Source organism: Chelonia mydas, chromosome 3 (genome assembly GCF_015237465.2).
Source record: "Chelonia mydas isolate rCheMyd1 chromosome 3, rCheMyd1.pri.v2, whole genome shotgun sequence".
Classification (NCBI taxonomy): Eukaryota; Metazoa; Chordata; order Testudines; family Cheloniidae; genus Chelonia; species Chelonia mydas.
In genome coordinates this window covers 12,339,200-12,483,378 of record NC_057851.1, presented here as the reverse complement: position 1 = coordinate 12,483,378, position 144,179 = coordinate 12,339,200, and the positions used below count along the sequence as shown (strand labels likewise).

At 42.8% G+C, this 144,179-nt stretch overlaps 1 pseudogene; it reads right to left on the bottom strand.

The window, feature by feature from the left end:
• LOC102931762 overlaps positions 1 to 7,739 on the bottom strand; it is a 17,796-nt pseudogene extending 10,057 nt beyond the window's left edge.
• Between the last annotated feature and the right edge of the window lie 136,440 nt (positions 7,740 to 144,179).

Here is a 144,179-nt window from a genome sequence, read left to right as displayed (position 1 = left end):
TTTTTGTCCCAATTCAGGCTAAAATTCAAAATCTCTGAATTTTCCACACAACAGAAATTCTCTTTTTTGGCCAGCTCCAGTTCTGACATCTTTACCGGGTACATTTTATCCCAGAGTCAGATCCTTATGAATTATTATTCCATGTACAACAACCACTTTACAGACATAAAATGAGACAGGTATATTCCCCTAAAAAATTTGCAATTGCAACCCTTGTGTTGGATTCAGTTGAAGGATCAGGGCCTTACCTGAGAACACAGACAGTGGAAGAGGGGGGAGGATACAATATAGAGTAGAAACAAAGTGAATAAAGTGAATTTTTGTATGAGACCCGTTTCATTATTTTATTCCTTTCCATTGTCTCTAGCCAGGTGTCCTTGATTTGCCCATTCCCTTTCAAACATTCCCATCTTCCTCAATTCGTGTCTCTCTCGCCAATTTGTTCTCTCTCTACATCATAGATAAGGCCCTACCAAATTCATGGCCATGAAAAACGCATCACGGAGCTGTGAAATCTGGTCTTTTTTGTGCTTTTACCCTATATTATACAGATTTCACAGTGGAGACCAGCATTTCTCAAATTGGGGGTCCTGACCCAAAAGCGACTTGCAGGGGGGTCACAAGGCTATTTTGTGGGGGTCGTGGTATTGTCACCCTCACTTCTGCGCTGCCTTCAGAGTTGGGCAGCTGGAGAGCGGCGGCTGGTGGCCGGGCACCCCCTGTGAAGGCAGCACCCCACCAGAAGCACACCATCCCACCCTTACTTCTGCGCTACTGCCTTCTGAGCTGGGCGGTCAGAGAGGGGTGGGTGCTGCCTGACGGCCCAGTTCTACAGGCAGCAGCGAGAAGTAAGAAGGATTGTATGGTATTGCCACCCTTACTTCTGTGCTGATGCTGGCGGTGGCTCTGCCTTCAGAGCTGGGCTCCTGGCTAGCAGCCTCTTCTCTCCAGCTGCCCAGCTCTAAAGGCAGAGCCACCGCCAGCATCAGCACAGAAGTAAGGGTAGCAGTACCACGACCCCCCTACAATCACCTTGCAATCCACCGCACGGCTGCCTTTTGGGTCAGGACCCCTAAAATTACAACACTGTGAAATTTCAGATTTTAACAGCTGAAATCATGAATTTTACAATTTTTAAAATCCTATGACCATGCAATTGACCAAAATGGACTGTGAGTTTGGTAGGGCCATAATACTATACATTGGGCTCAGTCTGAGAGGGTTACACACCATGGGGGTCTTAATTTAGTGATGCGGAAAAGTTATGGAACTCAAAGATAATCTTCATGGTATTGTGATGGGGGTTTTCATAGTGAAGGATTTAATTTTGGTATAAGTATCCCTGTTTACAGGTGTTGAACCTGAGGCAGAGAGAGGTGAAACACTTTGCCTTCAATCACATGGTGAATCCATGGCAGAGTTCGTCATCTAGCAATTCCTTGCTTTTACTACTAGACAGCACCACTGTGATGTAGCTGAGTGTAATTCTCAGACAGCAGGAAATAGGGCAGAATTTTTTAAAATATGTAGATTTCATAGGTCAATTCCTTAGCTGCTATAAATCGAAGTAGCACCCTGGGCTTCACCGGTGCTCTCCTGATATACATCAGCTGAGAATCTGCCCCATGATGTCCCTGTTTTGTCAATATACTATCATCCTGATGCAGTGAGGGCTTCTAAATGTAAGTATGTTGGACTAGTGTGTCAGTGATTTCCCTAGAAAGAGGGTCATTAATGCAAACAGAAGCACATTTCAAATTAGCTTCATTCAGTATTTAAAGAAGCTGTGTTCTCTGCTGTTTAGAGCAGAGGACTGGGGGCTAGACATATACTGGATGTTCATATCTGGGTTAAGTCTTTTGTTACAAAGACATCACAAATCTCCTTGTGTCTGTAACGTAAGCAGGACCGCACTGCAACCCAGATGCTGACTCTAAGGCCTGGTCTACACTAGGGGGGTGGGGATCGATCTAAGATACGTAACTTCAACTCCGAGAATAGCGTAGCTGAAGTTGATGTATCTTAGATCGACTTAAAATCACTTACTTCATGTCCTCGCGGCGTGGAATCAACGGCCGCTGCTCCCCCGTCGACTCTGCTTCCGCCGATCGCACTGGTGGAGTTCCAGAGTCGATGGCAGAGCGATCAGGGATCGATTTATCGTGTCTACACAAGACGCCATAAATCGATCCCCGATAGATCGATCACTACCCACCAATCCGGTGGGTACTGCAGACGTGGCCTAAGTGAAGATCCTCAGACAACACTAGAGGTGAGATTCTAGGAAAGATAGTGTTGCTACTGGCTCCCGCTCCTTCACAGCTCACATCTACAGCAGCATTCTACCCCCCCATATAAATTCTGATATCTCCAGAAGTCCAAGAGGATGGTTCATTTTGAAAGGGGAAGCACTGGACAAAATCTTCAGTTGATATGACTGATGAGACACTTCCCTGAATCTTTGTCTGTCAAATAAGGACCAGTTGGGACTCATTGTCCTTGCATGGGCCTTATCTGCTAGAAAAGGACTATGAAGGGGTACCTTCTTGCTTAAATATAATAGGCTGATTACCATTCAAGGAGTGATGTTAGATAATCCCTGGTGGAAAAATTAATGTACCTCATGTCAAGGCTGCATCTGTTTCCTTCTTAAATTATGAATTTAGCGATGATCCCAATTAAACACATTTTCCAGATCACCTCAGTATGGCATCTAAAGTTGTGTCATCCATTTTGTGCAAGCAAACTTTCAAGCATCTAATTTTGATCAAGAAAATTAGTTTTATGCCCCCCAAACCTGGATTTGCATTAGAAAATCAGGTAGTTAGATATGCAACTATGCCATGTTCTCATGTGAATGCTTGCATGCATAAGACTTCTGGCATAAGTTTAGAGAACTTTTTTGCAAATATGGCATGTTGTGTTATAGACACTATCCATACCTGAGTATAGTGTCCAATCACTGCATTTGATGGTGTTGGTCCAACACCGAATGTGAAGTAATCTGTCTCATCAGACTAGCCTTGGAGTGCAGATGACCATGATTTGGGAACACTTGGATAATAGAGATTTTCACCACAGGTGATATCTAAATAATGGAAAGACAGTTCACCAATTATATAATGAAGAGTTGCTGGGAATATTGTAAAACCTTCATAATTGAGGAGAAAAACCAACCTAGAAGAAAGAATGACTGCTTTGAAATTGCATCAGCCCCCCAAAATGCCCTCATGAACAAACTTGCACATCTAATGTAAGTGCACACTAAACTCCTTGGGTCTCATCCTCATTTGCCCCTTTACACTGTGAGAGTGGCATAAAACAGGCCTTAGTGTAAATGCGAATCACACCCTTTAAGTTTAGATGTGAACCTGGTTAAAATATTGTTAAAGTTTTCAGCATGAACCAGTTTAAACAATGATATTTTCCCAACTCCTCACAGCTGATTGAGGCTTCCCAAGTCTGCAAGGCCCAGCTCCACTCTGGCCAACCTCCTGCTCTTTGCAAGAGGGATCTATCCGTATACCTATATGGCATCATCACCATAATATCTGATTCCCACCTTTCCCAGTTGTGGAGAGCTCTTGCTGGTAGCCATAATCGACTTCTCTCCTGTATATGAACTGGCTATTTCAGTGGGACACAGATTCACTTTCCTAGTGTAGATTATAATAGAATTGTTATCATTCTATACCACTATAGTGTCCCCAGTTCTGGGAACTAGCTTATGCCTTTGTCCCTTGTGTGCTATTGGGCAAGTGTTCCCTTTACTCTCTCTTTCCTCACTCACATTTGAGGCAACGTCATGTAGTCCAGACTGCTTAATGATATATTGCTTGCCAAAAGTCATATTTTACTTACTTACAACTTTTCTTCTGGATTCAGGACTATGGGAATAAACACTGCCCAACTTTTAGCATTCTTTGCAGCTTCAGCATTCCATACCTTAATGAAATGGGAGATACTGGGCATTCTTAAGCAATTCAAAGAGAAAAACACTCAGCAAATGTGAATTTGATTTGCCTGCTTTGGTTCGCTTTCCTGAAGTTAGAAACCCAGACTGAGATGTTCAAAGCCGACAAATGGGAATCGTGTGTGTCTAAATCGCCTGATCAACCCTAAATCTACAGATAGGCATATACATAAAGATGGTTTGATTTTTCAGCGGTGATGAGAGCATGCAGTTCCTTTTGATTCCAGTGGGATTTGTGCAGTTCTTAGAATTTCTGAAAATGGGGCCACTCATCTAGGCTTGTCAATATAATTGGTGGCCAGGATGGCTTGGAGGGATACTGATGTGACTCTTTGTTGATCGATGCTAAATAGGTAGTTGGTCTCAACTCAGTTCCTATTGGATAAGTGTCCACTCCACAAAGAGCACCACTAATGTTGGCACAAATTTTCACCATTATCACTATGATTGGGAACACAACTAAATAAACTAAATGAATTTGCATGAAGACAGAGCTTCTCACCCCTCAGGGTGTTTCTCCAGGATGGAGCCATAATGACTAACAGAATAGGTACATTGCTTAAGCGATGCACTTTTTTCGTGGCCAGAGTACTTCAGTTTCCATTGCAATGCTCTCATTGTTTTAGTCTTCACAAGTTAAGGGTGCAATTGAACCGATCCAGCGTCCCGGACATTATACTTGCATAGAATACAGAGAATCATGGAATGTGCAACAAGCTGAATAAGTAAGATGCTTCTGTATAGAACCAAATGGAAGTCCATTTTCATACCACTGCGTCTTGTTCAATGGCCATCAATAATTCTAGCATTCACTTTTCACAGCTCCTCCCGCATCTACTCTTTTCTTATTGTCCTCTCCTTCCAATCCCTTGGAAACCTATGTGGTCTCCTCACCTTGATACATTGGAGAATGTTTTCAACTACTTGGTTAAAAGTCCAAAATTCCATTCCATGGGAAATTCCAAAATTTTGAAAAAAATTGTTTTGAAGTGAGAAGTAGTAATTTCAAAATTTCCCATGGGAGGGAATTAAAGGAGACTTATTTAGAAATAATTGGAAAATTTCAAAATTAACTTCCACCTCAGAGACCAATCTCCAAAATGGGCTGAGCCAAGGCTCCCAGCACTTCTAGGCACCTGCTCCCCATCAGTAGGGTGACAAGATGTCCCATTTTTAAAGGGACAGTCCCGTTTTTGGTGACTTTTCCTATATAGGCACCTATTACTCTTCCACCCCCGTCCCGTTTTTTTCACAGTTGCAATCTGGTCACCCTACCCGTCAGCATCAGGACTGACAGGAAGCTGGAAGCTTAGAAGGTCTATGAGTTACACCTAAGCTGGGAACCTGGGAACTGGGGCTCACAGGTCTTCCAGGCTACCAGATCCATGGCAGGGAGCCCTGAGGGCTCCCAGGATTTCCAGGCTTCTTGCTGCAGTGTTGGAACTTAGATCCTGAGAGTACCTACTGGAGTCAGGGCTCCCAGCTCTGTATAAGGGAGCCTAGAATTCCTGGGTCCCCAATCCTGAGGCAATCTGTGTAGTGAACTACCCCAGAGCTGTAGACCCTAAAAGCCCTGGAGTACCTGGTGATACTCCATCAAAAAATTAATCAAACTCGACACATTTCCACGAAATGTTTTGCTTTGGATGAGTCAGCATTCTATAAGAGAAAAACGTTCTGTCACAAAATTTCCAGCCAGCTCAACTATTTGTACTATGGCAGCAAAGAGCTGCTTTTCAATCGCTGATACACGGGTTCTCATTATGAGTGTGGTAGCTCCCAACTGGGTCACAAGCAGGAGTACGGAAATCACAACCAAATATATTGAATGGTTAATGGAGGTCCCAGCTAGAGTCTAGCAAACCAGGAGTGAGTTCTTGGTGGGTCCCATTATGGAGATTGTCAGGGTTCCTTTCCCACTCTGAACTCTGGGGTACAGATGTGGGGACCCGCATGCAAGACCGCCTAAGCTTATTTTTACCAGCTTAGGTTAAAAACTTTCCCAAAGCACAAATTCCACCTTGTCCTTGAACAGTATGCTGCCACAACCAAGTGATTTAGACAAAGAATCAGGGAAAGGACCACTTGGAGTTCCTGTTCCCCCAGAATATCCCCCCAAGCCCTTACACCCCCTTTCCTGGGGAGGCTTGAGAATAATATCCTAACCAATTGGTTACAAAGTGAACACAGAGCCAAATCCCTGGATCTTTGGACACGGAAAAAAAAATCTATCAGTTCTTAAAAGAAGAATTTTATTTTTTAAAAAAAAGAAAAGGTAAAAATCCCCTCTGTAAAATCAGGTTGGAAGATAACTTTACAGGGTAACAAAAGATGCACAAAACATAGAGGAATCCCCTCTAGCCTTAGTTTCAAAGGTACAATAAAACAGGGATAAACCTTCCTCCAGCAAAGGGAAAATTCACAAGTTGAGAAAACAAAGATAAACTAATACGCCTTGCCTGGCTGTACTTACAATTTCTGTAATATGAGAGACTGATTCAGAATAGTTTGGAGAACAAGGATTGATGTCCAGTCCCTCTTAGTCCCAAGAGTGAACGAACACAGAAACAAAGAACCCAAAACAAGGCCCCCCCCTCCAGATTTGAAAGTATCTTTTGTCCCCATTGGTTCCTTTGGTCAGGTGCCAACCAGGTTATTTGAGCTTCTTAACCCCTTACAGGTAAGGAGGAATTTTAGGCTACCCTTATGGTTATGACAGAGATGCTTGAAAACCATCGCCCGCTGGGCCCCGGGGACAGCAATGCGGCCAGCATCTCCATGCGCTGAGTCCGAGCCGCACCCCTACTGCTCAATCGTAACACTAAGAAGTTCTTTATAAAATCTTACCATCTTCAGCATGTTGCTAGCTGTTGGACTTACCAGTCTCCTGAGCTCATTGTGCTTGTCAGTGATCTCTATTTGAACTTCTGGCAAGTCAGTAGTCAAAGTAGCATATACTGGAGCTGGATCCTAAAATGAAATAACGTGCCATGTACTTGTTCATAACATATTCTGTGTGTCAGTGTCTGAAATGGTCCCAATTCATGCAGATTTTACAAGTGTGATTTGTAAGGTTCCCTTTCAGAAAAAAAACTGGCCCACAATTTAAGGTTTTGTAAATATAAGCTTTTGTAAAAACAAAAATATAAGATCAACTGAAAGATTTCTAGGAAGAAATGCGAAGAAAATAGTTTGCATGGGAATATTTATTTGTATTAGAAAAAGGGTGAACAGAAATACTGCAGCATTAATTACAGCATTAGCCTCTGAAAATGAATTAAAAAATGACTACAAATAAAACTGACGAGTTTAGTGTAATTTTACTGAGGCCCCAGTGCTCGGCCTGCAGGCAGCCTCTGACTTCAATCTGGCACCTATGTGGATCCGGTTTCAGGATCGGGCGCTGAATTAAATACTAAGGGAGGGAGGGATAGCTCAGTGGTTTGATCACTGGCCTGCTAAACCCAGGGTTGTGAGTTCAATTCTTGAGGGGGCTATTTAGGGATCTGGGGCAAAAATTGGGGTTTGGTCCTGCTTTGAGCAGGGGGTTGGACTAGATGACCTCCTGAGGTCCCTTTCAACCCTGATATTCTATGATTCTAAGACGATGGCTACACTACAGAGCTGGGCTGCTGTAGACCTGCCAGTGCAGAAGCTGTAAGCTGACGGGAGAGAACTCTCCCTGTGACTTAATTACTCCAAACCCCATGAGTGGTGGTAGCTGTGTCAGCGGGAGAATCTGTCCCACCGAAATACTGCTGTCCATTGTCCGCTGTCCACTGTCAATACCATGTCCATACCGCTGTCCACACTGGTGCTTGGCTTATTCACACCCCTGAGCAATATAACTTATACTGACCTAAACTGTAGTCTGTCAATAGCCTAAGTAAAACAAATAGCACTCAGGGATAGGAGTTAAATTTTACACAAAAATCTTTCAGGTTTAACAATTGAAGAATTCTATATTAATGCCACATGCAAAGAAACTTGTTATCTAAGACATCTAGGGTTTTTGACCTGACGATTTGTAATGCAATATTGTTACTGAAATTCAGTAGGAGTTGGGGACATAACTCCTTTAAAACTCCCAGCCATAAGATTTAGGGCTTGTCTACAATGGCCTGCTAAATTGGCGTCACTGTGATCAATGCAGCAACATTGATTTTGCGGGTCTGGTGAAGACGCAATAAGTCGATGGCAGAGCACTCTCCTGTCGACTTGGGTACTCCACCACCCTGAGAGGCAGAAGCTAAGTTGGCAGGAGAGTGTCTCCCATCAACATAGCGTGGTGTAGACACCTCAGTAGGTCGATGTAAGCTATGTCGCTCAGGGGGGTGGTTTTTTCACCCCCCTGAGTGAAAAACTTACATTGACTTAAGCAGCAGTGTAGACCAGACCTTGGTGCATAGAAATGTAGAGCTGGAAGGGACCTTCAAGTCACGTAGTCTAGCCCTTGTACTGAGGTGGGAACAAGTGACAGGTATTTGTCCAACTTGCTCTTAAAAATCTCCAATGATGGGGATTACACAATCTCCCTTGGACGGCTATTCTACTACTTAACTATTCTTAGTCAGAAGTTTTTCCAAATAGCTAACCTATATCTCCCTTAATTGCTGCAGATTAAGCCAATTACTTCTTGTCCTGCATTCAGTGGACATGGTGAACTATTGCTCACAATTTTCTTTATAATAACCCTTAACATGTCTGAAGACTGATATCAGGTCCCCCGCCCTCAGTCTTCTCTCAAGCCTAAATATGCCTCATAGGTTAGGTATTCAATGTCTTTTATCATTTTTGTTGCTCTCCTCTGGACTCAGTTAAAACACTCATTCTATATGATTGATTTTTTGCAAAATCATGAGCACAATTTAGTAATCCTAAACCTATTTTTGCTATCGTGCCTCAAGAAGTATGGGCTGATCTGTTTGGTTAAATACAATGTAGGTTTCCCAGAAGATACAAAGGAATATGTAGCTGTCATTCTGGCTTTGAAATACCTTTGACATTCAGGCAAACATTTAGATTTAAGAAAGTCCTGAAAACAAAACAAAAAAAAGTAATAATAGAAACATTTTCATGATTACAAATACATAAATTAGAACACAACTATTAAATGGCAACAATTTATGGTTTGGTTTTTAAACATTCCCTTTACAATGGACCCATGATTTGCAGAAAATACAGTTACTTACAGTTTTGTTTTGGATGCTTTTTTTAAATCTATTTTTTTTTTGCTTAAACTTCACCCCCCACCCCATGATAAAAGCTAAAAATAGGAGGGCAGGATCTATGCTTGAGTTATATCCATAATAGAGAGAATAATTGTGCCTCAGGAGCAGTGAATGCCATGAAATGGTTATTTCGTTGGGCCTGTTGCAAAGTCCAATGAAGTCAGTGGAGACCCCCTTTGACTCAACTGAGCTTTAGATGACGCCCTATATATTTATGTATCCAAAATATTTCTCCTTCACTCTTATCACCACTAAACGCATTATTTAGGGGACAATGAACTGTGGATTCAATTCCTTAGTATACCACAGACTTTCTGTGTGATCTTGGGTAAGTCACATAGCCTCTCTGTTCTCCATCAACCAAATGGTGATAATAACACTTTCCTAACTCAGCGGTGTGCTGGGAATTACTATGTTAAGGATTGTGAAGTGCTCAGACAGTATGGTGATAGTAGAATATAAGTTCCTTGTCCAGTCGGTCAAATGGATGCTTAGGAAGAAGTATTTTAGGACAAAGGTAGAAATTCCTGAAACCAGCTGCTGTAAGAATGAGAACAGCAAGAAATTTGTGCTTAGTACAAACTTAGAACAGAGATTCTTCCAATATCAGCAGGAAAGAACGGAGGGGTTATAATTAATGGTGCTGGTGGGCAAGTATCAGTTTTATCCATGGGCTTCTAAGCAAGAACCAAAGCATTTGGAGAGACATAAAGTTTAAGGCTCATACCTGTCCAACAGACTGCTGTAGCCCAGTGGCCAGACACACAAGTGCAGTTAGCAGAATCATCTCTGAAAAAGTAAAGAACAATTGATAATCTCCTTGGCTATTATTAAGTTTTATTGTCATGGGGATCCTATCCCAAAGACCTCTCACAAGATACAAATAGTTTATGGGGCACAGGTCACATCTTTATGAAACAAGGATGAAGGAGGGGAATGAACATAATAACCATTTTGATGTCGGGGTCTGAGTAACAGACCTCTACCCATCCAAAGATACTGTCTGGCCTTCTCAAGCCTCTCCACACATGGCTCAAAACACTCAACCATCCTGTTCTGAGACTTAAATCACCATTTTAGATGGAATTGTTATTTGATAAATACTTTCATAGTTTATTGTTTCTAAAGTTTGATTAGACTCTGGGGACCAAATTCTGTTCTAATGTAAATGGTGGCTGCTCTATGGACTGCCCATTTGCTGTAGCACAGAATTTGACCCTGTGTCTTGTGACAAAGTTCCTCCTCTACCTTGGTGGGTCTTGCTCTTATTGGTGGATTTGCTTGCCTTGGAGCTTCACGGCAGCCCCCAGTTTGGCCATTTTCGTGAACCCACAGTCTAGGTCAACTCCTCCTGTGTCTGACCAGGAGTTGGAAGGTTTGGGGGGAACCCGGGCCCGCCCTCTACTCCGGGTTCCAGCCCAGGGACCTGTGGAATGCAGCTGTCTAGAGTGCTTCCTGGAACAGCTGTGCGACAGCTACAACTCCCTGGGCTACTTCCCCCTGGCCTCCTCCCAACACCTTCTTTATCCTCACCATAGGACCTTCCTCCTGGTGTCTGATAATGCTTGTACTCCTCAGTCCTCCGACAGTATGTGTTCTCACTCTCAGCTCCTAGCGTCTCTTGCTCCCAGCTCCTTACACGCGCACCACAAACTGAAGTGAGCTCCTTTTTAAACCCAGGTGCCCTGATTAGCCTGCATTAATTGATTCTAGCAGCTTCTTGATTGGCTGCAGGTGTTCTAATCAACCTGTCTGTCTTAATTGTCTCCAGAAGGTTCCTGATTGTTCTGAAACCTTCCCTGTTACCTTACCCAGAGAAAAGGGACCTACTTAGCCTGGGGCTAATATATCTGCCTTCTATTACTCTCCTATAGCCATCCGGCCCGACCCTGTCACAGTCTGTACATCAATAAATGTGTACTGTTAGCATCTATATAATTAAGGGAATCACTGGGAGAGTCCATTACGTGAAGAGTTGTAAGTTTGTTGATGATAATTCAACGATAGCCATCTTGTATCCTTTTAGATCCATTATTTAAAAACACAAAAATTCCTTAATGTTCATGAACATGAATTCTGCAATCACATGATATATGCCTATTTCAAATCTGTCAGTCCACATATTTTCTGGCCTGGTATTTACAAAGAGTGCATTCTTGGGTTTCTCACTCAACCAAAGCTGTGTACCAGACACTCCCCGACTTACGCAATCATTCTGTTCTGGAACACCTTGCATAACTCGAATTTTGCGTAAGTCGGAAATGTATACCCGACCATTATGCCAAAAAAAAACCCAACCCCCCCACAAAACCTCCTATTTCTAGCTTACAGAACTTTTTCCGTAAGTGCGGATTTGCATAAGTCGGGTCTTGCGTAAGCTGAGGAGCGTCTGTATATACAAAACTGCATTCAGATTCATGAGATTTATAAAAAGAAAAGGAGGACTTGTGGCACCTTAGAGACTAACCAATTTATTTGAGCATGAGCTTTCGTGAGCTACAGATTTCCATTATTGAAAAATTATTGAAAAATGGGGCATTTTTCATGATTTTTGTTAAAAATTCCGATCAACCCTATTTCTAATATTCATTCACTGAATGGAGTGACTAAAATCAGTACTATTTTGGTGAAAAACAATTCAAGCAATGACATTTCAGTGACAGCTTAGGTATATAATGAAAGAGTCAGTGTAACTTTCTGTAATACACAGCCAAAACATTTTGCCATCATGTTTGTTTTTACATTAAAATCATTGCTTTGTACCTTATTGACTTGCAGGCAGATAGGATGGGCTGTCTCTTCTGATTCCTTAGGAAGAAATTAGCAATATACTTGCATGAAGTGATATTGTATATATAGCCCACCTGTTTTCGGATTTGGTGTTGTCAGTTTGTGCAAAGTGCTATATAAACCAAGCCAGTGACTCTAGCACTGCATTTGTCATACATTCTCCTAAAAGGTTTTAACAACTTTCAGTGATAGGGGTTGCTTTTTTTTTTTTTGCATAACACTTATTGCATATTTCACAAAATCTCTGCCATATCCAGAGAACACTGCCAATTATGTTTTTAAATTACAATCAAGTTTCATATCAAGCCTGCCTGGATCAACTCAGAAAGGCTCCCATACACTCCCAAGGGAGGGACACATCTAAATATCCATCATCCGTAAAATCTTTTTAATAGACAAATATAAAGGATTAAGAACGGATTTGCCTGTATTTCTTTCAGAAGGAGGGAAAAAATAGACGCTTATGCTCTTATTTGCAATCAAATTCCATTATGTGTAGCTGACAAGGGGTCTACAAAGAAGACCGACAGAATCCCCGGTCCTGGGGCCAGTTCGGTGCTGGCCCTATGCTGGCCTTGGGGTGCTTTGAAGTACACAAACTTGCTATGGGCCCCAGGAGCTGGGGTTCATAAGGGTTAAGCAGCATGCAGTTCCCGTTGATTTCATTGGGAGTTGAGATAGTTCAGCATCTTTCAGAAAACACTCAGCTCACTCTAGGATGAGAGTCTAAAGGACTGCGTGTCAAAGTCTGTTCTCAGAATACACACCGGGACAGTTTCTGTACTCTCCCTCCAAGAGGTCCAGCCAAGTAAAAGTCATTTTCTCCTGCACCTTATGAGCTGTTACAGCCACCTATATGCTGTGTGAATGGTGAATGGGGCTGGAGTCTGAGGACAAATTTAGTCCCCCAACATGACAGCAAAAGGGTTTTAAAACCTTTTTCTATAAGACTTCAATATATTTTTTACAAGTACTGGGCAGGAGTCTTTGGTGCAATTTGCACCAGTCAGGTAGTGCAAAGTGTTTTGCTCTTTTCTTATCCCCTTTTAACTCCCGTGCCTATGGGACCCTTCAGTTAGGGTGAGAGATGAGATCATACAAATCTTGGAGGCTATGTCTTCACTGCAAAAAGATGTGTTTTTTACATCAAGATAGCCAGCTAGTGGAGATGAGACACAGGGCAGTTTTCATCTCAATGTAACTCGTTGAGGTAAAGTCTAAGTAGTGGGTATAGGGTTGACCTCAACTCACTATGGTGAGGTAAAAATGACCTGGGCCTTGTCCCATTAGGATTTTACATAGAGAGCTATTCTTTTTCTTTTTTTTTCTTTCTTTTTTTTTTTTTGTAGTGAAGAAAAAACCTAAGTCTCCCAATAGCTTTTCCAGCAAAACACCGAAGATCAGACTTTCACATTCCTGATATTTCCAAAAGTAGAAAAACAAACAAACACACAAAAAACCAGAAATCCCTTTCCCTTTCTTTTTAGGTTGGTTGGAAAAAACAAACCCCAAATAAACCCACACCTTCCATGCCATCTTCAGATTCTTTGCAAGTCACCTTTAAAAATGGATGTCAGAGTCTATCAGTGGTGGGGACCTCACTAACCAGAATAGAAATCAGGGGACAGAAATCTTTGGACAGGAGAAAGCAGGGTTTATACCAGCCAGGAGAGAAGTACAGGAGCATAGCTCAGGCTACAGATAAATTAGACCCCCACAATATTTCACATACAATGTTTTGTAAAGTAACCAGGATCGGTGAAGATGTATAAATGTCAATTAAAGGCAACCACAATGTGAAATTAGAGAGGCATTCTCAGGGATACAGGCAAGTGTCATCTTACTTGCAATCCAAGGATAAGTTTCCTTTCCACATACAAATATTTTTGGACAGAATGGTACAAAATTTAGCTGATATTCTAGTGACTATCACTGCCTTCAGCTCCAAATTTGAACAGATAATCTCAACCTGGAATTGCAAAAAGATGCCATGAATCAACAATCCCACCTCTCTTACAACAAATTGGTTTCTAGAAACTGCCAAATGACAAACTGTAACGGAACTCCTTCAGAAAAAACATACCCTTCAGATATTCTTTAGAAACCAGGGTGAGCTCAGCATGTACAGGGAAGGCTTTTCAATTCTGACAGATGTGAAAAAGAGCTCTGTGTGGCTCAGAAGCTTGTCTCTTTCACCAAAAGAAGTTGGTCCAATAAAAGTTATTACCTTATCCACCTTGTCTTTCAAGAAGAAATAAAATAAACAGCACATTTTTGATTGGATTATCTGATCACTGCAATAGTGTCTTGTCAGTTCTTACAAGTGATGGAGACTGCTAGTGGTTAGAGCAGGACACTGATAGGAATCCTTTGCCCTATTCCAAGGGCTTTACCTCTGATTCACTCTAGCTCAAGACAATTTGGTCAAAGATCGGTGGTTAAAGATAGGCATATTTAGGTACCTAAATTCATAGGCAGATTGTCATTGGTGCAATTTAGTTAAGTCCTCAGTGTGAATGTAGGTGCCTAGCTTTACACATCCAAATTTGAAAATTTTGCCTTAATCTCACTGTTTTTTATCTTACAAATGTGTCACATGGGCAAATAATACTTATCCTGAGAAACTTCAACAATCAACAATCAGTCTGTAGACTGATTAAAGATACTCAGATGAAAACCTCTAGAAAAGCAGTGAAAGCCACAAAGCAGTCCCTAGACATTACATAGAGGGGGAATTTCAATATGACTCCAGTAATGCAAGTCAGACGGGGATATTTTAAGCTAATACAAATGCAGGGCAAAAAGAAAAGGAGTACTTGTGGCACCTTAGAGACTAACCAATTTATTTGAGCATAAGCTTTCGTGAGCTACAGCTCAATGCATCCGATGAAGTGAGCTGTAGCTCACGAAAGCTTATGCTCAAATAAATTGGTTAGTCTCTAAGGTGCCACAAGTACTCCTTTTCTTTTTGCGAATACAGACTAACACGGCTGCTACTCTGAAATGCAGGGCAGAAACTTTAGCTCCCTAGCCAGCCAAAACATGCATAACCAGTATTGGGAAGACATACTGTACCTTATGGGGAGACAATGTCAACAGAAAAGACTTCTGGGGACAGATTGAAAAGGCAAGGCAAACATGATCCCAGCTGTCATAAATATAAAGGGACGGGTAACCACCTTTCTGTATACAGTGCTATAAAATCCCTCCTGGCCAGAGGTAAAACCCTTTCACCTGTAAAGGGTTAAGAAGCTAAGATAACCTTGCTGGCACCTGACCAAAATGACCAATGAGGAGACAAAATACTTTCAAATCTGGAGGGTGGGGAAACAAAGGGTTCATCTGTCTGTGTGATGCTTTTGCCGGGAACAGATCAGGAATGCAGCCTTACAACTGTTAGTTAGTAAGTAATCTAGCTAGAAATGCATTAGATTTCCTTTTGTTTAATGGCTGGTAAAATAAACTGTGCTGGATGGAATGTACATTCCTGTTTTTGTGTCTTTTTGTAACTTAAGGTTTTGCCTAAAGGGATTCTCTATGTTTTAATCTGATTTCCCTGTAAAGTATTTACCATCCTGATTTTACAGAGGTGATTCTTTTACCTTTTCTTTAATTAAAATTCTTCTTTTAAGAACCTGATTGATTTTTCATTGTTCTTAAGATCCAAGTTTTTGGGTCTGTGTTCACCTGTACCAATTGGTGAGGATTTTTATCAAGGCCACCCTAGGAAAGGGGGTGTAGGGCTTGGGGGAATATTTTTGGGGAAGACGTCTCCAGATGGGCTCTTTCCCTGTTCTTTGTTAACACGCTTGGTGGTGGCAGCATACGGTTCAAAGACAAGGCAAAGTTTGTACCTTGGGGAAGTTTTTAACCTAAGCTGGTAAGAAAAAGCTTAGGGGGTCTTTCATGCAGTCCCCACATCTGTACCCTAGAGTTCAGAGTGGGGAAGGAACCTTGACACCAGCAATGAAAAGTCCAGTGATGTGAAGGGTCAAACGACTGAACTGAAAAGCATTTTATACTTGAGTGTACGCTATTTAATACAACGAGGTCATTGTTCATTTTCTTGTATGGCTGGCGTTGGCTTAGGTTTGTGTATTTTGTGCTTACCTGTACTATGACTGCTGATTAAGATAAACAAAAAGAGGAGCAATGCGTAGAATATCCTGACAAACCTGACAGCTGGCAAGTCAGAGCTATGGATCGATAGTGTTTGGAAATACCCAAAGACACCATCAAGAGCCAGTCCCAGAGAGAGCTCAATATTTCACTCTGTATTTGCCTCTCATAAAATTTACTTCCCTCTTTGGTCTATCAGAGCCCCAATTTGTTGACCTTGATGCCAGGGCAAATTACAAGGCTGTCATTTTTGCAGAGTGGGATGAGGTATTGTTTGAGGCCAGTTGTTGATATGAGTTTTTACTTATATCACTTGTCCTATATCTGTATCAGGCAAGTGAATATACTGTTGTGAGGGTTTGGGCAGCAACAACAATTAGTAACAGCAAGTTTTTAGGGCTGTTACTTTAATTTTTTTGCAGCTGCTCAGGATAAAAATGGACTATCTTATAAATTAAAATGACAGGTAAAAACAGAGATTCTTATAAGCATCTTTCAATGTTCAGAAAATAATGAAGTGAAAATATTACACGTACAGCATTTTGCCGTGCTCTGTACTACCATGTGAACACTCCACAGAGTGATTTACATGAGATGTACTGTAAACATTACATCACGTCTACAGATTCCAAGGCCAGAAGGGACCATTGTCCTCCTCTAGTCTGACTTCCTGTACACAGGTCATAGAACTTCCCCAAAATAATTCCTAGACCATATCTGTTAGAAGAACATCCAAGCCTGATTTAAAAATGGTCAGTGATAGAGAAACCACCATGCCCCATGTTTCAATGGTTTATTATTCTCTCCCTTAAACATTTATGCCTTATTTCTACAACACTAAAAGTACGCCAGCAGGAACTCAGTATGTCCCTACCCTGCACCCCATGTCCTTATTTACAGCTGGGCAAATTGAGTGCAATATGTTACCATTTTGATGTGGTACTGCAGTGATCCTTCCCTGTCTTCTCCACCCAGTTTCTGTCAGTTGGACGTTTAGGGTTGCCCTGATCATAGGGTTGTGTCCTTGGCCATCTTGGCAGATAGCCATTGATGGACCTATCCTCCATGAACTTATCTAGTTCTTTTTTGAACCCTGTTATATTTTTGGCCATCACAACATCCCATGGCAATGAGTTCCACAGATTGACTGTGATGTGTGAAAAAGTACTTCCTCTTGTTTGTATTAAACCTGCTGCTTATTAACTTCTTTAGGTGATTCCTGTTTTCTGTATTGTGGGAAAGGATAAATAACACTTCTCTATTCACTTTTTCCACACCATTCATGATAGTATAGACTTCTATTATATCTCCCCTTAGTCATCTCTTTTCTCAGATGAACAGCCTTAACCTTTTTAGTTTCTTCTTGTATGGAGCCATTCCATGTCCTTGATCATCTTTGTTGCTCTTCTTTGCTCCTTTTCCAGTTCCACTATATCTTTTTTTGAGATCCGTCTATCAGAACAGGACAATTCAAGGTGTGGGCACACCGTGGATTTATATAGTGGCAATATGATATTTTCTGTTTTATTTTCTACCCCTTTCCTAATAGTTCCTAATATTCTGTTAGCTTTTTTGACTGTTGCTGCACATTGAGCTGAAGTTTTCAGAAAACTAGCCATGTTAACTGCAAAAGCTCTATCTTCAGTAGTAACAGCTAATTTAGAACCTATATATGTGTAACTGGTATTCTTTTTTTGCCAGTATGCATTACGTTGCACTTATCAATACTGAAGTTCATCTGCCACTTTATTGTCTAGTCACCCAGTCTTCTGAGATCCTTTTGTAACTTTTCGCAGGGAGCTTTGGACTTGATTATCCTGAATGATTTTGTATCATCTGCAAACTTTGCCACTTCATTGGTCACTCCCTTTTTCTTGATCGTTAATATGTTGACCAGCACAGACCCCAGGACAGTTCCTCGGGGGAACCTGCTGTTTACCTCTCTTCATTGTGGAAACCTACTCTTTATTTCTATCTTTTAATCAGTTGCTGATAGATGAGAGAATCTTCCCTGTGATCCCATGAATACTTAATTTCCTTAAGAGACTTTGGTGAGGGACCTTGTCAAAGGCTTTCTGAAAATCCAAATACATTATATCAACTTTTTGACACCCTCAAAGAATTCTAATAGCTAGGTGAGTCATGATTTCCATTTACAAAATCCGCATTAACTCTTCTCCCAACAAATTGTGTTTATCTATGTGCCTGAAAATTTACTATAATTACTTTACTATAGTTTTTACCAATTTGCCCAGTACTGAAATTAGGGTCACCATCCTGTAATTGCCTGAATCACTTCTGGAGCCCTTTTTAAAAATTGGCATTACATTAGCTACCTTCCAGTCATTTGATACAGAAGCTTGTTTCAGAGATAGATTACATAGTACAGGTAACAGTTCTGCAATTTCATATTTGAGTTCCTTCAGAACTCTTGGGTGAACACCATCTGGTCCCGATGACTTATTACTGTTTAATTTATGAATTTGTTCTAAAACCTCTTCTATTGACACCACCAGTTTGGGACGGTCCTTTAGATTTGTCACCGAAAGAGGATAGCTCTGATATAGGTATCTCCCGCACATGCTCTGCAGTAAAGACCAAAGCAAAGAATTCATTTAGCTTCTCTGAAATGGCCTTGTCTTCTCTGAGTGCTCCTTTAACACCTTGGTCATCTAATGGCCCCACTGTCTGTTTTGGCCGGCTTCCTGCTTCCAATATACTTTAAAAAAATTACTGTTAGTTTTTGTTAGGATTATATATTTTGAGAAATAACATAATGGATTATAAATAGCTACAAAGAGAGATTTCTGATTCTTGAAGGCTCTTTTAATCTGGATGACAAAGGCCTAATAAGTTCAAGTGGCTGTGTGCTGAAGCTCAACAAATTTGAACCGGAAACAAGGTGAAATTTTTTAACAGAGGGGGTAATAAACCTCTGAAACAGATGACCAAGGGATGGGGTGGTTGTCTCTCACTTGAAGTTTTTGAGCCTTATTCTCATTTACATTAAGACTTCTTTACACTGCTCTGGCAGTTTAAAAGGGCCTCACAGTGTGTTAATGTAAATTACAATGTAAAGGGATCTTAATGCAAATGATAAATCAAGCCCTTTCAATCAAGGTTGGATGTCTTCCTCAGACATTTCGTTTAACTTTAGGCTATTCCACTTGAAACAGAAAACATTAGGCAACATTCTCTGGCCTTTGTTATGCAGGAGATCAGACTAGATGATCATAATGGTCCCTTCTGGCCATAAAAATCTATGAATCACATAAGTAAAGATTATAGCAAAATACACAGGCAAAAAGGCGACTGAGCTGAGGTTGCACATGCCACCATGTGATTTCCTATTTTTTGAACATTTGACTTTGCAATTTTCCCACTAACAAAGAGGATTTGGGGATGGAATTAAATAAAAATACCATAATCTGTCTCTTTTCTCCATAAGTCTTTACAGAAATAAAAATTTTAGAAACTGAATACAGCCTTTCAAAATTAATCCGGCGTAAGATCCTCCCATTCAAGTGTTGTCCTTGAAGTCATGTCACAGCTTCTTGGCTTCACTTCTTGGTGTAGTCAGTTAGGAAAGCCTCCACTCAGTGGGATTCCCACATAGTTCACCCCTTTCCATTCTTATTCATGCGCTCCAGCAGAGCTTCCATTTTGAATGCCTCTCCACCTGCCACTGGGCTCTGGATCTTGTGGATCAGGCTGGGGGAAGCAATTGCAGATTTTCACACCCCAAATTACCTGGGGCCACATTTTGACAGATTGCAGATCATCTTACTCCCTGAGTCATCTCAAAGGGGTGACTTCCCAAAAGAGGTGAATTCAATGGGAATGAGGGTGGCAGAACTGGCTCACGGTCAGAATCCATCCAGTGCTGAGTTCCATGCCTGTAGCTACCGTGAAATGTGTGTGTGGATTAAAGTAAATTGTTCCCAATCTGTCTAACTCAGAATGGAGTGCTTATATCGCCGCTCACCTGAATATACATAGGGTATCCTCTTGGAACAAATATACTCTCAACCACTGGTATGTGTGCGGTGATACGGTACCCAGGTCATCCGTGAAAAGTTGGAATCCTGAAATATGTTAGCTTTTTTCACCCAGGGAGCCCTGGGAAGTCTGTATCTGCCTGTGACGTTCATGATGTGATGTGTCACCGTTCTTTTGGAAGTTCGCAGGGGACATAAGTAATGCCATTTTTTAGTTCCTGCACACACAAAAAAATTACATCTTAAATATTTGCAGTTAGAGCTCAAAACTAGAGATTGAGCACACTGTTAAACAGCTCTTTTACAGAGAACATGCAGAAATCAAACAATAAGGAATCTGAAACAGGGAGGACTCAGATTCTGCCATGTTTTGGAGAAAGAATAGATTAAATCACACATGGCAGGGTTGTGGTCCATTCTTTAGCTGGCCTTCACCTATTGACTCAGTCACCTTCAGGACAGTGTATGTCTCAGCCTCAACAATTAGATGGGCTAGACCTATTAGGACATCTAGTCAATCCAGCTTCCATCTACAAAATAATACAGTAGCTGTAACGTATTTGGATTTGAATAAAGCATTTGATAAGGCAGCTCATGAAATAAAAATGGAAAGCACAATTCAAATAGCTCTAGATAGGAGCACTAGACCTCTTCTGTGACTTACACCACTCTGCCACCAGTACAACTTCACTGGTGTCGTACCTGATTTACACCAGCCAGGTGATAGGAGAATCAGGCCCACTGATGTGTATACTGAAAACTGGTTAAAAGTCCATAAGCAAAGAGAATGATAAATGGTTGTATATCGGGGCGGGGGGTGGGTGGGGGAAGTACCTATAGGGAGAGCGAGGAGACTAGCGTCAGGACCATGCCCTGGAAGCGGCAGGAAATAGCAGTCTCAAAAAGTACTGATGATATTAAATTGAGAAGAGCTGGGAAGACCCGTGAGGACAGAGAAGTAACACAAAGGACCCTAGAGAGTTTAGAAACATGGATAAAAAATATGGGCCTGGTTCTGTGACATGCTGACCAAGATTTTCAGTCCTGGGTGCCTCCAATTAGGCTCCCTTACATTCAAGAATCTTGGCAGCTGGGTGTATCCTGGAAGGTGCTGACAATGCAGTCAATGGGAGCTCAGGCCTTTCAACACATCTGAGGAGATGTTCAGCACTTCAAAATATCAGGCCCTAACTGGGACTCATTGTGGAAAATGCAAGCTGATATCTTTGGATGTGGGAGGGAAATAATGCAAACCAAATATACTAAAAGGGAGGGAGAATCCTACAAACCAGTAATGCTGAGAGTGGCCAAGAGGTGACAGTGTATGGCAAAGTAGACATGACTTTGTGATGTGCTAGCCCTGCAGTGTAGAAATACAGAGTCAGCGATCATTCATCTTTACCCCCTTCTAGAAATGCTACTCCATACCAGCCATAACAACACTGTCACATGAGGGGCGTGTGGTAGTGACTCAGTGGCCAGATGAGATCCCAGCACCGATTGTACCTCCACTTTCCGATCATTCACCACTAAGAAACTTGATTTTGTTACACTATGTGGGATTTTTAGGTTTTTCCCCTTCTCTTTGCCTCACGGTGTCCTTCCTGTATAGTTTCTATAGATAGATGTTACAGTATCCCCATTTTTTTTCGTTCCGCTACGGTTCAGAAATGCTGGTTATGTCAAGTGGATCTTTGTTACACTGGTTAGCAAATTATGATCTGGAAACAGACTCCAATCTCTAAAATGATAATATTCACCCTTCCTTTGATTGTCAGACATTGGGTCAGCTGTTTACTTGAGATGCAGACATGGAGAGGCACCGGGGAACAATTCTAGATTTAATCGCTTTTGCTGGGAGACCAGCACTCTGACCCAGGATGTTAGAGAGTCAAGGTGGGGAGAGGCAAAATCTTTGATTGGACCCACTTCTGCTTGTCTCTCTCACCAACTGTTGGTTCAATAAAAGATACTACCTCACCCACCTTGTCTCTCAGAACACGACGTGGCAGTCTTGTTTTGCTGGTGATATTATTTTTTTCCCAGCCTGCGTTTTTGCCAAGATCATTCCAGAGATCAAACATGATGATGAGGCCAGTTTTTGCTCTGCTGAACTTTGAATTGCAGTGTCTGAGACAAACAGGTTTTGCACACACAGTAAATCAATCATGAAGGACCTGATAAAATGTCCTTTAAGCTCAATGAGTCTTTCTATTAACTGCCGTGACTTTGGATTGGGCCCTACATTCTTAAACTTAAAAAAAAAAAGTTAGGGCTACAGAAAAATTGTAAAAGTAAGTTTAAAGATATTTTTTACTTTTGGTGCGTGCTGTTCATTTCCTATTTGCTAGGAGTCCACTTCCCAAACTTTGGCATCTCAGTTAGCAGCTGATTTAAGATAGAAAATGCAAAAGTGTAATGCGGTAGAACCTTGTGAACTGTCACTAGTGACTAGGAGGCCAGTTACAAATTATTGGTTGTGATGTATACCAGTTGTGATGTATACAAGCAGTCTGCCTGTGCAATCAGGAGCCCTAGTCCATGGCAGCAACCTGAGAGACATTCTGAGGTTTCTGGGTACTAAAGATGCAAGTGTGCCCCCAACCAAAGATTCCCAGAATTGTTTTGGATAATGAGCTGGTCAAAAAAAAAATGTAATCAAATTATTTTTTGAACAAAAGATGGCTTTTGTCAAAGAATTTTGAATGAAAATGGAAGGTTTTCATCAACATTTTTGGAGCTTAAATTGAAATATCAAAAGCTGATTTATTTTCGGTGGGGGTGGATGGGTAACAGAGGAAGTGTATTGGCAACCAAACAGAAAATTTTCAGTTTTAATCTGAAGTATTTCAGTTTTCTGTTTGGCAAAAATGGTGGTGGTTGGGGAACGGGGGGAGGAACGATAGAAAATTTTAATAGAAAAATTTCAATGAAAACAAAAACATTGTTTTTTTTTCCCCCCTGCAAAAGAAAAAAAAATCCTGACCAGCTCTATAAATAAGCAGTATCCAACCATACAGAAATGTATCCAAAAATTATCCAAATCTCTTTGATCTCAATTTTGCATTGGACATCTCATAAAAGGTTTTCTTAAAGTTTTCTGGTCCAGATCTTTGTTCACATTTTGAGATTTGAGCTGTGGCCAGGGGAGAGACAGAGAGAGTGTATGTAGGTATTAAGACCTAGAAATGTGGCTGGGGCTACTCTCTGCTAAACACAGATCTAACTGACATGTTTTCATCTCAGTGGAGACAACTCCTTAATGATGAAGCATTGTAAGCACCAGTGAAGGCAAAGAACTAACACAGAGGGGCGTAGGGACGTTATAAATATGGTTAGAAAGTTGAAAAAATATGATAGCCTTAGCCTGAAAAAATAACAGTGCAAATAATCTGACACGTGGGTATTCAGTTAGACAACTAGAAAAGTCTGACACTGAAAGAGCCCTAAATGTAGCACTTTACACATTGATATGAGCTTGTAAGAGGAAGCGAATTAAGCACACACCTGAATCCATATTTAAGTACTTAAGGCAATGGGGCCTCACCTTCTGAGAAGCTGAGCACCTTCAGCTCCCCTTGAAGCACTTTGAATGTCAGACCATACTTACATGGGTGATTGAGTAGAGTTTAGGTGCCTACTTCAGCCAACAAAATGTGAATTGGGCCTTAGAGCGTATGTTATCTTTTAGATGGGGCCAATAGGGTACTAAAAATGTCATGGATTTAGAGTCCAGTGATGATCATCTAGTTTGATCTCCTGCCTTATATAGGCCGTAGAATTCCATCTAATAATTCCTGTACTGAGCCCAAAAACTTGTTATGGATAAAAGAAGCGGTAGTTATCAGAGGATGCTTTTGATCTATAACCCATTGGGTTAAGGGACCGGTACATTCCCCTTGTGCCACACTGCTTTCACAACAGAGGCACTTTTCTGGTCCATCAGTGCTGCTTCCCAAGACCTCACACCCAACCTCCTAGTGATAAAAGTGGTTTCATATCTGCATCCCTACAGCAACCTCCACAAAATCTGACCCTGGCACTGTCATGACAGCTTTATCTTGTTGATAACAGTCATTTCCTTTACGATTTGTCCCATTGTTTCAGAGGGCAATACTTTGGTCTTTTTTTAATTTTTACTGAGTCCATTCTCAGGCAGAACTCCTACTGGTTTCAATGGGAGTTTTGTCTGTGTATGGACTGAGTGAAAAAATGGGCAAAACTGTGCCCCAAAATACACAAATCTGCCAGCGTTTGTTTCACTTGTTTCCAGATCTGCTGTCACATTGATATCACATTATCCCATAATCCACTTGCACAATTTTTCCCTACTGTTCACATTCCTCTTCTTTCAGAGGTACTTGAGAAGGTGTTACGAGCTAATCATAAGGATATAAGAACATAAGAAGGCCATACTGGGTCAGACCAAAGGTCCATTTAGCCCAGTATCCTGTCTTCTGACAGTGGCCAATGCCAGGTGCTTCAGAGGGAATGAACAGAACAGGTAATCCTCAAGTGATCCATCCCTTGTAATCCCCTGAATCAGCTGTAATTTTTCAGACTGCTCCTAGTAGTGAAAAAAACTGCATGATGATTCATCATGGATTTACTGTAGCTGGCACTGACTCATAAGTATACAATATGACTTCTTTCCACTGTTCCACCAATGTTCTTCAATCCCGTTCTGGTAAAATGACCAAAAGATTTGAGATTACACTGACAGGGAGGCAATCTTTGGTCTCTCTGCCAACACTGATGGCAAAAATTGTGAAATATGGGGATCTCCCAGCAAGAAGATGGAGAGTTCAACTCAGTTCATGTAAGACAGGAACAGCTATTAGTTGATTTAGACAACACAGGGCTGATTTAGGGGATGAAATGACACAAAAAACTGATACATAGTAATTTTAGGTGACCAAATCAGCGGCTGGGTGCCTACAACAGGTATTCGGATGCCCAACTACGGACACCCATGTTTGAAAATTGGGCATCTCAAGTTAAATTTAGGCACCTTATAGACTCTATATTTTTAACATAAACTGAACAGAGATTTTCTATTCCTTCACTCCGTGTGTGTAAGAAAGACAATGAAGTAGTACAATATATTCTGATCTCAGTGGATAGGGTCTGTGTGTCAGTAATTCTAATTCCCTCATGAATAGGTGGACAAATAGATTATGAGCAGGTGATACATAACAAGTTCAGAGGTTTGGTTTTAATTTAATCATAACTATTGGGCTCCACCTGTTAGGCTGGAAATCATCGAAAACCAGGCTTTTCTATGAGATTTCCAGTGCTCCCTGGTTTTGGTTGGCCCAGAGATGCTGTGAGAACAGCATTTCTGGCGATATTTTGGTAATGCCTGTGTCAGAATGAAAGCAGGTTCTGCAGCCCATTAAAATATGTTAAAAACTTAATCAAAACTTCCCAGAGTCCAAAACAGGCCTTGTACCTTGAAAGCTGACTTAACAAGCTCTATAAGGATTACTAAAGGACATTTCCAAGGGTAAGGGGACATACCTATATCTCTGTTGAACCCTAGCCACGAGTGTGGTCCCATAGGGTCATGGGTACCTCACCATAAATGTGGGAACATGCTAGAGGTTGCTCTCTTACACTGTGGAGCAGACTGGCCCCTGGCCAGTACCAAGATTGAATTTTAAGCCACACTTTCCTTCTTCCTCCTAAACTGTGCCAGAAACATACTGGCCCCAGCTGCGAATTGAGCCTTGTGTGTTCTCAAAGGCTGAAGTTTCCCCTGTTCTGCCTTGTCTATGTTGTAGGCATCATTCAGTCTTGAGAGACCATGGGTATGCGCCCCTGAGAGGTAAAGAATTTACTCAGTTGGTTTTATGGCAGCTGCAGCACTAGCTCAAGAGACCAAATCTCTTGTCTACGAGGATTACGAATAGACCTAGGGCCTGAACCTACACCCTTTGAAGACATTTGGAATTCTATTATTCCTCTCACTAACACAGGACTGGGCTCATAATCCCTCCGTATCTATCTATGGGACTTATACGGCCCTCATTACCATTCCATTAGAACACCCCACAGTCTTTTATCCTCACAACAGCTGCATGAGGTGGGGAATATCTATTATTCCCATTTTAGAGATGGGGAATGGAGGCCCAGAGAGGCTAAGGGACAAATTTTTAAAGGTCATTAGGTGTTGCTGCACTCAATATTGCAACTCTGAACCGATTTATGAGAATAAGTCTAATTTTCAGAAGTGATTTAGGCACTTAGAAGCCTAAAGCCCATTGACTTTCAATGGGATTTTGGCTCCTAAGTGTTTAGATCCTTTTTGAAAGTGAAATTTAGCCTCCTAGATCAGTTAGGTGTTGCAATGCGGACAGCAGAAATGGCTAAATACCTTTAAAATCTGCTAAGGCTTAGGCTAATGCCCTCAGCACTGGACCATCTTTCCTTTCTAAGAGGGATGGGAACTGTGCTTGTTGAACTATGGTGAACCGTGCTGAATCTTAAAAAAATATAGATTTAAAATAGCTCAGCCTGACCTAAGTCCAGATGCTGATACCCTTACTCACACTGAGCAGCACCTCACTGCACAAGCAGCCCCCCCCCCCCCCACGGAGTAAAATGCTACTCTAGGTGAGCAAGGGTATCCACTTCTGGCCCTCAGTTTAAGCCTGGCTTTTTCACACTGATCAGGCAAATCAACGGTTTTTTTAAAACCTGATTGTTTTTTCAAACTAGGTCAGCAAACATGATTTGATCTTCACTGATGACATGGCCCATTGTTGTGTAATTATTGTGGGGCAGCTGCATATTGTGTGTTCTTTAAACAAATTATCTGAGTCCATTAGTCTTGCTTCCATCATACAAAATGCCTTTTATTCTCCCGTCTTTAGCAGCAGAACTGGGCACATGGCTTTAATCCTGGCAGACCATGTGCCAACTTATTCCAAGGCCCTGGGTCTCACTGAACACTGAAAAATTCATAGCTGGAAACCAGTCGGGCTTACCCGTATGTTAGTATAGTTAACATAGATATTACAGTTATAAGAATGAGTTACACTTTATGGAATGCTTGTAGGATGGTGCATGCCTTAGTCCTACTTATAATATCTGTGTCCTCAGGCACTGACTTTTGGTTTTGCCGGTGGGTGCCCCACACTGGCCCTGCCCCTTCCCAAGGCCCCTCCCCCACTCCACTTCTCCCCGCTCTGCCCCTTCCCCCAAGATGTCCTCCCCTGAGTGCCACCCCACCCGCCGCTTGCTCCTTTCTGCCCCCTCCTGCTTTAAGGGCAGTGAGGGGGTGAGGGGCAGAGAGAAGCAAGTAGCAGGACAGCCCTGCTCAACAGCTGATGGGTGGGGCAGCCCCTCTGAACAGCTGATTGGCAGTGCAGCCCCAGGGCCTCCAGAGCAGCAGCCCTGGCCAGCCCAATGGGTGCTGAGCATCTCCAATTTTTTCTTCATGTGTGCTTTCGCCCCTGAGCACCCACGGAGTTGGCACCTATGTCCTAAACATAAGCAAGAGATCCCTGGGGCTAACTGAGGCCTAATGGACATTTTTGAGCAGGCATATCTCAACTTCTTTATCACTGTCTGAAACCTAAGACTGCAACTCATTTGTGTGTGTAGGTTTATCTGTTTTAACTTTGTAAATAACTCTTACATTTCTTTTTCCTCGTTAATAAACTTTTACTTAGTTTATTACAGGATTGGCTACAAGTGTTGTCTTTGGTGTGAGCTCTAACGTTTAAATTGACCTGGGATAAATGACTGGTCCTCTAGGACTGGGAGTAATCTGAATATTTTGTCATCTTTGGTGGGAAATGACCATCTGTCACAGAGTCAAGCTTGCCTGAGTGGCAAGATAGATTGAAATGCTCAAGGGGACTGTCTGTGACTCCATGTTAAGGCTGCACGGAGCCTGAGGAGTTTACACTTGTCACTTCGTTGGTGAAATCTAAGTATAGAATTCACAACCAGCTTGGGGTTTGTGCCCTGCTTCTTAACAGTCTGCCCTGAGGCTGGAATTCTCACTCATGAGCCACCCCAGACAGCATGACAATGCGTTTTAACCTCATTTTAATTTGGAAATAAAATGGATTTAGCCAGCATTGCTACAAAAATCTAGCTGTGATACAGAGAAAATACAATTGAAAAAGAGTCTTAATACAGCATATAAGAAATGCTCTGATGTTACAATCTACTTGCATTACAAAAATATATTATTTTAAAAGGGTGTGGGCACGTTTGCTATAGGATTACTGTAAAAATAATTTAGGATTAGTATCTATAGAGCTATTTCCTGGATAACTGGTTTCTTTAGCTATTTGTACATGTGTTAAACTCAGAGCTGTGTAAAAGACCTGGGTTTTCCTTTTTGGAAATCTTGCCCTGAAAACTGAAACATCTGGCAAGAAATCTTTTTGATTTAAAGAAAGAAATAATTGGAAATGTGACTGAAACATAATATTTATCAAACAAAACCACAAGAAGCTAATACAGCTACTTAAGAAACCACACAAAGATGACTAGGATGACACGGATTCCAGTAGCTGATGTTACAGATAAAAACCTTCTGTAAAGTGCAAAGTATTAGTCTTGAGAATTGACAGTGAGCTGCAGAGTTGGCTTCTGAAGTTGAACTTTCCCCAACACTGGGGCTGTTCAGATGTGGGGTTTTGGTTTGTGCCCATTGTCACATATCAGGCTTCCCTTGCTGGCAGCCCTCCACGTTGTTGTGAGGGGATGCAACCACTGGGTCCTCAGGCATTTTAAACCTCTGGAATCCAAACTGAGCCCAGGCACTGTCCCTGTCTAGGCACACTCTCAGAGTGCAGACCTTCTTTCTAGCACCTCCTCCAGAGAGCTACGGCCTAGTCCCTGGAACCACCCTTTCCCAGAACTCCACCAAAGATGTGAGCCTCCTGATTTATCGCTTCGTGGGACCACTTGGGAGTTGCAGCATATAACACACAGGCACTTTGCACAGGATTCTAACACATTTTCTCTTTATATAAAGATAAAGCACAGAGAGTACAGATCATTTAGAAAACAACATACATTCTGAGCCCAATGCCCCTCACTTTAGCTCACCCTTCCCTTGAGAGTCCCTGGGGAAACAGCTGCCTTCCGGTAGGCAGGATTCCCCCCACCTCATCTGGCTGCTGCAGCAGCTTCCCTCAATTTCAACTGGTGAGGAATTTCCAAAAAATAACATGACTCCTCACCTTCCAATAAAGCCATTCCTGTCCTTTATAACCTTAGAGTCTCTGCTGGTCAGCTCAACAAGTGACCACAGAGTCCTACCAGGTGATTCCACTTCCAGACAACCTCTCCCCTGACAAATCAGTTCTCCAGAGTAGAAGAAGCCACTCTTTCATCTATGATAGGACAATAGGGACCATTCAGCTTTAATGACCTGCTGTTATAAGTCCTGTACCATTGCTCTGTTGGAATTTCCATCCAACCTGGAAGTAAAGGGGAGGGATAGCTCAGTGGTTTGAGCATTGGCCTGCTAATCTCAGGGTTGTGAGTTCAATCCTTGAGGAGGCCATTTAGGGATCTGGGGCAAAAATTGGGGATTGGTCCTGCTTTGAGCAGGGGGTTGGACTAGATGACCTCCTGAGGTCCCTTCCAACCCTGATATTCTATGATAAAGAGGGAACGGAGGAGGTAAAGAGCCCAGTATCCAAAAGGCAGTCTGCAGTCTGACACAGATACATATACAGAGACCCCAATAGCAAACGGAATTCTTAAATTGTACAGAGAGATTCCCAAATTATCACACCCATCCTTCCAGTTATTCTGCAGACACTGGGTTTTTTGTTTGTTTGCTTAGACCTTAAAGCTAGATATAATCAGCCAACAGTTTAAGCAGTTGAACAGCTTTTCATTATTAGAGGCTCTTCACTCATCTTTTAATCTACTTTATATTCAAAAGTAGTAAACTTCCACTGGAAGAATCCTGGTTACAGTCTTGACTGGGATAAAGTTAGTCTCCAGTCCATCTTATTTACTTATTCTGTAATTTATTAAATAATAATGAGGCACAAGTTTGCCAGGGCTACTTTCAAATCCAGAAAGAAAAGGAGTACTTGTGGCACCTTAGATACTAACCAATTTATTTGAGCATAAGCTTTCGTGAGCTGCAGCTCACTCCACCGGATGCATACTGTGGAAAGTGTAGAAGATCTTTTTATATACACACAAAGCATGAAAAAGTACCTCTTCCCACCCCAGTCTCCTGCTGGTAATAGCTTATCTAAAGTGATCACTCTCCTTACAATGTGTATGATAATCAAGTTGGGCCATTTCCAGCACAAATCCAGGTATTCTCAACCCCCCCCCCACACACACACACAAACCCACTCTCCTGCTGGTAATAGCTTATCTAAAGTGACCCCTCTCTTTACAATGTGTATGATAATCAAGGTGGGCCATTTCCAGCACAAATCCAGGGTTTAACACGAACGTCTGGTGGCGTTCTGTTATTTTCTTTGTTAGGCCTGTCCTGTAGTAGTTGACTTCTGGGAACTCTTCTGGCTCTATCAATCTGTTTCTTCACTTCCGCAGGTGGGTATTGTAGTTGTAAGAATGCTTGATAGAGATCTTGTAGGTGTCTGTCTCTGTCTGAGGGGTTGGAGCAAATGCGGTTGTATCGCAGAGCTTGGCTGTAGACGATGGATCGTGTGGTGTGGTCAGGGTGAAAGCTGGAGGCATGTAGGGTGAAACACTGGCTGGGATTTCTTCCTGGAGCTCTACAGGCCTAACAAAGAAACTAACAGAACGCCACTAGCCGTCACCTTCAGCCCCCAACTAAAACCCCTCCAACGCATTATTAGGGATCTACAACCTATCCTGAAGGATGACCCAACACTCTCACAAATCTTGGGAGAAAGGCCAGTCCTTGCCTACAGACAGCCCCCCAACCTGAAGCAAATACTCACCAACAACCACATACCACACAACAGAACCACTAACCCAGGAACCTATCCTTGCAACAAAGCCCGTTGCCAACTGTGCCCACATATCTATTCAGGGGACACCATCACAGGGCCTAATAACATCAGCCACACTATCAGAGGCTTGTTCACCTGCACATCCACCAGTGTGATATATGCCATCATGTGCCAGCAATGCCCCTCTGCCATGTACATTGGTCAAACTGGACAGTCTCTACGTAAAAGAATAAATGGACACAAATCAGATGTCAAGAATTATAACATTCATAAACCAGTCGGAGAACACTTCAATCTCTCTGGTCACTCGATCTCAGATCTAAAGGTCGCAATATTAAAACAAAAAAACTTCAAATCCAGACTCCAGCGAGAAACTGTTGAATTGGAATTCATTTGCAAATTGGATACAATTAACTTAGGCTTGAATAGAGACTGGGAGTGTGTTAGAGAGCTTATTCCTTCACTCTCCCACTTCCCTGGTCCTTCTCGCATGAACAGAGAGCAACAATACCCGAAGTCCGAAGGTGCAAACAATTCGATGTTTATTGGGGTGAACTTCCAGCAAGCTTAAATACAAGTTCCTTTTTCCTTATTTTCGAATCCCAACTTACTTCCTGTTTGCCCCTAATTTATATAGTAATATTCTTAGCTATACCTTAACCAATCATTCTACTGAAATTTAACTAACCAATCCTAACATATTGTAACATGATTAGCTAACCAATTATATCCCACCACCTTAATTAGATTACACCCAGCAAAATTAATTATACAGCAGACAGAAACAATCACAGGACCAGACAGAGATTATACAGACAAACAATAGCAAAGTGGGAAAACAATACAGAAGTGAGGATTTCACATCCCAGCTATTGATAAGTGAGTTCTTGCCAGACAGGATGCTATCAAACTAAGTTTCCTTTTACATTTTCTAGGCACTTCCCTTTCTTTGGAGGTGATAGGAATTATCAGGACAGGATTGTATTCAGGACAGGATTGTATTCCTAACAGCCCAATAGCACCTTCTTTCAATGTGGCTAGTTTGGAATGTGAGGATGTGACTGTTCGCTTCCTGGCTTATGGCTGCCTCTGCTGCTTAGCCAAAGGCCTTAGCCTAAGAACAGGGCCTCAAACTGTCACAGTAAGAGAAGGCCCTTACACCAGCAGACAGTGATTTTGATTCTTTCTTTTATACCTCTAGAACTAGCCAAGTAATAAGAATACCCCTAAATTCTTAAAGTACAGGCCTTTACAGACAGGCCTGAATATCTATATCCTAACAGAGTGGCTAAGTCATTATGCAAGGTAACCTATTTCCCCTTGTTTTTTCCTACCCCCCCCCCCCCAGACGTTCGTGTTAAACCCTGGATTTGTGCTGAAAATGGCCCACCTTGATTATCATACACATTGTAAGGAGAGTGATCACTTTAGATAAGCTATTACCAGCAGGAGAGTGGGGTGGGAGGAGGTATTTTTTCATGTTTTGTGTGTATATAAAAAGATCTTCTACACTTTCCACAGTATGCATCCGATGAAGTGAGCTGTAGCTCACGAAAGCTTATGCTCAAATAAATTGGTTAGTCTCTAAGGTGCCACAAGTACTCCTTTTCTTTTTGTGAATACAGACTAACACAGCTGTTACTCTGAAACCTTTCAAATCCAGGCAGCACATTGTAATTTGAACACTAATTGCACAAGAAGTACTGGAGTTGTGGCACAATAGCTCTCTCTGTTTACTAATACAAGAAAGAACAAATGAAAAATCCAAGCAACAAATCCAGAGACAATATAAGCAATGATTGAAAAGCCAATAATTTCCATGGCATTGCACAAGATGTACATGCACACAGGTTCTCAGGGCTCTTGTGTGTTAGTTAAAAGGTCATCTGAAATTAATGGCTCAACAGAATTTCCACTTATAGCTTCTGCTCTTAAACTCTTCCTCCTTGGACTGAAGAAGCTCCTCATGAGAAATTAAACGAACAAACTTAAAGGTCTACAAGTGACCTCATCTGGGATGCCCTTTTGCTTCATAGGGTATCTCTACACTGGAGATGGAAGGTGTAAACTCCAGCTTCAGGAGACATACCAGTGCTAGCTTTGATTGAGCTAGTGAACTAAAAATAGAAATGTAGACACAGTGGCGTGAGTGGTGGGAAGGGTGGGAGGGGCTAGCTACCTCAAATATGTACCTATGGTCTCGGATGGGATCTTACTCAGGGTGGCTAACCCCTTCCACCATTCACGCCGCCATGGCTACACTTCTATTTTTAGCATGCTAGCTTGATCACAGCGAGCATGGGTACGTCACCTCAAGCAGGAATTTACACCTTCCAAACTGATTCAAAAAGTTGTTCATTAAAGAAAAATGAAGGATGTTCCACTACCCTGAGTGCACGGCTTCCTCTGCACACCCACGTGTCAACCTTCCCCCAGTTCATTTTCTGACTATTGTAGCAAATTCTAACGAACGTGAGGTTCAAAAACCAGAAATCACGTAGTTTCAGTGCCCTGAAAAATGCCTTTTCCAACAAGTTTACTATTTGCTGCAGGGTGTGTGTGTGTGAGTGTGTGTGTGTGTGTGTGCGCGCAGCGGGAATTGCCCAGATTTAGGTGCAATACCTATAAGACACTCAACAATGGCTAGGCAGGTAGTAGTGTGTTTGTTGCATCCCCATGTTGTCTGTCACTGTACACTTGGGGTGGGCACCGTATTTTTACTACATGTGTGCACAGCACCAACCACAATGGGATCATGATCCCAGCCTGGGGCGTTTGGGTGCTACTGTCATTCAAACAACAATAATATGTACCAAAAAATCATGAATGGCTGTGGTGATTCAAGTGAATGTAACTCATATACATAACATCTCCTTAAAGTAAAAAGCAAAGACAAATAAATCCCCCCCATACTTGTCTAATGAGAAAGGTATATTAGAAATTGATTTTTCATTCTTTATGAATCACATGATTTTTGGTGCAGGAAGACATTACAGATGCAGGGTCTGATGCGCCATCACTGACACCTTACAAGTGTGCAAAGGGAGTGCAAAATGCTACCGCCAGCATCAGTGAGTGGAGAATTCTGATCTGATATCTTTTGCACCTATTGTACACTCAGCAAGGTGAAAAAGGACTAGACAAGGTGAAGGAGAATAAAGAGTTGGGCCCAAACTCTCAACTTTTTTAATAATTAAAGGATTTGTAACCTATGAATTTATGTCACACTTTCTGCTTAGTTGGCAAAACAGCTGGGAAAAGTTCCATTCAAAGACCAACAGAGTGACCTTCCCTAATCACGTCCCCCCCTTTTGGTTCTAACAGGATTACTGGGGGAAGGTAAACAAACATCAGAGAATTAGCTTCTTTTTCTAGAATTGACATTTCCACTTGAACCTCACCCTGTGTTTACTTGGAGATAAAGTCGATATTTTTTCACTGCTGCTGTTTTTGAACAGGGGATTTATTGACTTAAAAAAATTCTCAGATTAAACAAACTGTCATTATTGATTTTAGTGAAAATGAAATTTTGATTTAAAAAATGGAAACATGAATTTTCAAAGATTTTTTTTTGAATATTTTTCTCTTTTCTGACCACCTCTGGCTGATCACAACCCTGCTTGTCTTAAAAATGCAAAACTCCCTTGTATTTCTGGGCAGAGTGTGAGTGCCTTATTCACTTTAGCAAGCTGTTATTGACCAAGTAGGCTAGCTCACTTCGAGGGAACCACCCACGTGAGCAGCTACTTAAACAAGGGTCAGGGTATCTATAGTCTGGCTCTTAATGAGAAGTGGGGGAAGTAGCTGAGAGACTTACCACTTAGGGTACATTTGTCATACATCTCTTAGATTCAATGGTGATAGGCATTTTTTTTAGAAAACATGGGGTGACTGATGGATTAGAAAGGATGGAACATAAGTCCCATTTTCTGTTGCTTCATCAGTTCATGAGAGACAAAAGATTTCATTCTTCTCAGCTGAGACTCTGAGCTCTCATGTTTTCCTATGTGTCTGCAAAGTAATTAGCATACGTGCGCCTCAACCCTGAAAGGTCTTTGGGTGCCACTGCAACACCAATAATAAAGAATAGCCTTGAAGACCCATTTGTCTGTTTCTCACACAAGCATCTCTGTGCTTCCTACCTTCCTGTCCCAGCTCCCACCCGTCTGTCATGTTTCATGCATTCAAAGTTTCCAGCCTTCAGAATACTGGGATCCTGCAGCTGGAATACAGGGGAAAATGGAGGGACACTTATGGAGTGAGTGGCTTTGCAGTAGGCAACGTGCCTTACAAATCATCTTATTAAAGATACGGTTCATAGATGACTTGATCACAGTCTTGAAGTCTAAAACAGGAGAATAATTCATAGAATCATAGGACTGGGAAGGGACCTCAAGAGGTCATCTAGTCCAGTCCCCTGCACTCGTGGCAGGATTAAGTATTATCTAGACCATCTCTGACAGGTATTTGTCTGTTCAGACAAATTCAGATAGCAGATGGCTCTGTAATCTACCAGACAAAGACATGACAAGGTCCAGTGTCTGGAAGAAAAAGCTAGACAAATTCAGACTAGAAATAAGGTGTCAGTTTTTTAATAGTGAGGGTAATTAACCATTTGAATCACTTCCCAAGGAATGTGTCTTTAAAGCAGAATTGGGTTTCTCTTCCTAAAGGATGTGCTATAGCTCAACCAGAAGTTATGGGCTTGATGCAAGAATTACAGGGTGCATTCTCTGACCTGTGCCATGCAGAAGGTCAGATTTGCTAATATAATGGTCCCTTCTGGCATTAAATTAAAATCTCTGAACTTTCCCCAGATGTATAGCGCTCCCAATACATGTCAAAAAGGAATGAGATGATGTGGTAAAGGAGTGGCCTTAAATACAAGTAAAGCAAGTGGCTGCTCAGGGTCCTGCTCTTTTCAAGCCTTCACAACTCATCATCTGGTCCTATTTCCTTCTGCACTAATGGAATAAAAAGGACAAAAAGGAATGTATTACCTGGTCTCCTCATCCCCTCCGGAACAATGTGGAAGGCACCTCATCACTTCATTTCTACACTTCCAGTAGCATAAGGCCCTGCAAATCACAGGGCTGGTCCCAGGATAGTTGTTTGTTGCCAAATGCAGAATGCGACTTCCACAGTACAATTTTTATGTATCTTTACTGTAGGTAAGAAAGCAGCGGAAAGAGAGGGGTGTCAGAGTGTTACCCGCATTTTTCCCCCTGGGAATAGTTGTTATTCAGAGACTGACTTGTCCAGGAAAGGGCAATCCAAAGATGTCCCGGGATAACTTGGGCTGTGATACTGCAGTCCTTCTTATTCAGCATCTAGAAGAAATAATGAATGAAGTTTTCAAGCGTAAAAGCAGTTATCAATACTCAGGCAACAAATGCCAATGCTGAGCAATCCAATACTGTTCACAGAATTGCACAGGGGTACACCATGAAAACATTTCCAGGGGCACATGTAAAGTTAAATGATTATTTTTTTTAAAAAAGTCATAAGTACCATGGCCCTAATTTAGAAAATCACCCCCGTTCAGCAAAGCGCTTCAGCATGCTTAAGCATTTTGCTAGGTTTCAGAGTAACAGCCGTGTTAGTTTGTATTAGTGAGTTTGTGTGTGTGTGGGGAGGGCGGGTGGTGAGAAAACCTGGATTTGTGCTGGAAATGGCCCACCTTGATTGTAGGGAGAGTGGTCACTTTGGATGAGCTATTACCAGCAGGAGAGTGAGTTTGTGTGTGTGGGGGGGGTGGGGGTGAGAAAACCTGGATTTGTGCTGGTAATGGCCCACCTTGATTTTCATACACATTGTAAGGAGAGTGGTCACTTTGGATAAGATATTACCAGCAGGAGAGTGAGTTTGTGTGTGTGATTTTTGAAAAAAGGGAGGGGGGGTGAGAAAACCTGGATTTGTGCTGGAAATGGCCCAACTTGATTATCATACACATTGTAAAGAGAGTGGTCACTTTGGATGGGCTATTACCAGCAGGAGAGTGAGTTTGTGTGTGTGGGGGGGGGGGGGCGGGGGGGCGGAGGGTGAGAAAACCTGGATTTGTGCTGGAAATGGCCCACCTTGATTTTCATACACATTGTAAGGAGAGTGGTCACTTTGGATAAGATATTACCAGCAGGAGAGTGAGTTTGTGTGTGTGGTTTTTGAAAAAAGGGAGGGGGGGTGAGAAAACCTGGATTTGTGCTGGAAATGGCCCAACTTGATTATCATACACATTGTAAAGAGAGTGGTCACTTTGGATGGGCTATTACCAGCAGGAGAGTGAGTTTGTGTGTGGGGGGGGGGGGGCGGGGGGGCGGAGGGTGAGAAAACCTGGATTTGTGCTGGAAATGGCCCAACTTGATTATCATACACATTGTAAGGAGAGTGATCACTTTAGATAAGCTATTACCAGCAGGAGAGTGGGGTGGGAGGAGGTATTGTTTCATGGTCTCTGTGTATATAATGTCTTCTGCAGTTTCCACAGTATGCATCTGATGAAGTGAGCTGTAGCTCACGAAAGCTTATGCTCAAATAAATTGGTTAGTCTCTAAGGTGCCATAAGCATTTTGCTGAATCAGGAACTTCCTGTTTAAACAGGATTTCATTGTATAACTTATTCCCGTAATGATGTTCTCCTCTTAAGAGGCTGCATTTTATAATCCAAGGACTGGAACAGTAGTTCTTATTCCCCAGGGCAGACCTGTAGTTCAAGTCACACGCTAGCCCCCAGACATTTTGTAACCAGCATTTAGTGCTGCTCCTTATTGGACAGTTCTGCACATACATGGCCCCACTAACCATGAATACAAACTATATTTGAGTGGTTATACCTGATACTGAAGAGGAATAAGTTAAACATATAACTGCCGTGGTCACTATTAAAAACCTTACAATTTTACTTTTGCAAGTAGAAATCATCATAATATTCAGAGTTTCCTTATATTTCAAAATACCTAGCAGATACCACAGTAATATTAATTATTTCCATAAGTGATTGTAAAAATCTTTAATGGGGACTATTCTACCTCAGAAGAGAGGTTAAGGACTCTGAGACCTGGTCTACATATAGATTTTATACTGGTATAACTGTTGGTTAAGGGGGTGATTTTTTTTACCAAAATATTTATCCCACTACAACCCCTAGCATGGGCACATTTATACTTAAGCTTGGAAGGTTTTTTATCTGTAAGTGTCTATTTCACCACACACAAACAAATTGACAAAAACATATTTCCTTTGATAATAACTGAGATTTACAGATAGGCAAAGTAATAAAAGTGCTGCTTGAAGAACTTGTTAGAATTTGATTTCAAGATATTTACTTTGTAAAATTTGACATGAAATGCTGACAATTTGTGTTTTGACGGTTATAAAGCTTTAACATTTTGAATCTCAACGTCTGTCATAAAATAATTATTGTCTGACCCCCCCACACAACCCTTAATTTCCTATGACTGTGAAAATTTAAATAGATACAAATTGGGGAACAAAATGCTTAAAATAAACATCTGTTGAAATTATACAAAAAATACAGAATTCTGCTAGGACTATGTATACTGGTATAAAATTGCTTATACCAGTACAGATTATTCCCCTTCTCCTATGGGAATAAACTGTACCTTTATAAACACATTTATCTACATCAGGGGGTTGCATGTTTACACAAGGCATGACTGTCGTTAAAGTTGAAGAGGCCGATATTTCAATTCCAAACTGTGCTTGAAAGGAGGAACTTAAACCACAGCAATCTCAAGACTGCTCCCCCATGCACCTCTATTCAACACTGGTGAGGCCTCATCTGGAGTACTGTGTCCAGTTTTGAGCCCCACACTACAAGAAGGATGTGAAAAAACATCCAGTGGAGGGCAACAAAAATGATTAGGGGACTGGAACACATGACTTATGAGGAGAGGCTGAGGGGACTGGGATTGTTTAGTCTGCGGAAGAGAAGAATGAGGGGGCTACCTGAAAGGAGGTTCCGAAGAGGATGGATATAGACTGTTCTCAGTGGTAGCAGATGACAGAATGAGGAGTAATGGTCTCAAGTTGCAGTGGGGGAGATTTAGGTTGGACATTAGGAAAAACTTTTTCACTAGGAGGGTAGTGAAGCACTGGAATGCATTACCTAGGGAGGTGGTGGAATCCCCTTCCTTAGAAGTTTTTAAGGTCAGGCTTGACAAAGCCCTGGCTGGGATGATTTAGTTGGGGATTGGTCCTGCTTTGAGCAGGGGGTTGGACTAGATGACCCCCTGAGGTCCCTTCCAACCCTGATATTCTATGATTCTATGCAATACCCACTTACTCTTCCTTTTAGCTGAGTATCTTTTTATAGTCCAGTAGCCAAATGCAAGTTTTTGGCAGTACCTTGTTTTAGTGTCCATACAATGTTGTTGGGTTTTTTTGGTTGTTGTTGTTATGGTTGTTGTTTTTGTGGATTCTGAATTTCAAGACCCTAAATTCAAAGAAAACCGTGACACCTCTTCACTGATGAACATTTTGAAATATGAGCACTTATTACTACCCATCTCCTAATTCATAAGCCAGGTCACAGTGAAACAATTTTAATTGGATTTTAATTATTTTTAAATGAAAACCTCACAATAATCTTATGGTATGGAACATAATTAGCTAGAAAGTTCATATGTTATGTCTGTATTAGCTGTATATTTTGTGAGTACACCCGTACATCCTCCACGCGAACCAAGACACAAAGTATATTCTTCTTGTACGCTCATTGCATGCTTATTTAACAAACTTACATATTCACTCAGGAGAATTAATTTTTAGACAGTTATAGACATTAACAAATTATAAACCAAACAGATGGTCAGCTGTTTTCTTCATTCACCTTTTGTTTTCTTTCCTGCTTCCCACTGTTGATTTTCTATTGCTACCTGGTTGCAACTCATAGGTCTTTTACTCTTCACTTAATCTTATCCTCCACACATGCAGCTGGCTGGTGAAAGACATTGCAAATATAGAGGACAGCAATGAGACACAAATACAAAAGATCCACAAAGAAGAAACGAAGTCAAGGATTGCTGCAGATGCAAAGGACAGAGCAACCATTAGTAAGAAGCTACTAAGCACCCAAAGGCAATTGTAAATATCATCAGTGGTAGAGTGGCACCACCATCAATCAACATAAAGGAAGCACTTACAATTGGAATTCGCCAAATGCAAGAATTGGAACAGAGCAAGACACATGGTTTTATGACACAATATAAAGAATAGTAGAGGCACTGGCAGGGACAAATAAGTCTGCACAGATTGTTCTAACAAAGGTATTTGCTACTAACCTTATACATTCAAGAGTGACAGGACTACAAGCAAGTTCACAAGAGGTTGACATCAAGACCATTTTGTCACGAGTTGGACAAACACGAGTTGGAGTTCTGTAGCAATATCAATGTTTACTGGCAACATCCTTATAGAACAAGGTTTTGGTTGCAAAAGAGAAACTGGTCGGGCATATCAGTAATTTCAGATCACACTGATATATTTGTGTTATTTTTGCACTTCTACTTTGAACAGGGCCTAACATCTTTAGTGATTACAGAACCCTTCATCCAAGAGAGCTGTAATAGACAGATGCGCTACCATAGAGCCACACTGGAACATTGTACCAGGGCTGTTAGCTGCCCATATACTGTCAAAGGTACCATATCAACACTAAAGCTCAGCTCCTTACCTTGAACAACTGAAGTGTTTATAGAAAATGCAAACCAAGCACATCTTTGGGCATGTGTGTGGAAAAGTGCTTTGGATCCAGACGCACTACCACTTGATCCACAGTAGTATGGGATGGATACACAATGATGGGTCTAACTCTGTTTCCAAAAAACTATACTGGACAATGTTGTGCTTGCTCTTCCAGATATTTTGAAATTAATCAAGTGCTTTTGTGAGGCGGATGCACCTTGCAAATCTATGAAATGTGTATGTAACAGTGCCAGACTGTCATGTACCATACACTGTGCCCACCAAGGAAGTGTGGTGTGTTGCAATGACCTGACAAAATCAGCTTTAGCATGTGCAGATGAAAACAGTGATGACAAGCAGTGACCTTTATTACTCATATTAGGACGCTCAACTATAGTTTAAATGAGAAAGAACAGTAGAAATCATTTATAATGATTCCAAAGTGAAGTATTTGGTTAAAATTTTATTATAATTTTGCTGAACATATGTATCTATAATTTGTTGAACATTGTTGACAAGAAAAAGAGTAGTCACTGTACCAAATGAAAATTGAGATCCATGCTATGCTTAACTTCCCTCCTCTTATGACGCCATTATTTAAAAAGGTATGGTTATTGATTGATATTGCATAGCTTAAGTACATTCATTTCATGTATTAGAACTCTTTTGACTTTATTTTCTATGCCCCCAAATCAGGCAAACTCTTACTTATAAGGGAGGTTGGGGAGGTGCAGGGGTGGCAAGGGTGGGATGAAATGTTGAGATTTCAAAACATTCAACAGTGACAGTGTGTCTTCAGGCAGATTCTTAAAATATATGGCCTTGAGATACACAATCCACAAAAAATCTTGTATGGACCCTAATGCAAGGTTAACCAGAGTGACCACTGAACTATATGTTCCATCTAAATCTATGTCTCTTTCACTCTATATCATGTACTTTCCTATATCCACTAAAAATGAAGAGGACACTTTATTTTGATGAAGAGCCAAAGCCTATTCCGTTTAAGACGGACATGGGTCATTACAATGTTATTTGTGGAACAAAAGGAAATGTGATTTGATATTAGGACATTTTATCTTGCAATGTGATCAAAGCACTTCTTCAAACTAATAAATGCCAACAAGTAAATTGTTTTTTTCTTTCCTTGCTCTCCAAACAGAGAAAAAACAGCAAGAAAATCTGATCATCATCTACGTATTTCACACCTGTCCAACCACCACTGCTTTAGGAGTGGACACCAAATTAATAAAAGGAATGACAATATTTGAAAGCAAACACCATGATTCTTTTCAATAAAGAAAGTATCATAGTACAGTAGGAAATACTATGAACATAGATATGGAATTGGGGTCCATGACTTTGATGTTACAGCAGCTTTTGATGAGGAGATATCATTTGCTCTGAAATAACATCAGAGCTTCATCAAGTAACCTGTGACTCTTGTTACTTTCTGTGCGATTCTAGCCCCCCCAAAATAAAAATGAGACATCTCACTAATATTGAAACAAACTGCTCTGACATTTCCAAATTGTTGTCTTTTTTATCCCCCCATTTCAACCAAAACAAAAGTTAGGAATTTGCAAAATGTTTTGGTCCATCTGAATCTGCATTTTTCACTGCAAAAAGTCTTGACCAAAAAGTGTTGCCCAGCTCTATACATACGCATCCATGTCTCTTCCCCTCTCTTGGCCAAACATCCTGTTTGGCTCCGTGAGTCTTCCCTTGACCCACCAAGTCTCTGCTATTTTTCAAGGCTACCAGCAACATCTTGGTTTCTTTGTCCTGATGCTGGCAACTTTCACTCTCCAAATGCCAGCTCCCTGCAGACTAGTAGGACAAAACTGGCTTCAGTTAACCTAGCTTCAGCTAGCTCATTGACCAGGCAGCTGTTGAGTTCCTCCACACTCTCATTGTACCTGAGCTGGGAGGGACATGACACAGGTCCTGTCAACCCAGGGTGGAATCTACATTTATGTAGAAGCATTCAGTGATACTATGAATGAAGGGTTAACATCCATAGCTGATGTAACAACCTGGTATACAGATTTGTGTACAGACCCAAAGTCCAGAGTTTGGTCAAGAGGTCAGAGGCCTAACAAATAGTGAATAGCTTAGAGAAAGCAGAATAACTTGCTTTTGCTAAGATATGCCTGGTCAGCAAAACGCCAGATGTTGGGGGCAATAATTGTGTCTTATTTAAAGTTGAAAATAGAACAAAGAAGCCCTGTTTCTGTTGTGTTAGTTTCTTTTGTAGGGAGATGTTCTTCCCACACACCAACCTTGAGTTTATGAAAGGTTCAAGCATGTCAGTATAAGATATGGCCTCCTCCCACCTCCCTTTCCCAGGGACCAATGCCTGCCTTAAAATACAAATGAACAACTTGAAAGACAATCTTCATTGCCATATACTTTCACTGTTTCTTTGCTTTTACCCCTAGATATGTATCTGTTGGCCAATCAAAGGAGCTACTTCATTCCTATGGATCCCAAATCAGAATTCAACATATATATTTTATACTAATACACTTATTAAAGTACTAATTAAATGTTAAATGTTAATTTGTTAACTTAAGACCATGGGCGGAGACATTATGTAAACTTTGACCATTGGCTACTGTGCTATCATGTCTTGCTGCTAGACCTATCCGGGTGTGTGGGACTGCCTACCCCGTCACTTTCCCTCGCCCATGGAAAATCCATATATTCCATTGTAATCAATTGATTGACAATGTTTCTGAGCCTAATAAGCGAGGTGACACTCTGCCAGTGCTGTACGTAATAAACTCCTGTGCTTGACCTCTACACGGTGTGGATTTATGTCCTTCAATGAAAATTACTGTAACTTCATAATATTAACCAACATTCATCTTTTATAAAGAGATTCCCCCAACTGTCTTACACACTTAGCTGGTGACCAGAATGACTTTATACCACACCCCAAAGATCAGCGGCCTCAACCTATTTTGGGTGAACTTCAGAGAGCTCTCCACTGAAGATGAACCACCATCCTGACCCTAAGGACGTTTACATGTAAAGGCTAATTTGGACAAGCACATCAACCAATTTCATCTGTCATTCAAGTGTATGCAAAAAGAAGAGATTTCTCAGATAGATAGGGCCCAAGCAATCTAGGCCTTTGAAATTAGTGGGTTCTGTGGAGCACCAGTATAATATTCTCTAAGGCCAGTCACACTAAATAAATAGGGTGCTACATTCTGCACCAATTGTAACTTCCGAGTAGTCTTCAAGGGTGTTTCTCACCTACATATTTACGGCGCTTGAAGGATGTGAATTTAGTGTTGGTGTAGGACACCAGACCGAAAGCTTTGAGGCTTGAAGCTCCCATTAAGTACCACACAGTTACAACACTATCAGTGGCAGTGTGCAGCTCCCCACAATGCACCAGTAATTGGTGCTCCACACTCCCCTGGACAGACTATCTGTAGTGGCAGACAGTAGTAGCTGGCTTGCAGAGCCCCACAGTGCATAACTTTGGAGATACATTGATTTAGACTCACTGGTGGAGCTCCTGGGAGCTGTAGTCTCTCAGCATCTAAAAGCAGTCTTCCCCAGCAAAAAATCCTTGGTGAAAGCAGCAGTGCAAACCCAGGGGTAAATCCTGCCTGAGTCATTCACTCTAAAGTATGTGCCATGTGCCATCTGCACCACAGCAGGTGACCTGAGAGCAATGTCCCTGCTTCAAAGATCTTACAGATCTAGGTTAAGACATGGCATGAAGAGATGTTAACACTGGGGAGAGGAAAGGATTGCAAGGGTTTAAATCCTTTAGGGGTTTTTTGGTAGTTTTGGTTAGTAATGCACTTATTTGAAGGAGTTTTGTGGAGGTTTTCATTATATAATTGTTTATGATTGAACTGAGGATGTTGCCTCTGTACTGCTTAACCTTTACTCAGGCCTATGAGTTTTAGTTTTATTTAACTGAGAGCTCCACCCAAACTTTCAGCTTGGCTTGACATCAGCAATGTACAACGTGGATAATAAAGTAGCAGCTGAATGAATGACATAAATTGCCACCAGCCACGTACCAATCTGGATGTTTTTCCTTGGGTCATGTTGATTTGGAAGAGTTACATGCATAGTGAAAACAACTCTTCCATAAGAAAGATTCAGGGACATCCATTTAAGATGAGCCAAACATGACAATTCAATTAAGAATTAGCACTATAGTGTCCAGGAACTGGACCAGTCCACACAAGAGATCCACTTCCTGGACACTACAGTGCTAATAAGCGATGGTCACATAAACACCACCCTATACCGGAAACCTACTGACCGCTATGCCTACCTACATGCCTCCAGCTTTCATCCAGACCACACCACACGATCCATTGTCTACAGCCAAGCTCTGTGATACAACCGCATTTGCTCCAACCCCTCAGACAGAGACAAACACCTACAAGGTCTCTATCAAGCATTCTTACAACTACAGTACCCACCTGCTGAAGTGAAGAAACAGATTGACAGAGCCAGAAGAGTACCCAGAAGTTACCTACTACAGGACAGGCCCAACAAAGAAAACAACAGAAGGCCACTAGCCATCACCTTCAGCCCCCAACTAAAACCTCTCCAACGCATCATAAAGGGTCTACAACCTATCCTGAAGGACAACCCGTCACTCTCACAGATCTTGAGAGACAGGCCAGTCCTTGCTTACAGCCAGCCCCCCAACCTGAAGCAAATACTCACCAGCAACCACACACCACACAACAAAAACACTAACCCAGGAACCTATCCTTGCAACAAAGCCCGTTGCCAAATGTGTCCACATATCTATTCAGGGGACACCGTCATAGGGCCTAATCACATCAGCCACACTATCAGAGGCTCATTCACCTGCACATCTACCAATGTGATACATGCCATCATGTGCCAGCAATGCCCCTCTGCCATGTACATTGGCCAAACCGGATGGTCTCTACGTAAAAGAATAAATGGACACAAATCAGACATCAAGAATTATAACATTCAAAAACTAGTTGGAGAACACTTCAGTCTCTCTGGTCACTCGATTACAGACCTAAAAGTGCAATTCTTCAACAAAAAAACTTCAAAAACAGACTCCAACGAGAGACTGCTGAATTGGAATTAATTTGCAGACTGGACACCATTACATTAGGCTTGAATAAAGACTGGGAGTGGATGGGTCATTACACAAAGTAAAACTATTTCCCCATGTTTATTTCCCCCCTTCCCCCCGCCCCCCGCTACTGTTCCTCACATGTTCTTGTCAACTGCTGGAAATGGCCCACCTTAATTATCACTACAAACAGTTTTTTTTCTCTCCTGCTGGTAATAGCTCACCTTACCTGATCACTCTTGTTACAGTGTGTACGGTAACACCCATTGTTTCATGTTCTCTGTGTATATAAAATCTCCGCACTGTATTTTCCACTGCATGCATCCGATGAAGTGGGCTGTCGCCCACGAAAGCTTATGCTCAAATAAATTGGTTAGTCTCTCCGGTGCCACAAGTCCTCCTGTTCTTTTTGCGGATTCAGACTAACACGGCTGCTACTCTAAATCCTCAGGATAAGACAACCTAGTAATAGATATTTTAAGCTATGTTCTCTGGCCTTTGTGACTTACATTTGAATTACATTTACCAGCTATAACCCTTCAAAGTCTTGTGCAATTTCTGCTGAATTGGAGTGTTGAAAACTTGAGGCCAGTACAGACTGGATTCAGGTGCTATTACAAACAGCAAACATTTTTGTGGTGCAGTATAAATACCTCATGGAAGTATCGCTTCCAAATACAGGAAACACCACTATAAATTTGAGGGAGATGAAAGCTTTTTTCCCCAGTGCCACATAACAATATACCATCAGAGTACCTCATATTCATACAAAAAAACCCTGTGAAGTGGGCATGTATTTTATCGCAATAGGAAACTGAGGCAGAGAGATTGTAGTGGCTTGCCTGAGGTTGCACGGGAGGTCAGACCTGGGGACCCTGATCTCCTGAGTCTCAGCCCGGCCTCTTACCAGCAAGTAGTCTCAGTGTTGACCAGAGCAGTCATGTAATGAATAAAAGGAGATGGATGAATGTCCTTAGAAATAGTAGATTTTCTTACTAAATTGCAATCAATCAATTTCCCTATGGCCATGTACCTACAGACCACACCCAGCAATATTGTCAAACATCCTGGCTGTCCTAACAAACAGGAAACATTAATCATCCTTAATGACAATCTCAGGTTCATCTATTTACCACCCAGTAAGTGATTAAATAAACACCCTTCAGACAATTCTTCAAATGACATTATACAAACTCTACACAGACAATATTTTGTGCTCTCTACACAAATGATATTTCATACACTCTATGCACAAGAACACTGGCATTCAGTTGAGGTTTATCATTTCTGTAAGATTTGCCTTACTACTTGACACACTCCCTGCAGTCTGTATAATTTTCTCCTACATAGTCTATAGCTGCAAGGTCTTTATTTAAACAAAACAAACAAACAAAAAAGCCTCGGGGCGAGTTGCCTCTCATTTGCTCCCTTGTAACTCCACTGACTTAAATTGAACTACGGCCATGTAAGTGAGAGGAGAATTGGACCCAGAGTTATTACATGGGGCGTGTTTATCTGGTTGATCACTACATTCAAACCAGCCAGGAGGCTTTAATCTTTTGCTTGCTGAAAAATCTGCTTGTACTTGATGAATTTGAACATTTGCCAGAATTTGGCTTTTATTCAGTGAGGTTTGACCAATTTCACAATCATAACAAAACTCTATAAAGTAGGAGACTGTACAAATCATCACCCTTTGGAAATCAACCTGAGTCTGATGGCAAATATAGTCATACTGGGTTCATATGTGACAGAGCTATAGCTGGCCATGCAGAGGAGTAAGGCTAACCCACCACTCTCCTACATGTAGGCTTGGCAGGATTAGATTTTTATCGGTAAATGTCAATTTCTCCGTACATTCACCATCAGATGAAAAAAATATTTCCATCAATAGTAATAAACATTTATAGATAGGCAAAGTTAAAAAAATGCTGCTTGAGAACTTATTAGCGTTGGATTTAAGGATAGTCACTTTGTCTATTTTGACAGTTTGTGTTTTAATGGTTATAAAGCTTTAACTTTTTGAATCTCAATGTCATTATGTAATTGTCTGACCACTCCCCCTTGTTTGATGCCCCTTCCTGCATTTGTGAAGATTTAAATTGATAAAAATAGAGAAGTGCATCAATATTATCCAACACATTATTTAAAAAATATAAATTATAATTCTAAAAAAAAAAAAATCAAAGTTCTGCAGAGCCTACCTAGATGGCAATACAGATCTTGCTTACATTGGGGTTCTGGGTAAAGGGGGAAGAAGAGGCCCTGGGGAGCTGTTCAACACCCCACACCTCATAAACCAGTGGGTGGGGAGAGGCTGGAAGGAGGAAAGACAGAAAGTAGGTACAGCCATAGCTCTATCTCCTATGCATTAGCCAGCACAGCTGCGTTGGCATAGGGATGGAGTACACTGAGCGCATCTGGCCACGATTCTGATGAAGCATACACTCTGCCTTGTGCTATAGTGGTGTAGGAACTGTGACTCTCAGGAGTGCAAAGTTATATACAGGCAGAATACATGCCTGGTCCACCCTTTCTACATAAGAATATAAGAATGGCCATACTGGGTCAGATCAAAGGTCCATCCAGCCCATTATCCCGTCTGCCGACAGTGGCCAATGCCACGTACCCCAGAGGGAGTGAACCTAACAGGTAATGATCAAGTGATCTCTCTCCTGCCATCCATTTCCTTTGACAAATAGAGGCTAGGGATACCATGCCTTACTCTACAGAACTGTGTTCCACATGTGAAGGTCCACATTTGAAGCTAAGTGTGCCCAGTCCTCATGTGTATGAAGATAATGTCGAAAATGGAAACAGAGTATGAACCAATGCCGTGACATCTGCCCAAGTTTCAGGCTCTCTGAAGACAATTCCTCAGATGGATGAACTGCCCCATTCACCTCAATAGCGTGTCAACTCTAAAACCTGAAGTTGACAACAGAAAATAGCACCATTGTTAACTATTTCAATGCTGATCACTTTAAGTCATTCATGCGGCTAATGTGTTCCTCTCAAAGTCTCTGCTGCACCTCCCTGGCTACCAAAGCCCCAGCTATCCCCTGTGCAGCTGCCAAAACCTCTAGCTTTCCCTGAACAGCTTCTATGATGCAGTTCTGCATTAGAGGTCCCAAAATGTGTCGCACATTGAAAACTGAAGATGTGAACATTGAGTCAAGCAAACTGACTGTGACATCAAAACAAATAATAAGAGTTCCTGTTCTGATTGTAATATTCATTTCCATATTTCATTCATGAAAGACCTCCACTTTTTATCATATTGCCGTTGCCACAGAATTTCCAACCTCTCACAGCAGAGTCCTGCAAAATCCAAGAACCTTGATGCAAATTCCACAAACAAACCAACCAACCAACAAACCAACAACTTGACAATGATTTGGCTGCTTGTGTGCTGAGACACTTGGGGTGGGGGGGCAGCCACAGGCTAACAGCACCCACCAGAACCATGGGGGAGGGAGGTGCACAGCCTTAGGAAGCTGCAAGGGGGGTACATGGCCCAGCTCCAGCCCCAGGCTCCAGTCCCCCCTGAAAGCTGCGTTGATGCACGGCCTGGCTCCAGCCCCAGCCACAAGTTGGGAGCGCATGGCCCCGGCTCCAGCCCCCTTCACAAGCTGCGGGTAGGGGGCACATGGCCCTGGCTCCAGCCCCAGCCACAAGTTGGGGGTGCACAGCCCTGGCTCCGGCCCCCGCCGCAAGCCGTGCATTGGGGGCACACAGAACCAGCTACAGCCCCTGCTGCAAGAGGGAGTCTCATGGCTGGGGCAGTGAATGGGGGATTGGGGTGCTGACTCTGGGAGGGAGTTTACATACAGGAGGGAGCTCAGGGATGGGGCAGGTGTTTGGGGTGCGGGAGGGGGTGCGGGCTCTGGGTGGCGCTTACCTCAGGCGGCTCCCCGGAAGTGGCAACATTTCCCTCTGGGTCCTAGGTGGAGGTGTGGCTAGGCTGCCCTGTGTGCTGTCTTGCCAGCAGGCACCACCTCCACAGCTCCCATTGGTCACAGTTCCTGGCCAATGGGAGCTGCGGAGCCAGCGCTCATGGTGGGGGCAGCACACAGAGCCCCCCGGCCATCCCTGAGTCTAGGACCCAGATAGAGATGTTGCCACTTCCGGGGAGCTGTGAGGAACCGGCCAGGTAGGGAACCTGCCAACCAGAGGCCTGGCAACCCTACAATATCATACATCAGTCGGGATGCAGGACAGAGAGTTCAATATCAGGACAGTCCCGATTTTATCGGGCCATTTGGTCACCCTACATTATTGCCTTGCAGTCCTGTGTCTGTCTCCATCCATCTGTTGGCTTTTGTTTTTTACTTACATTGCAAACTTTTTCGGGCAGGGGCTGTATTTTGGTGCTCTATTTCTACAGCACCTAGCACAATGGGGTCCTAGTCCATGAGTAAGGCTCCCAGATCCTATGGCAACACCATCCTTCCACAGAATACACACTGCCTTACAATATGCACACCCTGGACAAAGAACAGCACATTTATATGGAGCCTTGTATCTTAAGTCTCTCAACAGATTCTCAGTTTTCGGACTAGCACACATAGTGTATGAAAAGGCAAGGGAATAAGGTAATTATTTTATCAAATATTGGACTAGAGATTACAGACCAGGCAATGGAATACCTTACCTGCACCAAGGCACTTAACCCTAGGTTTCGATAATCTTATGAGGAAAATAAATTGGCATTACTCAAATATTAGCAAGACAAAAACTTGACTTGCCAACTGAATGGCTTGTTTGGCCATGACCTGTTCTGTGTTCGTCACCACAAAATGCAGATTATATTCCTTTCTTGCTGGCAATCCAATAACTAGGCCTGATCACTCTTGACACTGCCAGAATTTTGTTATACTCCCTAATATGCCTTACAGGTACTTGTTGTTATCAAGAATTGAAACAAAGCTTATGCTTTCAGCTGCCAAGTTATTGCAGCCTGCTGGAAATATCTGTCTGCTCCTGGTTCATATCTGGAGCCAGCAAATACTATACTTGCAGCTGAAATTTGAAAGTGCAACATCAGTGCCCTTGTTTTGCCTTAGCATGGATTTTGGAAGTCAAACTTCACATTAAAGGGGTCAATCTTGCTCTCATGAAAGAGATGACTTGATTACAGTGTGTGTGTCTAGGTACCTACAGGTGGAGAAAATACTAGATACTAAAGGGCTCTTTAATTTAGCAGCGAAAGGCATAACAAGCACCGATGGCTGGAAGTTAAAGCCAGACATTCAAATTAGTAACAAGACATGCGTTTTTTAACAGCTCAGGTCATTAACCATTGGAACAAACTACCAAAGGAAGGAGGTTTTTAGCTATCTAAAAAGCAAAAGGGAGACATACAGGAAATGAAAGGAGGGGCATGTCACCAAATAAATATATATGAGAATAGTGCAAGTGTGTAGAGACAAAATCAGGAAAGCCAGGGCAAAGAATCAGTTACAGCTGGCTAGGAATGTTAGAGAAAGCAAGAAGAGCTTCTTCAAATATATTAGACCAAAAAAGAAAGATCAGGGATGGTTTGTGTCCTCTGCTCAGTGGAGAAGGAGAGCTGGTAACAGAAGATGATAGGAAGGCAGAGCTCCTCAATGCCTACTTTACTTCACTCTTCTCACAGAAAAATAACGTGAACAGATGACTATCAAAGTTACCATAGTCAATAAAGGGGAAGGGATGCAGATTGGGATAAATAAAGAACACATCAGAGATCTTCTGACCAGTTTGAATGAATTCAAGTCAGTGGGGCCTGATGCTATTCACTCAAGGTACTGAAGGAATTAGCTGAAGAAATCTCAGAGCCACTGACAATATTTGCAAACTCATCAATGACAGGAGAGGTTCCAGAAAACTGGGGAGTAGGGCTAATGTAGTGCCCATCTTTAAAAATGAGAAGAATGAAATTTCTTGTCTCTCATGAACTGATGGAGCAACAGAAAATGGGACTTATGTTCCATCCTTTCTACTCTATCAGTCACCCCATGTTTTCTAAAAAGCCTATCGCCATGGAATCTAAGAGAGGTGTGACGAATGTGCCCTAATTGGTAAGTCTCTCAGCTACTTCCCCCACTTCTCATTAAGAGCCAGACTATAGAAACCAAAAAGAAAAGGAGTACTTGTGGCACCTTAGAGACTAACCAATTTATTTGAGCATAAGCTTTCGTGAGCTACAGAAACCCTAACCCTTGTTTAAGTAGCTGCTCACGCGGGTGGTTCCCTTGAAGTGAGCTAGCCTACTTGGTCAGTAACAGCTTGCCAAAGTGAATAAGGCACTCACACTCTGCCCAGAAATACAAGGGAGTTTTGCATTTTTAAGACAAGCAGGGTTGTGATCAGCCAGAGGTGGTCAGAAAAGAGAAAACTATTGACAAAAATCTTTGAAAATTCATGTTTCCATTTTTTTAAATCAAAGTTTCATTTTCACTAAAATCAATAATGACAGTTTGTTTAATCTGAGATTTTCTTTAAATAAACAAATCCCCTGTTTAAAAACAGTAGCAGTGAAAAAATATCGTCTTTATCTCCAAGTAAATACAGGGTGAGGTTCAAGTGGAAATGTCAATTCTAGAAAAAGAAGCCAATTCTCTGATGTTTGTTTACCTTCCCCCAGTAATCCTGTTACAACCAAAAGGGGGGGACGTGACTTAGGGCAGTATTTGAATAGAGCTTTTCCCAGCTGTTTTGCCAACTAAGCAGAAAGGGTGACATAAATCCATAGGTTACAAATCCTTTAATTATGAAAGAAGTTGAGAGTTTGGGCCCAACTCTCTACTCTCCTTCACCTTGTCTAGTCCTTTTACACCTTGCTAAGTGAGTGTACAATAGGTGCAAAAGATATCTGATCAGTCTGTCCAGGGGAGTGTGGAGCACCAATTACTGGTGCATTGTGGGGAGCTGCACACTGCCACTGATAGTGTTGTAACTGTGTGGTACTTAATGGCAGCTTCAAGCCTCAAAATTTTCAGTCTGGTGCCATACACCAGCACTAAATTCACAGCCTTCAAGTGCCATAAATATGCAGGTGAGAAACACCCTTGAAGACTACTCAGAAGTTGCAATTGGTGCAGAATGTAGCACCCCATTTACTTAGTGTGACTGGCCTTAGAGAATATTATACTGGTGCTCAACAGAACCCACTAATTTCAAAGGCCTAGATTGCTTAGGCCCTATCTAGCTGAGAAATCTCTTTCTGCATACACTTGAATGACAGATGAGATCAGTTGATGTGCTTGTCCAAATTAGCCCTTACATGTAAACGTCCTTGGGGTCAGGATGGTGGTTCATCTTCAGTGGAGGACTGTCTGAAGTTCACCCAAAATTGGCTGAAGCCTGTTGATCTTTGGGGTGTGGTATAAAGACATTCTGGTCACCAACTAAGTCCAGCCCCTGGCTCCATTTCCCCGCCCCCCACCCCAGAAAGCTGCGGGGACGCACGGCCCGGCTCCAGCCCCAGCCGCAAGTTGGGGGCGCATGGCCCCGGCTCCAGCCCACTTCGTAAGCTGCTGGTCAGGGGCGCATGGCCCCGGCTCCAGTCCAGCCACAATTTGACAGGAGAGGTTCCAGAAAACAGGAGAAGGGCTAACATAGTGTCCATCTTTAAAAAGCAGGGGAAAGGAGGAGCCGAGGAACTATTGACCAGTGAGCCTGTCTTCAATACCTGGGAAGCTACGAGAGCAATGTATAAAACATTCAATTTGCGAATACCTGGGGATGAAGGGGTGAGCACTGGCAGCCACCATGGATTTGCTAAGAACCAATTATGCAAAACGAGCTTGATTTCCATCTTTGACAGGGTAACTGGTTTTACGGATGGTGGAATGGACATCATATACCTGGACTTCAGCATGGCTTTTGACACAGTCCCACATGACATTCTCATAAGTAAGCTGTTGAAATGCGGGCTTAGTGGACCTACCATTAAATGAATACATAATTGGTTAAACAACTGCAAACAAAGAATAGCTATTAATGGAATGATGTCAGATTGGAAGGAGGTCTCAAGTGGGGTGCCCCAGGGATCTGTTCTGGCTCCGTTGTTGTTTAAGATGTTTATGAATGACTGGATGTGGGCACAGAGAGCAGACTGATCAAATTTGCAGAAGACACAAAGCTAGCGGGGAGGGTTGCCAGTACTTTAAGGACACAGCTAAAATTCAGAGGGATCTTGATAAATTGGAGAACTGGGCTATAGACAACAAAATGAAATTCAACAAAGACCAATGTCAGGTGCTTCACTTAGGGAAGAAGAACCAGCTGCACAAATACAGAATGAGGGATAACTGGCTTGGCAGACGCACAGATGAGAAGGATCTGGGAGTAGTGGTGGATCACAACCTCAGCAAAAAAAGAGAAGGAAATATTCGGTTGCATTAACAAAGGCATAGAATGCAAGTCACAGAAGGTGATAGTACTGCTTTATGTGGCGCTGGTTAGACCTCAGCTGGAGCACTGTGTTCAGTTCTGGTCACTAATGTATAGAAAGGATGAAGAGAAACTGGAAAGGATCCAGAGGTGAAGATGATCAAATGGATGGAATGCAACCCATATGAGCAAAGGCTGAAGGAACTGGGTATGTTTAGTTTGGAAAAGAGGAGATTAAGGGGGGACAAGATAGCAGTCTTCAAATACTTGAAAGGCTGCCATAAAAAAGATGCAGAAAAGTTGTTCTCTTGCCACAGAGGGCAGGACAAGAGGCAATGGATTCAAACTACAGCATAGCAGATCTAGATAAATACTGCTTACTGTATTTTTCACTCCATGCATCTGATGAAGTGGGTTTTAGCCCACGAAAACTTATGCCCAAACAAATGTGTTAGTCTCTAAGGTGCCACAAGGACTCCTCATTGTTTTTGCTGATACAGACTAGCATGGCTACCACTCTGAAACAGATCTAGATTAAATCTCAGGAAAAACTTTCTTACCGTAAGAACAGTAGGACAATGAAACACAATGCCTAGGGAGGTTATGGAAGCTCCTTCATTGGAGGTTTTCAAAAGGATGCTGGATAGCTGTTAGGATATAGATATTCAGGCCTGTTTGTAAAGGCCTGTACTCTAAGAATTTAGATGTATTCTTATCACTTGGCTAGTTATAGAGATATAAAAGAAAGAATCAAAATCACTGTCTGCTGGTGTAAGGGCCTTCTCTTACTGTGACAGTCTGAGGCCCTGTTCTTAGGCTAAGGCCTTTGGCTAAGCAACAAAGTCAGCCATAAACTGGGAAGCGACCGGTCACATCCTCACATTCCAAACTAGTCACATTGAAAGAAGGTGCTATTGGGCTGTTAGGAATACAATCCTGTCCTGATAATGCCTATCACCTCTAGAGAAAGGGAAGTGCCTAGAAAATGTAAAAGGAAACTTAGTTTGATAGCATCCTGTCTGGCAAGAACTCACTTATCAATAGCTGGGATGTGAAATCCTCACTTCTGTATTGTTTTGTCATTATAGCCCCTACTTTGCTATTGTTTGTCTGTATAATCTCTGTCTGGTTCTGTGATTGTTCCTGTCTGCTGTATAATTAATTTTGCTGGGTGTAAACTAATTAAGGTGGTGGGATATAATTGGTTACATAATCATGTTACAATAGGTTAGGATTGGTTAGTTAAATTTCAGGAAAATGATTGGTTAAGGTATAGCTAAGCAGAACTCAAGTTTTACTATATAGTCTGTAGTCAATCAGGAAGGGGGTGGGTGTGTATGGGTAAAATGGGAACAGGGAATGGGGGTGGGGAAATTGGAATCATGTTTTGCTAAGGGCAGGAATGGGAACAGGGACACAGGTGTAAGGCTCTGTGGTGTCAGAGCTGGGAAGGGGGACACTAAGGAAGGATGGTTTAGAATCTGTCTTGGATGGTTTAGAATCATAGAATCATAGACTTTAAGGTCAGAAGGGACCATTACGATCGTCTAGTCTGACCTCCTGCACAACTCAGGCCACAGAATCTCACCTACCCACTCCTGTAACAAACCCCTAACTTATGTCTCATCTACTGAAGTCCTCAAATCATGATTTAAAGACTTCAAGGAGCAGAGAATCCTCCAGCAAGTGACCTATGCCCCACGCTACAGATGAAGGCGAAAAACCGCCAGGGCCTCTGCCAATCTGCCCTGGGGGGAAAATTCCTTCCCGACCCCAAATATGGCAATCAGCTGAACCTTGAGCATGTGGGCAAGACTCACCAGCCAGACACCCAGGAAAGAATTCTCTGTAGTTACTCAGATCCCACCCCATCTAACATCCCATTACAGGTCATTGGGCATATCTATCGCTAGTAGTCGAAGATCAATTAATTGCCAAAATTAATATAATCATATCATCTCCTCCATAAACTTATCAAGCTTTGTCTTGAAGCCAGATATGTCTTTTGCCCCCACTGCTTCCCTTGGAAGGCTGTTCCAGAACTTCACTCCTCTGATGGTTAGAATCCTTTGCCTAATTTCAAGTCTAAACTTCCTGTTGGCCAGTTTAGACACAGCATATCCTGCATCTTGGCAGGGAGTTAAACTAGATGACCCTTGTAGTCCTTTCTAACCCTACAATTCTATACGTGGTGGGATTCTCCATCTCTTGATGTCTTCAGATCAAGGCTGGATGTCTTTCTCAGGATATGCTTTTAGTAAACTAGAAGTGATTGGGCTCAATACAGGGGTAACTGGATGAAATTCTATGGCCTGTGTTATACAGGAGGTCAGACTAGATGATGTAATGTTCCCTTTTGGGCTTAAAACCCATGAATCTGTTAAACTAATCACAAAATTATTATTGACTTCAATGGGAGCAATGGCAGGTCCTAGATGATTTCTCTAATTTTTACTATCTCTACAGAAGCAACATTTCTGCTTTGTAATTTGAGTGAGAGATATATTAAAAGGAGGACAATGATGTAAAAATAGGAGAAAAATATTGATTTTTAGCATGTTAACCTTGCTCACTAAAAGGAGGTGCTGTCACTATACCAAACTTGCCAGTAGGAGAGGAAAATTCTTTGCAAAGACACCTTTGGGTTGTTGGCTATATTTACTCCTAAAGATAGAGCTCACAATGGGCTCTCTTAAATAGAAGACATGGATTAGCCAGCGCCTCTTAGTTAGAGGGAAATGTTCAAGTGAAAGAGACTTAATCTGTGACCTATATCATGCCATCACAGGATTATTAGTAGGTATCCTACCCCAACCCTATTCAACCCTGTTCAACACTTCTCCACACCCTTGTACCATAATCTCCATGTCTCCTCCAGCAGGCGGAAGGATTCCAGCAATTCTGTTTTCGCTATTTCTTTCAGAAGTCCTATAGCCACCAACTAGCAAAAACAGGACTGACAGAATGTGCCAAGATGTGGGCACAGCCCGATTTTATACTCATGCCTATTTGGAATCATTTCCTGATGCTGTTACAGACTTCTCATGTGACTCTGGAACAGTCCCCGCTCCTTTTCCATAAAGTGAGCGTGGTAATACTTTTCTTCCACCCTTTCTCAGTCTTCTTTATTTAGATTGTAAACTCTTTGGGGCAGGGGCTATCTCCCACTAGGTGTATGTATGATGCCTAACACAACAGCACCCCAGTCTCTACTGTAATACAAATAAATACATAAATAATGCAGAACTCCCACTGGATTCAGTGGGATTTTCACATGCAAAAAACCTACAGAATCAGCCCCAGACCCTATACTTAGCCTTCTCACATGACCCTACTTCCAAAAATGTTCTTTGATTTGTTTTAAGGTCCTTGCACGTGACCTTGTGAAACTAAATTGAAACTACAATGAGAAAAAGGTGGGATCACAGCATTCTGAGCAACAGACATTTTAATGGCAGTGAAGTGGCGCCATCTAGTGGAACCGGATTGAGTTTACATACAGTGGTGAAATCCTGACTCTACTGAAGTCAATGGGGATTTAGTTATTGTCAGTGTTTCTCTGTATCGTCTCTCATTGCAAAATTCTTTCTGTACACAGAAGGCAATAGGCACACTACACTGGAACATATCCTTTGATCGTCATGGTTTCTCTATCCCACAGTACCTCTCATCTGCACTTGAGAGAAAGACACGTCACTTATTTAACACTCATTTTACTCAAAAAAAAAGGAGTACTTGTGGCACCTTAGAGACTAACCAGTTTATTTGAGCATGAGCTTTCGTGAGCTACAGCTCACTTCATCGGATGCATAGCATATCGTGGAAACTGCAGAAGACATTATATACACAAAGAGACCATGAAACAAAACTTCCTCCCACCCCACTCTCCTGCTGGTAACAGCTTATCTAAAGTGATCATCAAGTAGAGCCATTTCCAGCACAAATCCAGGTTTTCTCACCCTTCCCCCCCCCCCACACACACACATACAAACTCACTCTCCTGCTGGTAATAGCCCATCCCTCTTTGAAACCTCTCTTTATAATGCGCATGATAATCAAGGTGGGTCATTTCCAGCACTAATCCAGGTTTTCTCACCCCCCCCCCACACTCCCCTCCAAAAACCACACACACAAACTCACTCTCCTGCTGGCAATAGCTCATCTTACAATGTGCACAGCAATAATCCAAGTTTAACCAGAACGTCTTGGGGGGGGTTTGTAGGAAAAAAACAAGGGGAGATAGGCTACCTTGCATAATGACTTAGCCACTCCCAGTCTCTATTCAAGCCCAAATTAATAGTATCCAATTTGCAAATGAATTCCAATTCAGCAGTTTCTCGCTGGAGTCTGGATTTGAAGTTTTTTTGCTTTAAGATAGCGACCCTCATGTCTGTGATTGCGTGACCAGAGAGATTGAAGTGTTCTCCGACTGGTTTATGAATGTTATAATTCTTGACATCTGATTTGTGTCCATTTATTCTTTTACGTAGAGACTGTCCAGTTTGACCAATGTACATGGCAGAGGGGCATTGCTGGCACATGATGGCATATATCACATTGGTGGATGTGCAGGTGAACGAGCCTCTGATAGTGTGGCTGATGTTGTTAGGCCCTGTGATGGTGTCCCCTGAATAGATATGTGGGCACAGTTGGCAACGGGCTTTGTTGCAAGGATAGGTTCCTGGGTTAGTGGTTCTGTTGTGTGGTATGTGGTTGTTGGTGAGTATTCGCTTCAGGTTGGGGGGCTGTCTGTAGGCAAGGACTGGCCTTTCTCCCAAGATTTGTGAGAGTGTTGGGTCATCCTTCAGGATAGGTTGTAGATCCTTAATAATGCGTTGGAGGGGTTTTAGTTGGGGGCTGATGGTGACGGCTAGTGGCGTTCTGTTATTTTCTTTGTTAGGCCTGTCCTGTAGTAGGTGACTTCTGGGAACTCTTCTGGCTCTATCAATCTGTTTCTTCACTTCCGCAGGTGGGTATTGTAGTTGTAAGAATGCTTGATAGAGATCTTGTAGGTGTTTGTCTCTGTCTGAGGGGTTGGAGCAAATGCGGTTGTATCGCAGAGCTTGGCTGTAGACGATGGATCGTGTGGTGTGGTCAGGGTGAAAGCTGGAGGCATGTAGGTAGGAATAGCGGTCAGTAGGTTTCCGGTATAGGGTGGTGTTGATGTGACCATCGTTTATTAGCACTGTAGTGTCCAGGAAGTGGATCTCTTGTGTGGACTGGACCAGGCTGAGGTTGATGGTGGGATGGAAATTGTTGAAATCATGGTGGAATTCCTCAAGGGCTTCTTTTCCATGGGTCCAGATGATGAAGATGTCATCAATATAGCGCAAGTAAAGTAGGGGCGTTAGGGGACGAGAGCTGAGGAAGCGTTGTTCTAAATCAGCCATAAAAAAGTTGGCACCCTGACAGCAGGATTGTCCGGCTATGTAGACTCACTCCTCAGGCCCTACGCTACCAGCACTCCCAGCTACCTTCGAGACACCACTGACTTCCTGAGGAAACTACAATCCATTGGTGATCTTCCTGATAACACCATCCTGGCCACTATGGATGTAGAAGCCCTCTACACCAACATTCCGCACAAAGATGGACTACAAGCCGTCAGGAACAGTATCCCCGATAATGTCACGGCTAACCTGGTGGCTGAACTTTGTGACTTTGTCCTTACCCATAACTATTTTACATTTGGGGACAATGTATACCTTCAGATCAGCGGCACTGCTATGGGTACCCGCATGGCCCCACAGTATGCCAACATTTTTATGGCTGATTTAGAACAACGCTTCCTCAGCTCTCGTCCCCTAACGCCCCTACTTTACTTGCGCTATATTGATGACATCTTCATCATCTGGACCCATGGAAAAGAAGCCCTTGAGGAATTCCACCATGATTTCAACAATTTCCATCCCACCATCAACCTCAGCCTGGTCCAGTCCACACAAGAGATCCACTTCCTGGACACTACAGTGCTAATAAACGATGGTCACATCAACACCACCCTATACCGGAAACCTACTGACCGCTATTCCTACCTACATGCCTCCAGCTTTCACCCTGACCACACCACACGATCCATCGTCTACAGCCAAGCTCTGCGATACAACCGCATTTGCTCCAACCCCTCAGACAGAGACAAACACCTACAAGATCTCTATCAAGCATTCTTACAACTACAATACCCACCTGCGGAAGTGAAGAAACAGATTGATAGAGCCAGAAGAGTTCCCAGAAGTCACCTACTACAGGACAGGCCTAACAAAGAAAATAACAGAACGCCACTAGCCGTCACCTTCAGCCCCCAACTAAAACCCCTCCAACGCATTATTAAGGATCTACAACCTATCCTGAAGGATGACCCAACACTCTCACAAATCTTGGGAGAAAGGCCAGTCCTTGCCTACAGACAGCCCCCCAACCTGAAGCGAATACTCACCAACAACCACATACCACACAACAGAACCACTAACCCAGGAACCTATCCTTGCAACAAAGCCCGTTGCCAACTGTGCCCACATATCTATTCAGGGGACACCATCACAGGGCCTAACAACATCAGCCACACTATCAGAGGCTCGTTCACCTGCACATCCACCAATGTGATATATGCCATCATGTGCCAGCAATGCCCCTCTGCCATGTACATTGGTCAAACTGGACAGTCTCTACGTAAAAGAATAAATGGACACAAATCAGATGTCAAGAATTATAACATTCATAAACCAGTCGGAGAACACTTCAATCTCTCTGGTCACGCAATCACAGACATGAGGGTCGCTATCTTAAAGCAAAAAAACTTCAAATCCAGACTCCAGCGAGAAACTGCTGAATTGGAATTCATTTGCAAATTGGATACTATTAATTTGGGCTTGAATAGAGACTGGGAGTGGCTAAGTCATTATGCAAGGTAGCCTATCTCCCCTTGTTTTTTTTCCTACAAACCCCCCCCCAAGACGTTCTGGTTAAACTTGGATTATTGCTGTGCACATTGTAAGATGAGCTATTGCCAGCAGGAGAGTGAGTTTGTGTGTGTGGTTTTTGGAGGGGAGTGTGGGGGGGGGGTGAGAAAACCTGGATTAGTGCTGGAAATGACCCACCTTGATTATCATGCGCATTATAAAGAGAGGTTTCAAAGAGGGATGGGCTATTACCAGCAGGAGAGTGAGTTTGTATGTGTGTGTGTGGGGGGGGGAAGGGTGAGAAAACCTGGATTTGTGCTGGAAATGGCTCTACTTGATGATCACTTTAGATAAACTGTTACCAGCAGGAGAGTGGGGTGGGAGGAAGTTTTGTTTCATGGTCTCTGTGTGTATATAATGTCTTCTGCAGTTTCCACGATATGCTATGCATCCGATGAAGTGAGCTGTAGCTCACGAAAGCTCATGCTCAAATAAACTGGTTAGTCTCTAAGGTGCCACAAGTACTCCTTTTCTTTTTACGAATACAGACTAACACGGCTGTTACTCTGAAACCTGTCATTTTACTCAGATTCCCCAGAAATCATCTATTATGCCAAGTTTGTCTCTGCTGATATTATGCAGATGCTTAGGTCCCATGGCAAAGGTGCCATCATGGATTTTCATGACAAAGGAAATATACTATTTTGTCCCTTCTTCCATTAAAAAAAAAAACCATGTTTTTCTTCAGATTAGGGGATTTGGGCTTCCTTGCCATGTTTAAATAGTCAAATAAAATTGTCTGAAGGCAAAGCGTCCAGTCTAGCTGTAAAAAGGCACCATCGATGGCAGAAATCAATAACTGGCCTTGCCAACCAGGGCTGGGTTTCACCCTCTCCCAAGCTGGAGGCCTGGTTGACCTGCATTGGCTTGCTTCCCAGCCACCTGGTGGCCTTACATACCCAGGCTAGAACAGCTCAGCCTTGGAGTCTCTCTTCCCCTCCATAGGGGGTGCCCCTCCTAGTCAGTGGCCTCAGCATCTCCATGTGGGGGCTCTCTCCTCCTCTTACCTTCCCATCCTGCATTAGCAATTTTGTATAGTACGCCTAGGGGATCAGGTGGCTCCTTGCCAACACCACTTCATCCCTGCAGTGATCTGTTTCTTCTCATGCCCTGGCACTCTATCCAGGTCTCTTATAGCCAACCCACACCCTGCTGTAACAGACTTCCACCAAACAATAACCCAGCAACTTCACACCAGGTTTTCAGCCTGACACTGGGCTCAGTAGTCCTTACACCCCTTGTATCACCTTCCTCAGAGGCTGATGGGGGAACCCAGCCACCCATCCCCTGGGTTCCTGCAAAGGGACCCTGTAGAAGCAAGGTCTACTTCCTCAGACTCCTTCCTTCCTCCCTCGACCACTCCCTACCTTGGCCTGTGTATAGATTCTTAGCCACAGTCCCCTGACTTCTGGCTCTTGTACAGAAAAATGCCTCTCAGGAGATCCAACTCCTTGTCTGCCTCACCTCAGGGTCTGTTCGTATTCATCTCTACTAGATCTTTGCCAGAGCTCCCTTCTCAGAAGAGGAAGCCCAGGCCTCCTCTCCCCGAGCCTCTTACCTACCATCTACGGCTCTGAGGTCCTTCCTTTATCAGTCACCCAGCTCCTCTCCAGCTGGGCTTAAGACTAAACTGGGTCTGGCCCATCCTCCAGGTGCAACCAGATGCACTAACTGTTCTCTGACACCAGTCACTCCTTTCACTGCCAGTGTGGGGTACACATCCCATCAGAGGTGTCTATCTACTGGGTGCACTGAGCCATTATTTGGAACTTATCCTGTTTGTTTTGGTTATGTGTAAACTAATTTAAGTGCATCTTTGCTGAACCCCCAGTGAGATGGTTGCCCACTGAAGTGTATTCAATAAAGAGCTACGTCTGCCAAACCTACCACCACCTCCTTTTCCCCTCTTGCTGTGATGCTGCTCTGCATATAAAGTGGTGCTAGGGGTACCAAACAGGGATTCTCTCTCCCAGTGACTCCCCATCTCTGCCTCCTTGTCTTGACCTGCGCAGCAAGACCTTGCTTGTAAGACCAATGCTGCCTTTTGCAGGATGATTCTGATTTCATTTTGCTCTTTCTTGGGGTCCCATCACAGGTGTCACAGTTCAGGGTAACTGCACTTGTCTTCCCCCTCTATGGCTGATCAAGGGCACCCACTCTAAACCTCTGGCTCCCCAGCTCTGTCTCTCTTGGGTGGAGACATACATTTCTCTCCCTCCTGACTGGGCTATTTCTAGGCTGCACAGCTCCCTGGCTACACTGTGATGTCCCAGCAAAAGACAGACAGACTAAGCCGGCTTGTCTTACCTTCTCATCAGAACTGGTGAACAGTGTAATTACCACCATTAAGTTACCATACAGCTCTTTCTAAGCACACACATTTTATTCTTAAGGTGAAATAATTACAAAGAAAACAGTAAAAAAGACGATAAAATAACCTACAGGTGGTCTAATAAGCTTACCCAAGATCATCCCAGCTCCAACATGGGCTGTGGCAGGTGAGGAGTCCCTCAAACAGGGTTTTTTGTTTTTTGTGGTTTTAAGGTCATCACGCCCTTTGCTCAGAACAAGTGCACAGTCTCCTGGGGCCTCGGTCAGCCAAGTCCTTCCAACCCTTCGCTAAGGATCGGAGCCCTTCATAGACCAGAGGTCCTGCCCATTTTGTTGGGGACACTGGGGCATGGCCACTAGGTAACTCGAGGGGATGGAAGACCACGAGTGTCGATGAAGCCCCCTCGCACTAGGCCCAGGTGTCCTTGGCCCCCCCCCCCCCCCCCCGCCTGGAGGCACTCACAGCAGCTCTGCGTACTAGGCCCAAGTGTCCTTGGCCCCCCCGCCTGGAGGCACACACAGCAGTTCTGCTGAGAATCTGCAACAATATGCTGCAGAGTCAGACTGCCTGAAACTAAGCAAGGCCAAACAGGGCAGATATGAAAGAACAATGCTGAATAAAGCAGCTTTATGTATAGTTTAACAAATGATACAGAGAACCAGGGAACTAGCTGGGAACTGGATTGGCTGGCTATATGGATACTTGGGGCAGCTTGCTATTGGATAAGTATGCTGGGAAAAAGGATGTATAAAAGCCTGTGTAACTTCCTGCTCTGTGTACAGGATTTGAGATTCAAATCTCCCTGTACCTATTTGAAGCTTCAAATAAACTTTTCTGCTTCTCCACCCCGTTGTGATTATTGGGTGTAGCACACCGGGTAACGAACCAACTCAAGCTGTTGTTCAGCCTCTCGGCACTGGGTGCCGGCAACAGCTTTTGGCGTCCCTGGGTGGGCCAGAGGCTGCAATTTAGCCTTGCCCGGACCCCTCCTGGAGGTCGAGGATTGCGGCGAGAACCGACGCCCAGTGCGCACCGGTGAGTTCACCGGGGCCTCGGAGGAGACGCGATTTGATCGACCCCGGAGGGCACAACGGTGCAACGCACTCATATAGTGGAGAAGCAGTTGTGGACGGCGGTGAAGAACCGGTCCCTTACACATGGGGGAGGAGCAGCTGCAGGCCACGGTGAAGAACCGGTCCCTTGGATAAGGTAGGAACCTTTTGAAATCCGGATTGTATGCTCTGTTGGAACCTGGGGACGCCCAGAGTTACCCTGTAGGTATGGGACAGGGACAGAGCTCAGGGGTTAGGGCACAGTGTACGCCCCTAGAGTGCATTCTAGCAAACTGGAAGGTATTTGGTGCAGATCCGATGACTAAGAGCCAATTAAAACGATTCTGTACAGTTGACTGGCCTCAATATCAACTAGAGAACCAGGAGTGGTGGCCACCAGGAGGGTCAATTAATTACAACACGATCCTCCAATTAGTTTTGTTTTGTCAGTGAATGGGTAAATGGAATGAACATATGTATGTGCATTTGTTTCTGACTTTATGTACTCGACCAGATATTTTACAGCACTGTAATCTGACTCCGATTGGTTCGGTAGCAGCTAATGTTAGTCCCCAGACCCCCACCCCCACTGTAATGGCAGAGCCGGTGTCCCCTTCGGCCCCTACACCCACACCTTGTAAGTCCCCCGAGCAGACCACAGGTGGGATCCAAATGATGAAAGGGATATGACCCGCCTTACCTCCTATAAGGAGTTGCTTTTGCATGGACTCCGTCACTCGGCTGTCCGACATAATAATTGGGCAAAGCCATATGAAGTAATGCAGGATTTAAAAGAAAGCCCAGGGGCCTTTCTACAGCGTATTTGGGACACCATTCTACAGAACACTAATGCAGACCTCGATGATCAGGCAACTGAGTCAATTATTAAGGGAATTTTTACGAGCAGAGCAGCCCCTGATATTAAGAGAAAGTTACAAAAAAAGGAGGATTTAATGGGCATGACCATGGCACAAATCTTAGAGACTGCAAACCGAGCTTATAGTCTGAGAGAGACAGAGAAGGAGAGAAAGCAAGTGAGATTGATGGTAACAGCGGTACAGGCCGGCACTAAGAGAAGTGGCCGGGGAGGAAGGGGCCGTGGACGCGACCGTCCGGGCCCACGGGAGAGACGACTGGGTCTCAACCAGTGTGCCCTGTGTTGACAGGAGGGACACTGGAAAAATGAGTGCCCAAAGAGGAAAGAAAAGGGGGGTTCCCCTATGATGGCGATGGCGGAGCAGGAATAAGGGTGTCACGGGAGATGGACCACCCTACCCCCGGAACCCCGAGTAAAGATGCGGGTGGGAAGCTCAGAAATAGATTTTTTAGTGGACTCTGAAGCGGCCCGAACTGCCGTAAATCAGCCTCTTCAGTTGCCAGTAGCAGATTCCCTTACTGTGGTGGGAGCCACAGGCAGGGACACCAAGTGCCCAGTGTATGCCCCAGTGGAATGCGCTTTGGGAAACAGGACTATATCCCACAAGCTGGTATACCTCCCTGAGTGTCCAACACCTCTGCTGGGACGGGATCTGCTTTGTTGCCTCGGTGCCACCCTGCATTTTACTGAGGACGAAATAACCCTTACCTTACCCCCTGAGAATGCATCGATCATGACCCTTGCAGTTGAGCCCTCAGCCATGCAAGCCCCAGAATGGAGCCCGTGGGAAAACCAAGTGTACCCCCTCGTGTGGGCATCAGGGATCCCAGGAAAGGCCACCCACCAGACCCCCATTACTATTCAGCTCATACCAGGGAAAGGCCCAGTGCAAGTAAAACAGTATCCAATCAAGAGGGAAGCCAGAAAAGGTTTACAGGAAACTATAGATCGATTCCTAATGTATGGTATTCTCCGGGAATGTCAGTCAGCCTGGAACACTCCCATTCTATCCGTACAGAAGCCTAATGGCACGTATCGGCTGGTACAGGACCTAACGGCAGTCAATGAACGGGTTAAGACTCTGCACCCTCTTGTCCCTAACCCGTATACCTTACTGGCTTCTATAGGGGGACAGTATACCCATTTTTCAGTTCTTGATCTGAAAGATGCTTTCTTTACCATCCCAGTTGCCACTCCGTCACAGGAGATCTCCTCCTTCGAGTGGGAGGACCGAAAAAGGGTTAAAAAGCAACTTTGCTGGACAGTGTTGGCCCAGGGATTTAAAAACTCCCCCACCCTCTTTGGCCAGGCTCTGGCCAGGGACCTAGAGGAGTGGGATAATGAGGAGGCCCTCCTTCTGCAGTATGTAGATGATTTGTTAATTGCCACTGTGGGCCAAACCCCCTGCCTTAAAGCCACCATGAGCCTCCTGAATTTTATTGGACTCCAGGGATATCGGGTAGCACGGAGTAAGGCTCAAATTGCCCTCCCAGAGGTACGGTACCTCGGGTTTCAAATACGGCAAGGGGAGCGTCAGCTTTCAAGCAAAAGAAAGGAAGCTATCTGTCAAGTTCCTCTCCAAGTAACTGTAAGTGGCTCAGGGCATTTCTGGGTATGGCAGGCATTTGCAGGATATGGATCCCAGAGTTTGGACTGTGGGCTAAACCCCTGTACGACTGTGTAAAAGAAGCAGATCATGGCCCCTTCTGTTGGACCCCAGAGGCTGACAGGGCATTTAAAATCCTGAAAAGAAAACTGATGGAAGCCCCGGCTCTGGGCCTGCCGGATCTCTCTAAGCCGTTTCAGTTGTATGTACATGAACGAAGGGGGGTGGCCCTAGGAGTGCTCACACAGCTGTTAGGAGCATGGAAACGTCCCGTGGCTTATTTTTCTAAGCAACTGGATCAGGTTGCAAAGGGTTGGCCGGCATGTTTACGGGCAGTCGCAGCTACTGCCCTTGTGCTTGAGGAAGCCGAGAAGCTAACATTGGGAGGGGTTATGCAAATCTATACTCCCCATATGGTCCGAGCCGTATTGGATGCAAAGGGAGGGCTTTGGCTCACCCAGGCTCGGATTGCTCGGTACCAGGCTAAGCTGTTAGAGAACTCTGAAGTCACCTTACAGCCTTGCCCCTCCCTTAACCCAGCCACTCTCTTGCCAGAAACAGAGGAACAGAAACATGACTGTTTAAAGATCATAGATGTCCAGTACTCCAGCCGTCCGGATTTAAAGGATGTACCCTTCCCAAATGCAGATTATGAGTGGTACACTGATGGTAGCAGTACTGTAATAGATGGGCAAAGGAGGGCGGGTTATGCTGTTGTGACCCTCCATGACACTATGGAAGCTGAAGGTTTGCCTGCTGGGACCTCTGCCCAGCTTGCCGAACTGATAGCCCTGACCCGTGCACTTAAACTGTCAAAAGGAAAGCGGGTCAACATTTTTACTGATTCAAAGTATGCTTTTGGTGTGCTGCATGCTCATGCTGGCCTATGGAAGCAAAGGGGAATGCTGACAGCCCAAGGCTCCCCAGTCAAGTACGAGCCCCAAATCATCCGGCTCCTAGAAGCCGTACAACTTCCCTCGGAAGTGGCGGTGGTACACTGTAAAGCCCATCAAAGGGAGGATCAAGATGTGGTCAGAGGTAACGCCCAGGCAGATAGAGACGCTAAGCATGCTGCCACCCTGCCATCCCCTTAGACTGAGAACGCCCATATGCATGCCCTTATCCCATCAATAGGGGAGCTTCCAACCCCTCAGTACTCTGGGGAGGAGAGACAGCTAACTGACAAACTCGGTCTCCGGGAAAAGGAGGGATGGCTCCATTCCCCAGAAGGGAAGGTCCTCTTACCAAAGGGCCTAATCCGGCCAGTGCTGCAGAAACTACATCAAACCACTCATGCTGGCAGGAAAGCACTTATCCAACTAATGGGAAAATACTTTATCACTTCCGGACTCCGATCCCTGGCTGCCCAGGTACAAGCGGACTGCTTAGTCTGCCAAAAGAATAACCCCCGACCGGGACATCCTGTGCCACCAGCTGCCCTAGAACCCACTCCGGGCCCCGGACGAGTGTGGCAAATAGACTTTACTGAGTTTCCCCGGACCCAAGGGTTCAAATATCTCCTTGTTATAGTGAATCGGTTCAGCGGATGGCCAGAAGCCTTCCCATGCCGTAACTGCACTGCCAGAACAGTGGCCCTCAAGTTTGTTAAGGAAATCATTCCTCGCTTTGGACTCCCCCGTGGATGGAATCTGACAACGGGACACACTTCACGTCAAAAATCATTCAAAGCATCTCACATGCCTTACAGATCCCCTCCATACGCCCTGGAGACCGCAAGCCAGTGGGGTAGTGGAGAGTACCAATCAGACCCTCAAATGGCATCTCTCAAAAGTGTGTCAAGAAGCCTCACTGCGGTGGCCTGATGCTTTGCCCCTCGTCCTACTCCATATCCGTGTTCTCCCAAAGGGTAGATGAGGGCTCAGTCCCTTTGAAATTATGTTTGAAAGGGCATGGCCTATGAATGGCACCCGGTTCTGTCAGGGGAATGGGAGTTGGGTAATGGTTTTTTGTCACAGTATATGTGTTCCCTGTCTGCTGTTCTCTTGTCTCTTCACAGGTATACCAAGGATTCCCAGCCTCTCCCCTTGGACTCTCCCGTCCACTCCTTACAGCCTGGTGACTCTGTGCTTGTTTGCACCTGGAAAGACGAGCCTCTCCAGAAAAAGTGAAAAGGACCCTATACCGTCCTGCTGATCTCCCATACAGCGGCAAAGATCGAGGGACACAAAAACTGGATCCATCACTCTCGTCTGAAGGCAGTACCCGCCCCCTCGTCAGCAAACAGTGGACCGTCCAACCTGCTGACTCCTCATCTAGTGACAATCTCGGGCTAAAGCTACTGTTTAAAAGACACAAATAGCGGGCACCTTAATGCTAAAATGGACCCACCCAGGTACTGGAGACCCTGGGTTGGGAAGACTCTGGTGATAATTAATTGGGTAACATTGTTATTCTCTGTATTGGTATTTCCAAATTGTGCATATCGGGAGCATAACTCCTTTGTTTCGCTTGCGCACCATGTTGCTACTTTAACAAATCAGACTGATTGCTGGGTATGTGCTCCAACTCCACTGTCCCCCAAAACGGGAATGCCCCTTGACATGCTGCCCTTGACCCTAGCAAAATTAGTCACCAACAAAGAACAGAAAAGAACGGACTCGCCGTTCTGAAATAAGACCTCTTTACAGCAGGCCACCTATCAGGACCAGGAGTATTCAGTTGCAGTACTCACTAAGGAAGTGTTATGTTTTACCCAAAACCAATCTGATCACTATGGGCGTCCTGTGGGAAAAAGCTCCTGTGTTATTACACAGTGGGCTGATGGGTATTGGATAAAGACCAAAAAGGAAGGCCAGCAGTGTGGGTGTAATGGTTCCTCCCCTTTTAGGAAAACTCTTACAAATACTCTTACCACAAAAAAGGGGTTTGGAAATGTAACTTGCCGTCCAGTTAATATCTCCAATGTAGCAAGCCAATGGTGGGTTTGTAGTGGTCCCTATGGCAAGTGTAATTTAAACGGCACAATTAAAAATGCCCCCACTTGTACCCAATCAGGAGGATGGGATGTCCCCCTAGGGGCATATAAACTGTTTGGAAAAGCAGCCTTAAATATCCCAGAAATCCCCTTAAGAAACAGTCCTTACTGGGCCCTACAGGGTCACTATTTTGTATGTGGCCGAAAGGCTTACAGGGTGCTGCCAGCCAACTGGACAGGTAGCTGTTATATAGCTCATGGAGTTCCTCATCTTTCCATAACTGCCACACTGCCCAAAGGAAAGATTAGAAATGCCCGAGACACCTCTGTTGAGTCACGAGAAAAGACCCTGCGGTGACTGACTACGGCATTGGAGGGCAATATGAAGAATTCCCTCACAACCAAGAAGCTTGTAGGGTGCTCTGTACTGGGAATAGCGCCACTGGTTTCCGGACCAGCCATGGCATGCATAGGCCGCTATACTGTAAGGCTGCAAATGGTACTTGAGAAAGTTGCCTTAGAGTTAGAGGACTCGGTTAGTGATTTAGGGTCAGCAGTAAAAACATTAAATAAAAAGGTTCAGCAGCTCAGGACGTTTTCCCTCCAAAACAGGCTGGGTTTGGACTATCTCTTGGCATCCCAAGGAGGGGTTTGTGCCCTCGTCGGGCCCCGATGTTGTGTATATATAAATAATAGCAGTTATAAGATCTATGAAAAGATGGTACAGGCTGAGGCCCATGCCCGAGCCGGAGCACAGGTTGCCTATACTGCCCCCGAGAGCGATTGGTTGCAAACCTTGTTTTCAGGCTGAGGTTTGTCGTCTTGGCTCGGTGGTTTATTTAGCCTGCTATTGAAACTTCTCTTTCCTGTATTGCTTGTATTACTGGTGCTGTGCAGTATCATGTGTTAGGGCCCTTTTGCAGAAGTTAATAAGTCATTCTCTTCAGGGCTATCACAAAGTGCTTATGCAAAGTCCTATTGTAAAGAAATAAGTAGCCCAAGTGAGAAAACTCAGAGCCAAGGCTGTTGAGTGTTCTCAAAGGAGGGAGTTGTTGGGGACACTGGGGCATGGCCACTAGGTAACTCGAGGGGATGGAAGACCACGAGTGTCGATGAAGCCCCCTCGCACTAGGCCCAGGTGTCCTTGGCCCCCCCCTCCCGCCTGGAGGCACTCACAGCAGCTCTGCGTACTAGGCCCAAGTGTCCTTGGCCACCCTGCCTGGAGGCACACACAGCAGTTCTGCTGAGAATCTGCAACAATATGCTGCAGAGTCAGACTGCCTGAAACTAAGCAAGGCCAAACAGGGCAGATATGAAAGAACAATGCTGAATAAAGCAGCTTTATGTATAGTTTAACAAATGATACAGAGAACCAGGGAACTAGCTGGGAACTGGATTGGCTGGCTATACGGATACTTGGGGCAGCTTGCTATTGGATAAGTATGCTGGGAAAAAGGATGTATAAAAGCCTGTGTAACTTCCTGCTCTGTGTACAGGATTTGAGATTCAAATCTCCCTGTACCTATTTGAAGCTTCAAATAAACTTTTCTGCTTCTCCACCCCGTTGTGATTATTGGGTGTAGCACACCGGGTAACGAACCAACTCAAGCTGTTGTTCAGCCTCTCGGCACTGGGTGCCGGCAACAATTTGCTGGATCAGGAAGAAGGCCCTGAGTCATGTTAGGATATAGATATTCAGGCCTGTCTGGAAAGGCCTGTACTTTAAGAATTTAGGTGTATTACTATCACTTGGCTAGTTAGAGGTATAAAAGAAAGAATCAAAATCACTGTCTGCCAGTGTAAGGTCCTTCTCTTACTGTGACAGTCTGAGGCCCTATTCTTAGGCTAAGGCCTTTGGCTAAGCAGCAGAGGCAGCCATAAGCTGGGAAGCGACTGGTCACATCCTCACATTCCAAAGTAGTCACATTGAAAGAAGGTGCTATTGGGCTGTTAGGAATACAATCCTGTCCTGATAGTGCCTATCACCTCCAGAGAAAGGGAAGTGCCTAGAAGATGTAAAAGGAAATTGAGGTTGATAGTTTTCTGTCTGGTAAGAACTCACTTATCAATAGACACAGCTGGGAAACTCTTATGTCTTTATAGATGTAGTTGTGAAATCCTCACTTCTGTATTGTTTTGTCATTATAGTTCCCACTTTGCTATTGTTTATTGGCATGGTCTCTGTCTGGTTCTGTGATTGTTTCTGTCTGCTGTATAATTAATTTTACTGGGTGTAAACTAATTAAGGTGGTGGGATATAATTGGTTAGCTAATCATGTTACAATATGTTAGGATTGGTTAGTTAAATTTCAGTAGAACGATTGGTTAAGGTATAGCTAAGAATATTACTATATAAATTAGGGGCAAACAGGAAGTAAGCTGGGATTCGAAAATAAGGAAAAAGGAACTTGTATTTAAGCTTGCTGGAAGTTCACCCCAATAAACATCGAATTGTTTGCACCTTCGGACTTCGGGTATTGTTGCTCTCTGTTCATGCGAGAAGGACCAGGGAAGTGGGAGAGTGAAGGAATAAGCTCTCTAACAAGTCAGTTTTAAATTCAGGCTATTTAACAAAGTCCTTTCTTTGTCTGCTGGTCCCTGATGAATCCAGTCTGAACCAGTATATGTGAGTCTCTGCGCGGGAGGTGGTAGCTCTCTGGAGATATCATAACCTGAATGCATTTGTCTAAATCCTGCTGTCCCTCGTCTCCCCTCCCCCCCCGCACTGTTCTTAGTTCCTGGAAGGCTGTGGTCCCCCTCCCCCAGGGAAGCCCACATAATCCCTCAAAAACACATAAACATTTGCATTTTTAATACAATGACCTCTTAAAATATCTAAACTTCATTCAATAAGCTTTGTCCAGGATATTGTCATATCTGTCACAGTGGGCTCCAGGCCCCTTCCCACCTGAGCACATAAGCCAGAGCAGCTGGGGGTTAGCATCCCTTCCATGCTATGGGCTTGATTTCCAGGCATGCTGCTGGCAGAGATGGCTGGTACCCAGAACCTCATGTGACTAATGCTTCTAGAATCCATGATGGGCTCCTGTTCTGAGCTCCTCAGTCAGCTGCAGGACTGCAGGGAGACGCTTGTGCCTCTGTTTTCAAGAGGAAACCAGACTGAACTTTGATTATCGCCTCTGCAGTGCATCCACTTTAGATCAGCGCCTTGGTACAGATGATATTTGAAATTATAATGGCAGTACCGCAACTCAAAAATGTTAATGACATAATCGGTTCAAATTTTGCATATGAAACACAGGGGAGAAGGGGTCCTGTTTGCCTGCCAGCTACAAACTAAATATCAAGACTTTCTCCGGAGCTCAAGACATTTGTAAAATGAAAACACCCTTTGTCCATGACACTGTCACATAATTACAAAAGCAGCGCTTCATACAGTTTGACAGGTGAGATTAAACAAACAACTACGCAGCATCTGTTTTTGAGGGGTAGGGCTGCAGGGTGTACTTCTGTGGAAAACTTTACCTATAAATCCTATGCTAATCTCTGTCACTTAGGCTATGTCATCCCTGCAGAAAAGATGTGGTCTTCATATTGAGACAGCTGACTCAAGACAAAAACCTAGTGGAGACAAGGTGTTGTAGTTTTTACCTGGACATAGCTAGAAAAGATAAACTGGAGGTGGGGGATATAGTTTGACCTCAGTTAGCTACACAGAGTTTAAAATGACCTGTGCCTTGTTTCCACTAGGATTTTACATCAGGATAGTTATCATGATATTAAAAAAGCATACCTCCCTTCCCCCCGCACCCCAGCTGAAAACAAGCTCTCAATATTGTTGCACTTGTCCTGCTCGTTCTTACAACACTCACCATGTTGTAATAATTTCCCTAATAAGTTTATAAAGGTCTCAATTTCCACACTACCATTCCTTTATTAGTCCAAAGGCCACTTGGTATTGATTACATCCAAAATACCAATATGAACATATACACACTTACATTCTATACCATAGCAACACATTTATAAACACTGGCCAAAATACTTACAACAGGATCAGGCCCGGCAGATACCTTTCCCTCATGACGTGACTCCAGAGGGGTAAGGAAGAGCTCTGATAGTCATCATCATCATCTTCATAATCATGTTCCCGTTATGCCTCTGGCGTTTAGGGCAGTGACGAAGCTCCTACACTCCTGTCTGTTTCTGGCAAGTTTTTCAATGGTTCCCCAGCTGTGCCCCAGGTTTTTCAGCTCGGCTTCCACAGCTCTTCACCATGTTGTTTTCGGGCAGCCTCGTTTTTGCTTTCCTTCAGGTGTCCATCTTATTGCTACTATGGTGATGGAATCAGTTTCCATCCGAAGCACATGGCCAATCCATCTCCAATGCCTCCTGGCAATGATGGTGCTCATATCATCTTGGCTACACTGTGTGAATAGATCCTGGTTTGAGATTGTTTTGGGCCAAAAGATACAGAGGATTTTTCTGAGGTTGTATGGAATGAAGACAGTTTGGACATGTCAGACTTTCTCATTCCTCAGTAAAAGTAATATTGAAAGTACGCAGCTCTGATAAATCTTGAGTTTGGTTTTGATGTTGTATGTTGATGATTTCCAGAATGTATTTAAGCTCCTGAAGGTGTTCCTGGCTTTATTGATTTTGTTCCGGATGTCCTGGCTTGTTCCACCATCCTGGCTGATGGTGCGGCCCAAGTATGTGAATGTTTCTACACTGGTGAGAACATAATCCTCTATCCATACTGGTGATGGTGAGGCAATATTAAAGGTCATGATATCTGTCTTACTGACATTGATTTTCAGTCCAATTTGCTGGCTGAATGCGTTGAGTCAAGTTGTTTTCTCTTGTATATGGTGTTTTGGGTATGTGATAGGAGAGCGACATCATCTGCGAAGTCCAGGTCTTCAAGGGATGAGAAGGGTGTCCATTTAATGCCTCTTGGCATGCCTTCTGTTGTACACCGCATTACCCAGTCAATGGCAATGTTGAAGAGGATTGCAGACATGACTACTAACAACAGAAAAAGAACAAGAAATACACTGGACAGAGCATTTCAAAGAATTGCTGAACAGGGAGCCACCTAAAGAGGAAGCAAACATCCAGGAGGCAGAAGAAGATCTTGACAGCAACATAGACACCTCAACTAAGGAAGAGATCATTCAAGCCATCAAATCCTTTAAAAATACAGCAAACTACACGCTGACTCCAGCTGAGCCAGGTTTCTGTGCTCTTTTTTAACAAACTGTGGTTCTTATTCCTTTTGCTAGCTCTGTTACTGGCCCCTTTCCCTTCAGTCAGGAGTTCTGACTAGTTCTTCAATCATTTCTACTGCTGTCATGTGGAAAGGAAACAAGGAGTTCAGATCCTACATGCAGACTACCACTCTGAAACCTATACAGAACATGTAAATGTGGTAACTTTAAAGAGACTGAGCTTAAGTCAGTCTAATACCTTTTGTCAGGGACAGCAAACATTAAAAAGGAGAAACAATGAGGAGTCCTTGTGGCACCTTAGAGACTAACAAATTTATCTGGGCATAAGCTTTCATGGGCTAAAACCCACTTCATCAGATGCAAAAGGGGATTTATTAGCATCCCCAAAAGATTTCTTCAAACCACAGACAATCTTCCAGAGGGCATGGGGGAACACTGTGGATCTGGTCTGAAAGTCCCCACTTGCGTGGATGTACCTTCAAAGAAACATTTGGACAAATAAAGATGGAACTGGAAACAGGAACTGAAACTGTCTAGCTATAGCACTCCATACAGTCCTGAAGGGATTTGGAATCGGACTGTTTATAAAGTCACATGATACATAGAGTACATAATCAGCAATAACACCAATTTAGGTGAATAGATTTAACAACACAGTTTAGATATTAGAATCCAAATACTCAGAGATTTGGTTGTGGAAAGCAAAATGTATCAATGAGTGGAGATTGTCCCTCAGTAATTGAGAATTAGGTAGGTGTCCATTTAGAAAATACAATCCATGAGGAAAGTATTTCAGTTACTTTCCTGACTGCGTTTCTCAAGTATTTCAGTTACTTTCCGGACTCCAGCTCATCCCTCCTGGTATTGCCGATGTCCGGTGATGTGTTCTATGTAGATGTCCCTTGACCACCTGTTGGCGTCTGACACCATGAGTTGCTGCATTAGCCGAACGTAGCATTGACCAATTCTGCATTCTCTTGATACTGGGATCCCATGTCCCCAAGGCTCCAACAATCAGTGTGTTTCTGGACCTGGTAATCCTTAGCTCTCAAGGTTTTGGCCAGAGGGGCAATTTCTCTACCTTTTGAGATTGGGCATTGTGGAAGGCCGGGATCCTGTTCTCGGAGGGCACTGTGACGTCCACCACGCTGATCTTCTTTCAGTCCTCGTTGGTGATAACAATGTCCAGTCACAGTTGGCTGTCAGTTCCGGGGATGGCAGAGTTTATGGCTGCCTTCCCCATGGGTGGCGGGATGGCTCTGGCCAGGCGATCTTGGATGGCATTGTGTCGCAGCTGCCAGGCTCTGGAATGGGGCTTGCAGCTACACATGATGTGGGCAATAGCCACACTTCCTGCAACGCTTGTCCCGATTCCCATGGTGGACGGCTCTGTTCAGGGAAACGCAGTTGGGCTGGGCCCTGTGGATAAACCTCCAGTTGGCAAATCAGGTGAAGCTGCCCCCGGGGAGGAAGTGGTTGCTGGCGCCCCACTTGCACATCAGCTTGAAGGACTTGCCCTGGTCCGGCTTCCATTTCAGGTTTTCCATGTATTGGTAGTGGATGGCATCCTTCAGGGTCCTCTCCAGCATGGTTCTAGCTCTCGGAGTGATGATAGTATGATCTGTATTCTTCACCTGTGGCACCAGGACTCCCAGCTCCTGATGTTCATCGCACCATGTCCAGTGGCAGCCGGTACGCTTCTCCAGTCATCACATAGCATTGTGGGCACGAGTCCAGAGCAAAGCAAAGTCTCCCTCCTCTCTTCCAAATTTGCCTTCCAGGGAGCCTCTCAGGTAGGTGGCGACATCTTGGTTGGAGGGGGTCCTGGCGATTCGCTTCTTGACGGCATCCTGCAGAGCATTCTCCATGGTTTCCATGCATGTCAGAAGGCACAAGGTGTGAGTGATCATGGCAATGTCAGACAGATCACCCATTCGAGAGACGTTGGCGCCGCCCTGCCTGTGCGAGATGTACACCAGTTCATTGCTATACCTATGGGGAAGAAACATCCACTTCTTCACCAGCTGCCGGATGGTGTTGTCTGCCTTGTTCAGAGGTACCTTCGCCATGGCAGATCCCCTCCAGATGAATGAGATCTGGGGGATCAGGAAGGTGTTCAAGGTGTTGATCTTCTGCCAGGGTGCCAGTAGGGAGGAGTCGATCCTGGCCACATCTCATAGGATCTCTGCAATGGTATCCTCAGGTGTCTGCTGGATGTGGAAACCCGTCGACATGTCAAGATGTTGGTATGCTTGCTCATCCTTGAGGAAGATGATGGGTTCACCCAGGATCTGAAAAGATGTCACCTGGACTGAATCCCTTCTACTGCCATTGATATGCAGGGATGCACACTTCCTGGCATTGAAGCCCAGTCCCATCCAGTTGGCAGCCTGGCTGGTGATGTCGAGCATTTGTTGGATACTCTCGGGGTTGTCTGCAATCAGGACCAGATCATCTGCGTAGGCCAGGATATTCACTCTGTTGTCGTACAGATTGAAATCGCCTAGACTGCTGGAGATTGCTCGAATGAGCGTCTCCATGGCTAAGTTGAAAACAATAGGGCTCAGGGGGCAGCCTTGCTTCATGCCACTATGGATAGGAATTTTGGGTGTCTCTCCTTCCATGGAGCAGATGGAGGTGGTGCAGCCTTCGTACAGTTCCCGGACCAGCTGGAGAAAGTTTTCAGGCATCCCAAACTCTAGCAGCATGACAAAAATGTGCTGGTGGGGCATTGATCCAAAAGCATTAGCCAGGTCGAGCCATGCTATGGCACATTGCATCCATGCCCTCCTGCCCATGTGGATGGCAGTCTGAAGGACAAAGTTGTGTTCATAGCAGCCTTCGCATGACATGAAGCCCTTCTGGATGGAGCTGATGGCTCCTCCATTCACCGACCAGTCTGTGATCCTAGCTGCGAGGCAACTGGTATAGTTTGTACATGGTGCACTTTGTTTTTAGGGGACTTTTTTTGCCTAAACATATTTTTTTAATGTATTTTTTTTTACTTTTATAACTTTTTCATGCCCACGCTTGTGCTAAAACTTACAAAACACAAAAAGTCTATACCTACCAAAAACTCTGCCTCACAAAGCAGAAGGGGGGAACGCTAAGCTGCGAGAGTTTGGGATGCCTGAAAACTTTCTCCAACTGGTCCGGGAACTGTATGAAGGCTGCATCACCACCATCTGCTCCATGGAAGGAGAGACACCCAAAATTCCTATCCATAGTGGCATGAAGCGAGGCTGCCCACTGCATATGCCAGGATATTCACTCTGTTGTCATATAGCTTGAAACCACCTAGACCGCTGGAGATCACGGCTCCATGGCTAAGCTGAAAACGATGGGGCTCATTTCAATAGGGACGTGTTGTAATTTCCTGGTGCCCTTGCATTTGTTCTCGGTTCTTTTCTAGAACATTTGGTCAGGTGATGGCCTTTACACTTATTTTTTAACACACACATTCCTTATTTATACACAAAACAGAAGTGATTTACACAGAACATTTGAACAGGAACATCAAATTGCAATGCAAGAGAAAAACAATCATTGCATTCTTTTACTTATTTTAAAATGCTAAACCTACAACAAAGTGGTGACCCTAAAGGTCTGTCACTGCCTTGAAATCAGCTTCAGACACCAATTCTCGCTGGTGCACCTTTACCAATGGCCCATTAGGACATTCCTTTCTGCTATTCATAAAAGGGTGGCTGGCAAGTTAAATCATACACCAATACATTTAATACATGTACATTATTAGTCTTTATTTTTTATTTTAAATTAAATAAAATACAAACATAATATCCTACTGCTACACAGAGAGAGATGGGTCTCCAGTTGTTGGGGTCGTCTCGCTTGCCTTTCTTGTAGATGAGCACTGTAATAGACTTCTTCCAGGAGCTGGGAGTACGGCGGAAACGTTTGCATTTGTTGAAAATGGCAGTTAACACCAGGCAACCCGGGTCTTGTTTTTTCAGGAAGTTGTAGCCTTACCACCTTGCCTGTTTTGTTTGGGATTGGCCGTCAAAAGGTCATGAACTAGGGAGTCCTCTTCCCCAAGCCGTGTTTCTTGTAGAGCTGTTATCCGAGGGATGAAAGCAAAATGCCTACTGACCCTGGGTGAAGACAGAGGTTAAAGAGCGAAAAGATGACAGTTCCTATAAATCTTATGCGTTGCTTCGTTAAGAAGGAAGCATGTTAGCTGCTTTGCCCCTCAGTTACACATTATAAAGTCAGAGCCCACTTTCAAGCAGAAACTTCAGTGGAACTTTAATATAATTTCCTTGGGAAGTTGCTATCTGAGCTGGCTTCATTACACATTCAATCACACCAACATCACTTTTCAAATACCATCTCTTACAAATGGATGTTGTTAACGTTCCCCGACAGTAAAGGCACAGCATGCGATTTTCATCAATCTGAGGAGGCTTAATAAATCAACGAGTACATTACAGCTTCACGCCACGTTAGCACCTTCATCATAGAATGAAATTAGCAGAGCAAAGACACTGGCTAATTGTGAAATGTGCTAATTACCAGCTCAGCCTGTGAAATAAGGCATGAGTGATGTGTGATGAGCTTTGTATAGAATCATGAACACTTGGAAATGCAACATTTAAATACAGTCTAAACCTGCTTAGGCAGAGAGAAATGGAGAACAGGCAGGACAAGGGAACATACACAACTGAAAATGGCTTTTTATAGGAAGTTTGAAACTTTTCACTTTTCTTACTGATGCAATAGATGGCTAAGGAGTCTTGTAAAAGTGTACAAACCATTTTACATGAAGGCTAAGTGGCCACCAGTTTGAAGCTAGGTCAGTATTGACTAGAACTGGGCAAACAATTGGGGCCAAATTCTTGATTGGTATAAATAGGCTGCTTGACCAGAAGTCAAGAGCTTTACTGATTTATACCAACAGGGAATTTGGCTCTTTTTGAGGAGGAATTTAGACCCTTTCCTGATCACAAATTATCCCTATCGAATGCCCTCAATTATTCCACGGATTATGCACGTAAACATATTTCAGCCTAAGGGTTTCTCCAAAATTCACTGCAGCTACTGTGTTGAATTTTCCCTATTTGCTATTTGGCCTGTGGAATCGCTCACCTAAATGACACAGTATGTTCCCTGCCCTTTCTTTAACATGTATTACCCATTTTTCACCACGCATGGATGAGACAAAAACAGCAGGCATGCAGAGAGGCATGACAGTTCAGTGAGATAAGTGAGGACTTGCAGAATCAAGACCATCATTAGTATGGTTTCTAATTGAATACCCCAATTCTGATGCAATTCGTTACCTGGGGATGGACTGCTGCATCTGCACAGAGCCCGTGGCTGCCAGGGTAGAGCAGTAGGGAGTGAGGAGAGAACTTGGCATCAGTCTCAAATGATTAGTGAAACATAAACTCAAGATTTGGCTGTCTGCCCCTTTAAACTAACAAACAAACACAAAAGGTGACTCCTTAGTCACAAAAAGAAAAGGAGGACTTGTGGCACCTTAGAGACTAACAAATTTATTTGAGCATAAGCTTTCGTGAGCTACAGCTACAGCATCCGATGAAGTGAGCTGTAGCCCACGAAAGCTTATGCTGAAATAAATTTGTTAGTCTCTAAGGTGTCACAAGTCCTCCTTTTCTTTTTGAGAATACAGACTAACACGGCTGCTACTCTGAAACCTGTCCTTAGTCACAGTGTTCCTAACCTAATACAGAGGAGCTCATTTCCTGTTAAACCCCACACAGCAGCACTGTCTTTTCCAGAGAGCAGGCCAGCGTTCTTGACAGGCCTGCGGGCTCTCTGTTGATCACCGTCTCCTTCTAGGCCTCTGTCTCATGGTTAGCCCCATCTGAGGGTGTTTTCTTTAAGGGGAGCGGGGTGGGTATCAGGGCACTGATCCCTCCAGCAGGGGGCAGAGAAGGCCTGATGGACCCTGTCACAGAGCTGCATGCAACACATGGCAAGATCAGGATCTTAGGCTAATGTTCAGGCAGTGTCGACCAGTTTTGCCTCTAATTTTTCCCACCCATGTGCGGAATGAATTTTGTCATGTGCACTAATGGGATGGTGATATGTCACACATCACCTCCCTATTGGTGCACATAACAAAATTCATGTGGTGGGGTGGGTCCGATGGGTTTGCAGTGCGGGAGGGGGTTCAGGGCTGGGGCAGAGGGTTGGTGTGTGTGTGTGTGGGGGGGTGAGGGCTCCGGCTGGGAGTGCGGACTCTGGGGTGGGGCCGGGGATGAGGGGTTTGGGGGACAGTGGGGCTCTCCGGGGCTACAGTGGAGAGAGAGGACTCCCCCACAGCTCTCTCTCCCCATAGCAGCACCTAAGCTGGGGGAGAGAGGCGCTTCTCCCCTGGCTGCAGCAGGTATGGGCCGGGCTGGGTCGGGGCCCAGGTAGGTGTGCCTGTCCTCTGGCCATGGCTGGCAGACAAGGTGCCAGCTCTTGCCAAGGCCCCAGACCTCTCTGAACACTGACAAATGCACAGCTGAAAACTAATCTGCCTCACATGTGTGCTAGTATTATTAAGATTGACATTAACATTGTAAGAACTTGTTTGGTGTTTAGATCTTATGAGTATCTGGTAGGATGCTACATGTATTGATTTCACTTATATCCTCCGTTGCCCCTGGTATAAAGTTATACTGAGCATTTGCATTGTAAACCTCTGTAACCGTGTAACACACCAACAGGAAAAAGAAGCATTAATTAAGGAAAAGTGCTTGTCCTGCACACAAAATGGCCCATTGAAAGCAAGTGAGCCATTGTGAAGCACCAAAGGACAGAGACCTTGTTGATTGCATTCCTCACCCACTCCAGGAAGAGGAGGCCTGTGCATGATCTCATTCCATCAGCTTGGACTCTGGGGTGAAGGGGATAAAAATCCCTGACAAGGAGAAAATTGGTTCTTTTTGTTGCTTGGACTCTAAAGGGGCAAGAATCATTAAGCATGAGCAAAATAACCCCAGCCGTTTTGCCTGGGTTAGCCCCAAAAGACGTGTAAAGCCTACTTATTATAGAAGTTTGTATTATCTTTTGGTACCCAAGACAGTATCTCATTTGTGAATGTGTATGTTACCTGCTTCTTTTTCCTATTTGGATGAGTCTTTAGTTAGTTTATTACAGGATTAGCTACAATCATTGTCTTTGGTGAGAGATCTAGGGTGCAACTGACCTGGGGTAAATGACTGGACCTTTGGGACTGGGAGTAACTGAATATTGTTGTGATTTTTGGTGCAAGGGACCATATATCAGAGAGTCAAGCTTGCCTGGGTGGTAAGATGGACTGGAGTGCCCAAGGAGGCTGTCACTGACTGCCTGGTAAGACTGTTATAGTTAGGGCTCTGCCAAATTCATGGTCCATTTTGGTCAATTTCACAGTCATAGGATTTTTAAAATAGCTAATTTCATGGTTTCAGGTTTACATCTGAAATTTCAGGGGGGGGGCAGTAGTGGGTTGCAAAACTGTAGTGGGGGGGGGGTCATGGGATTGCCACCCTTACTTCTGCGCTGCTGCTGATGGGGGCACTAAAGTCAGCTCGAAAACCAGCGCCGCCGCCAACAGCGGTGCAGAAGTGAAGTTCGCAGGGTATGGGGGGCTGTCACTTTTTTGGGGGGGAAGGGCAAGGCCAGCCTTACCGTTGGGAGACGCCCAGGGCTCCAGTGGTACAAGGATGAGGCCTTGTAATAGAGTCTTGGAGGGTCAGTCATTCCGATAGGTAACACATCCTATTGTCAGCCTTGTCTCCCCTCAGGAAGGCCTTTCAGAGCAGTTCCTAACCTTGGTAGGGGGCTTAGCTTCACCACAGGGTTTGAAATGTCATTTCCCTCTCCTTACTAGATAGGTGTGTGTGTGTGGAAATGAGGCTTCTGCCCATCCTGCAGCAGGTGCAGTTGTTAGGGGAGCCCAGGCCCTCCTACCATCCATCTCTCCCCACCACGCCAAGTCCAATATAAGGTAACAAAAGAAAAAATAAAGACAACTAACCCATCAGCCCCAATTGGGCTCAGCACATGCTGTGCAGGTCTGGAGGGGAGGGGCTACCTGGGCCCCTTATTTTCCTTTAACCTTTTCGGACCCAGGGTGGGGTTTGTACTCCCCATCACAGGCCTGAAGGACCCGAATCTCCTCTCAGTTACTACCATGGTACATCAGGAGTAACTCCACTACATTCAGTGGGGTCACAGCAACGTAACACTAAATCAACTGACAGGAGAGTCAAGCATCGAGACGTCTACTCTCCATGAATTAGGTGAATCTAAAATAAAAAGTTTTAAGTCGATACAAAAAGTATAGTCTGTTTAGAGCAACGTTACATATCCCACAGTGGCTTCCTCCTGACATATTGCAGTAATACACTGTGACAGCTGTCACTGTGTAGCATATTAGTATAAAACAACGTAAAAAGGGATGATACTCTGGTGCATTGGTTAAAATAAAAAATCCCTTTTGCCAGCAGAAATGATTGCAAGGGAGTTTGGAAATCTGTCTCCGCTTAAGTTTAGGGATTAGTTTAGAAATAGTTTGAAGTGTTTTCATTCAGCCTGCCGACTAGCCTGAAGACCACCTGCTGTGAAATAAGGGAGCACAGACCAGCAGTTATTATAGCAATAGCCATAAGTTTATTGCTTATTGGTACTAAACTTAAATCTTAGTAATTTTGAATTACTGAGTTAGCTTAGATTTATGGAGATGCACGATCATTTAGAACTGCAGTCATTCCAGAAGGTTATATTATCTAAACCAATTTTCTTATAGTGGTGCAATTGCAATACCATAGTTACGGTTGTATCAGCGTTTCCATTATAAACTCCTATTTTCACGGTTTTATAATTTGACCATAAAAATTCCCTCCTAGTTGAAACATGGCACGCAAGGTCTGAGCCAGAGAATTATATTTTTTTTTTCAAAATTTGAAAGAAAAAAAATCTGATCTATTCAGCCATTTTTTATGCAGACAACAACCAACAACAAAGTAGAAGTTAGCTAATTCACATGCTTTCCAGTTGCCACATGCTTTCCAGCTTTCTTCTGCTGTAAGTTGACTAGGACTTTGCTTTCCAAATGGAAGATGGGTAATTTGTTAGTGGCGTATGGGCCATTGATGGGGATAGCAACAAATGAATTTCAGCAAAAAGAACGAGGAGTACTTGTGGCACCTTAGAGACTAACAAATTTATTTGAGCATAAGCTTTCGTGGGCTCAACCCCACTTCATCAGATGCATGAAAGAATCAGATGAAATGAATTTCAGTGACAACATCCATAGTTGCGTATGTTTGGAAAATACCAACCACCCCTGACAATACTTTACCTGGATTTTTAGAATTGTGTAAGTTAGAGCTGGAAAGGTCTGGTTATATAACTTATTCCTTGTTCCAGTCACTGCAGGATTGTTCCCTATCGGATATTCTTCAATGGTCTCCAGTCTAGCTTTAGATATCACAGGTAATGGGACTTTAACATGCAGGTTTAATCTATGTGTAATAAACCATGCCCTTATATTTAGTCCATGGTGTATTTTATTTGCCTGATTTCGAACCACTAAAGTCAGTAGGAATTTTGCCATTGATTTAAATGAGCACAGGATGAAGCCATATAACAATACTAATATCTAGTGTGCTTGATGGGTTTAACCAAAATCTTTCCATTTCAATGGTTTATTAGCCCCTAGAGAAATAAACAAGAATAAAACAGTCCTTTCAACACTCCAGAAAACTGCTCAACGAGATGCTATTTTACAGCGTTTGGGGTTTCAGCTAATGCACCATGAGTTAAAAAAGTTTTAGTCAACCACCATCACGTTGCAGGTACTTTATTAAACTATGTGATTTTTTTAGCTCTGCTGTAGGTTTGCACATGCTGTGGCTTTAAGTATTTCTGAAGTACTGTACAGTAATAATTAGCAGCCAGAGGCAAAATAATCATTGCTAGTTTCACTTAATGCTAAAGCCAAAGTAGTACGTTTTCTGTTGACTGAAATGTCAGGCCTTATCTACATTACTCTAAGATCAGATGGAAGAAATGCACTTTTAATCACTGTTCTGTATAATATCCTGCAGTTTGCAAATATATTAATTTGGTTGCAAGGTAAACCTTCTAGTGGATAGAAGGGTGTGTTTGAAATAACTAGAGTATGCTAATCTATCCGTGGGGTTGATTTATGAGGAAATGTTAATAATAAATATAGCAACAGGAATATTAGAACAAATTATTAGCTAAATTGGGTACATGGCAAATACAGGGTGAAAATTATAACTGTCTTTGTTGAAGGTTCCAGACACGAATTTAGGGCGAGCTTTTCAAAAGGACAAGCACAACTTTGGTCAGATTTTCAGAAAAGTTCTGCCTCCTTTCAGGCAACTACATAAAGGCCAAATTTTCAAAAGTGTCCCATATATTGGGTGCTGAGCTGTTTTGAAAATGTGGCCCAAAAGGTACATGGTGAGCACTTGAAATCTGGTGCTCAGCCCTCTTAAAAATCTGTTCCAATGGGCCAAATTCTGCAGTCCGTACCACTGGAGTAAATCTGGACTTACACCATTGGCTTGAGTGGAATTGCTCCAGATTTCCACTAGTGTTAAGAGAGAGTAGATTCTGGCTCTAAGGTCAATAGCATTTGTGCATGGAATATGAAATTTACTTCCATGAAAAGGGCTAGCAACCAAGTCTATCCATGACTTAAGTCACATGCAAACTCTATTTTGAGGACTTAAGACACAGATTCATAGATAGTCCATAAGGGACCATTTTGATCATCTAGTTAGTCCAGCCTCCCATATAACACAGGCCATAGAACTGCTCCAAAATAATTCCTTTTGAACTGGAGTGAATCTTTTTTTTGTTAATCCAATCTTGATTTTAAAATTACCAATGATGGAGAATCCATCACGACCATGGGCAAATTGTTCCAATGGTTACTTACGCTTACTGTAAAAAAAAATTGTGTCTTGTTTCTAGTCTGAATTTGTCTAGCTTCAACTTCCCGCCATTGGATCTTGTTATACATTTGTCTGCTACATTGAAGAGCTCCCTAATGATTTCTGTTTCCCATGTACAGTTACAGAGTGTGATCAACCTTGACCTTCTCTTTGTTAAGTGAAACAAATAGACCTGGTGCCTGCTCTCTGCACAGGGGCGAATTTCGCTCAGATGGAGGACAGCACAGTAAATGGGTCAAAACAGATTTAAAATGAAGTAAATGGGGCAAAAAAAAGACAAAAAAAGCAGAACACAAGCATTCCTCCTTTGCATTTCACATTTGGACGCTGTGCATATTGTTTTGGTTTATCTCCCAAACCAGTGTTTAAGACCTAGCAATACCCTTACAGGCCTTGACAACCTTGTTTTCCAAAACGATACTTCTTTCCTCCTCCTCCCCCCAATCTATCAGCTGTTCGGGAAACCTGTCCACCTGTTATGTGATAGAGATTTGCCGGCGCTTAGGTTGTTTCTCCAACAAAACAAGGAGCTGCAGCAACCATGGAACCTGGACTTCTACCTCAGCACACACTTCGATTCCGCTCCCTGCCTCCAGCGATACCTTATTCCACTGCTATAGGCTGCTTTCTTTTCCTTTCTTTCCAATCTGGACAATACAGTGATTTGCTATTTCATTTTCAACTGCTGACCCCATCCCCAAAGCCCCGTGCCTTCGTGTTTACGAAACAACCTGGGTTTCAAAAAATATGAGCTCGATCTGTTGCAGAGCCAGTCAGATTTAACGAATAGAAAGTTGGCAAACTCCTATTGCTCATTCTATGTCAACAAAACAACACACTGAGTGGTCTAGTTTATGGAGCCCTGGACTAGAACTCAGGAGACACGGATTCTATTCCTGGCTCTGTCACTGGCCTGCTGTGTGATCCTTGGGTAAATCACTATACTGTTCTGTGCCTCAGTTTCCCCATTATTAAAAAAGCAGTATATTGAGATCTAATGATGAAAAGCTCTGTATAAGAGCTAGGTGTTATTACCTTTGTTGTTATATCATGCAGAAAAGCACTAAAGCCAGATCGGATAGATGGGGTGGGGAGATATGAGAGGAAGTGGTTTTGGCACAACTCATTATTACATAGGAGGATTACTGTTATAATTAGGGCCAGCAGACTTGGAAAATTCTCTCTAGACAGCAACTCTGGATCCTCCAGCCAAAACCGTGGCTTGTTGGCAATTATAAAACCAGCCACCCCTCTGCCAGATGTTCCATGTGCAGTTGTGTATCCTGTCTGCCATCTGCAAAACACACCCACCTGTCCAATAGTTTATAGATGGGGTGAATTTGCAGGGAGATTAATTAGAGAAAATAATCTATGACTCAGTGCAAGAACTAGAATTTTTTTGTTGTCACCCTCTCCTTATCCCTGTACATCAAGATGAAGCAGCAACAAATGCAGACAATAGCTTCTGACTCAGAGTGTGCTAAAGCTCCACACAGAATGTATTGTTGAACTGGTAAAAATATGTGGATGATATTTTTCAGTTTCTTTATTTTGATAGAGGGATTTATTTGAACCGTGTCTGGACTAGGGATATAGAATGGCATAACCATTTGGACTAAACAGGAACTGACCTAAACCTGCACCCAACACTGAAACTAGACAGAATCCAAAGCTTATTGAGCTTTAAAAAGAGTTGTTATTTTTTTCCTGGAAGACACACAGAAGATGAACCTAAAGTATCAACATGCAGCCAGTTTGTAAAACTGAAATATGAACTTCCTCCTTTGCTCCATGACTGAATTTTATGGGCTTTGGATCAGGTCTGGTATGGACGGAAAAATACATTGAGGGAGATAAGAGTGGGGAGAACGTAGCAAATAGGATATAGACAATGGCACCTCACCCATTCCAGACCCTAAAAATGAGTGTAAAGATTTTGAACACTTTTACAAAAGATCTTCCAAAACCAGAAGCATTTTGTGGCACAGAATCAATGGGATATATATTTTTTAATCCCTTTACTTTTCTGAATTGGATCCAGCTCAGAGTCAAGTCCTTGATCTTGAATTCTTCCAAGGAGAATTACAAAAGAGTGTAGTTGAGATTTTCAAAAGCACCCCCCACTGAAATAACTCTGCTGCCCTTGAAGTCAATACACTGATTTCAATGGGAGCAAAGTTAGACCGGTGCTGAGCGCTTTTGAAAATCCCACCCATGAACTCTTACCTTGTCTCAACTGTCACTAAGTTTAGTAAACCCAAGAGATTGAGAGGCAAAGCCAACAAACAATCAGCAGAGGAAGATTTAAGGTTCTGGTTCTCCCTGCTCTGATTTATTTATCTGATTTATTTATCAGTGGGAAATCTTGTGTCACAACATTACAGAAAGACACCAGAAAGGTGGAAGTCTAAAATAAGATGAAAACCTGTTTTTTTTTTCCCCAGGTAACTTTTACTTTGCTGTTCAGCTCACTAGTTCACTTTTAATGAACTTGTGCCTTTAAAAATAATTAAAATTAATTTTACATATCTCAGGGAGTAATGACTTAATTGGCTAATTTTGCTCTAAGGTACTCCAGTCGCTCCTCTTAGCTAATGTCTCCTGTGTCTGCCACTCTGAGTATCAGCATCAGTGCCCGTGTGCGCCACTGCCTGGATTACCCTTTTGTTGGGTTCCTCACCCACACCAAGTTAGCTTGAATGCACAAGTCCTCGGCAATGAGTATTGGCCTGAGCTTCACTTCACTGTGAATGTCTGATTTTTCCACTTTAAATTTAGGTTCCCAATTCCCTGCCCAGTAGGAGAGGAAGAAATACACATGTGCGGGTCATTTGCATATTTTACCATATGGCACATCTTTTGCTGTGCAGCTGTCAGTGCAGAAGAACTATTCTTTGGGGTAATGCACTAGGTTAGCTAAAAAAGCCCACATAGAGTTCCACAATCTCTGCTCCTGTCTCTTCCACCACTAGGGATAGAAGAAAATAACACAGTTTTGTTTTATTTCTCCTCCTGTCTTTGCAAACATGGATTCCTCTGAATGCATCTCCAAAGCACCTCTCTCTCAGACACTGGGGCCTACACTTATATTTTAATAATGCCGGGAACAGATGCATATACTCTGCAATTATTTTTTGCAATTAAAACAAATAGAAAAGAATGAAAATTTGCACTAGCCCCATTAAGCCAGTAGTTTCTAAATCAATAGACTGGTAGACAGCAGCTGCAAACCTCCTCGTGGCATTTTTGAGATCAGTTTGAGAAATCAAGGCACTATAGCAGATTAAATATTATATTGAAAACTCTCTTACACTGGCTCTCTTAAGCCACGACAAGGAGGAGAATGCAATGGATTCAAAAAATCACAGAACTAACATGATGTTTGCCACCATCATATTGTTCACTCTGCTTGTGTGTTGCATCCTTTCCCCTGCCCTGTGCCTGTCTTGTCTGTTTCGACTGTAAGCTCTTTAGGGGGAGGGACCATCTTCTACTCTGTATTTGTACAGTGCCTAGCACAGTGGAGCTCCACTGTCAGTTGGCCCTGAAGCACTACCATAATAAACATGATCAGTTATAATACATTTGAAAGCAAGTTTGTTCTTTACCGGACGGACAGGCTGAAAGTCTTTAATTTCCCCACCAATTTTCATAGTGTAACCTAACGTTGTTAAACCTCATAACCATACTGGAGATGGTCTCAAGTTGAGAGGCCTAGATCTGGATTTGAATCTAAATCTCAATTTTGCCTGGCTTCGTGCGGTGCCTGGATTCAGGAGGATCCTGTTTGGACCCATCATAGCAATGGGGTGGATTTGATGAGCTCGCATGTAGATCCAAATCAGAATTTTCATGAAATTTGGGTTGTTCAGATGAGGGGTTCTAGTGCTCGACAATTTTTAAACAACACTTCAATTTAGGCCTGATCTACACTTAAAAGTTATAGTGACCTAGCTACTTTGCTCAGGACTGAGAAACATTTGGTTCCCTGAGCACTGTAGTTAGCACAGCCTAATCCCTGGCATAGACATAGCTAGGTTGATGGAAGAATTTTTCTGTTAACCTAACTACTTCATCTCAGAGAGATGGATTAACTACATTGATAGAAAAACCCCTTCCGTTGATGTAGGAAGTGTCTACGCATGGCACAGCAATGCCGTAGCTGTTCCACCATAGTGGCTGTAATGTACAGAGGCCCTAAGAAGCACTAACAACTAGCATCTTCTGATTGATGTATCTGAATTGCTCACCTTAAGAGAACACATTCACCATTTACATACAGTTTAGTTGAGCCTTTTGACTAACATCCTTAAAATCAAAGGTAATTTCTAGGACTTTGCCCAGTAATTCCTGCAGCAGAGCCAACCACTTGTAGTTTGACTCTAGCGTATCTTTGAAAGAGACATCCAGTCTTGATTTAAAGAATTCAAGTGATGGAGAATCTTCCACGTCCTTTGGTGGTGTGTTGCAGCAATTAATTACCATCGCTGTTAAAAATGTATGCCTTATTTCAAGTTTGATTTTTTTCTTGCTTTAACTTCCAGACACTGGTACTTATTTCACCTTTGTCTGCTAGATTAAAGACCCCGTATATCTTCTCCCTGAGTGGGTCCTTCTAAACCATGATCAAGTTGCTTTATATGTTTCTCCTCAAATAGCAAAATGTTATGTTGTACATTTATTTTTAATTTATTTTCTGTTTTTAAGATATGGCCATCATTACCATCTACTATTTTTTAAGAAACATAAATATTTAGTTGTAAGATGATTTGAGGCACTGCAGATGACACCAGTTTTTAGTATTTTATTAAATCAACATCAGTCTACAGTATAGTCTGTCTCGGCATTTGAATCAGCAAAATATATCCTTAACAGCAGTACCCTTCACCCAAAATGTGTACAGCTGCCTCTTAAGCTAATTTGCACATTTGCCTGTCTCTATAAATAGCTTTAGCAGTGTGCTGTATATTTTAGCTACAATTAAATATTTCAGGTAGATTTCTCCTTGAAGTTGCTAGCATCATCCTTAAATTCAGGCCACGACCTTTAGTCATACACGGCAGCAGGGGGCATTTGTCATCTTTCTCAATATTGCAAGAGGAACTGTGCCCCAGATTCTAGCACCACCAGAATATATGAGTCCATGTATGTTTTTCCACTGAATTTTTTATTCAATAAATAAATAAAACTTTACTGAAGTTGCAGAAGTCTCAAAGGTGCAGGAACTTGTGGTAGGAAAAATGTTCAAAGAGAGTCAGACAGGCTGGTTGGGAGGAATGAGATCACAACTCGATAGGACCTAATAACACGGCAGATTTACACTGATGTAACTGAGGGAAAATCTTTCATAAGATCCAGATGACTAGAATGTGGGACTCAGTGCTTGGATCCAGCTGAGCTATACTTGGAGGTGAGGGGGACCGACCAGGAGGGAGGGGCAAAGATGGTTGTAACATCCCCTGTGTGCCTCTTGCCCACGGGGCTGGTATGTCACAGAGACATTTTTCAATGTAATTCAGCTAAAATGTTTAGTTAACTTTTCACTGATAGGGTGGGAAGTGTAACTCCTACTTCAGGGGTAATCGGTTATTTTTTGTCAAGGTCCAAATTTCTTGGTCAAGATATAGTCAAGGTCCAGACTCCAGAGAAAAAAATACAACAAAATAAATAAATAAATAAATAAATAAAATAATAATAATAAAAGAAAAGGAGTACTTGTGGCACCTTAGAGACTAACCAATTTATTTGAGCATAAGCTTTCGTGAGCTACAGCTCACTTCATCGGATGCATACTGTGGAAAATACAGAAGATGTTCTTATACATACAAACCATGAAAAAATTTTATAGGGACAGTCCCGATTTTTGGGTCTTTTTCGTATATAGGCTCCTATTACTCCCCCTCCCACCCCATCCCGATTTTTCACATTTGCTCTCTGGTCACCCTAGTTACGCCTCTTCCGAGAAGGCTAGTTCAAGGTTTATGGAAATAGTATGGCCAAGTGGATAGGGTGCTGGGCTGGGACTCAGGAGAGGTGACTTCTATTCCTGGTGCTGTCACTAACATGTTGTGTGATTTGGGGCAAGTCATTTCACGTCTCTGTAGCTCTGCTTCCCCTTTTCTCCATCTTGCCTATCTAGATGGTAAGTTCTTTGGGTAGGAACTGTCTCTTAATATGGTTTTGAATAGTGAAAAGCACAGTGGGGCCTGATGTCAGTTAGATAGCTTTAGAAACTACTGTAATATGAATCATTAATAATAGCCCCTTTAGTAGTGAATGGGGCTTGTCCTGGCCCTCTGCAAAAAGACAAATTTCATCCATTGGGAAGAACTGCAGTTGAAGTCAAAGGGTCATGAGAAACCTCTGTGAACAGGAGCTGCTGACTTGCTGACAGTTCACACCAATTTTATTTTCCACTCTCAAAATAATAGTTTCTCTGCCCTCATTTTCTGTTCTTTCTCTGGTCAGACTGAACAGCCTCCATCAGCCATTTGAATTTTGAATGGTTCTTTTACATCCATCTCAGCTTCCTCCAACTAAGTGGGGAAGAGAAGGGGAAAAAAAGGCAAACAAACCCATCAAAATGATAATTGGTGCTAACTTAGCATTTGTTCGTTCTTTTCCAGTTTAGCTGCTGCGGCTGCTCATCTCTGCTCTTCCACTCTGCCTTAGCTCCCAAATGGTGTCAATTATCCACAAATCTCACAGGGCCTGCACCATCTGAATAACAATTCATTAACCTTCACTTTCCTCCTGCTGATTAACTCGCCTCCACCATCTCCCCAATGCAGGAGACGGCATGTCGGAAATTCAGCCAAACTTTTTAATTATGCAAATAATACAATACCCAGAGATAATTATTTAGCCCAGGACTCTCGGCTGCACATTCTACTCTCTGTTCTGCTCTCATAGGTTTTTCGATTCTACTCCCCTTTTTATATCATTGTAGCTCTGTCAAGGAGAATGAAGGATTTTCCACTTCACTCAGTGTAGGTGATCACTCAGAGAGCCAACACAGATGGGCCACTGTTTTGAGAGAGAACAGGGTTGCTGCAGGGCTGGCCAGGGAGAATGAAGGCCCAGGTTAGGTTCCCAATTTCTTTCTTTTAGCCTGCATGCTTCCCAAACAGTCTGAAGATGTACACTGAGATTCAAACAAAGTTCATATATAGGACCAAATCCTACACCAGTTTGTACCTGCTGAGGAACGGGTCCACAGAATTTATAGTTTTCATGCTATTCATGTCCTGCATGCAACTGTCAAACTTTGATGAGAAACAAAGTCTTTTTCCAGCCAGGCAAACACACAATTCCTCATAAAAGACGAATTACAAGCCAAGTTTTCAGCTTTCAAACTTCAGCCACTTTTGACACAGCCTGATTTTTAACACAGAATTCTCATGGTCAGAATTTTGTTTAAATAGAGGGGTATATGATTTTCACTCCCATCTAGGTCATTAAACGCTAAAGAATCAGATGCAAACTCTCCAAAATATATTTTAGACAGAGCCAGGCATGGAGTCCTTCATTCCAAAAGGCAAAGATTCTGAGCATTTCTAAACAAGAGAACTGAATATTGCTAAATTTACAATTATTGCTGTACATCTCCGTGGCATCCATCACTGCAGTATCTGAGTATTAACAAATAACAATAAATAAAAACAAATACATCTTTTCGTCTTTAAGGTGCCACCGGACTCCTTGTTGTTTTTGTGGATACAGACTAACACAGCTACCCCTCTGAGTATTTAATCTGAGTATTAAACACTCAGAAATCAAAACATGCAAAAGTTAAAGCTCTCTTAGTAACCTTAATTTACCCACAGCATTTAATTTACTCACAATCAATTGGTTAACACAAGACACGGGGGTCTAGAAAAGCTTGAATCTGAATCCAACTCTGCTACTCACTCACTCTGTGGCCTGGCCAAATCACTTAACCTCTTTGTTCCTCAGACTCCTTACTTGTAAAATGAGGGTGATAATACTTACCCACCTTTATAAAGTGCTTTTGAACCTTGGATTAGAAGTGCAGTAGAATTGTAGACTATTATTTTGACACCCAATTTTACCGTGTGTTACACCCATTCATCTCCCAGTGAAGTCAGTTGCAGCTGGGAACACACATTGGAGGGCAGAATTGACTCAATTGTCTATTAGTTTCACACATAATACCATGTTCATACCCCATATTAAAACACACCGTAACTGAATAAAATGAGTTTATGGTAAGAATGGTTCTTTTGTATACCCTAACTGTAGCTTAAGGAAACAAGTGTAAACAACAAACAGTATTTTATACAAGATCCCTGTGTTTTATGACTTTAAGCAAATAGGAATGTAAAACACCGACCTCTTTATGGGGTTCACTGTGCAGCATACCAAAGAAACCAAACCTGCGTTCTTGGAACTCCGCAGTGAAATAGCTGAAAACCACTCCTGTGTAACTAACATCAACATTGTGCTATTCTATTATCCTGTAAATCTAAAATTTCGTGGAAATTTCATGGTAGGTGAGTATTATTATCCCAGTTTGGCAAATGGGAAAACTACGACGCAGAAAGGTTAGAGGCCAACAACAGTCTCTAACGTAAGGAACAAAAGTCAGGCACCTGGAGCCATATGTAAGCACCTAACTAGGTGACCTGAGGCACAGAGGTCTTAGGATAGGTCTACACCCACTATGGCAACCCAGGCTTTAATCTAGTGAGCACAGGTAACAATATATACGGTGGCACAAGGTTTAAGACGCCGAAGTATAAGCCCGTTAGGGATCCTCAGTACGTACTCGGGTTGCTAGCATTTGCTGCAGCACATGCCGCCACATTCTCATTACTATTGTTAGCCAGCATGGTCTGACTATCCATGCTACAATCACACCTTCACTTGCAGTATAGACATACCCTTGTCTATCACTGACTTCAATAGAAGAGCCAGGTGTCCAGGTCTTCTGAAAATCAGGTCACTTATTTACCTGCCTACGGACTGATGTAGGTACTTAATTTTAGGAAGCCAAGTTTCCATAGTTTGGCTTAAACAAGTGCCCCAAAGTTGCATAGCAAATCAGCAGCACAACTGAGTGGAGAACAAAAGAGACCCAAGCTCGCAGGTTCATGCTCAGTCCATTAGATTATATTGCCTCTCTTAAACGTTTATTACATATGAGTCACTCTCTGCCTACCTACGAATGGCAGCCACCCATCTCTGTAGACAGAAAATGGCCGGTGCTTAACAGTGCCCCGAAACAATACACAGCGGTGTAGGGACGGACATGAAGAATAGTACAACCGAAAGTGTAGAGCCCTGATCTCACTCCCATTGACCTACTGGGTGCTGGACTTGGCTTCTAAGGCCTGATGCACTCCCCAGTAAGTCTCTCCGTTGACTTCCAGTGGCGATTGGATATGGCATTAAGGGAGGCAGAATGTAATTACGCAGTCTGAAATTTAGCCAGGCCACAGTCTTGTAAAAATGCCATGGATCTTTACTCACCAAGAATGGTCAGGGCCTCGATGTTCTGACCTCTTGTCTGAAATACGCCACCTCCAGCAACACATGCTGGGAGATTTGTTGGCTATTGGTAGTGACTCAGAGACGAATCCCTTCTAATGACTCTCCAAAACCTTGTACTGCAGCACCGTGATCTCCCTTCCTGAAAGTGAACCTTTTCCTCTAAGTTCTCCTGTCCAAATAGGACAGCCAAGTGTCCCAGCCAAAAACGTCATTGCATAGCCTTGGACTATGATTTCAGACCAGGTGGTATGGAAGCATCAGTTGCAGGTCTTCTTGTATGCAACCATATAGGTATACACAATCATGATGCATCCAAAGAAACCCCATGATACTCTAGCTCCACTTTTAATGCAATGTTTATTATAAGCTATCACTCCACTTTTCATCTGGAAACAGTAATATGCACACAAACAAGGAATCCCCATGCTGCCTAGAGCTGGGAAAACTCTCCCGGATGAAACTTGTTATATAAGTTGTGAACAATTTGCTTCTCTAGCTAGCTGGACTGACCTTCAAAATCCAAGTTGGGAAAGGACTCAGTTAATGTATATCTACAAACTTGTAACTTGATTTTTATATAAGTGCTAAACTAACTCTGTTTAATTGATTTTCCACATTGTACACTGAGAAATAGGATTTTTATAGCTCTTGAATAATTCAGAACTTTGATTCCTAAGGCAAAAAAAATGGGCAAGGAATAAAAGCATAATTGTCATGGTAGCGGAGGTCAAAAGGACAAGCTGGCCGTAAGTTCATAATGTGATTGTGTATTCATTGTGGACTGTGGAATATTACCTCGTTGAAATCTTATTACTTTAAAAAAAACACACAGAGTAGCACTGCTAGGCAGAGAACTGCAAAAGAAATGGAGGAAGTGTTAATTTTTAAGCAAGTTTGACAAAGATTGAGTTTCATATGACAAATACTGTCAGCAAGACAGGATTCTGTCAGTGGAAGAAGTTTAAACATTAACAATTTCTGTCAGGCTGTTGACACAACCACGGCAGACATTTCCCAAGATGCTGAGATGACTGCTGGCATTTGTCAACAATCCTGTCACAGTGACAGAAATAAGACCATGTCTGGAAATGTGACAGTTTTGGCTTTGTGTTCCCCTGAGCATTGGCCCAGGTGTTCAGAGAAAGTGTGGGAAAAACCCATATTTCTGCATTGTCATTTGAACATGGAAAAACACAGGAGGAAAATGAGCTGTCACTCCAATTCCCATGATGCCTTGCTGCTTAGCATAACTCTACTCTGTGGCCCAGGGTCCACTGGTCCATACTCTGACAGATAATTAAGAAAGCAGCAGCTTTTTCTAGACGGCTCTTCCTCATGATTTGCATTTTAGCCAGAGGCGACCAGTTATAAAAAAAACATGATGGAAAGATGGTAAGAAGCCAATTAGATGGATGGATGGCTGACTGACAGCTCTCTGGTATTACTACTCCAGATTTCATCATACATAGCCTGGTAGTTTTCTACAGGAACCAACTTTTGCAGGTTTGTAAAGCTGTTAAATGTAGGGCTATATATAGAATGAGATCATTTTGCAGAATATTTTACATTTTCCTGAAATCAACATATATCATTTACACCAAAGATTGCATCCAATAAGCCTTCATAATATAGCACAACTTACATAGTGACATTTAGCTCTATTAAAAACTGTCGATGACTTTGTAGGTAAAATTGCTGTACTGATACAGAAATGATTAAAACTGAGACGCAGGGTGAACTGGGACACTCAGGAAGGCAGCAAAGGTAAAGGCAGCTGGTAATTAGTGCTGCTGTGCAAATATCTTTATTTTTGTAAACGTGGATAAAATATGTCAATTCATTTAAAGAAATAAACTATATTCTGAAATGCCTCACTGTGCATGGATAATCATAACGTACTGAGGTGGGGTTTTTTTTATCAATAGTTGAGGTTTTTCCCAAGTAGAAACTTGTTTTGCTCAGGATCTAACAGATTTTAAATATGAAAAAGCTCGTAAATTGCTACTTTCCAGGTCCTCTGCTAGAATCCAACAGCTGCTAGCCAATGAGAATTGATCTTCTGTGTTAGTGCCTTAAATGCTGTGTATCACAATAAAATTGAAATGTGAGCAGGGCTTTGTTTTACTTTTGTGTTTGTTTTTTATATATGAATAAAAAATTTAACAAATCGCTTAGCAGCAGCAGTTCTGAATCGGCAGCGGCCATGAGATGAACTGTCCTTGACAATGTAAAAAAGTGCCTCAGCTTTTCTTAGGATTCGGAGTTAGCCAAATCTGGCAATTATCTCTTGATGAATGGCTGTTTTAGCAAAAAGGATTTCAGTCAGCCAACAATGCAAGGCCTATGTCTTATACCATGGATGTGATCCATCTAGTTTTGGAACCATCTGGCACAGGTAATGTTAAGCCACCTGACTCCCAAAATCACTGGAAAGTTTTTTGTTAATCACAGATTCTATGTTCAAAATTGGCTTAGAGTTTTCTGTTAATGTTTGCAAGGGAAGAAATTATGGGGGTGGTGGAAGAACCATCCCAAATTAAGGACCAGATTTTACTAACTTTATTAACATCGGCAAAGAGTCCTGTGGTACCTTATAGACTAACAGACATACTGGAGCATGAGCTTTCATGGGTGAATACCCACATGCATCCGAGGAAGTGGGTAGTCACCCATGAAAGCTCATGCTCCAATACGTCTGTTAGTCTGTAAGGTTCCACAGGACTCTTTGCCGCTTTTACATATCCAGACTAACATGGCTACCCCTCTGATGATTTATTAACACTGAATAGCATCTTACTCTCTGAGTGGTCCCATTGAAACCAATAGGACTACTAGTCTTACCAAACTGGAGCAAGGGGATCAGAATCTGAACCTACAGCAAAGTTGGGCCCAGCTCCTGCGTGAGGGGAAGAGATGGTTTAGGAGCTTGTCCCCAACTTGGCCCTCCTGGATACAACCTTAGGACTGCATTCTCCTCTATGGGGGAGTAACCTGCATATGGGTGGCAGGCATGGTGTGATCCCAGTAGAAGAAGCTCTAGGGTTTGGTTGCCTTAATGGACAGATCCTCCCAAGATCTGAGTGGGGTGTCCTTGACCTCTCGTCGGTCACCTGGACCTCCAAGCTCCCCTTACCACATTACTTCAACCCACTCCTTGAGGTGCTGCCACACTACCCTCCTGCTCTGGGCTTGGGTTGTGACTTAATGCCCCATTTAAACCTTATTTTCTTTAAATTCCTTTGTTGCTGCCCCTAACCGCTATATTTGCATTGTCACTCTTTGGATATTCCTGGTAAGTGCATGGAAAAATAGCCCAACGTTTTATCCTTGTCAAAGACTGGAGGATAAATATATTCAAATGAATAAAGACAATGGTAAGGGGAATGATCCTGAAGGCATTTTCTCCTACCTTAACCTCCCCGAAGCAGGGACATGTCCATCCATCACATGCTTGTAAAGTAACATATAAGGTTACGGTGCTGTAGACTTGTTTCGTAATACATGTCTTACAGGTGTGAGTTGGTTCAGTATCATTAATGAGTGGCAGCCCATGCATTTACTGTAGACGTGTCTGAACCAGAAACCTAGATTCTTAACCATCCCAAAACATAATGAGGATTTGGAACGTAGATTTGAATCTGTAATGGGATGACAAAACCCTGGATAAGGACTACCCACGTTCTAAATCTGAATATAGATGAAAGCTTGAAGCTCAGATCCATCTCCAATATTTTGGCCCATGATCATCAAGGCTGAAACCTTCATCAGCCAATCAGATTGCAACCTAGAGGGTCAAATTCAGACTTATGTCCAAGTATGCTTAAGAGGCTGTAACTTCTACCATCTTCCAGACTCCCAGAAGTGTATGTTACACACAGTTAGACTCCCTTAGATTCACACCCATGTGGCAGTAGGTAACATTCACCTTCTTCATACCCCTCACCACTGTATGGCATTTGGGCCATAAAAATATATGTCATTGGACTTAGTTTTATTTGTCTGAGTCTTAATAAATTGAATTAATTTAACAATTTGTATCACAGCTCATGTGAGATTCTGGGTTTAAAAAAATATTTAAAAAATCCTCAAATAAATAGCGGGCTTAAAATCCTGGGCCCATTGAAGTCAATAGCAAAACTCTTATTGACTGCAGTTGAACCTAGATTTCAGCCCAAGTTCACACTGCAATTGCTTGATGTTGGTTTAAAAAAACAAGGGAGGAAGGTATTTTAGCAGATTTGGTATGCACAGCTAGATAAATATGCAAAAAGCACCGGGCAAAGATCCATTTACATTTCTGAATGAGTTTGGTGTAAGTGTGTTTAAACTTTCTGTGAATACTCTAGCCAACGATTTACTGGGTGCAATGGTCTCCCCAATATCTTGTTTTAAGGGAGTACTGCAAAATATTCATAAATTTAAATTCTTAACTGTGAAAATTCACTTTGGAAATTGAGTTCTAAGTTATATTCAGTCCTGATGGTGGGACAAAAACATTATCATGTAATCAATGGGTCCAAGCAAGAGTGCTCAAGTTTAGAAAACAGAACTGCTCACAAACAAATTAGAGACCAAGAATTATTGGCAGAAATTATTTTGTTAATAATTTTAAATAATGAACATATTTGAGAAAAAGAACAATTTGTTCATGGACAATTTACAAAAAAAAAAGACGTGAAATGTGTCAAACAATTTTTTAAAAAACATATTTACACAGTTCTGCTCATAAGTTAGTCATGCAATCCTGCATATACTTGGCAGGTTTTTCTTAAATGGAAATAAGGCAAACATCTCATTTGATTGAGTGTGGGTTAAATAGATTACGCAGGGAAAGATCTGTTGTTTATCTTTCCTGCCATACATGAAAGTAAAATGTGGATCACCAATGGCAAAACTCTTCGAACGAATGTCACGTGCCTGGTTTTCAGAGGCACTGGCAACTCCAGTTTCCATTGTAGTCCATGGAAGCTGCAGATTATCAGTGCTGGCATAGGTCAAAAAAAGGTGGGGAAGTTAATGAAAATGTTTGCAAAAACATAGTACCCATTTTTAAAATTATTTTAACTTTTGATACATTTTAACCATCTCTACAGTTGCAAAAGTCAAATCAAAAATCTGATTTTATTTAAAGTTCAAAATATCAAATTGAAATATTAACTGTTTCAAAATCCTCCCCCCACAAAAATTTGACTGGCTCTACTCATCTACTCATTGAAAAAAATCAGGACATCATGTTTATATAGTGCTTTTCATCTTGAAGGATCCAAACCGTAAACACATTGTACACATTGGTTGCTTCATACATTGCAGCAAAATCTAGGGGATGTCAGGTAAAATGGTAGCTGAAACGCTGGATAGCATTTCTGGAGAGGAAATGAATAATAAAAAAGTGAATATTTAAATAAAAGTTCAATGATAATTTTAGTTAGGCAAAATGTAATGATCTGGTTTGGGAATTTGATGAAGACACCCATACTGTTACTCTAATGAGGAATGCCTTGGGATCTTTAATGACTGCAAGTGGTCATGAGCTTGGTTTTAGGTCTCATCCAATCCTTCAGCAGCATTACATTACTCCCTTATCACCATGGTGGGATATTGGTTCAACACTGACTGAGCGGGAAGAGTGCCAAATATTGAATCACCGTCTCCACTTACAGAAGAACTCATATGTTCCTTGGAGGTCTCTTATCCAAGTATCGATGCAGCCCAGTCCCTTCAGCACAACGTGATATGGCTGAAGCTGAGCTATCCCCCTCTCTTTGAGATATGCTGTAGATTTGAACTGCTTTATCAAACAGGCATACAGAAAAGATCTCTTCTCAGACACTCAGTGTTCCGATCGCCTGACATCAGTGATGAACATTTGTATATTCAGGAAGGGCAGAATACCGAGGGTGAGAACTACATGGTTAATCTCCATTACTATTTACCACAGTAGTGCTTAGAGGTGCCAGTCATGACTGGAACCCCGCTGTGCTCAAGAAGGAAAATTTTGCCCATGGTCTCCAAGCCAACAAGAGCATAATTCTATGTTAGGTAATATGATAGACATTCTGAGCATGACAAAACACCATGCTCTACAATTCAAACCAATACAAATATGACAGTTGAAAATAACTGTTAAAGCAGACCATAACAGCAGACCAGTCCCAGTATAGAAACATTGCAAGCAGGTCTTAAAATATGACTTAAAAAAGACCATCAAAAATCCTGATTCTCCCTAGTAGCCAGAACAGCTTGTTCAAAAGCACAGGACCAGAGCAACAAAAAGTCTGATCATTCAGGCTGTTAAACCAGAAAGAGAGAATCACAAGGATCCCCTAATTGAAGGAACAGAGAGAACAAGAGTAAACATAAGCACTCTGACAATTCAGACGAAGTAAGAGGGAGGAAGATATTGCAGACACTGAAATGTCAAGATAATAATCAATATCATATTGTCTGGGAAATCAGTGCAGGGAATGAAGGACATTCAAGATAACAGCAATGCAACTGCTATATCTGAAACAAGTGGGAACTTCAGCAGTGGCATCCGGAACATGCTTCAGTTCCATAATTAAAGCTCCAGGGAGACCTGCATAGAGGGAGTTGTAATAATCAAGTATAAAAGACCCCGCAGAGAGTAACATCTCATTAGGAGAGAGACTGAACTCCACAGGCAAGCATTGTTAAGTTAAATGACAAATTGTTTTATTTTAATGATATGCAGGGCCAAAAAAGGGTCCAGAGGTCCTGTTTATTTTGCAGCAAGTTGGAGTGTTAACTCCTGCATAGGCTTCTCACAGGTGTGCTGAGGATCAGAAGGTAGCGTTGCCAGGTGTCTGGTTTTTGACAGGAACGCCCGGTCAAAAAGGGATCCCTGGCAGCTCCAGTCAGTGCTGCTGACCAGGCCATTAAAAGTCCAGTTGGCTGCAGACAGGGCTAAAGCAGGCTCCCTGCCTCCCGTGGCACTGAGTGGTTCCCGGAAGCAGCAGCATGTCCCCTCTCAGGCTCCTATGCATAGGGGCAGCCAGGGGGCTCTGCACGCTGCCCCTGCCCCAAGTGCCGGATCTGCCACTCACATTGTCCAGGAACCCCTCATCCCTGGCCCAACCCCAGAGCCTGCACTCCCAGCCGGAGCCCTCACCCTCTCCTGCACACTAAGCCCTTGAGCCAGCCCGATGAAAATGAGTGTGTGAGTGAGGGTGGGGAGAGTGAGCAACAGAGGGAGGGGGGATGGGACCTCGGAGAAGGGGCGGGGCAGGGGCGAGGCTTCTGAGGATGGGCAGGACAAGGGTGTTTGGTTTTGTGTGAGTAGAAAGTTGGCAACCCTATTAGAAAGCAAGGCTGGAAATGAAGACTCAGACTGTCTGTCAGTCACTTTACAGAAAAAGAAATAGCTCTGAAGAGGTAGAGAGCTCCATTGCCAGTTGTTATGGAAGTTAATTTTATCCCAGTCTGGATATTTCTTGTTTGGTTTTTAGAGAACGCAGCTTTTCTTTCCTGCAGCCAATGCAAATGTAAAACCTCAAGAACAAGGTAATCTTCCAATGTGCTGAATTATAGTCTTGGAGATAAAGAACATTCCACTCCCAGTCATTATACCACAGCCTGGTATTCAGATACCATAGTGGTACAGACAAGCTGAAAGTCATTAAAGAAATCAGAGGAGTCCAGCAGATTGTACTGTGGATTCAGCCTAACCTTATCAATAATATTCCCTGAATAGGAAAAGTTGAAGTCTGAGCTAAGTCTGCTGAGAATGCTCATGTCAAGAGATGGTTTGTTGTGCTAGGGGAAAATTGGCTTGTTTTGAGGAAACCTGTTCTCCTGCACTGAACAGGAGACACCAAATAGGGAATTTTTGTAGGAATAATGGCAGATCCTGTGGTTGGAGGGAATGGATTTAACTACAGTCACACAGAGCAATCTGAAAAGGAGTACTTGTGGCACCTTAGAGACTAACCAATTTATTTGAGCATGAGCTTTCGGGAGCTACAGCTCACTTCATCGGATGCAAAAAGCTCATGCTCAAATAAATTGTTTAGTCTCTAAGGTGCCACAAGTACTCCTTTTCTTTTTGCGAATACAGACTAACACGGCTGTTACTCTGAAACAGAGCAATCTGGATCACTTGGTAAGTTGGGCCTATTCAAACAAAACGTGTTTTAATACAGCCAATTCCAGGGTCATACATCCAGGAACAAGGAATGCAGGCCATACCTACAGCATGGAGGACTGTATCTTGAAAAGCAGAGTCTCTGAAAAGGATTAGGGGTCATAGTGAACAGACAACTCAACATGAGTTCCCAGGGAGATGCTGTGGCAAAAAGGTCAAATGTGATCCTTGAATGTATAAACCGGAAAGTAGTGGGTAGGAGAGTGGACACGGTTTTACCTTTGTATGTTACATTAGTGAGACTGATATTGGAATAGTGTGTCCAGTTCAGGTATCCACATTTTATAAAGGATACTGAAAAATATTATTTGAGGACTGAAAAACTGTCTTACAGTGTGAAAGCTAATCAGCTCCACCTGTTTAGCTTATCGAAAAGAAGAGTGAGAGTGGCTTAATCATGACATCTAAGTATTTTCAAGGGCAGAAAATACCAGGCACTAAAGGGCTCTTTAACCTAACGTAGAAAGGCATAACAAGAACCACTGGCAGGTTTAAGCCAGACAGATTCAAATTAGAAATAAGGCACAACATTTTAAGTGAGGCTATGTCTACACTATACCGGAATAGCCCCCTAGTGTAGAAACAGCATATGCTGACAGAAGGAGTTTTTCCATTGGTGTAGGAACAGCAATTCCCCAAACGACATTAGCTGCATTGACAGAAGCACTCTTCCGTCGACACAGCTGCATCTACACTGGGGGTGTGTCAGCAAAGCTATGCCCATTAGACGCATGTTGTTTTCACACCTCTTACTGACATAGCTATGCTGATATAACTTTTAACTGTAGACAAAGCGTGAGGCTGATTATTGGGCAGTGGAATAAACAACAACACAGGGATCTGCAACCTTTGGCATGCGGCCTGTCAGGGAAATCCGCCAGAGGGCCAGGACAGTTTGTTTACCTGCAGCAGCGGCAAGTTCGGCCGATTGCAGCTCCCACTGGCTGCGGTTTGCCGTTCCAGGCCAATGGGGGCTGTGGGAAGCGGTGTGGGCTGAGGGATGTGCTCGCCACCGCCTCCTGCAGCCCCCATTGGTCGGGGACAGCGAACCGCGGCCAGTGGGAGCTGCGATCGGCCGAACCTGCAGACGCTGCAGATAAACAAACCATCCTGGCCTGCCAGCGGATTTCAATGATGGGCCTAGTGCCAAAGGTTGCCGATCCCTGTGATAGTGATATAATGTATGCAATATTGTTGGAACTGTGTTGGTCCCAGGCTATTAGAGAGACAAGTGGGTGAGGTAATGTATTATACCAGTATAAGAAACCTATACACTGGTATTACTATGTCCACACTAGAGCTTATACCAGTATATCTAAATTGGTAAAAGAATCATACCCTTATCTGACATAGCAATACTGATATAACTTTATAGGGCAGACCAGACCCATATGTTTCACATGATCTCAGATTATCTCTATACAGAGTTGATTTTTGAGGGCCCAAGATAAGGAGAGGTAGTTCCTCTGGTTACTTTTGCAAGTTTACATACATCAGGTGGTTCAACATGCATACCCTATGCTACAAATTACAGACATGGATCACTTTTTGAGTGAAATGTGGCCCATATTAAACACCACAAATCAACATCACCCGATAATTTTGGCCAGAAGTGAATACAATGTTTTGCAGCTAAAACTGGACAGGGAATATAGATAGGCAGAATGCAATTAGCAAATTGGAATTTTGCCAGGACACTGGGGTAACTCTGCTGTCCTTGGTTTGGTATCTTGTGTTTTTCTATTCCTGGAAAAAATGCCAAAGGCAGTTTAATGACCACAAGTGCTCAGGACTTCAAGTTATACATCTCCTCTGAAAGAGTTCCCTCCAGCAGCAAAGTGCCACTTAACTCCATGCTAGGACACCAATTCCAGACTCACCCAGTGGGAAGGATGATGCCTACTGCACTACCAACATAGTTGGTGGTTTCTACAACCCCTTCATCCTACAGCGTATTTTTTACTACTGTTTTTAAAGTTAGCTATTGTTCTTAGATACAATGATGAGGGACTCCTAGCTCTGGCTTGAGCCAAGCAGGTGCTGGGCAAGCTTCCACCAACATGTTCTTAGATTCATAGATTCCCAGGCCTCTAGTCGTCCCTCCTGTATCACATAGGTCATTGAATGTCTCCAAAATAATTCCTAGAGCATAACTTTTAGGGAAAAAAATCAATTTTAAAATTGTCAATAATTAAGAATCCACCACAAACCTTGCTAAGTTGTTTCAATGGTTAATTACTCTCACTCTTAAAAATTTACACCTTACTTCCAGTCTGAATTTGTCTAACTTCAACTTCCAGCCATTGGATTATGTTATCGCTTCCTCTGATAGACTGAAGAGTACATTATCAAATATTTGTTTCCCATGTATGTAGCTACAGACTGTGACCAAGTCACCCCTTAACCTTCTCATTGTTAAGTGAAATATATTAAAAATATAAGAATGTCCATGCTGGATCAGACCAATGGTCCTTCTAGCCAGGATCCTGTCTTCCGACAGTGGCCAGTGCTAGTTGCTTCAGAAGGAATGAACAGAACAGGGCAATTATTGAGTGATCCATCCCCTATCATCCAGTCCCAGCTTCTGGCAGTTGGATGTTTAGGGACACCTTAAAGCATGGGATTGTGTCCCTGAGCATCTTGGCTTGACCTATCCTTCAAGAACTTAACTAATTCTTTCTGGAACCTAGGTATATTTTTGGCCCTGCACAACAGCCCCTGGCAATGACTTCCACAGGTTTACTGTGCATTGTGTGAAGAAGTATTTTCTTATGTTTGTTTTAAATCTGCCATCTATGAATGTCATTGGTAGACCCGTGGTTCTTGTGATATGTAACGGGGTAAATAACAATTCCTTATTCACTTTCTCCTTGAGCTTTCTCAGTCTATCACTATAAGGCAGGTTTTCTAATCCTTTAATCATTCTCGCGACTCTTCCCTGAATTCTCTCCATTTTGTCAAAATCTTTTATTGTATTGAGGACACCAGAACGGGACAGAGTATTCCAGCAGCAGTCACACCAGTGCCCAACACAGAGATAAAATATCCTCACCACTCCTACTTGAGATTCCCCTATTCATGCATCCAAGGATTGCTTTAGACCTTTTGGCCATAGCATTGTACTAGGAGCTCATGTTCAGATGATTAGCCACCTCCCCCACCCAATCTTTCTCAGAGTGACTGCTGCCTAGGATACAGTCCTCCACCCTGTAAGTATGGCCTACATTGTTTGTTTGTCCACCAGTGCACCTTTATCCTGACCTACAATTATCCTTGCTAATCTATTTCTGGGTCTCTTATATGTCTATCACCAAATCCAAATCGCATCATGGGTTTCTGATGAGCACTAATAGATGACAGCCACCAACTTATTATCCAAACTGCTTAGCCTGGGCTGGCATTCAAACCCAAGTCTCTAGAAGTTGCAGCCTAATACACTAGGGCTTTAAGCCTGCAAATCCTTCTGTGATGCACAGCGGGGAGCACAAGGTTGTTCTACGATAGAGCAAGCAAGCATGGAGGCCACCCCTCATTATCTGTAATGATAAGGATCTAAAGGCCTAATTCCGCTCTCATTTGCAGTGGCTGCAATTGGGAGTAGCTCCATTCAAGTGAGGAGAGTGACACCGGAGTGAAACAAAATTACATTAGATCAGAACTGGGCCCAAGGCATTTTCCTTAGAAGAAGAAAGTCTCAATCTCTGCATGCAAATACAGCTACTTCTCACTCACCAGCTTTATTCCTGCAACTAGGAATAACCAGAGAGCTGCAGAACAGCACTCTCAGTAATGCAGGATCAGAATCCGTTGTATCTTACCTATCCTGCTTATCTCACAGCACGTACTATAGATTCTCTCTCTCTCTCTCTACACCTGTACTGTGCAGAATCAGTCTTAGAAGGTCCACCATTTAGGGAGGCACTGCACATAAAAACACAAGGGTCTTTCAAATTCTGACTCCCGGGGCTACAGCGTTTCAGAAACTGACACATTCAACTTCTGGAAGGTCTCCTGCTGGCCAGACCAGGAAATGACATTTTTGCTGGCTTAAGTAGCAGCCATGTGCTATGTTCTGACCAAGAGCTTGGTACCAGGATGAAAACAAGGAGAAGGAGTGATGTGAAATCAATATGCAGCATGACATAAATGTACACATGATTTGCATATTTGTCTTATAGTAGAACCTAGAGGCCACAACAAAGATCAGGGCCCCATTGTGTGATATGTACATATAGGATGAGACAAGCTTTGCCCCAAAGAGCTTTAAATCTAAACAAACAAGACAGTCAAAGGAAGGATTATCATCACCATTTTACATATGGGGATCTGAGGCATGAGAGGGATTAAGTGATTTTCCCACAGTCACACAGGAGGTCTGTGGCAGAGCTGGGGATTGAACCCCAGTCTCCTGATATCCTTAACCACAAGATTATCCTTCATCAGATCTACCACATACGATTGTATGCGATGCTGTGCTGCAATACATAGCTATCTTGTGAAGTATCCTTCCTATGGATTCTATCCCATGATGTTTTACAGAGCAGGAAGAAGAGAAGGGCCAGAAGGAGATTTGTGGAGAAACCAAAGGAAGGTTTCAAAAACCAGGAGGGCAATCTTGAACTAGATCCTCACATTAAATGAAAAGCTAGTGGACACAAGAGACACCTACAAGGGAAAATGAGAAAAAATGAATCATCCAGTTGTCTGGTATTTTAATAGTCTAACGGACTGGTTGAAACAGATCTGCCAGGACTTCTAATTAAGGTCCCCCTAAGGAATCGTGTTTTCTGTCTCATTATCCAGATAAAGTGGACACCAAGGAATCTCTTAATGAGGATTAAACTGTAGGTTCTAGCTGAATTTACATCTCAGATTTGCTCTTGATGAGAACCTCATGAAATGTTGTGCTATAAATATTAGTCAGCTCCAAAACAGATATAAATTCAGAATCCAAGCTACCATATGAAAAAGCTGGTCGCAGGCACCCATCACTTTACCAGATAATTCTCTAAGAGAGGAGATAAAAATTGTCTATTTTGATAAATACAGCACTTTCCCATTCACAATCCACCGTGTGTATCACATTTTTATGTATCTGGCTTAAAAGGGACAGCTGCTCCAGGGATCTGGAAATACTCTCTTTAGTTTTTAACGGAGGGAAAAACTGAAACTAAAGCAGATGTTTGTGACTATATTGTATGTGAGATGAGGCCTTCGGAGACTTTTTTTTCCAACAGCAAGTGTTTTAAGTCTCTCCTTCCTTAAAGGAATTTTGATTTCATGCCTGACCCAAGAAATATGCTTTGTGTGGATTCACATGACAGACTTCCTAGCTGATGGTTTGAGACACTGTGAAGCTAAGTCAATAGGTTGTTCTGACAATCCTGCTAATGGCAATGATTCCCTTATAGAAAATATGTGATCAAATTTGAGTTTGCTGCAATGCTTTTCATCTGTCTGCTTCCAATTTTTTTTCTGAGATGGAACCTCCAGAATCCTATTCCCTGCCCAGCTTATTAAACATTCAAATTGAAAATTTAAATTGGGACCTTCAGTGTATGTGACTATGGAAGGGAAGAGGTGCTTATTTGTCAAGAACAGCGAAGGAGAAAGGTAAAGAATGTTCTCCTGGCATTTGGTGAAGATTGTAATATGCTGAAGGCCTGAATCTGTGTCTCAGTATAACTATCATTGCATCTACAGTCATCAGTGTTATGTTTCAAGGCATGCACACAGAGAAGTTAGATACAAGCATAAAGACTTTTGCTGGGAAGTTGCAAAGTAACACTACTTTATTTCTTAGAATTCAGAATAACACACAAGAATCCCAAAACAGAGAGAGACAAAGCAGGCTGCTCTCTGAAACAGAGAGGCACAACTCATCTCATCTTATTCTAGGCCGTCTGGCTACTGACTGATTGCTGCTAGGTCCTCATACACTTCTCTAGAGAGCCCCCTACCCTGCAAGCAGGACAGGAACCTCCCCGTGAAATTTAAAGTGACAGCCTACAATTTTAACACCATTTTCAATGCACCACAATCAGCAGGCTCCAACTCCCTCCCTGCTCTCAACAGTGTTCATACGTCAGACATCTAGTTTGCTCAAGACACTTTATCTTTTTACCCCTAATACCGTCCTGTTAGGATCACAATACAAAGACCAATACTGTATCCCTGACATCCTGTCCATTGCAACTGCTGCCTACCCCCTGCTCAGTTCTCATTTCCTGCACTCTTGACTTTCACCATTCACTGAGGTCAGGGGGCCTATTTGTGGGTGACATACTTCATCTTTTGAAAGGGATGTAAGTCATCTCTCTTTTTAAAATGTATTAATGGCTGAACCTGGAAAGGCTCAGTGTTTGGATTTAGTTTTGTTTTGTAATTATCTGAACATTTAGGTGCTTTCTCCAGACATTTGAATTTGCAAAGCTGGTCTGGTAATCTCACAAAAATAAGATTTCACATACAATTTCTGGCACTTATGGTCCCAGTACTAGCCAGAGGCACCTCAAGAAACATGTTTGGCTTCTTCTGTTTTGATTTTGGCTAGCAGCCAGAAAAGAAGAAACTTGTACCATTTCCAAGCATTCCAGGATTTGAATGAGTTTGGTTCTAAAAAGGACAAGATGCAAGGTGCAGCCACGATTAAAAAACAAATATGAAAGTCAGAGAAATACAGGGGTGTATTTTCCAAAGGGCCCAGACTTGGCTTCCCTTTTTGCAGGGGTACTTACCACCCAAAATGTGCTCCCACTTTTTTGCAGCTGTACAGTGAATTGCAGATGTAGATCTGAGTACTTGTACCTCTAATGACATGATTTACACCACTTACTGTCAAGTCATTAGAGGTACAAGTAGGTGATATTTTCATAAGGATTTAGCATTGGCCTAGCTTTGCTCCCATTGCAGTTAATGATAACATTCCTCGTGGGAGTAGGATTAGGTCCACATTGAGTGTTATTGCAAATCACACCCTTTGCTATTTGCGATTTGTTTTACTGTAGTGTCTAGAAGCCACAATTGAGACTGGGGCTCTATTGCTCTAGGTTCAATACAAACACTAAGAGTATTCTACACTTTGAGTTAGGGGTGTGATTCCAAGCTAGAGCAGACATACCTGTGCTAGCTCAGCTCAAGCTAGCGTGCTAAAAATAGAGCATAACCATAGTGGTGCAAGCAGTGGAAGGGGCTAGCCACCAAGTTCATGACTGGTGTCGTGGGGTGGTTAGCCCGTCCCACTGCTCATGGCACCACAGTTACACTCTATTTGTAGTGCACTAGGTTGGTCAGAGCTAGCACGGGTATGTCTCCTCAAGCTGGGAATTACACCGAAGTGTGGACCATGCCCTTAGTGAGACACAATGTTTCCAAATCTTTCAATTTGATTGAGAGTCATGGGATACACTTGGTATTTTCCTTAAAGCCCCAGATCCCAGAGCCAAGCAATTATGTGAAAACTTCAGCTTTCATTTTTAAAAATAAATTTCTAGACATCATGGTTGCAGACAGAAGTTTGAAAACATAACCCGAATGCACCCTAGAAGCTCAGAACCCAGAAGGCAAATGAAAAGAACACAACATTTATTATCATTTAAAATCTCATTATTTTTAAGCCAACCTCACATTTTTGAGGCCCGATTCATGGTTTATGGAAAGAGCCAGAGGTGAAGAGAAACAGTTGCACAGACTTGGTCTTATAGCAGATGTGGGCATGGCACCCAGATCTTCTGAGTCCCAATCCAGTCCACTTGAACAAGCCACTTTCCTATGGTCAGATTTGTGGCTTCAAGTGGATTGTGAGTTCAAAAATCCAGATGCAAATTTTGTTGAGAAACTGCATCTGTAAAAGTGGGGGAGGTCACTGTTTGACAGGTTGACTCAGGACCCCCTTTGGAGGAAAGCCAAGGGTGATATATATAATGCTATATGCTGAAGCCCTGAACCTTGTTGAAACAGTGGCCATAGGTGTGCATAGGAATATGGAATGGGAAAAGGTTAACGGTAGCTTAAAACATGCCATCAAGTAGTGTTATTTTTTAAAAAATGTTTTCTAACTTCAAGTATTTTGCTTGGTGGTACTGTACTTTTCCCAATCTGTTCTCTTCTTCTGCTCCCTCTAGTTCAAATACAGCAGAGTCCTTCAGACCCTTTATTACATCCCATAATATGTAGGGGAACATACTCTCGAGCAACAATCTGAGTTGTTAATGAGAAGTTTTGATCACTTTTTGTGCTTCCAAATCAACCTCTGAATGATGGAGCAAACCCACTGGTGATTTAGTTTGGAAGTTTATCCAGAGATGATCCCAACTCACCCATACCTCTTCAGGCAAGAAATCCGGCCAGAAATTAGGATGTAAATCATGATCTCTGAGAATATTCTGAGACCATCTGAGAAGGCTGGTGTCAGGAACGGGAGGTAGCCAGAGAGGTTTCCACTTATGGTCTTCTCCCATAACACAGAAACACTCTCTTAGCACATTTTGGGGATGGACTTCCTCTCTAAAGAGTGACCTCTGTCTCCCTCAAGCAATTGCAGCAATGACTAGCAGTTTTTGCTCTGTGACTGATGTAGCTTCAGCCCAGCTGTTCCCTCATAGCACCGTTTTCCTCATGGACGGGCTCCACCTGGGCCATACACGTAACAGCAGCGGTGGCCAGAGGCTGCTGCACAAGCTCTGGTTGGTTCCTCCAAGCAGCTTTTGGGGAGAGGGGGCTCTTGCATCCTGAAACTATGTGTTGTTCTTCAGTCTGTGAATTAGAGAGGTAGGGAGAACCCTAGTATCCCCCAGTCTCTATACGAATCCATTTTGCATTAACTACAGCCAAGTACTGTCTCTTCTCAGCCTGAGGGAAGTTACAGCTCTCACTGAGGAACAGGAGTTATAACAATAGCACACCCCAGCATATTAATAATGGAAGTGGTTAGGTTGCAGGGTAAATGTTTTTCAGCTGATAGACAACTCTGCTGAGAAGACTGGTTGGACATGGGTCTCCAGAAAGGGGACAGAATTTCATTCAGATAAAATTTCTCACGGTTAAGCCCTCTGTAGTTCAGACCCTGTGTGTCCTAAGTACTGGCTCCCTCCATGTGAGATTTGCGGGGACACTGGAGCTCGCATATGTTAAGAGGGCATGGGGCTGGCTGGGTGAGAGGTAGGACTGGAGATCTCACCATAACAAAGTAAACCTGGCGTAATGCAGCAGTGATTCAGGCCTGATGGCTTTGTGGCCTCTTAACACCTGGATTTGGTCCTACACACATAGCACCAATGAAAAATACCCTACTCTTGGGTAGAGGACAGCAGCAATCAGACAGAGCACAGACCATGCATGGCAGTAGGGGAAGGGAAAATGTGGACTAAGTATACCAGAGCAAACCTCTGCATTCATGAAGTTGCTCTGGTACTTTAAATATGCAAAAATGCTAAAATCCTCTGCACAGTCCAAGCAACTGGGCTAGGCAACCAGGAAGCTTACTCTGGTGTAAGTCAATTATAAGACAATAGGAACAACCATACTGGGTCGGAACAATGATCCATCTAGCCCAATATTCTATTTTCCAACAGTGTCCAATGAACAGAACAGGGGAATTATTGAGTGATCCATTGATCTGAATCAAATTATAACAGCATAAATGAGGAGGAGTAACACTGCAGTGAATAAGGCCAACTGACCTCTATGGATTTGCAGCCACTTATCTCAGCCGATGTTTTGTAAATTGCTTTTAAATCCTACAGAATGACAAGAGCTATGAAAACTTAAACCACTGGAGACCTGATTCTTCCTTGCCCTGAACCTTGTGCAAATGTTTACACCATTGCGCAGTGTGCATAAATAGCTACCATTCAGATTTGGCAGTGATTTACACCTGCTGCGGGCTCAATTTCCTCTGGTCTAACTGGCAACACGGGCAATGCAAGGTGCAAGGCAGTGGAGAATCAGGTCCTATTCATTTATTATTAGATGGGGACAGTAAATATAACTGACATAGGCCGGGAAGTGACATGTCCATCCCCTTTTATAACACAGTCCTCCTAGTGCTCACTTTAGATTAGAGCTGTGTGGACAATGGATTTTTTGGGAAAAATAAAATAAAATAAAAATAAATTTGCTTGGGGTCAAACTGAAAATGAAACACATTTTTGGTGAATGAAAAAGCAATATATATATATATGTAATTTCAGGTTGAACTGTACGGGGAGACTTTGGCAAACCAATAAAGTGCCTGAAACCAGTATGGCTTATTGCTAAAAGCAGCCAAGTCAGCAGGCTGTAAATTGGCCATTCAGTACTCTCAGCTTGACCAAGGAAGGAGGGGAGGGGGTTTTGGATGCCACAGAAAGGGCAGCTTGACCTCCATCCTTCCTGATAAGAATTGTGTTTAAGTTGCTGATTCATGCATTTTAGAAGAGCAGGATGTGCCCAAGGAATGTCTATTGGGGCCTCAAGGCTGCAAACTCTGGGAAAAACCCACACCTGGTTCATCGATAATCAGAAGGAACCTCTTGATTGACCATTGAAAGTGTTTACTTAATACGTTTTCTTTAAGGGACATATTATTCTATTACTAATGTATAAATAAGGGGAGAAAATTTGAGGTAGTTGGACTCTTTTTGGACTCTCCCTCTGGATACATCTTGCAGTCCCCACCGGCAGACAGAAGATTTGGCCACCAGAAGCCTGCTGCTATGTCACTTGAGAGCCACACTCAGCTTTGGTAATTATCAAGGGTTGGGGTGTTTTACTAACCTGTTGCGGATGTGTGTGTAAGTGCTTGAGACTAAGTAAAGTGCAGCTTTAAGTGAAAGCACTCTTGTGTTGTCCTGTTTGTGCCAGCCATCTATCGGTCGGACGGCCGTGTCTCCCCTAATTTATTTCCTGAAACCACCTCGCACAGACTAAAAGTTACCAAGAGCTTTGGGTTGAAAGACCCATGGGTTACCGAACAAAATGTTTCCTTTCAGCAAAATTGAAACATTTTGATTTTGCCCATTTTAAAACATTTTTTATTTTCTTTTAGTAGAATTCAATGACATTTTGAATCAAAAAGTAATTTCAACTGGAAAAATAAAATTTCATTTTGCACAAAGAATTTTGATTTTCAGGGTTTTGTTTGTTTTTTATTGAAATAATTTGGTGAAACTGACAAATTCGCAAAGGATTTCTGTGTCCACAATCAACAGTTTTTGCCCCCAAAAAGTTCCAGACACATTTTTTTGTCTGGCTCCACTTTAGATACAGTGAATCTTATTCTGGTCCCATTTCAATGTAAATCATGAGAAGCTCCAGTTACACCAGGTGAAAACTGACATCAGAGAAGAATCAGGTCCATGATAATGAAATCTAAAGCACCGGGGGCATTTTCAAACAAGAGACACTTGTGTGTGCTCAATCTCTGTCTAATTGCTATTTGTTCTTGAACAAGGAAAACTGCTTTGTAAAAAAAAAGGCAATGACTTGTTCCCCTTAACAAGCAGCAAATCAGTAGTAGAACCTGGAGCCACATGCCACCAGTTTAGCAGTTTGTTCTACAACATACATGTTGCTTGATAAACAGGTCGAGCCAATGTTGTATATTTTTAGTATAGGAGGAAGATCTACCTCGGATGATTTTGGACACCTTGTTACATCCCATTCCCAAATCTGTCAAACATATGACAGCCAAGACACAGAGGAATACTTCCCCAGTTCAAGAACAACAAAGGCCCACAGGAAAAAATTGCTGACTTACTAAGCTCTTTACATTTCCAGATACAGCTGCAAAATACAGAACATATTATTGTAAGCCATCGCAAATATCACTGCTTTCACCTCCCCACATTAGTCAGCCAGACAGTTCTATCTGAACTGTTCCCTATAACTCAGACACTGCCAATAAAGTACTCTTGAAATATTTTATTGATAGACGGAACCAGCGCCTGGATTTGTCTTACTTAAGTTCTCCAGTTTAACATCTTTTAGAGGAGATATGAAAGCAAAGCACTGACCACTTGTGACCACTACTGACCTCATGGCACATCCTGCAAGAAAAAGGTCAGATCTTGAAATCTTGGGCACAGTATTAATCAAATAAACAATAATTATCACAACTTTTCATTTAATGGAATCCAACCACCTAATACCACACCAAGCAAAGGCTTTGGCTGCTCAAGATAAAGCCATTTTATTTAGCTCCATTAATCTGATGTTTGGTTTCTGTAGCATCCACTGGTCCTCATGGTTCACAGTTTAGTCCTGGCATGACCTTAATCCCCCACAATTCCTCAACTGTAGGATCTCCAGATCTCAGTATTAGCCAAATAAGAACAAAGTGGTATTTGCATTTCCCTACCATTCACCAAAATCCCTTGCAGGAATTGATAGAGACTCTTTTGTCATGGGGATGGCTTGTAATCTCATATCTGGTAAGGAGATTTCATTCAAGATATCAGAGATAGTTGTTCCCCGGTTTCTCCCATTTCTTGATAATACTTAAGCCAAAAGCCTACGATGGGAAATTATTATCAGCTGACCGTGTGGTGAGTGAGTGGCAAATAAAAGATTGGTGAGATCTGTTTATGAATGGTGCCATATCACTTCTGGAGTTTGAACATGGATACATTTCCATTGTCCCAGGCTCTCAGCCCTAAATAAACTCAGAGTATGCCTATTATTATTATTATTTATTGGTCTTATAGTAACTCCTAAAACCCCTATTACCATAGGCATTGTATACATAATGGAAAAAAAATGACCTTTCCCTGAAGTATTTATAATCTAAATAGACAAGAGGAACAAAGGGTGAGAAAAAATTTACACTCCTAATTTACTGACGGGGAACAGATACATAGAAGTTAAGTGACTTGCCCAAAGGTTTGTCTACATGGGGATACTCAGAAAAAAATAATCCAAATTAACTAAAAGTTTGAATTCAAAGTGGAGAAGTTAAATTGCATTAAACCCCTGTGTGGACACACTCATTCAGAATTAAAGTGGCCTTACTTTAGTTTGACTACTTAATTTAATTCATTAAAATGAACTAAATTCAGGCCACTTTAATTCCAAATGACATCATCCACACAGGGGTTTAATGCAATTTAACTAATCCACTTTAAATTTGTGAGGCTGGCAGACCAGATGCCGGATCATGCCAAAGCCCCAGGCCAATTCCCTTTTGTATTAGTATAGATCAAAATGATTGTTAAATATATGAGTGTATTTGGTGTTTAAGCTTCATGAAAACTAGTGGGATGTTACCTGAATTGTTTTCACTTATTTGTATCCCATTATAATGTAGTAACAAACATTGCCATTGTGTATACCCCTATAAGTAAATAACCCATCAAATGAGAAAGAAGCCTTGTGGACTGCAAATGAAGAATTTTAACAGGAAAGTGCTATTTTCAAAGCAAGTGGGCATTGTGTGTGATGCTCAAAGGTCAAAGACTCAAAATGCATTTCTCTCTCTGTCATCAGAGGAAAAGCCCACATGGGTAGTGACACTGTCAGCTTGTTTTCTGTGAGAAGAAGCTCTAAGTATGGATTCAAGAAAAGATCCTTCATCTCTGAACTCTTATAGGGAAGTGTACCAGAGGCAAAGTGGAAATCTCCAGAGTCAATCTGGGTACCCTGAAAAGACTTTTGGGACACTAGCAGAATTTATTGATTACATTACTGCTCTCATTTGGAATTACAAATTGTGACTCACCTGTACATATATTTTACCTGCCTTAAACTCTCAATAACTCTCATTTCCTTTTATTGGCGAAAAACCTTTAGTCAGCGTACTATCGAATTGTCTTTGGTGTAAAATCTAGATACCAATTAATCTGGGGTAAGTGACTGGTCTCTTGGGATTGGGAACAACTTAAATGTGGTGTGATTTTTGGTATAAGTGACCTTTTGTCACAAAGTTCAGTTTGTCTGGGTGGCAAGATAGGCTGAAGAGTTTAAGGGGACTGTGTGACTCCATGGTAAAACTGGTATAGTGATCCAGGAGTTCATATTTGTTACTGGTGTGGTGAAATTGAATTATAGAACACACCACCAGCTTGGGGTGTCCACCCTGTTTTCTGACAGTCTGCCCTGAGGTAGGCACTCACAATTGTGAGCCATTCCAGACAGTGTGACAAAATTCTCACCTTTCATTAATTCAAATTAATTTTCCCCATCTGGACAAGCCCTAAATCACAACTTGTAGGAAGACTGTAGCGTGGCAAGACCACAAACTGCCTCCAGATTGCCTGAATCCCAGTGCAGTATCTTAACCATGCACCTATCCTTCCTCTCATGCAGGTAGAGATGGGCAGAAAAGGTAGTGTTTTGATTTTGCAAAACCCAAATCAGGATGGTTCTGGTGTGGGGATTTTTTTGAACCGAACGTTTGAAGTTCAGACACTGGCCCATCTCTACTCACAAGGTATCTCTTTAATTGTTCTGGATTATATGATTCACATGGTTCGCTTCCTCTGCAACTACTTATCTTCCAAGTGACCTTCTTTTGGCTTCACCTTCTGACTCCATGCAAGTTTCTGTTCCCCAGCCAAAACAGCACTGAAAGTTGCAATACATTATAAAAGGTCTGCAGACCCACATGCCCAGCAATCATCTCAGTGAAAGAATGAAGAAATAGAAATAGCTTAAGATTCTTTTGGAAGTGATGATTTCCCTCTTTCCCATTCTGAATCATTTCTACGGAAGGGCATTATGTGTGAAAGATGAGCCTGTGGGTAAAGCACAGGACTAAGAGATAGAAGATCTCAGTTCTCTTCCTAGCTCTGCCAGACTCACTGTGTGACATTACATAGAATCATAAAATCATCATAGAATTGTAGGACTGGAAGGGACCTTGAGAGGTCATCTAGTCCAGTCCCCTGCACTCAAGGCAGGACTAAGTATTATCTTGACCACTCCTGACAGGTGTTTGTCTAACCTGCTCTTATGGGCCAGCATTTTCAAAATTGGTGTGTCCAAACTTAGGCACTTAAATCCATCATCATACTACGATGTGGGGTGTCTGACTTGAAGGCAAAATGCTTTATCACCTTGTGTCTTGGCTTCCTATCTATAAAATTGCACATTGCTGAGCTAGGTACTTAGAACCACAGAAATGTGGGGCTGGAAGAGACCTTGAGAAGTTTGCAAAGTGCGTTGGGACCCCTAGATGAAAAAAATATAACATGGAAATTGAAAGTATTGGTGTTGTATGGGTATTAGATTTGGAAACAATCCCAAATCCCCAACAGACAAATCTGTAACTGACCTGGGAAATTGTCAACAGTGGGCTTGATTCTCCACTGCCTTTCATTTTGTGGTGTAGCCACTGACACCTGTGCAAAGATAGTGTTACCAAAACAGCTCCTCTACCGTAAAAGTAGCATTTGACACCCACTTTGCACAGATAATAATAACGCACAGTGCTTTTCATCAGCAGACCTAAAAGTACTTTACAAAAGGAGGTTGGTATCATTCTTCCCCTTTTACAGATGGGGAAACTGAGGCACAGAGTGGTGATGTGACTTGTCCAAGTCACCAGCTGGCCAGTGACAGAGCTGGGAATAGAACCCAGGGCTCCCTATTTCCAGTTCAGTGCTCTATCCACTGGTATTCACTACTCCCAGTACAAGGTGCAAAGCAGTGGCCATTCAGCCCCAAATACCTGTGTGTTCCCCCCCTGGTGCTCCATGGTCTGTTGGACTAATTTGCTCTTGGTCTCCCATACAGTTGTTAAAATGAAAAATATTTGCCCTGCCTAAAATATTGTAAATAATATTAGAACACTAGGTGGCACTGTTGTTACAATGAAAACTCTTAGCTAGTTGTGACAAGCATTTTTATGCCCTCTGAAAATTGGATTGATTCTTTTCAGGCAATGCAGAAGTTTAAAGAATTGCTACCCTTTCTTTGGGGGCTGTATCAAATCAGTTTGGTGGCCTAAGTCCTCTTCTGAATGGACAGGTGTTCATCTATATAAAACCACCATTACAATTAGCACAACTTGCTTTTTCACCTGAGATTACCAGCAACAGAGCTAAAGACTGAATGGGCATTGAGAAGGGGCTACTATTTTGCCATTAGCCTGTGGTCCCACCAAGTCAAAGTGGAAGGAGAGGATAGGAGAAGCATGAACTGATGCTGCCTATCCTATACCCCTTGCTGAAAATAAGAGAGGGCATCGCTCTCCAGAGCTTTGGATCTAACCCCCTACACGGCCTTATAACTCACACATTTCTGAAGTATTAATATTACTTCTCTTTACAGTAAAACAGGATCAAAAACCACAATCCCAGAGACCGCAAATGCTAAACAGAGAGTAAAATGCAAACTGAATGTTTCGGATTCAACTCTGGAATCATAAAAATAAACCTAATTTAAAAAAATGTTGTAGATCCTTAAAAGAATTAGGAAGAAAAACATGATTTTTGTTTTGGTGGTGTTCTCGTCCATCCTCCCCGTGGAAGGAAAAGGCCTGGGTAGGGACCGTCGAATCGTGGAAGTCAACGAATGGCTACGCAGGTGGTGTCGGAGAGAAGGCTTTGGATTCTTTGACCATGGGATGGTGTTCCATGAAGGAGGAGTGCTGGGCAGAGACGGGCTCCATCTTACGAAGAGAGGGAAGAGCATCTTTGCCAGCAGGCTGGCTAACCTAGTGAGGAGGGCTTTAAACTAGGTTCACCGGGGGAAGGAGACCAAAGCCCTGAGGTAAGTGGGAAAGCGGGATACCGGGAGGAAGCACAGGCAGGAATGTCTGTGAGGGGAGGGCTCCTGCCTCATACTGGGAATGAGGGGCGATCAACAGGTTATCTCAAGTGCTTATATACAAATGCACAAAGCCTTGGAAACAAGCAGGGAGAACTGGAGGTCCTGGTGATGTCAAGGAACTATGACGTGATTGGAATAACAGAGACTTGGTGGGATAACTCACATGACTGGAGTACAGTCATGGATGGTTATAAACTGTTCAGGAAGGACAGGCAGGGCAGAAAAGGTGGTGGAGTAGCACTGTATGTAAGGGAGCAGTATGACTGCTCAGAGCTCCGGTACGAAACTGTGGAAAAACCTGAGTGTCTCTGGATTAAGTTTAGAAGTGTGTGCAACAAGAGTGATGTAGTGGTGGGAGTCTGCTATAGACCACCGGACCAGGGGGATGAGGTGGATGAGGCTTTCTTCCGGCAACTCACGGAAGCTACTAGATCGCATGCCCTGATTCTCATGGGTGACTTTAATTTTCCTGATATCTGCTGGGAGAGCAATACAGCGGTGCATAGACAATCCAGGAAGTTTTTGGAAAGCGTAGGGGACAATTTCCTGGCGCAAGTGCTAGGGGAGCCAACTAGGGGGGGCGGTTTTCTTGACCTGCTGCTCACAAACCGGGTAGAATTAGTGGGGGAAGCAAAAGTGGATGGGAATCTGGGAGGCAGTGACCATGAGTTGGTTGAGTTCAGGATCCTGACACAGGGAAGAAAGGTAAGCAGCAGGATACGGACCCTGGACTTCAGGAAAGCAGACTTCGACTCCCTCAGGGAACAGATGACCAGGATCCCCTGGGGGACTAACATGAAGGGGAAGGGAGTCCAGGAGAGCTGGCTGTATTTCAAGGAATCCCTGTTGAGGTTACAGGGACAAACCATCCCGATGAGTCGAAAGAATAGTAAATATGGCAGGCGACCAGCTTGGCTTAATGGTGAAATCCTAGCGGATCTTAAACATAAAAAAGAAGCTTACAAGAAGTGGAAGGTTGGACATATGACCAGGGAAGAGTATAAAAATATTGCTCGGGCATGTAGGAAAGATATCAGGAGGGCCAAATCGCACCTGGAGCTGCAGCTAGCAAGAGATGTCAAGAGTAACAAGAAGGGTTTCTTCAGGTATGTTGGCAACAAGAAGAAAGCCAAGGAAAGTGTGGGCCCCTTACTGAATGAGGGAGGCAACCTAGTGACAGAGGATGTGGAAAAAGCTAATGTACTCAATGCTTTTTTTGCCTCTGTTTTCACTAACAAGGTCAGCTCCCAGACTGCTGCGCTGGGCATCACAAAATGGGGAAGAGATGGCCAGCCCTCTGTGGAGATAGAGGTGGTTAGGGACTATTTAGAAAAGCTGGACGTGCACAAGTCCATGGGGCCGGACGAGTTGCATCCGAGAGTGCTGAAGGAATTGGCGGCTGTGATTGCAGAGCCCTTGGCCATTATCTTTGAAAACTCGTGGCGAACGGGGGAAGTCCCGGATGACTGGAAAAAGGCTAATGTAGTGCCAATCTTTAAAAAAGGGAAGAAGGAGGATCCTGGGAACTACAGGCCAGTCAGCCTCACCTCAGTCCCTGGAAAAATCATGGAGCAGGTCCTCAAAGAATCAATCCTGAAGCACTTACATGAGAGGAAAGTGATCAGGAACAGTCAGCATGGATTCACCAAGGGAAGGTCATGCCTGACTAATCTAATCGCCTTTTATGATGAGATTACTGGTTCTGTGGATGAAGGGAAAGCAGTGGATGTATTGTTTCTTGACTTTAGCAAAGCTTTTGACACGGTCTCCCACAGTATTCTTGTCAGCAAGTTAAGGAAGTATGGGCTGGATGAATGCACTATAAGGTGGGTAGAAAGCTGGCTAGATTGTCGGGCTCAACGGGTAGTGATCAATGGCTCCATGTCTAGTTGGCAGCCGGTGTCAAGTGGAGTGCCCCAGGGGTCGGTCCTGGGGCCCGTTTTGTTCAATATCTTCATAAATGATCTGGAGGATGGTGTGGATTGCACTCTCAGCAAATTTGCGGATGATACTAAACTGGGAGGAGTGGTAGATACGCTGGAGGGCAGGGATAGGATACAGAAGGACCTAGACAAATTGGAGGATTGGGCCAAAAGAAATCTGATGAGGTTCAATAAGGATAAGTGCAGGGTCCTGCACTTAGGATGGAAGAATCCAATGCACCGCTACAGACTAGGGACCGAATGGCTAGGCAGCAGTTCTGCGGAAAAGGACCTAGGGGTGACAGTGGACGAGAAGCTGGATATGAGTCAGCAGTGTGCCCTTGTTGCCAAGAAGGCCAATGGCATTTTGGGATGTATAAGTAGGGGCATAGCGAGCAGATCGAGGGACGTGATCGTTCCCCTCTATTCGACACTGGTGAGGCCTCATCTGGAGTACTGTGTCCAGTTTTGGGCCCCACACTACAAGAAGGATGTGGATAAATTGGAGAGAGTCCAGCGAAGGGCAACAAAAATGATTAGGGGTCTAGAGCACATGACTTATGAGGAGAGGCTGAGGGAGCTGGGATTGTTTAGTCTGCAGAAGAGAAGAATGAGGGGGGATTTGATAGCTGCTTTCAACTACCTGAAAGGGGGTTCCAAAGAGGATGGCTCTAGACTGTTCTCAATGGTAGCAGATGACAGAACGAGGAGTAATGGTCTCAAGTTGCAATGGGGGAGGTTTAGATTGGATATTAGGAAAAACTTTTTCACTAAGAGGGTGGTGAAACACTGGAATGCGTTACCTAGGGAGGTGGTAGAATCTCCTTCCTTAGAGGTTTTTAAGGTCAGGCTTGACAAAGCCCTGGCTGGGATGATTTAACTGGGACTTGGTCCTGCTTCGAGCAGGGGGTTGGACTAGATGACCTTCTGGGGTCCCTTCCAACCCTGATATTCTATGATTCTATGATTCTATGATTCACTTGCAGTCACTTCCTGTCCTAACATAAAACTTGTCCACCTCTACACCCAATCCTGTCCCCTTTACTCATGGTGAACAGCATTTACCCACTGGAGAAATCCCATTGAAATCAACTGTGGTCTATGGTACTATGTGGTTTGTAAGTGCTACGTGATGTGAATAAAGGCAGCAATTGGGCTCTCTTCTTGTTTAAAACTTGCCATAATCTAATAAAAATCACATCCTTAGTGTATCCCATCATGCACCACACTCCAGTTTGGCTTCACTAAAATAAAAGTGAAGCCAAATTATCCGCTTCCCCAAGTACAGGCAAAACCAGGAAAGAAGTTTAAGCTTATGTGCACCTTTCAGAATTCTGTCCCATAAATGTATGCATCTTTCAGACACACAGCGATCCTATTTTTCAGTGAAAATTCACATTTACATCCTGATCTTGAGGTAGTGACAGCCCTCAACTCCCACTGGCATCAGGAGTGAGTTCACGAGGCACCAGATAGATGACGATCCAATCCTTCTTCTGATAATGGCCCTGATCCCAAAGAAAGTTACTGCTACTCTTAATTTTCTTTGTTAGTCCTACTGCAGTCAAAGGTACTACCACTGTGCATAAAGTTAAATATGTATGCAACTCTTTCTAGGATTGGAGCCTTTAATGAGAGAGGGATCAGACCCAAAGTCAGCTCAGGAAGAGCAAATGGTTCAAATATGTACTAAACCAATCCACAGATAAATGATTAATATTAGTAGGTCATAATCCCAGGGAATTGACCAGATTGTGAAGTCGGAGTCCCTTACAACCCAAGTGATTTTACCAGTACAATTATTCGTATTTATAAAGCCCATGGACAATATAACCACAGTTCTGAAAAAATAAGGGAGAGTTCAGATTTGACTCAATTTTCAGGAAAATTTGACATGAAATTCTGTAATTGTGGCGAGAGCAAAAATGGCCCCAACCTTACTCCAGTTCCAACAGTACGTACTGAACTCATTACTGGTGTGATCTGCATTAACTTCAGTGGAATTACACTAGGGACCATCTTGGTTTTATGAGCCAGATCCTCAACTGATGTAAAATAGCATAAATGCACTGAACTCAATGAAGCTTCTTGAATTTGCCCAGCGGAGGACCTGGCTCTGAGTGTTTAAATTATCTAGTTATATTTACCCTATATACTTTATACAATCTTTGTTTTCTAGCATGAATAATCTTTTATCAGCTTCATCATTAGTTAAGCAGATACTGTATTGCTCTGCATTTGTCAGGTCAGTCTCTAGAACAGATTTTCACAGTATGTTTGTTTCCTCAGAGTATTAATTAGCCTGTAAAGCTACAGAAATACTGCAAAGCCAAAGGAGTTAGACACATGTTCTATCTGACTGGGAGAAAATGACAGGTCTTCCTTTACAAAAAAGGGTGACAAAGTTTGTAGTGTGGAAACACAATTACTCTCCAAAATTTTGGGTCCAGATTATAATCTCATTTTGGCTGGTGTAAATCCATAGTAACACCTTTCACACTGATTTATTTTGGATATAAGCTCTGATCCAAAGATCATAGAAGTGGGTTGGGGGTGTGTCTTTCCATGGACTTGGTCTGTACACAGGATAACTGATGTCAGAATCTCACTGGTGATTCCCATCTCTGATATGGGTTGATACTTGAATTGGTAAATTTAGGGCTGGCTGAAACTTTTCAATGGAAAAAGTTTACCCATTAAAAATGGTTTTTTGTTTAAAACAGAACTTTTTGCAGGAAAATGTCATTATTCACATTTTTTTCTATTTATCAATAGAAAATTTCAAAACAAAATGAAATTAAATGTTTCATTTTTAGTGTTTGAAAACTGAAAAAAAATTGTGAAATTTCGAATTTTTCCCCCCTCCATTTCCCCTGGCCCCCTTTTTATCACCACCAAAGGCAATAGAGAGAATGATGTCTCAAAGGTTTCTTCTTCTTCCTTTTTCCTTTATTCACTGTGTAGCTTTTCAAAACATCTCCAGTTTTAGACAAAATACAAAATGGCAAAAGGAAAAAAGAAATTCTATAATTCTGCACTGTGAACCTTTCCAAAAGATGAGGAAATTTCATTTTGCTTTGAAATTTTTCTGTGAAAAATTTCCAGTGAAATTGAATTTCTTTTTACAAAAAAAACGAACAAAAAAATAAAAGCAGATAAACAATCAACAACAAAAAGCAGTGCTTTTGACTATCTCTGGTTAAGTTGGATTTGCTGTGAACAAATCCACATAATAAACATAATAAATCCAAAATAAACAATTTGTTTATTGGTGGAGAATTTCTATAACCCCCAAGTAAATTATTAACCTCAGCTACTTTTTGGACCAACAGCATTTTATGGGCATGTACCATTCGGACATTAATTCTTACAATAGATGGTTAAAATTGTGGAGGGACTGGTTTAATCCTGTTGAGTCAGTTTATTATTTTCTTGGCTGGATGTGCCATGAGGAAAAAAAAAAGTTTTATCCAGTGGTGTGAAAACAACTGGTCTCTGTTGCTTCCCAAAGCCATAGCATTCAAACTGGAGGCAAAGAAAAAGGGTGGAATGTAGATCACTGTATTACCTGGTCTTTATCAGATTTTTCAGCCATATGGTCCCTGGAGCCTGCAATGAGAGTCCCTGACAGTGGCGCAAAATTGTGCTGATTCTGGAAGAAAAATTTGAAGTGGCTAAAGGAGGAAGAGTTTAAAGATCTGAAATTGTATATGTGGGCTTATGAAAGTCCCACTGGCTTCTGACACAGTAAATTACCCAGAACAGCAGAAACGGTTTCTCTCTCTCGGTTATTTATTTTTGCCTGCAAGATTTTAATGTGAAATATGAAATAGGTAACATCACCTACATAAGGTGGCACACAAAAAGGAAAGAAAGATTTTTACATTACTGAGAAGAAAGATGATCCAGTGGTTAGAGCTAGATATTGATGAAGTCCATCACCTATAAACTCCTCTGCAGGTACCTAAATGAGACGCCCGGTTGTCAGCAAGCAGCAGCTTCCAAATCCAGCCCTTCATGTGTCTGCACCTCAGTACCCCAGCTGTAAAATAGTAATAAATAATACAACTGCTACATAAATTCCCTTACTCACAGGGTTGTGAGACTAATTACAATGGGTCTGACAGAAAGCCTACTGAAATCCAGGGAAAGAGTCCCATAGACTTTAGCAGGATTTGGATCAGGCCCGTTATGTCAGTAAAGTGTGCAAGGCCAGAATTTCTAAGGTATTTAGGTACCTAAAGATGCAACTAGGCACCTAATGGGATTTTCAAAAGATCTAACCTCCTTAAAGTGCTTTTGAAAATCTCATCAGGTGCCTAATTGTACTTAAATACCTCTGAAAATCTGGCCACCAGATACCAATATGATAGGAGCCATGTAAATTTATTAGATTTATTTGGTCCTACCATAGTGCAGGGGGCTGGACTTAATGACATCTTCAGGTCTCTCCCAGCCCTACATTTCTATGAGTCTAAACACCTAGCTCAGCAGTGTCTAAACTTTCCAGCCCATAGGCCAAACATATTGTTTAAAAAATAAATAATGATAATTTCAAAAACCTATTGTAGTGAATGCCCCCAGTCCTGGCAAGTTTTACTCTGAAAGTTTCACTCAGCTCTAGTGGAAAGTCCTAGCGTGCTATTACCAATGTGGCATAAAACAATAATTAGGAAGAGGAAAACAGAAGCACCTCTTCTTTAAAAAAAATAGCAAAGTACAGTATTTCAAGTAAGAATAAACCATGGCTTCCTCAGGTTCATTAAACAAGAAGCCTTAGCTTTCCTGCCCCTTCTGGAACCATAAATTCCACTAGGATTACATGCCAAACTGATTTAAGCAGTTGTTCAATCAACAGAAACTGTTCATTGTACATTTTAGTGCTTTATAATGTTTTGAAACAAGCCATAATCTGCTTCGATGGACAAAAAAGAGACTTTCCACTCCTTGGATTTGAATCATCAGATTTTCCTTTTTTTTTATTATGAGACTATCAACAAGTTTTTTGTTTTTTTAATGCGATCGGTGACTGGGTCCAAGCTTAATTTATTTGAAAACATTTGGAACTACCATCTTACATTTACAACAATCAGCAGGTTCATGTATAATTTAATAATGATGTGTGCCCAGAGCTAAGCAACAGATAAAGAACCCAGCCCTGTATTCCATCCCAAAATTCCCACAAAAGTGTGCAGTGAATGTAGGATCTAGCCCACTGCAGAAAACGTATGTCATCTGTCAAGACAGTCGAAACAGCAACATTTGCCCACAGACTTTCATTTGATGATTTTAAACAAACTCTCCTTCACATTTTTCACAGCCCATTTGTGGTCACCACCAATATTCCAGCCAATTAATCTACCAGCAGGAATGTTTAACTGAGGAAGGTGCTTAGATACCATGGTGAAGGGCATTCAAAAAGAAAGTAAGTGGGTAGATGGGTAGGTAGAATTCGTTAATTTGAATCAAATATAGGAAAACATACACAGGACGCAAATTTTAATTCACTATAGACAAGGATTCTCCATGGAAACCTGACTTTTGGAGCCATGCTTATCCAGTCAGGAACCAAAAACATACCTTTTCTTTATTAAGGGAGTACCTAGAGATCTTGGTACAGGCACGTAGAAGACAATTCCTACCCCATAGAACGTACAGGTCTCCTGACTCCCAGTCTAGTGCACAGTCCCCCGGAACACACTGCCTCTTACAATTTATGTGTCTTATCAAAAGTGGTCACCCATACCTTGTGAGCTATGTGACTAATCAAAACTAACCACAAATTTTAGTACCTAATAGTGGAAACAAATTTCTGTTATAAGAGCTAGAAATCACAAATTCTTTATGGAAAGGTGTGTTATAAACACACAACAAAAATAATATAAGCAGAATTGTTTGTAAATAGAATAAATTCCCTTAATTTTCTGCCAGAACACAGGGATCCTTAACTCATTGGACCAAATGCATCCTTAGTACAACTCCACAATCTTAAAATGATGAATCAGGCAGATCAGAAATAAGGCGGGCATTTTTAACGTGAGAGTAATTAACCATTGAAACGACTTACCAAGGCACGTGGTGGATTCTCTATCACTCACAATTTTTAAATCAAAATTGGATGTTTTTCTAAAAGATACGCTCCAGAAATTACTTTGGGGAAGGTCTATGGCCTTGGAATCCATGAATCTATGAACAGCTTCAGTAGTGCTAGATTTTGCCCTAAATTACATTACTTTGATGTAAATCCAGAGTAATTAAATCAACTCCAGTGGATTAATTTGAACCATTGTTTTTATAGGGCTAGATTGTGCTAAATTACATTGGGGTAAAACTGGAGTAACTCCATTGATTTAACTCCTTTTTGTATATTGGTAGAACTGGGATCAGATTCTGGCCTGTTAATGTTTGGCTGAATTTACCATAAGCAAAGATTTATTTTCTTCTCCCTTTGTGTTTGTGTCCCCCTCGCATTGTCTTCTGTAATTTCACTGTTAATTAGGGTTAGAGAAGTAGCTGCACCCATATGGAGCATTAGCTTTCTTCATTCAACCTACCACCAAAATCACACCGGCTATGAGAAGCATGTCCTTTTGAATGTGCCCCAAAATAGCACTTTAAAGACCCCAAACAATAATGCACCTGACAAACCAAGCTGGGACCCATCATGGTGATTTAAAATACTCAGTGCTGACAATGCTCAATGGAACTGATACACAGCACAATGCAGCTGCTCCAGATTTTTGCTTTGGACATCCACTTCCAAAGAACATACAGTCAAAGAAAAGGGATAGTCATGCAGCACTGTTAAAACATGCAACCGCAAGAGGAGGTGTTTTCTATTTGGGAGGGAGTTGTTATTAAATCACGTGGTCTGACAGCTTCCCTATCCTGCTTCTGTAATGGTGTATTCCTTAAAGGTCACCGTCAGCTTGTAACCTGAGAACTGTTTTGGTACTTCAGGGAGAGTGGATCAACTGTAGTTCCTACTGAATGTGAAGCTGTGCCTATAAAATAGCACTTAGTTATGCAATAATAATCCCTTTCTTCTTTACATGGTGAGATTCTATTAAGGTGGGTAGTTGGTCTTGTGCCTGAGAGAAGGATGTGCGTATCAGGATATATGGATTCTATGCCTGCCTCTTCCACAAGCCTTAGTCTGTGACTTAATTTATTTATACAATCGAAGAAAAGTAAGGCTAGAAGGGACCTCGAGTCTAGACCGCTGCACTGAGGCAGAACCAAGTAAACCGAGATCATCTCTGACAGGTGTTTGTCCAACCTGTTCTTAAACACCTCCAATGATAGGGATTCTACAGACTCCCTTGGAAGCCTATTTCAGAGCTTAGCTATCACCATAGCTAAAAAGTTTCCCCCAATATCTAACTACATCTCCCTGGCTGCAGATTAAGCTGATACTTCTTGTCCAACCTTCAGTGGACATGGAGAACAATTGATCACTGTCCTCTTTATAACAGCTCTTAACATATTTGAAGACTGTTATCTGGTCCTCCCTCAGTCTTTTTTTTCTCAAGACTAAACATACCCAGCTTTTTTAACCTTTCCTCATAGGTCAGGGTTTCTAAACTGTATGTCATTTTTGTTGCTTTCCTCTGGAATCTCCAGTTTGCCCACATTTTTCCTAAAGTGTGACACAGTACTCCAGCTGAGGCCTCACCCTGGCCGAGTAATGGCTGTCTTATATACTACCTCCTGTGTCTTACATACACCACTCCTGTTAATACACCCCAAAATGATACCAGCATTTTTCAGGCTGTATCACACTGTTGATTCGTATTCAATTTGTGATCTACTATAATGCCCAGATCCTTTTCAGTCGTTCAAAGCCCAACCTAGTTAATTCCCCATATTGTAGAATGTTATTATTTGTCTCAGACTAGGGCCTAATGAATCTAATCTGAACAGGGCCACATTGTGCTAGGTATAGTTAGAGATCTATAGTAAAAGAATCCCTGTCCCAAAGGGCTCATAATCTGAGTAATCACTTACCTTCCCCACTGCACTTCATAGATTCATAGAGTTTAAAACCAGGGAACAGCAGATCAATCTAGTCTGACCTCTTGTATATCACAGGCCATTTATTACATTTTACCCCTTTACCCCTATATTAAACCCAATAACTTGTGTTGGACTAAAGTATATCTTCCAGAAATGCATCCAGTCTTAATCTGAAGAACTCAAGTGATGGAGAATTCACCACTTCCTTTGGTAGTTTGTCCCCTCGCTATTAAAAATGTATGCCTTATTTCCTTTATTACTTTGTCCGGCTTCAGCTTCCAGTCATTGGTTCTTGTTATGTCTTCTCTGCTAGATTAAAGAGCCCTCGTATATTCTTCCCATGAAGGTACTTATACACTGTAATCAAGAAAGCTCTCAATCTTGTTTATGATGTTATCACTTCAGCTCGTTGATCGTGTTTTTCAGCTCTATGTTCCGGCACAGAGTTCCATGGATGACTGCTCTATACTGGTGTTTGGGGGTTGAGGGTTTTAGTAAGCCTTTGTGTTATTTTGCTATATGGGGTTGCTTTGCTCAAGCTTCATGATATTGCTCCAGTCTCAGTTTGTTTCTGGAGGATCCTTATTCTCTAAGCCTCATCTCTACTATTCTCCTCTTGGACTGATAGATAGAATCTTGTCAGTTGGTTGACATGAGACTCTCAGCTGACTGGTTTCTCTCATTCAGATCTGTTAAATATGTTCTTTGCAGAATGATATATTTTAGCCTAGTAACTACAGGGTTAATTATCTATTAACGCACATACTGGAAAAAAATGAATCCATATTGCTGTGGGTCTATTGGCTGGAAGCGTTAGAGAAACAGTGAAGTTGGCTCATTGTTTCATTCTCACCAGCATTCCTTATTTAACTGTGTGTTTAATTAGTTTGGAGGCAGAGCTACTTACAAGAACGGTATGTCTCTTAGCTTTGTTAACCTAAAAGCTGATCGAAAAAAGTAAATGTATTTTTGCACTAGAATCCTATTCTCTCTCTTGATTTTTGCTTTGTGTCTTTGCCAGACTGTATTTGCTAGATGCCTTATTCCTTTGCTCCGGCTGTCTCTGGGTATGGGACCGTCCGCACCATAGGTCTCAAGAGCTCGGGTTCCAGCCCAAGCCGGAATGTCACACTGCAATTATATAGACCCACAGACTGAGCCCTGTGAGCCCAAGTTAGCTGACCTAGGCCGTGTTTTATTGCAGTGTAGACATATGCTCTATTTCCCCTGCTCTTCCACAGGTGGGGCTTCTCCATATTATTCCTTATGTTGCTCTCCCTCTGGCTCAGCCTTGGTCACCCCCTCACACATCTCCTCTTTCATCCAGGTCTCCTTCTCAAATGTGCTACAGTCTGATCAAGTACAGCCATCATCCACCAGCTACTCATAACTACTCTGAATTCTGGCTTTTGGACAGAGGGCCTGCCAGTGTAAATCCTTTACTTCAATGGCGCTGCATCTGACTTTCACCAGCTGGGCATCTGCTATGTATCTGGCACATGTACTAATGATTTTGTAGAAATGTGGGTCTCCTTTTTTTCCCCGCACTGGCATGAAAGCTCTAATTACAAACTGCAAACGGCTTTTTACAAAACAACAGATACCCTTTTGACTCTGCATTGTCTAGCACTAGTTTTCTGGAAGGAATTGAATCCATATATTCACCTCAGGATCAATTTCTTCTTACAAGTACAGAAAACATTCAGTGAGATTCCTCCATAAGAAGCTTTTAAACTTATTTTCAGGCTTATTTTACCCAGCACAAGGCTTGCAATAAGAACATTATCATGACATAATGTTAACAAAACCATCCAGCTTGGCCTTCTGAACACTGGAAGTACTAATTAACCCACATCTCGGCATCACCTGTCTACAGCTACCAAGTTTCCAAACAGCTCTTATTATAATATAGGAGTAATGTTACCGTACTACACAGAGAGTCTAACAATTGTGCGAGGCACTGTACATATATGTAAAGAAGAGACTGTTCTTTCCTTAAAAGTATACAATCTAAATAGACAAGACAAAGGGTGGGAGAAAAGACATATCATTATCACCATTTTACAGATGGGGAGCTGAGGCACAGAGAGATGAAAGCCTGGTCTACACCTCGCTACATTACTCAGGGCTGTGAAAAAAATCATACCTTGTGTGACACAGTTAGTTCAACCTAACCCCCACTGTAGACCCAGCTAGATCAATGGAAAAATTCCTCTGTCAACTTAGTAGAGCCCTGTGCTGATACAAAATTTATATTTGCAGATGCAGACATCCACGGATATAAATTGGATACCCGAGGAGCCGCAGGGCTCTACGTGGGACCGTAGCAGCAAAAGCAGCAGAATGCTGGGCTGGGACGGGCACCAGGGTTACCAGCCGCTGTCCCTGGTCGTGCTAATGTGTGCAAGCGGCTCGCACGCCACCGGACAGGAGGCGCAGACCGATGCATGGAAGGGACCGATGCCTGCTACAGTGGGCGGGGCTGGGGGCGGTAGAGCCACGCTGGAGGAGCTGCCCAGGCGGGGCGCTGTCTCCTGCGAGTGGCGGCCCGGCATGCTGCTGCTTTCGCCACTGCAGTTCCCCGTGGAGCCCTGCAGCGCCGCAGAAATCCAATCTCTCTCCGTGGACATCCACATCTGCGGATGCAATTTTTTTACCCGCCTAGGACTCTACAACTTAGTGACTGCCTCTTGAGGGAGGTGGATTTATGACAGCGATGGAAAAATCCCTTCCTTCGCTGTAGTCTGTCTACACTACAGTGTTACAGTGGCATAGCTGCAGTGCTGCAGCTGTGCTGTTATGGCACTTGTAGTGTAGACGTACCCTAAGTGACTAGCCCAAGGTCACGCAGGAAGCCTGTGGTAGGAAATGGAACCAGCTCTTCTGAATCCCAGTTCTTAACCGTGCCTGACCCACAAAACCACCCCTCTGTTCAAGCTCATTCACAGTGGCTCTTGCTCTTGGTGATTTTGGCAATTTGCTCTTCATGCAGACCCTTTCCCAGCAAGAAATTCCAATCGGCTTTTTTCTGGTAGCTCTATTCAGTCACCGTAATGAATTTCTAATCTTTAAGGAAAGAAGGGATTATACTGCAACCTCTCCACGTATGTTAGCTGTGGACTGGGCCATGCATATGCTCAGACTAAGTACTAGAGTTGATTCTGGAGCTTTGTTGTACTTCTATCACTATAAAAAGAGCTTGCAGGTTACACCAGACATTAGGTGTTTTTTGTACCATTTTGCACTGATGTAAATGACTACGCAAAGTCATGGAGAATCAGGCCTGTCGTATTTTTCTTAGCGAGCACAGGGATAGGTGCAGAGCATATTTCAGAAGTCAGTTCAGTTATGAAGAGTCAATGTACCATTAATCAAAACAGTCCAAGCTCGGTTTAGATAAACCACCTGCTTCCTTCTATCTTCACTAGCTGTATGAGTCTGCTCTTTCCAGACCTTGAACATGTTTTGCATTAGCAGATCCTCTTATTGTTTACAATGCAGGTCATGAACTTGGAATGTAATATTCCAGGACTTACGCTTTTAAAGTGCAATAGATGTTGCATTCGGAACACAATAACTACTCAACTACAGCATAACACTCTGGTATTGGTACAATGCTAAGTGATGGGGAAAACGATGCAAACAGGTTGGTTTGTTTAATTCAGGAATACAAGTGGACAAGTATAGTCAGACCTTTCCCTTATTCATATTACTTGTTTCAATTTTGTTGCTGGTATTTCCCCCCCGTTTAATAGGCAAGGCAGCTGACAACTGAATTAGTACTCTCTTCTTAATATGCCACTGGCTCATGACAATAGCCTAAGGCGTAAGATATAGATAACTGAGAAGTTTTCGCACTGTTGTGATATATTTTTTCATGTGGTTAATAAGGCAATTGGAATGACATTCTGTCACAGTGGTACAATTCAGCGAATTTGTGATTTCCCTTGTGCCGCCACTAGGAGGAGACGCATTGTGTTTAATACTATCGTCTTTTTTTCGTCTTTGAGAACATATTTAATGGATTTGACAGTCTGCAAACTAGAACGTCCTTCAGTGTTGCTAAAGATTAGCTGCTGTTTATTGTGGCTCATGAGAAAAGGCTTAGGGCTGAGCTGCTTTTGCTTTGGCTATGGATTTCATTTTAAAAGGATAATGGCAAGGCTCTTAAATATTCCAATCAGTGGGAAACACAAATAAGGGAGACATTAACAACTAAACAATAACAATAGTTAAGTATGTGGAAAAGGATACTTAGTTAATTGTCCACATGTAATTAAACAGTTTTTTGTTTGTTTTGGTTTTGTTCCTTTTAAATACCAGTGCCTACAGAAACACACTGGACCAAATCCATCAAGGGAATAATTCCATTATCATCAACGGGCCAAAACCTCAGCTGGTGTAAACTGTTGCAATTCCATTGAAGCACACACTGGTTTGCACCAGCTGAAGATGCAGCCCAATTATGTCTGCATCAGGGATGAATTTGGCTTATTCTGTGCCTAGTCCTGGCAAGTGCTGAGCGCCTTTTGAAGTCAATAGGAGCTGAGGGTGCTGAGCACCTTGCAGGATCAGTCCCTTTGTCAGCACGGGTCTTCACAGCATAATCTCCAAGAAATATTCTAATACAATAACCGTAGCAGGCTTTTGCACCAGAAACATGAATTCAAAACAATGCTGCCCAGGTTTAACTGGGTATCACAATTTTAGCATCTCCAGTGTGGAGTGGTAATTGGAATGGCGGAGACTTTCCTGTTCTCAATGTGCAGGCAATTGCCTCATGGCGAGAAAGAAGTGGACGCAGTGTTTATGAACAGGCACATATTGTTCCTCTGCTCCATGCCACTAGATATACTGTCTGCACTCGAAGGGCTCCGGCTCGCCAGTTGCAGATTATGAATCCGATTAACATCCCAGTATGGCTGTCTCTCCTTAAGGCTTCATTTACTCCAGATCATTGGAACGTACATTCAGGCTACTAGCTAGCAAACGTATTTACCAGCAGAGTCACAGGACATAAATCAAAACGTAGAGTTTCCACCTTTTCTCACTGTAAAGGTTGAGGCACACAAATAGATGTTGCTCTTAGATGTCTTGTAGTCATCGCCTGTGAATTCTGTTCCGGCCTTCCCCTGCCCTTATCCATGCCGTCTGAGGCCACTGCCCATTGGCCATCCTACAGGTCAGCACCGTGCCCATTCTTGACCACATAACGAACATGATCTTCATCTGGTGTAACTGGGGTAGCTCCTCTGACTTCAGGGGAACTGTGCTGATTTACTCCTAGGGAAGATCTGACTCAGCATTCCTGGGGCAAGTGGATACATGGAAACAGAATATTAAGGGACCAATGTAGTGTCATTTCAGTGTTCTTTTGATGCAGTTAACAGCTGGAAACACGGAGAAGCCAGCATCACTTCAGCACTGCGGTTTCAGAATCACGGCTATACAGAAATAACGCCCCCTGCAGCCTCACCAAGAATTAGCATGATGGGGTCCAATCTTGCCACCACTGGGAGGTTTGCAGTTTATTTCAATGGAAGAATAAATGAGCCATTAACATATTTACTATACAGTGAGCAATAGGTCACTAGGATTAATATGAAAGGAAACACCATAGCCGGCAGTTGTTTGTATGTGTGAATTAATTGACATTGGGAAGGGTTGCCAACTTTCTAACTGCATAAAACCGAACACCCTAGCCCTGCCCCTTCCCCAAGGCCCTGACTCCCACTCACTACATTCCCCCTCCCTCGGTGGCTCGCTCTCCCCCACCCTCAGTCATTTTCACTAGGATGCGGCAGTGGTTTGGGGTGTGGGAGGGGGTGAGGGCTTTAACTGGAGGGGCAGGCTCCGGGGTGGGGCCAGAAATGAGGAGTTCAGGGTGCTGGAGGGAGCTCCGGGCTGGGGCAGGGAGTTGGGGTTCAGGAAGGGGTGAGTGCTCCGCCTGGGGGTGTGGACTCTGGGGATGAGGAGTTTGGGATGCAGGAAGGGGCTCCAGGCTGGGGGGTGTGGCCGAGGGATTTGGAATGTGGGAGGGAGCTGTGGGTTGAGGCAGAGGGTTGGGGTGTGGAGGGGGTGAGGGCTCTGGGCTGGGGGTGTGGACTCTGGGGTAGGACCGGGGATGAGGAGTTTAGGGTGCAGGAGGGGGCTCCGGGCTGGGGGGTGTGGCCAAGGGATTTGGAATGTGGGAGGGGGATGTGGGTTGAGGCATGGGTTTGGGGTGCAGGAGGGGGTATGGAGTTTGGGGTGTAGCAGGGGACTTCAGGTTTGGGTGGGCTCAGAGCTGGGGTAGGAGGCTGGGGCTCAGGGTTGAGGCATGGCCTTACCTCTGGCAGCTCCTGGTCAGCAGTGCAATGGGGCTAAGGCTCCCTTCCTGTCCTGGCTCCATGCTGCGCCCTGGAAGCGGCCAGTGGGTCTGGCTCCTAGGTGGGGGCGGGGCAGGAGGCACTGTCCCCCCCAGCTCTCACTGGCTGCGGTTCCCAGCCAATGGGAATGCAGAGCTGGTGCTCGGGGCAGGGGCAGCGCGCAGAGCCCTATGGCCCCCCTGCCTAAGAGCCAAACCTGCTGGCCGCTTCCGGGGCACAGCGAGGTGCCAGGACAGGTAGCAACTAGCACGCCTTAGCCCTACAGCTCCGCCAACTGGACTTTTAACGGCCCGGTCGGTGGTGCTGACTGGAGCCGCCAGGGTCCCTTTTTGACTGGGCGTTCCACTCGAAAATCGGACATCTGGCAACCCTAGCATTGGGTGACCAATCCTCCAGGCACATATGCACGCAATTAACTTTAAGGACGCGAGTAGTCCTAATAATTCCAATGGGACTATTTGCATGCTTAAAATGAAGCATGTGTATAAGTGGTTGCAGGATTGGGGCCAGGCTCAGTAATCTCTTTCCTTATGTATCTGGCTGCATGTGAGAGCATGAATAGCACATCTTTAGGCCCCAAAGTGTAATGGTATCCCAGATAATACATCTGTAGGCCCAAAGACTGAATGAAAGCAGATTACAGCAGAGTATATAGTAGATTTCCAATAGGCAAAGGGGGAACCTAGAGTTAAATAATGGCTGACTATGGCACATGTGTTGATCAACATACTGTTTCTATTTAAACAGGGCCAAATTTTATGGCTAAGGTAAGTTATGTCAATTATAAGATTTCTGGCATCTTATTCCTTCTGTATTTTTGTGTAGACCTACTGACCTCAACAGCAGAGGCAAATAAAAAAAAAACAGGCCAGCTGTGAAGAAACATACCTCCCAAAGTGTGGACTTCGTTGGTTTTGTTAAAAAAGCAGCAGCTATAATGAGGTACTAGTTTTGTCTATGACAGTTTGCACTGCTGCTGAGGCTGTTCTGAGCTCTGGAGTAGATTTTTCTCTTTTCCCTTAGACCCTGAAATATGTTTTTAAACATCCTTTTAATGTGCCGCTTTCAATATGTTTCAATTGCATTCATAGCTTTGTCACTGTAACAAGGGAGGGGTGGGGTCGGATCTGCTTCCACGAAGATTAATGCGGGGTTGGGGGGTGGACTGTCATTGACTTCAGAGGGTTGGGCCTTCCTGCTTTCACTGAGGTACTGAGTACTTTCACTTCCCAGCTATTTCAACAGGATTCAAAACCACCCGGCCCTAAACCGCAGCACCTTGTAGGATAGGACTTTTAACTTTTACCTCTCGCAATATCTAGTGTTTTAACAACTCCTGCAGTTCAATGGAAAAAATTAAGTTCATAGGGCTGTGCCTTTAAATCTCTGTGGACGTTAATTTCCTGTTTACAAAATTACACTTTTTTTTTTCCAATTAGGTTTTACACTTTTAAGTGAATTTTGCATTCATGAAGACTGCTGTAGTGCCAGTTCTGAATTGGCATAGCTTCACTGACTTTAACAGAACTCTGCAGTTTTACACTAAGGATCTGAATGGAAAGACTCTTATTGACTTGAGTGGGAATCACATAAGAACAGCCATACTGGGTCAGACCAAAGGTCCATCTCGCCCAGTATCCCATCTTCTGACAGTGGCCAGTGTCAGCTGCTACAGAGGGAATGAACAGAACAGGTACTCATCAAGTGATCATCGCCTGTCGACCATTCCCAGCTTCTGGCAATCAGAGGCTAGGGACACCCAGAGCACGGGGTTGCATTGCTTACCATCTTGGCTAATAGCCATTGATGAACCTATTAATTTCATTGGGTTACCTCTGCTTCTTGTGTTATGTGATAGGGTAGATAACACTTCCTTGTTCACTTTCTCCACACCATTCCTGGTTTTATAGATCTCTATCACATCTCCCTTTACTCATTTCTTTTCCAAGCTAAAAATTCCCAGTCTCTTTAATCTCTCCTCAGATGGAAGCTGTTCCATATACTTAATCATTTTTGTTGCCCTTCTCTGTACCTTTTTAAATTCCACTCTATTTTTTTGAGAAGGGTCGACCAGAACTGCACGCGGTATTCAAGGTGTGAGAGTACAATGGATTTATATAGTGACATGATATTTACTTATTATCTGTCCCATTCCTAATGATTCCTAATATTCTGTTCGCTTTTTTGACTGCCACTGCACATTTAGTGGATGTTTTCAAAAGTACTAACCACAATGACTCCAAGATCTCTTTCTTGAGTAGTGACAGCTAATTTAGATTCCATCATTTTGTATGCATAGTTGGGATTACGTTTTCCAATGTGCACTACTTTGCATTTATCAACCTTGTGTTTCATTTGCCATTTTTTTGCCTTGTCACCCAGTTTTGTGAGATTCCTTGGTAAATACTCAGTCTGTTTTGGATTTAACTATGCTGAGTAATTTTGTTTTGTCTGAAAATTTTGCCACCTCACTGTTTACCTCTTTTTCCAGATCATTTATGACTATGTTGAATAGCACTGATGCCAGTACAGATCCCTTTGGGACCCCAGTATTTACCTCTCTCCAATCTGAAAATTGACCATTTATTCATGCCCTTTGTTTCCCATGTTTTAACCAGTTACTGATCCATGAGAGGACCTTCCCTCTTATCCCATGACTGCTTACTTTGCTTAAGAGCCGATGGTGAGGGACCTTGTCAAAGGCTTTCTGAAAGTACAAGTGTAGAGTATCCATTGGATCACCCTTGTCCACATGCTGACATCCTCAAAGAATTCTAGTAGATTGGTGAGGCATGATTTTCCTTTTACAAAAGCCATATTGACTCTTCCAACAAATTGTGTTCATCTATGTGTCTGATAATTCTGTTCTTTACTATAGTTTCAACCAATTTAATTGGTACTGAAGTTAGGCTTACTGGCCTACAATTGCCAGGACGGCCTCTGAAGCCTTTTTAAAAAAAAATGGCATCACTTTAGCTATCCTCCAGTCATCACTCCTTCTCAGCACTGCACATAAGCCTGTTTAGATATCTTGAGAAATCTGCAATCTTCGTACCCAGATTTAAGTAAGAAGGTAGACATTTGGCTTTAAGTGATTAGACTGACCACTGTGAGATAAGGTCCATTTGAGATGACTGAGCAAGTTAATGGATGCTGTTGCAAGCAAGGAGGGCAGTTTAGAAATGAAACCTCATGTGATGATGAAACCAAGAGGATGGGGGTGAGTGGCCGTTCTTTGTGGAGTGTATGAGAGAGGTGTGAAGCATCTTTCATTACCATCTGGTGTCCGACAATCTGGGACTTGGGGAGGCCACTGAGAAACCAATTTAGGTGCCTGAGTCTGAAAACTGAGCCTTATATTTCTTTTTTGGATTTTTAGTGCTATTGATTTGATCACCCACATTAATGGAGTTTATACTTGAGCAGAGCTGTGGCAAGCTGTACCAGCTAAGGCTCTGGCCCCATACCGACTATACAAGTGTCACAAAACATATCCATTGAGAAATGCACTTTTTTATTATTTATTAAATAGATTATGAGGAATATAATGGTCTTGATCCTGCTCCCGTTTAAGTCAATGGCAAAACTCCTACTGACTGGAATGGAAGTAGGAGCAAGCCCTAAAGATGTAAGAACACCAGTAAATGTAGTGACCACTTTCAAGTCCATTTTAATGTAGTGAGTTACACTAGATTAGAGACAATGAGCTTGATTCTGCTCTTGTTTACCCCAGAATCAATCAGGAATAATGCCATTGAAGTCAATGGAGTTCCAGCAGCATATAATCAATCTGAGTGTGAGGAAAATCAAACCCAATGGCTATATTGAACCACCTCCTGCATCTCATAGAAGGCTGCATTTCTACCTCTTTCTCAAAGGGGTTCTTGGGGTTTTTCTTCCTCCTCTATGTGTCTTTTTATTTTCATTTGCTTTGAAGTCTTAAATCCTACAGGTGACCAAACTTTCATCCATAATCTGCAGCATTCAAATTAAAAGGAATGGTCTATAGACTCTAGGATTTTCTGCACACCCTGGCTAAATCCTACCAGTGTCCCTCAGGAACAAGTAAAGCCAGAAGCAGAGTGTGAAGTTAAATTGATCCAATCAATGTGCCACATGCAATCATGTTGTATTCATCGCGAGTCAACAAACAAGCTACAGCCCCAGATGTTTCTACCTCCTTAATAAACTGCCACTTTACCAAGTGAATGGTTATCCAGAAATGTTTAGCAATCTTGTGGCTTGTGCCCTTCATTAATCATCCTATGTATAGCCTTTAAAATTTGCAAATAATAGGATTCCATCTCTTGTGCTTCAACAGAATACTTCTAAAATCCAGTTGCTCGGGCTTGTGTTACCTTAAGAACAAATATGATCCTTTTTTCAGAGCAAACCTGTATATAGCTTTAAAGAAAAGAGATACTGGAGGAAAATGCACTTATTTCTGTTCTAACATTAAACGAAAAGGTTAAGCTCCTACTGACAGGAAAGATGTATTTGCAAGTGATTAGTTATATTTCTATCACAGTGCTTGTCTGTGTTCTTCTTCTGATGTTTAAACAAAGCTCTTGAACACACTGGGTTGTATGCTCTGATGTTGATTTATAGGTAGACTGAATTCTAAACACCGAGCTAGTATGCAGGCATTAATAAAAGGTAGAGACTTACTCCATGCTGGTTAGTATGTGACTAAGCTACACTGTTCTAGGCCTCAATCTGTCAAGAGCAGGTGTACAATAGGGGAGTCCTTGAGGCAGAAAGATCTGAGCTATCCACAGAGAGTTTCATTCAGCCGTGCTCAGGCCAAATGTTGAAATACAAATTTACAAAATTGTTTTAACACAAGATTATTTTGTGGTTATGACGACACAGCCGTACAATGATTTAGGTTAATCAAGGCCAGGGAGGATTGTTAGGAACTCCAGCTGGACCTAACAAAATGACTGTAGGTAACCGGGCTACACAATGGCAGATGAAATTCAACATAGACAAGTGGAAGGTGATGTGCATCAGGAAAAACAGTCTAAAAACTATACATATGTGGTGATGGGATCCAAACTAATTACTTCCTATCACTAGAAAGCTCTAGCACTAGAAAGAATCATCATGGATGGCTCAGTGAAGATGACTGCTCAATGAACAGCAGTGGTCAAGAAAAGTCTGATTAAGAATTTAGAAAATATTATGAAGAAATATTATGGAGATTTGAAAACCTTTACTCATAACTCTCTAAATCCCCAAGGAGCCTAAAACCCATTGACCTTCAGTGAGACTTAGGCTCTAAAGTCAATTAGTTGCTTTAGGCAAAAAGAATTACCCAGCATGAAATAAATATTATAAGTTCATTATAGAAATGAAGGTGTCCGCTCCTTGAGTAGGATTCAGTTTTGGATACTATCTAAGAAAAAAAGACATAGTGGTAACAGGGAGACCATGAAAATAGAAATCCATGGGATTATATGTGTGTTGTCTCAAAATTTGGTTTAGGACAATTCCTAATGGAAGGAGAAAAGCAGGAGTATTATTCTACAGGTCAGTAAATTAATAGAAGAAAGACAATCAGGAACTCTTAATCATCAGTTCCCAGTACAATTGGGTAGTGGATGACACTAAAAGGTAACATTTAAGATGCATAAGAGCATTTACCTTTTTAATGTAAATTTACAATTAACCAGTGGAACTAAATGTGTCAGGATTTTAATGATGCAAGCAGCTGAGGAAGTTTTTATAAAAAAGTAATTATTGTAACATACTATCAAGTCAGTGAGTACCTAGAAGTCACGGTTGTCATTATGCTGCATACCATGGGCAGGGATATAACCCAGGTGTTCCTGCTCTATCAGCTATTAACAGTATAGGGCCTATGACACACAGTTGGTCAGTTTTGATTCCATCCACTAGAAGGAATTAGGACACATATACACTGGGCAGTTCATTACAATGTGAATTCTTTTGCAATCTGCATTTATACTACTTAGCACAGCACTCACAAGGTTTAACAAGTTTCATGCTTTGCAGCATAAAGTGGTGGGATCATAAAGATTTTTTTCCTCCATGGCACAGAAGTTCAGTTAACTTTGCTTCTTGATCTGTGTATGGGACAGGTGTATTTCACCTTGTAGTGGGAACTGAGAGACATCAGACTGCAAGGGTGAAATCCTGGCCCAATGGAAGTCAACGGCAAGACTCCCACTGACTTCACTTGGGCCTGATTTCACCCCAAATACTTCAGCAGAGAACCCTAGAATGGCATTTTACCAGGAAGGAAGTTTCTTCTGCAGTGAATCCTAGTCTACTTTGATAGCTAGAGAATGAAGAACTTTGCAAGTTCAAATCAACTTCAAACATCTATCTGGAATAAGGAGTCCTCAAATCTAAGCGGAACACATCTCAGGAAAGGGGTTTCTGTTGAGATGTGACTAGGGTCCCTCAGCCTCAATGTTTCACTATCCACTTATGCAGAAATAGTGGCTCTGAAAGATATAGATAGTCCCAGAAGACTGTTGGAATTTCACAGCAAACTAAACTCCCAATGCTTGGCAGAGCTCTCTCAGTATAGTTTTGCTTCCAAGGATTTATGTATTTCACCATGGTGGGGCCCATTAGGGCATATCTACACTGCAATTAAAAACTCACGCCTGGCCCTTGCCAGCTGACTTGGACTCGCTGGGCATGGGCTGCAGGGCTGTTTAACTGTGGTACAGATGTTCCGGCTCCGGGTATAGCCCGACTCTGAGACCCTCCAGCCTGCAGGGTCCTAGAGCCCGGGCGCCATCTAAGTCTAGAATTCTACACTGCAATTCAACAGACCCTTATCACAAGCCCCACGAGCCTGCGTTGGCCGGCACAACCAAGCTGCAAGTGTCTAATTGCAGCGGAGACCTATCTTTAGAAACCTGGTCCATTGTAGCAGTAAGTTCTTTGCTGAAATGTGCTTTAAATCATGCTACCACCATAGCTTCTTCAGCGAAACAATGTTTGTTTGTTTGTTTTTTACTTTAGGGGAAATCATCATGTAACTATCTTGTCAATGATGGCTGCTATACAACTGTTTTACTTATTTATTTATTTAAAGTCCTGTAGAAATATCCACCTCCTGCCCCCTCTGGGGGATACTACAAAAAAATCCCAGCACATTCAGGGGAACAGAAAAGTCATTTTACATCACAACTTTTCCCTTTTGCTTTAAGTGGTCCATAGACATCACGTAAACGGCCTGTTACATCCCCATTAATTTGGAAAGGCTGAATCTCAAGAAGGGCCTGGGCTCCCTAAAACAGGCCTGATTACAAATACTTAGAAGCCCTAAGGCTTTCAGACTTCA